This window comes from Juglans regia, chromosome 3, assembly GCF_001411555.2.
Source record: "Juglans regia cultivar Chandler chromosome 3, Walnut 2.0, whole genome shotgun sequence".
Classification (NCBI taxonomy): Eukaryota; Viridiplantae; Streptophyta; class Magnoliopsida; order Fagales; family Juglandaceae; genus Juglans; species Juglans regia.
The window spans coordinates 4,078,522-4,192,817 of record NC_049903.1 but is presented as its reverse complement, the minus strand read 5'-3'; the positions used below and the strand labels follow the sequence as shown (position 1 = coordinate 4,192,817).

Sequence of the window (114,296 nt, the reverse complement as noted above, 5' to 3'; positions counted from 1 at the left end):
TGACTGTATGACACTTGCACATTCTACAATTATATGTAATATTATTCTTGTACTAAACTTTTCGAATGACTAATGTCTTGATTATTTTTATAGATGAGCTGAGATAAAAGTTAAAAGTTGAATATAATTTTGTTATAATTTTTTTAAAATATTTTTAAAATATTTTTTTATTTAAAAATTAAAAAAAAAATTAAATTATTTATTTTATTTTGTTTGTAAATTTAAAAATATTATGATGATTAGATAAGATAAAAATTATTGTGAAAACAAACGAGACAGATTAAGGAAATTTATTAGCTAAGCTTTAGGTTTTGGACCATAGGTTGATTGTTTGGATGATGTGAATTTTGCATCCAATTATGTGACTATTTATATTGAAAATGCAGGGAACAAGAGGCTAGGTAATATTGAAAATAAAGCGAAAAGGATGGGCATGGAATTAGAATATATGTGACTGGGCTGATTTGGCAACTGGACCAGACCAGGAGTGAGGAGAGGGACTAGCGAACAACTACTCTCGGCAGCCACGAATATATCGTCCAAGAGTGACGACGTGGCAGAGGAACAGGAAGGTTATAATCCGTGTCAGCAAATTCTTCCAGAAACCACAAACCATATCGTAAAGTGGGACCCATTCCATGAATCCCTCCCACGGGACTTTTCCCTACATGAATCATGACCGTTTCCCCTTACGCAACTCTTCCCCTTGGTTTTTGGCATTTTAGTGAACCTGGCATTCTACTGGATTTTATCCTCTTCTATCAACATCCGTAATCTATTGTAGATAATATCATATGACTTGGTTATATAAGTAGTCAGTGCTGCACAATTTAAAAAAAAAATAATAAATACGAGATTTATATAAAATAAAAATTAATTTTTTAATAATAAAATTTAATTTTTTTTAAAACAAATACATGATATTTATATAACTATATGTAATATTATTCTTTTTTTTATATAAATTATTTAAAAAATAATAATTTATAAATCTTATTTTTTACAATCCCACATATCAATGATGTGAAATATCATAAGATGATAAATATTATTACTCAATTTAATTATTTAAAATATACCTCATCAATTAATATTGTTAACGACAAATTATAATATATTTGACATATAGAATATTTAAACTACCGGGTAGACAAAATTTTAAAAGAGTAATGTTAATGGAGTTATTTTTGTATATTCTTTATGCACTTTATTGATGTGACAAAATTTTTATTTTATATTTTAAAAATATGAATTAGTTAATCACATCAACAGAATGTATAAAAAATATGTAAAGATAACTATATTTATAATTTTTTATTTTAAAAGTAATAATTTTTTTCAAATATATATGTGTATTGAAAAAGAAAGTAGAAAAGTTGAGGTGAAGATGGGGGTTAGTTGTGGAACTTGCTAACTTGTTGTATTGTCAAAAGAAGGGACCCATTATAAATGTTGGAATCTTTAGATTTAAAGTTGGCAGAGTAAGAAGGAAGGTGAACAGTAACGATCTTGCATTCTCGACCACAGACAATATTGAGATGTAAATGCTTTGAATTGATTTAGGTTGTTTTTTTTTTTGGGCCACAAAGAAAGATATAACCTCTATGATTGAGGTCAGCATCCTATGCGGGTGGTGGATCCCATTATACGGTCTATAACCAAAAGAGAAAGCTCCCCTCGTGCAGTCCTTGTCTTGCAACTCCGTCCACAACTATTATTAGATCAATCCCGATGAATAATTTATAATATATTTTTCTTTAAAATATAAAGAAATACTTTTAAAATTGCCTTCTATTAGATCTTCTATTTTAAATATACTTTTATATTCTATTACAATAAATCTCTAGATATAGATAACACTATTTATCGTTATAAATATTTTTAATTAATTTTTCTGCCCTCCTCTTGTTAAGTTTCCAATTTTTTTAATTTTCTTTATTCACATGATATAATTATTAAGAATGAATATTCTCATAATATATTTTGAAAATATTTTCATTATATAATCTATTATTTTTATTTTTTAAATTAATTTATATTTTAATTTGACTTATAAATTTAGATTAATTTAAAATAGAACATAATTATATGACATTGTATATGGAGAGATATTACAAATATTAAAATATATGAAGATATCATTAATAGTTAGAGAAAATATTTAAAATGAATAAAAAAATTAAAAAGTATAATATTTAAATGATATGAAGAAAAAATAGATAAATTGATATATGGTATATTGTAAAAGTCAGTATATAAAATAAAAAAATGAATTTTGATTATGTATGAAGAATAGGATGAAGAATCAATTAGAGAGAGAGAGAGAGAGAGAGAAGGCTCCTGGCCACAATTGTTGCGAGTTTTTGTAAATTTGGCGGAATATGTTAGTCTTTAACAAAGTCATCCTCAAATAGACAAACTTTATAAAAGATTTTTGTAAAAATAATAGATCTACTAATAAAAAAATAATTTTGTTTACACTTTTTTTTTTAAGTAAAATCCACTTTTTTTTTTTATAAGGATTTACATGACACGTTATTTGAGACTTGTAAACATCATTTCTTTCTTTTAAGTACCATATCAGTCCAGTAATTTTTTACATTTTTCTAAAAGGAGAATGAAAATCTTTGTAGTATTTATAGTTCTTGGGTAAAATAATGAGATGCGTTTTTATTATTTTTGTAAAAGTAGATGGAAAAAGGTGAATCCTGGATTAAATCTTTGAGATATGTTTTTAGTATTGAAATTTGTAAAACTGGGTAGTTCGATTTATTTATTTATTTTGGGTTTCAAATTCAATTTAACAGATCCAAATTTATTTACTCAATACCGATTAAAACGAAGCATGAATGGGGGACTGGAAAGAATCACAGGGAGAAAACATCATTTATGTAATTTTTTATTAAAAAAAAAAAAACTGAAAGTATAATAATTGAAAGAACCGAGATACTGACAAAAATACCCTAAAATCAAATGCCGGCATCACATCCTCGTCCATGCACAGAGGTAGCGGGGTTTGGCCGATACTTGTCTGTCAATTCATGGAGGAAATTTCATTTCAGATACCATTTTCTCCATATAACACGCCACCATCCTTAGTTCCACATCTTCCTAAAGCACTGAAATTCATTTTACTGATCCAAGGTGATCTCTCTAAGTGATGTACCCAACAAGACAACCACGAATACGCAGAGAAACGTGACTATACTCTCCGAATAATTGAAATGAACCATATCACAAAAAGTTGTTATCCCACAACACTCGTCATTTACACTGCTCTTCTAATGGCAACACATCCCTCTGCCATGAATAACACGACAAGAAAATATCCGAATGATGAATCTGCAATTATTCTCACTTATAAACCAGAAACAAGAACATCCAAAAGCTCAGACGTCATCAGTTTGCACTGTCAAGTTCTGTACGCCTAGATCATGGTACAAACCATGCACAAATTGTAGTGTGGTGCGATCATCCATCCCTTTTTTCACCTGCAATTAATCATCCCCCAAAAAGAAACCACTAAATTATAGATATTCAAACATTTAGTGAGATACTACAGGAAAACCAAATCGATGCCAGAAGACAGATTACATTAAAAAACACACCTGTATTGAGACAGAGCCAACAACATGACCAGGGACAAATTCCCAAAAACGTGCTTGAGCAATTTCCACTACATCTTCACGGGCAGTTATCTGATCACAAAAAAATAAAATAAAATAAAACACCAATAAAAACTGTTCTCTTTCCTCATGTGCATCCATCTAAAAGCCTTTAAATCACCTGTCTCCAGCATTTGCTCAATGCTGAAGTTGGAATGCGAGGTGGTGCCATTTGAAGCAAGATACCTCCACTCGCTTTAAAAAGTGGCATGACAAGCATGAAGACAGCAACTGAAACTAGTCCCAAACACAATACTTCTGCATTCTGAACCCTGAAAAGCAGGAAAGTAAGTTATAAAAGGAACTGGAGTTGGGGGTGAAAGATACCATAACATCTTTGGCAATCCCCCCCCCCCAAAAAAAAAAAATTTAAAAACACGGGAGCGGGATACCATTTGGGAGACTTATTTTGAAGCTAGGGGAAAGTGATGGGGATTACCAAAAAAAAAAAAAAACTGGACATGAAGCATTCATTACCCGAGGGACAAAAGCCAAGATGCCAATATCAAGCCAGCGCTGAAAAACAAGTGGAGCACACAGCTTAAGATGCCTGTACATAAAATGAGGAGAGAGAGAGAGAGAGAGAGAGAGAGAGCACATCGTACCTGCGAATGGAATCTGCAAGAACATGAAGGCAAACTGAATGGTAGTTCATATCTTCTGCATTTCTGTACACTGCAAGCAAGTGCTATAAGAAGACTATCTGGGAGAAAAAGGCTCATATATAAATTGATATTATGGAGTCTTTTCCTCGCACTAATAAATCCCTCTAATGATAATTCTCATTAAAATACTACATATCCCATGCAGACAATGGAGTTAGCAGGGAGTAAATATTATTTCAGGGTTACACTTTCAGCTCGTCCCTCTCAATATCTTCACCATTGCCTGTATGATAATTCTCTCTCCAAGGATAAAAAAATTAATAAAATTAGGGTATCCTTTTTTTTTTTTTTGATAAGTAAAAAACAAATTAGGGTATTCTTAGAACTCCTAACAACATAATTACCCAAATATCAATGGTAAAGCATGGACAGGAATCAAATAGATGGTCAAACTACATAAGAACAGACCTATTGAAGACACAGAGGCATGCATATGGAACTGTTTGGTTCATTTAAACGCCCATGTCATACACTTTGTACCAGTCTCAAACCAAAACACACAGCATATAATGGTTCCAAGAATAAATGCTAGTTTATGTATGCCAGAGACACAGCATAGAGTTTTTTGAACCTATCACATTGATACACAGGCAAATATAATTAAAGTTATAACATCACAACAAAGCACATAAATATTTAATAATATAAACACGAAAATTCTTATGGGAATATATGCATCTCTATGTAACTAAGACAAACTGAACCAGTATGGCTCAAGTAATAAACAACTTAAACTGTAGACTTACCAAGGTTTATGCGAGCATAATTCCGGAAGAACCAAACACCAATAAGATTCACCAATAAATTTGTCACCGCCGAAACAATTAAGTAATGCCTATGAGCAAACGATGATATAGCAGCCATTATAGAAAGAACAAAATAGAAGAGAAAAACAGAAGCAGGAAAAATAAGGATGAATATCAGTAAGCAACCATTGGATCACGAGACATTCCAAAATAAAATCATGTGATGATGATCAAAATGAAAAATGACTACAAGTTGATAGTAATATCACGACAAAATCACTGCAACAATTCCATAGAAAGAGATTACATTATTCTGTATCAGTGTATCTAAAGACAAGCTACATCACATTTCAATATTGCATAAATTTTGACCTATAAAAAAATAAAAATAAAAATAAAAAACACTATTGCAGAAATTTTGAACAATAATGGAATGAAAGTGAAGATGTCCTGGCAGAACATGAATTAGCGTAAAAGGGCTCTCAAATGCCTCATCTGTTTTTCTCAAAAAAAATCAAATGCCTCATCTGTTAAACTAAAGAGCCCTAAAAGACAGTAAACCACATCATTCGAGTTATATGAGTTCACACCAGATGATTTAAGGGAAAAAATGGATATAAAACCTATGGTCAGAACCTAGTAACTACATACACATTAGCTGATATAAAAACGTCATACAAAGATAACTAAATTCTCCAATAACCCAGTGCAATAAAGATTATTAAATAAAATAGACCATCTGGATCATTCAAAGTCTGCATGATACTTATAAAAAAAAAATCCGCATGATCAACTTACTTGTGCTCAGACTCATCTTGGATGAAAGCATGAAGTCCTTCCACAGCTAAGGAGAATGACATAAACAAAAGAAACAGCTGTCTAAACAAGCAGCAGAATTGAAGTATCCGCATGTTAGCCAAAATAATGTGTCAGTATTAATAGTTTAGGATGCAAAGTGCAAAATGCCTAGTAGTTAGTGGGTGTCAAGTGTATTTTTCTTTCATAAATTGATTAATATTTTGATGCCAATTCAATTTTAAAAAATAATATGAAATTTAATATGTGTGTGTGAGAGAGAGACGGACAGAGGAAAGAACAACAAAGGAGACTTCTTCATGAAGACAGAAACTGGGAACAACCAAATATCTGCCTAAAAGGAAACTTACTATGGCATATACTATCATTGCTGTGATTTTCTTTTTAAAAAAAATCAAACATAAGTACATGTTATGTGAAAAGACTTCCACCACTTGTATACGACCCATGTACTTGGGCTATGCCTTACCTTTTTTAATAAAATTATTGTTTACCTATCAAAGAAGAAATGATTTCCAGATTTGTTTCATTAAATCTCCACCTCTTTCCATTCTAAATCAAATTTAATAATATAAAACGCGCTCAAAACACAAACTTAGCATTTAGGACAGACAGGAAATATTCAAAGATGATGGCGGCTTTGGAATATTACAGAAATTTAAAATCAGTATCAGTGCCCAAAATAGAGTCAACATGATTCAGAAATTGAAGTGCCCTCGATACTTTGATTTTACAAAGCATCATATTAGGTCATAATGATTTTCTTTTTCTCATATGATTATGCAATAATAGCGATGAAATGGGTGATGCCAGATACTTACAGCATTTGTAAAAGCAGACAATGCTTCTAGCCTCTTGTACCTGAAATAGAGAAGAAGTACGAATATTCAAACTCATGCCTATAAACATTATTAGTAGTTTAAATGAAATCATGTGAACACAATCTAATGCATTTCCAGAATATACATATTTCCCGGGGAGACAAGGATTTTGGGATGAAAGAGAGTTTTTTTTTTTTTACAAGAGAGAGAGTGAACTGTTATAATAATAAAAAAAACAACTAGAAACGACAACCCAAATGAAGAACTAGAGCAATGTAAATTGACAAAGTGACAAAATTGTATTTATTCAACCAAATTCAAAGATAAATCCGGTTTCATTTTATTGCAATGAGGACAGTTTCTTATCTCACCCATAAGTGTAAACTCTATCAGGCTGTTTTCTTGAGGTAGCCATTGCAAACAATGAAAATGTCAATAGGCCACAGCCAAATGTTAAATGAAAGGCGTCGGAGACTAAACCTGAGAAGACACCGGCAACCAACACAAAAGTACATTAATATTAAAAAAAAAAAACACGGGGAAAACTTAGAGGTAAAGTCATAAACTAAAAGAGAATAACGAAATTTCAAATCAGCAGATATTATCACTCCAATAAAGCTTACTAACTAGTTGTATTCCAATTTACGGACCCAAAAAAAGGATCAAGTTACCAAGTATATATGAAACAATTATGCTTACAGTAAATAATAGCTTTTGCGATACTTGGATTAGGGATGTGAAGGTTAACCGACTCTTGAAAGGTATCCTCCCTCTTGAAAGGACCCAAATTCGTGGAAACAAAAGAAGTGAGCTGCCGAGTAGCGACAGAAGAACCCAAATTGTGGTTTTATTTTACTTCCCCTATGTCTTCTAACTGGGGTTTTAGGCAAAAGGAAAATCAAAGCTTATAGGATCATGATATACACGTATCGAGTGTGTAAATAATCCGCTATAGAACGCAGAATAATCATATAGAAATCACAATACGAAGGCAACGAGGGGTTCTCACCTACACGGCCCGTAAACAGCCCGATAACTAACTCTGCGGTTGAATACGCCACGTTAAGCGAAATCATCACGAACAATCTCTTCATGTACCTGTTTCCGGACCTCATGATCCGCAAAATCGAAAATACAAACGACAAAAACGAGAATTTCTGGGCCGATCCGTTTCCTTCACCAGAATACTTATTGCTTTCATCTAAAGAGTAGAAGGGCCCAGTCGGAATGTCTATGCTCGAAACGCTCCGAGCAAGCAGAGGCTTTTCCGGGTCGTTCAGATTGATCGAAACCGGCGTGTGAGGCTCCCGCGCTTGGTCAAATGAAGCTTGGCGCGAAAACGCCAATCTCCGATCGCTCACGCTGAGACCGAAACCCGCGTTCCATGAATTCTGGGACTCTTTCTCTGATGGCTGATAATACTTGAATGAATCGCTCTTCTCCATTCTGACACCCCCAAAATCCGATTTTCAGACCCAAAACCCCTTTTTTTTGCAAGAACAAGAAAACCCTAATTCACGATCAGACTTGAATTAGCCTTCAAATTATACCGACCAACATGAAAAGGGCAGAGGCTTAACGAAAGAGCAAAAAATCTAATTTAAAACCATATTAGCTTCAAACGAAAGACTCGAAATGACCCAAATTGCACGCTGACGTTGAAATCGAGGCTCGCGAAGACTCTGAGCCAAGTAAACGAGCAAACCTCGTTGCATGTTTTGAATCGTTCCGAGTCGTCAGATTAAGGCCCGTTTGGTTACTATTAATTCACTTCACTCTAATTTTAAGCTGAATCTAATATTTAAATACTTAACTTTTAAATTATTAAATTTATCTTAATCAAAAATCTCATTACATGTGAAACTCACAATCTTTTTCAACTTAACATATTTTTATACGTAGGACCCACAATCATTTTTAATTTTCTATAAATAGTATTGAACTTATCTGAACATTCAAACACACTTAAACTCATTTTAAATAGATTCCATATAACTCACTCTATCTATTTAACTCACTACAACATCCAAATGCAACCAATAGTTAATGTGTCTCCCCTGAAAATACTGGGCAACACAAAATTTTATTATTCATCATTTTCACATATCATATATCATATATCAAATTTATTATTTTTTTATTTTTAAACTAATTAAATTCTCTTAGTCATTATTTATACACTATACATTTAATAAAAGAATAAATTTAAAAATTATATACAGTGTATAGTATAAATATAATGAGTAGGATTTTTCAAGCAACAAATACGCCAAAAAATACTTTTGGTTAAAATAAAAAAATAATAATAATAAAAAAAGACCAAAACACCAAGAATATAATTGTATAAAGAAAATATCAGACATTTTTATTCAGTTATTATTTTTGTGCACAAATTATTTTCTGTTAATGAACAAGTTTTTGTGCTAGTCACAGATGAGAACATTTTTATGTTTCAATCTAAAAAAGAGAAGATTTTTTTTTTTTTTTTTAACTCTCATTCATTTATAACTTTCACTATTACAAATACATCAAACAGCTAGGACGATTTTCTATGTCCACAATACATTCTGTTTGACATAGAGCATCCCTGCCTAACCTGTGTGCCATTACATTGCCTTCCCGACATATGTGAAAGAAGCTACAATTTTCATATCTCGCCATGGTTGTCTGGATATTAGACATTAGCATTCCAAAATAGCTTTCATCCTTACTCTGATGCTGAATTGCATTAACAACTATTTTGGAATCCCATTCTAATATTGCTTTTTTCATTCCCAAGTCAAGACCAAAATTGATTGCTTTAAGAGCTGCAGTTACCTCTGCTAGTAGGGCTGCAACCCAATACCATCCAAGCGGGTATGGACCCGGTCTGACCCGACCCGCTACTATTTGCACGCCAAACCGGTCCGACCCGACCCGTAATGTACGGGTCGGTTCGGGTTTTCGGTTTTCCCTTTTTTAATTTCAAAACCTTGGTGACCTATCTTCATCTGATTTTTCTCTGCAACCTACTTTTTTATTTTGAGAGTGAAGAATGAAGGACGCTGATAATAACCCAAGAAATCCCAGCGATGTATAAAGAGAAGATGAAGGAAGTGAAGGGTTGGGCTTCATTTGTCAAACCCCATCGTTAATCAAGGATTATGGCTCATGGTCAGTGAGTTGTCATTAATTTGTGTTGCGTGATTGTGTGTTTATCTCTATTTTTGCTTAAATTTTTAGGATATGATCAATCTGCAGTTTGAAAAGCCATGAAATGCCACAATCGAGCATTACCCAGATTGATCCCTCCACCCCTTTTGAAAATCCTCTCAAAGGACTCAGCAGTAGATGATAAGAAAATCTCACTGTTTATGCAAGTGATTTTGGTCGCATTCTGTCAGACCCAAGCATAAAACTTAAATCTTACCGAGAGAGAGAGAGAGAGAGAGAGAGAGAGAGAGCGCACCTTTGTGAGTCTGTGATGACCTCTGCGACCGACGACGGCGAACGGCGACGGATAACGGCGATAGGGACTAGGGTTTCCGCAGTGGAGAGAAGAGTGTTTTCGTCTTCAGCATCTTCAGCATCTTCAGTTGTGTTTTCGTCTTCAGCGTCTTCAGTTTAGTGTGTTTTCGTCTTTAGCGTCTTCAGTTCAGTGTGTTTTCGTCTTCGGTAATCGGTTTCGACGGATTCGACGGGTTGATTTATCTAAAACCCGTTATCATACATTTGACCCGCCGAACCCGCCTTTCACGGATTGGGGATGTCGGTTCTTTCGGACGGATAGGGCTTACGGCCCATTCTGCACAGCCCTATCTACTAGGAGTGGATCTGAAAATGCTTCATGTTACATCCTCAGTTGCCAAAAAATTCCCTTGCTCGTCTCTTACAGCAACTCTTATACCTATTTTACATTGCTTTGAGTCAACAGCTACATCCCAGTTTATTTTACAAAAACCTTGAGGTGGACATTCCCAAGTAACACTCCTATTGCTTCTTGTTAACACCTGAGCATCCGCATCAGTAATTGATATAGCTAAGTCAGACAACATGCTTTTAACTCTGAACATCACATTCTTTGGATCACTAAGGACATTGTTGAAAACAAACTCATTTCACCTCTTCCATATGTTCCAGAAAATTAAAGATAATTCTGTCAATTCTTCCCTGTTAAGTCTCTAGAATAATTCATGCATAAGTTCCTTAAAGCTGTTGCAAGATAACTTTGATTTCTGAATTTTTCTCAAACTTAGACTCAAAATATCTGTTGCAGAAGCACACTCCCATAATATATGTTCTGTCGTTTCTTGGTCTCTAAGACACATAGGACAGCTTGAGTCTTGGATAATATTTTCTTGCATAAATTGACCCTGGTAGGCAGAATATCTCTACATGCTCTCCACAAAAAATTCTTGGTTGCTGGAGGTATTGCAAGTTTTCATAATCCGGTCCATTCCTCATGATGAGAAGTCTGTTTTGAGCTTTGGCCCTTCTTCCTTTCCTGCAATTCCCTTTGTAAATGATATGCAGTTTTAACTGTAAACTCCCCCTTTGCATTGTCCCTCCATATCAGTTTGTCTTGCTGATTATGTAGACTAATAGGGATTTGAATTATAAGTCCAGCTTCTATACTATTAAAAACTGTTTGAACAAGAGACTTGTTCCATTCTTTTGTACCTGAGTAGATAAGGGCCTCCACTTTAGCATTTCTTCCCAACACATCCTGACCAAACTGAGGTTTATAAGTAATTGGTCGAGGTAACCAAGAATCTCTCCAGATTCTGACTAAATGGCCATTACCAATTCTCCAAATTGTGCCTTCTTTAAGTAGTTCTCTTGCAGATAATATACTTCTCCATATGTAGGATGGATTGTTTGCAAGTTTAGCATTGAAGAAGTCTGAATGAGGATAGTATTTGACCTTTAGAACTCTAGATGCTAGAGAATTTGGGTTTTTAATAAGCCTCCAACCCTGCTTGGCCAGCAAAGCAGTGTTAAAATTTTCAAAGTCTCTAAACCAAGTCCTCCAATGCCTTTTGACTGACCCATTTGAGTCCAACTCAGCTTTCTCTCCTGTTTTACCTGACCCCACCAATAGTTCTTCATCAGTCTATTTAATTGCTTCAACAATCCTTTAAGAAATTTAAAAAGTCCCATTGAGCATGTAGGAATGGATTGAATCACAGACTTAATCAGAATTTCCCTTCCTGCTTGTGACAAAAACTTCATTTTCCAATTATTCAGTTTCCAACTTACTTTATCAATAACTGATTTGAAATTCTTACTTCTTGATTTGCCTATCAAAGCTGGAAGGCCAAGATATCTATCATACGGATTTGTAATCCTAACCCCTGCAATACTTGTGATTATGTCCTTTCTAGAAAGGTTTGTGTTTTTACTAAAGTAAAGGGAGGACTTTTCTTTATTAAGTCTCTATCCTGAAGCAGTTTCATATTGATTAACAAGGTAAAGTAACCTGCTCCATTCTAAGGGAGAAGCTTTGCAAAATAACATACTATCATCTGTAAAAAACAGATGGCTTATATGAACCTGACCTCTGCCCAGTGGAATTCCAATGATCATCCTCTTCTCTTCTGCCTTTGTGAGCATTTGACTTAAGGTTTCTGAGTACAAAATAAAAAGATAGAGTGAAAGTGGGTCACCCTGTCTAATGCCTCTGGTTGGGATAAAAACTGGTTGTGGGGTTCCATTCATAAGAAGAGAATAAGAAACAGTTGTAACACAATTAAGAATTAAATCAATCCATCTCCTTTGAAACCCCATCCTTAACATCATAGCTTCAATAAATGTCCACTCTAATCTGTCATAAGCCTTACTCATATCGAGCTTGAGGGCCATATATCCAGTTGACCCCTTCATTTTACATTGCATGGTATGCAAGGCTTCAAAAGCAACAACTATATTATTAGCTATCAATCTTCCTGGCACAAATGCACTTTGTGTTTGGGATATAATATTAGGTAAGATGCCCTTCATTATGTTAGCTAGAACTTTGGCCATAATTTTGTATAAAACATTACACAAACTTATTGGCCTAAATTCTGAAACAGTTGTAGGATTTTTAGTTTTTGGAATCAAAACTATAAAAGTCTTGTTGATAGAACTATCCCACCTGTTATTGTTCAAAGCCTTTGTAACTACTTCACATAACTCCTTACCAATACTATCACAATGTTGTTGGAAGAAACCAGCAGAAAAACCATCTGAACCTGGAGAACTAAATGGATTCATACTAAAAACAGCTGCTTTGATCTCTGAAATATCAAAATCTTTTGAAAGCATATTGTTCATCTCTTATGTGATCAATGTTGGCATATCCTCCAGACATTGTGACTATCCTAGTGGAGTAGAAGTTGCAAACAGATTAATGAAAAATTCCTGAAATGTATGATTGATATCTTATGCAGATATATGAATATGCCCCTCTCCACCAGTAATACTATTAATGGCATTATTCTTCTTTCTCTGATTAGCACACATATGGAAATATCTGGTGTTTCTATCCTCCTCTCTAAGCTATTTATGTTTTGATCTTTGTTTCCACTCTAGATCCTCTTGCTCCAGCTGCAAGTTAACATTTCTTTGAATCTGTTTGATTTCTTCTTGATCTACTCCTGTATTTATTTCTTGTAACTATTGCACTTTGTTAATCTGACTTTCAATTGTTTGTTTGGACTGCTTCTCTTGTCTTCTATTCCAATTAACTAATTGACCCTTGCATCTGTCCATTTTGTTTAATAAATGTGACATTGATTGTCTAGTTCTGCCATTCCCTTGCCAAGCTCGAGTGACCAATGCCTTGCACTCATTATTAAGACCCCAACTCAATTCATATCTGAACATTCTAGCCCTTTTTCTTGGTTGATGATTATGAGATATCTTGTCTATAGTAAGCGGACTGTGATCAGAAGTGCATGCCGCAAGAGTAGTAACATTAATAACTTGAGAACTATTAATACAGTCAGTGTTGGCAAGAGCTCTATTTAGCCTTTCCTTTGTAAATTCACTTACTTCCCTGTTATTGCACCAAGTATACTTATTACCAATTAATCCCATATAATTTAAATCAGTGTCTTGTAATGCCTGGCTAAAACTTTCCATTTGAGCAAAAGGTATTGTATTTCCCCCATATTTTTCATGGTAATGAAGAATCTCATTAAAATCTCCAATGCATATCCAAGGTCTGTGATCCATTGGTTTTAAAACCCTTAACAGTTGCCAACTTCCTTCCCTTTTAGCAGTTGCTGGATTACCATAAAAGCCAGTAAATGTCCATGCTTTACCATTATGTAAGTCAGTTACTTTAACTGAAATGTGATAGTCTGTGTAAGATTCAACCTCAATATCATAACTGGAATGACACATCATTGCCAACCCTCCACTATTACCTTTGTTGTTCACTATAAAACTTCTCTCAAACCCAATTTTGTTTATGATGTTCTCAATCATTTCCCTTGTGCTTTTAGTTTCAATAAGGAAAATGATTTGTGGGCACTGTTGCTTCACCATAAATTGAAGCTCTCTAACTGTACAAGGGTGCCCAAGCCCTCTACAGTTCCAAGTAAGGCATCTCATTGTTGCAGGTGGGGCTGCTGAACAGCCACCACCTTTGATTCCTGATTTATACGTCATCATCTACATATGGGCAGTTCGAAATATTGTTAGAACTTTTATTAATGTATTAGGCTGGTTTGGATGGTGAGATAAATTTTATTTTAATATTTAAATATAAATATTTTTTAATTTGAAATTTTTAACTTTTTTTCATCTAATTATTATAACATTTCTAAATTTTTAAACAAAATACAAAAAACAATTCAAGTTTTTCAAATTTAAAAATAAAAATTATATAATAACCCTTTTTTAATCTTATAATTCTTTTATTCAATTTGTTTTCTCTCATTTCCCAAAACTCCATAAAAATTTATATTCAGACCATTTCGTTACTATTCACAATTTATCTCACTACTATTTTTCAGATTTCTCATCTTATCATATCTGTGTAACCAAATGAGGCATTAGGTTGGTTTAGATGTTCAAATAAATCTTATCTCATCTCAACATTCCAATATCACTCAAATACAAACATTTTTCAATTTCAATTTTTTCATATAATCATTACCTATTATTACAAAATTTTCAAACTTCCAAACAAATGACAAAAAATAATTCAATATTTTCAAATCGTAAAATAAAAATAATATTAAAATTTTATATTCTAACAATATCTTAATTTCTAATATTTTTATTCTTTTTTTTTTCTGGTCGTTTTGATCAGGACCAGACCGGACTGAGACTGAGATCGGTCAGCCTCAATCCATGTCTTAGAGAACCGAAAAGCTTTTGTCTGGTCCCAGTCCAGGGTTTTCCAGCCTGGCACAGATCAGCCTATAATACCGAATGAAAAATAAAAATAAAAATATATTATTTATATAATAATTGTATAATTTAATATGTAATTTTCACATAACCTATCACCATTGATAATATAAAATTTTAAATATGTTATTAACACTTGTTAATATTTTATTAATTAACTAATATATAATATCAATTACCTAATTATATAGTAATTATATAAATTAATAATGTAATTTTCATCTAATTTATCTAATTTATTATCATTGACCATTTACAATATTTTGTTATTGAATTAGTTACATAATTCACATTAATAAGTCAATTAATTTTAATTTAGTATTTAAATAAAAAAATTTTATTAATTGATTTTAAAAAAATGATTAGGCCGGACTAGTCCCTATAGGTGTTCGGTCTGATCCAGTCCGGTCCCAAAAAATGATGGATCGAACATTGCACCCTTACTTTTAACTAAAACTATTTAACTATTATTCACAGATTTTGTATTTCATCTCATTTCAACATTCAAATGAAGTTAATTAGTTATTTCCATGTATTGTATGAAGTGCAACTTTCATTTATTGGTTGAACATTGAGAGGTTAAGAGGTGCTTGGAGAATGAGATGAGATGTTGTATTGTGTAACCAAACCGGGCCTTAGACTTTATTCTTTAGTATGTATAATTATTAATAATGTCATATATTTTATATATGGTTAATGAATATCAAATAATTTTATTGTATATAGATTATTCATACTTGCTTGCAACTTAATTATTTAAAATTTTGTTACCTAATTACTTTAATTAAGTGTAAATAGTAATATATATAGGGGTTCAGTCGGTCCGAATCGTCCGATCTAAAATTTATAGACCCTGATATCGGAGCAAATTTTTTTAGTCCACAATTTGTGGGATCGAGATCCACCAGTCTCAACTTCGGTCCGAAACCATTACAGACGAAACTCCTTACACCCTTAGTTACATTTATGTCCCAGTTCTGCTCATTTCTTGTTCGCACAGTGCCGTATCGTCCCTGTATGACCAAAGATTGGTCTATGTTTTTGGTGTTCCTCGTTCGTTTCCATGATTTATTTCATTCTTTCAATGACGATTTTGGTCGTTACTTGTTGGGTGTCAGGCATCCAATTGGTCTTACTGTTTCATGGTTGGACGTTGTCAGCCGCGTGGATGTTTTGGCCGGTTGATGGGAGGGGTGGAGAGCAAAGTCGTCTGTTATGATATTGGAGTGTCAATTGCAGAGACTTGAGACTGGGGTGCCGAAGAGGAAGAAAGAATTATTGTCGTGCGTGATGTTTGTGTGGGGGGGGCTTATAAATTGAGTGTGTTGGTTGGGTATTGTAGATAAATCTCCTATAAATATTGTTGTGGTTTTGTTTCTGCATTTTGTTTTATTTTTCTTTTTTATAAATATTTCTGCATCTTGTTTTGGCCGCCGGTGATTTTGACTCTTTGAACGAGTCTCTTTAATTTTGGCCGTCGGTTGTGAATTTTTTTTCTGATTGTTTATTTTCGTTTTTGATCTTAAACAGCTGGGTCAAGATTCGGTCTTCCTAATTTTTGGGCTCTCTTCCTGGTACCTTTTAGATCGTTGTGTAAAAGAGTTGATTTCTGTTGTGTCCCTCTATTTGTGGTGGTCGGTCGTCTGCTTAGGAGAAATTACAAAAAGTTGGAGCTGTTTGTTTATTTTGGATCGGTAGGATAAAGGTAGTGGGTGTTGTTTATTAGATCCAGAAATTACAAAATGTTTGTCGGAGTGAAACTACAATTTAACAGCTTGAGAGAAGAATGCAAATCTATGTGTAAACTACAATCTGTGTGTATACACATGAGTGATGCTGGGTGGCACCACTGCCTTTTTTTATTTTATTTTTATTTTTAATTTTTAATTTTCACATTTTTTTAACATCTTTAAATATTTTTAAAAAAGAAAAAATATATCAATACAATAATATGAATTCTTTAATCGGTAAGTAAAAAAAAAATTATAAAAAAAATTAAATAAATGAACAGTAAAAATGAAGAGGCAAAATTAAAGAGCATACTAGCATTATTGATATATACATAGTTCGAACCCCAGAAAAATTTATAAAGGCCAGGCCATCTCGATTATAATTGATCTTTTATGTATTTCATTTTTTTCCACTGAAAAATCACACACACACAAAAAAAAAAAAAGGGAGGTTTATACTTTCTGATCTATTATATCCATATGCAGAATTTCTTATTTTATAACTTATACCTGCCTGCAAAGGGCATATCTATTGATCCAATCCATAGAGTTCCGTCTTTCTCTTCCACTTCAGCAATAGACCTCCATTTATTCCCACTTTTGTCTTCAAGTATTTCCAATATTTCACCTTTCTCACTCAATCTCACTGCCAATGCACTTGAGGATCCCATCCATCTAGTTAAGTGCGAATAGGCTTTCATTATGTTGAAAGGAAGCTTAAGCAAAGCATTTCCTATCCAAGGATTGGAAAGAACCAATTCCAATAGCCTTCCTCTTCTCGAATGAATTGCAACCCAATATCCTCCCCTTGGACTCCTATTAATATTGTCTGGAAACCCTGGGAGTTGAGCAAAGACTTCAAAAGTTCCGGCTTTTGGTGATTCTAGCCAATACCTCATGATTCTGCAATTACTGGTCTCTGCAAGTAGAATGTACTGGCCATTCTCACTCAATACCACACCATTTGGGAAGGAGAGATTCTTTAGAAGAACGGTCACTTGTTTGGTTTCTGGGTCATATTTCATCAGCCTTCCTGTTTTATCCCCACTTAATATCACTGACAGGTAATTCCTGCCATCTTACTACATTGTTAATTAATTCTTTCAGGAAAAAAAGAAAAAGAATTCGTTGCATAACTTGCTTAAATGGAGATGTATGGCTGAGTTACCTCCTTTGGTACTGAGAGCTGCTGTCACTAAAATACACCACACCGTGGCGAGGGTCAATGTCCAAGCTGTTGGTGAAGACGAAGTTAGGAGGCTCATGTGCATGTGTTGCCACCTTTTCGGCCACACCGCCGGCAGGCCCGACGACAAGTAGGCCCATGTAAGCGTCAGCAATATAAAGATTACCCGTGGTTGCGTTGAAGCGCAAACCCAATGGTCGCCCACACACGTGCTCTGTTTGATCGTCATCGTGTGGCCCTCCACAACCATCCCTGCCAATTACAAATCATGAACTCAAATCTTTCAACAAAAGCTGCATTCTGTACATATATACTGTATAGTTTCGGTGTACTTTGTGGTCTATGAGAAAAGTTTTTTTTTTTTTTTTTAATTTATCCAATAATATTTACAATCTCTTGATAGCATATTAAAGATATATATTTTTCTTATCTTATTTGTATTCTTATTTATTATATCCGTTTTCTTTTAATTCACCAAGAAAAATTCATTTTTGTAGAGTTAAAAAAACTCACGACCCGACAGAAAAAGACATGGAATCATATATATGAGGCAGCAGTAGTACCACACCATCCTAAGCGTACGGGTAGGCAGCCCATGTTATAAACTTATAAATGTTACGAGGAAACGTGCGTTGCATGGGCTATTTATCCGTACGAAATAAAACCAAAAATGTTTTAATAAAAAAATTCATAAAATAAATTTATAAATTTATATAATTTTTTTATTCGTTAAATTATATAATTATTTTTATTATAAAATAAATGTAATGTACTATATAAAATTACAATTGCAATTAATGAATTTACTTATAGAATCTCTTGATAGATGTAGAGTTTCTCAATAAAAAAATACTCATATAAAGGTAACTTGTTTGATTAATGAGTGCAATTAACTAGCTTCAGTAACAACTAATATAAAAGTAATTCATAATTTTATAACAAATAATTATTTTTTAAGAAAACTAATTATAACGCATCGTAATGAAGTCAATAGTTAAAGAAATTTCTAAACAATTAATATTTTGTTATTCAATTGTATAAAAAGTTGAAATTAATGAGTTAGCTCCTTATAATAATCTCCGTTAATTAATACAAAAACAAAAATGATCAAACTAATTACTACTATTTATATAACAAAATCAACAATGATAAAACTAGCTACTACTATTACACAATTAATTTTATACGACTATTTAATATATAAAATATTATTAAAATTTTAAGACCTTAATTTTTTACTTTTGATTTTGATGATCATGTGCTTGAATTAAAAAATTATTATTTATTATGAAGTAATTATAATTGTAAATGTTCTTTATGAAAATATCTTGGAGTACAATCCATTGTATCTACCACAAAAATTAGAAAAAGAAGAGCGATGTTCTGAACCTAGATGAAATTCTTTGTATAAATACACGTTTACAGAATACCTAATTACTTTCACAACCCATATCAGTAATTTTTTTTTATAAAATGTGAAATATTTTTTATAAAGTATAGAATATAAGATAGTAAATAGTGTCGGATAATAAAAAAAAGTTTTTTTTTCAATAAATAATATACGATCAGAAACTAAAAACATGGAAAAACCGGAAATGATGATGTGGTTGGATCCACAGAGTTTGCAGTGGGTGGGATTTAAAACCAAACAAACAAACATCAGAATAGGCTTTGTCTCGAATTCACATCATCCACATTCAACGTCCACTGATCTACAAAGCTGGCCATGCCACCATACGTACCCTGCTTCGATATATAACCAGTAAAGACTAGTCTGCGACCAACATCACTATCTGCTTGCAAATATAATTGTGTTCGGTTTGTTGTTCCTTAACCCTTCACTCTTTCTTCTACCCTTTTCTGTTTGGTCTAAAAGAAAACTAATTACCAACCTTAGGATATTATACTCGGGACAAGAGAAAAAAAAAAAAAAAAGGATTTATGCAGGTAGGGTGAAAGAACATGACGTTTAAGATAAGGTACAGGTCGGTCCGGCGGCGTACGTACGTACCTCTCTGGAGAAGTTACGGCAAAATCGATCCAACGCCGTTCACTTTGCTGCCATTTGATGATTCGGCCATCCGATACGCCGGTATAGGGCCCTCCGCCATGCGGGTCAAAAGCGAAGCTCTCCGGTCCAACTGCACCCTCAATCGGAACAGCTTCAAATCGCCATAAATGGGCATCGGCTGAGTCTTCGACGTCTGATGTTGCTTGAGAGGAATATGATCTGCTTCGGTTAAAGGCTATAAAGGCAGAGATGAGGATTACGATGGTTGCTGCGAACAAGACTCTCATGCTTGGAGAATTTTTATAAACAACGGAACGGGGTTGGGGAGGATGTGCGTGTGTATATATATATTAATAATAAATACGATGAGGGTGAATCTGCGATGTTAAGTGGTGGACACAAAATCAAATTATTTTATCTTATTTTATATAATTATCTTAGTCTGGGTTTGTTCTGATAAAAAGATTAATGAAAAGAAAATTAAGAACAAAACAGACAATTAAACAATAATTATCATGCCAAATATGTGACTTGCTGCATGTTTGACAGCTAGTTAGCTTTTCATTTCTTGGTACACGTGTACTTTGGAACGAAAATCATGTTGCTAGCATAGTCTTCCTGCATATGTATGTACTTGAAAGAAAGTAGGAGGTACTTAGACATGGACTTCATTAATCAGTTAAGTGTTGGACTCAGAAATTAATTAGCGTGCAATTCCTTACATAATTGTTTTTGTTTGTTTTTCAAGCACACCCATTAAACATATCGTATCCACCCTATCTATATATCAATTTTCTCATGGATATTAATGCTGTGATCTATCAGTATTAAAACTAGCGCAACTTTGCATACAAAGTCAAAGTTTAAACAGCTGAATCGGGTTAGGCTACTGATCATAAACAATGAAAAGAAATGAAATTAAAGAGCTGGGTACCACTTAATTTTGTTGTTAATTGAAAGCTACCACATGAATCATATATAGACGTGGAGGGACTCAAAGTTGGGACAAATGGTGCTTCTTGTCATCTTATATATAGGCCAATACCTTATCGTCTAGGGCTGCAGTTCACTGTTGATAGGATGCGAAGGATAAGATGCCCCTCTTCCACTTCCTCTTCCTCTTCCAAACGGAATTTTGGCAGATTCGACACATGCAGCTATATTTATAGCTTGGCTGGCTCAAGACTGAGACGACCTAAACTTTGATGGAACGGCATGGTTGTGGTCGAAAAAGTAGGGGGGGGGGAAAATTGTGACTCTCAGTGACGATGAAATGGTAATGTCAAAGACTAGCTAGTCTATTCATCATTTAATACTCTTCATAATATTAGTGATATATAGTCTTCGTGGTAACTATTCACGATTAATACTCTTAATAGAAGGCTAGGTGGTGTCCCTGACAAACAAATTGACAAAATGGACAGACAATTAATTTCTTCTACAACCGTTTCAAAGAAAAACAAAGCCACGTTAGCATGCGACAAGTGAGTGCACTAGTTTTGGGGTTTTTAGGTTTGAGGTTCCTTTCACTCGTGCCACCATATTTATTCGATTTTATTTGTATTCACAATCTGCTTCAATTTATTTTAATTAATCTTATCTTATCATTATAATTTTTTAAATTTTTACATAAATCATTTTATCTCATTTATATTATTCACAAACCATCTCAACTCATTTTTAAATCTAAACAACTCAGACTTATAGCACTAGTATTGATTTTTTTATATGCATCTTTAAAATTATATCTTTTGAAAATTAATTTTATATATATATATAAAAAAAAAACTCTCATATTAGATTATGCATATTTGAACTAAATAATTATAAAATATTATTATTTTTTTCATTTTTTTCTAAAACATATTATTTTTTATATATTTTATAATTAGCACCATGTACTCAAAAATAAAAATTCCATATATCTAAATATTAACAATTTCATATATCAAAATAACCAATTTTATCAATAAATATTAATATGTACTAAAAAATATTTTGTATCATCAACTTAATACAAGTTTCATATATCAAAATCATCTTAATAAAAATTTTATAAAGTTGATTTTAATGGGTAGGAAAAAAAAACATTAAAAGTAATGTTTGTAGAGTGAATAATATTTTTTCAAAATTGAAGAAGCATTATTTATAGCTATGTAAAAATTTAGAGATGCATAAGTTAATGTAGATGAATTTAAAGACATATTATACAAATATGAAGATGAAAATGAATAAGCCATTGCTATTGCTTTAATTGCCTACTCTCGGCTTGTGTGTGTATAAAAATTAAAAAAAATATATGGTGTGTGAATGGTGTGAATAGTAAAATGTTGTATAGATTTTTTTCATATATATATATATATATATATATGAAGAATGCTACACAACTTCCCATCCTTCACACACCACTATTTTTTAAAATTTTAAAATTTTTTTAAAATTTTTTTTAATTTTTTTTTGAATTTATTCTTTTGAAACTAATTCAATTTTTCTAATCATTATTCATATATTAAATATTTGATAAAAGAAAAAAATAATAATAATTAAAAAAAAGTGTGGTGTGTAGAGATTATGCGAATAGTAAGAGGTTGTGTAAAGTTTTTGTATATCTCCTTTATCTTAAAAGTGGCTATAAATTACTGTTCAAGTACTACAGTAATGAACAGTACAAAACTGTGAATGCCTCATTCCTTGTTTTGACCCGGCTTGATGATATGCAGAAAGATCCTTACTGTTCAAGTGATACAGTAATGAACAGTTCGAGAGAAAAAGTGAGAAAAAAAAATAACTATAATATTTATCATTATTATATATAAAATTGAATAAAATCACTAAAATATTTATCATTATTATGTAAAAAATATATTCTTTAATATGGATCTCAAATATACCAAATTTTTTTAAAGATATTGTGCGGAACTTACACACTTTAAAATTATAAAAATAATTTTTTTTGTTAAAATTTAGAGATGCAATTATAAGACTGTAAAAATATATTTTGTTAAAATTAACTTATGAACAAAGCTTAAACTTGTTTGTATAACATAAATTATAACATATTTTGGTTCCAAGTAAACTGTAAGACAATAACTCTTTAAGTTTTTTTTAAGATATTTTAATTGTAATATTGATTAGTTATTTTAGAATATAATTTTAAAGGTGGCTTAACTTGAGTTGTTAAAATCATATATCGTTAAATGTAATGGATCAATGTAAAAACAATAATTTTTTATCTTTTTATTTTACTCATATTTTCCTATTTCTCACACCACACACCACACACTATACATGATTTTGTATAAATAAAATCACTATAATATTTATCACTATTATATATAAAAATAAAATAAAATCATTAAAATATTTATCACAATTATGTAAAAAGTAGATTCTTTAAAGTGGATCTCAAATATACCAAATTTTTTTAAAGATATTGTGCATATTTTACACACTTTAAAATTATATAAATAATTTCTCTTGTAAAATTTAGAGATATAATTATAAGACTGTAATATTTATCACTATAATAAATAATTTCTCTTATTAAAACACTGATTTAAACTAATTTAAAATTTAAATAAGTAAAATATAAATAACATATCATACGTAAACTTTAGGTTTTAAATCACAACCCTTCATCTTAAATCTTTATATTTAATTTAACGGTAGAAGTTTAAATATTGATTTAAACTAACATAAAATAGATAATTAAAATATAAATATTATATCATACACTTAAAATTAAATTAAATTTATAAAATACTAATTTTTCATCATTAAATAAAAGATAAAATTTTACTGAACATTTTTAATAGAATAATATTATATCATACACTTAAAATCAACTTTAATTTATAAAATACTAATTTTTCATAATTAAATAAATGATGAAGTTTTACTGAACATTTTTAAGAGAAAAAAACTATATAATTAATTTAAATTTTTAATATAATTTAAATTTCATAATAAATAATGAACATAAAATACTAAATTTTCATCATTAAATAAAAGATAAAGTTTTACTGAACATTTTTAATAGAATAATATTATATCATACACTTAAAATCAACTTTAATTTATAAAATATTAATTTTTCATAATTAAATAAATGATGAAGTTTTACTGAACATTTTTAAGAGAAAAAAACTATTTAATTAATTTAAATTTTTAATATAATTTAAATTTCATAATAAATAATGAAGATAAATAGATAGTAATTTCACTCTTATGCATTAGATTATTTTAATATTTGAAATCACACTTTATTTTTTTCTTCAATTTGGCAGATGTGGCAAACGTTCTTTTTTTTATCAATTAGAAAATCTTACGCTATACAGGATTTTACACAAGTACCACTAATTTCAAAGTAATCAAGCTATTTATAAAATACTAATATTTCATCATTAAATAAATGATGAAATTTTGTTAAATATTTTTAAAAAATTATAACTATATAAATAATTAGAGTTTTAACATAATTTAAATATGATAATATTCTTAATTAACTAAAGAGAACTGCTACAACTAATAAAAAAGTAATCCGAAAATATGTCCTAAATGTGTATTTCATTTTTTTTCTTTTTTTTTTCTTTTTTTCATGTATTTTTTTAATCATCATAAACATTTTTAAAAAAATAAAAAATTTACAACATCATTAAAAAAAATACTTTCTCAATCCGTAGATATTAAAAAAAAAAAAAAAAAAAAAAGGCAAACGTCCCTTGGACGTTACCTACTGCTAGTATATATATATACACACACGATGACACGAGTAATGCTAATCACGGCTTTATGGAAAAGAAATAAGGTGTTGTACTCGTTTCGATTTATTCAGGAATGAAAAGAAGCGAGACATATAAAAGTGTTTTCACTTTCCATATTATAACTTCGATGCAAATGTCACTTTAAACTCAAAAGGCACAATATGGTACAAATTTGCAACTTCCATATGTAGTTCTCCAATATGAGCCAAGATTCTAAACTAGATCGAAGAAACTGAGCAAGTTTAGAGTCGGGGCCCAAAAAAGGAAAAGCAAAAACCATGCTATCCACACTTTCTAAACCGAGATACAGAAATTCAATATGCTAAACTCAGTGCAAATTATAAATGCCTACAAAAGGCATCAACACCGATCCAATCCACAGCTTCCCATCCTTCTCTTCCACTTCACTAATAAACTTTAGAGTCTTTCCCTCACAGTCTTCCAAAACTTCCAAGACTTTCCCTTCCTCACTTAATTTTATAGCAGTGGCATGGGCCATTCCTCCTATCAATAGTGAGTGCAGCTGCTTGAAGCTGAGTGGAAGCTGTAAGAGTGTTTTTCCAACCCATGAATTATACAGAATCCACCTCGCCAAATGTCCTTTTTTAGCATGCAAGGCAACCCAGAACTCCCCTCTTGAGTTACGTCTTACATTATCCGGGAATCCAGGAAGCTCAGCGAAAATATCAACATTCCCAGCATTAGGACCTTGAAGCCAAAGCCTAAGGATACGACAGGTAGTGGTTTCAGCAACTAGCACAAACGACCTGTCAATGCTCAATGACACACCATTGGCAAAAGCAAGGCCTTTAAGTAAGACCGTTACCACTTTGCTTGATTTATCGTATTTGAATAACCTGCCTGTCTTGTCTCCACTCAAGATCGATGACATGAATTGCCTGCACACCAAAATGACCACAAAATGCTTAAGCCTTGATACCTTTTCTTGAAAGCTAAAAAACCCCCAAAAAATTAAGTTACCTCCTCTGGAAACTTGTGCTTGAATCTGTGAAATAAATCACATCTTCGTGCTCATCAATATCCATATCATTGGTGAAGCGAAGGGGCTGCCCTTCAACTTCTGTGACCACTTGAGTGGCCAGACCACCACCAGGCCCTACTACTTGAAGACCCAAGTAGGCATCAGCGATATAGAGATTTCCAGTTTTCTTCTCAAACCGTAGTCCTAAAGGTCTCCCGCACAAATGCTCCAGCTCAGGTGCGAGTGGACGAAAACACTCCTTCCTAGGAAAAATAGAGGTTGAAGTCTATCAAAATTGGAAATTTTAAAGGTATTCTATAAAAATACCTATAAAATGAATTGACATCACGAGCAACTTATTGTGAGTCCGCAGCTGGGAGTTGTGCCTGCACAGCTTGGAACCTATTCAGAGAATAATTCAGGCACATTCTCATACCATTTGAAGGAAGTTACACATTCTGAGCTTAAATAACTTCTAAAGATCTATAAAATCTAATACCAAATCCATCTCTGCATCAAGAAAAGAGGAAAGTAGAACCCAGTGGTGACAACTTCACCAAAAAAAAAAAAAAAAGCCCGGGGAAGGGGTTATAAATTTGGTGGGACTACGCTCCATGTACATATATGGCTTAACATTCCTTAAACGTGGGAAGTAACTGGTGTTGTCTGAATTCATTCAGTATTTTCAACAAAATCATTATTATTATTATTAGTACTATTATGTGATGCTAACATGAATTGAGAGATTATTATTATTATTATTAGTACTATTATTGTTTATGTTGATGCCATTGTTATTACTAGGTTTGCTTTAGTCCGAAGCTCTGTGGTTCCTTACTCATTTTGTCGTGTTCCTCTCTAGACAGGATTCTAATTTCTATGAGGAAAATTGTAATGGCTTTTGAAGCCTTGTTGTAGACAGAATCCCATCTCTATAGCTTGATTGAGGCATTCTGCAATGGTTAGTTGCTCTCCACTAATAGCAAACTTCATGCCGTTAAACCAAAGAATAAAAATCCCAATTATTTCGAATAACAATTACAAGTAAAAAAGAAAAGAAAAAGTTAAGCATAACATGAGAAAATTGGCTTTTCCATCACCGTTAACACCGATTAAAAACACGCTCTAAACACCAATTAACTAGTACTGAGAGGATTGTAATTAAAGGCTCACAACATCAAGTTTTGCACACCAAATTTACAAACCTGAGCTATACTAATGGGACAAATGATTGCAAGCATGAATGAGACAATCTAAAAACTAATTAAGATGGTAAACAGAGACAACTAAAATTATGGAGAGCTCTGATAAGCTTTGTGATATACAGAATCCTATGAAAAATAACTTCGATTTCAGAAAGTAAGAAACAAAGAGCAAAATTTCCCCAATTCGTATCAAATTGGTTGCGAAAACACAGATTGCCCAATTAATTGCCTGTCTTTTCTAGATAAAAAATACTGCAATAGGATTTATTTGTCATCGTGGGTAATCCCATCATATCACCAACACCACCGACAAGATTAAGCATCTTCCTTGTAAATAAAAAGAAGGTAGGTTTGAGTTCCTCTGAATCCGTTATATTAATAGGAGTAATCCCTTGGATTCGGGTAAATCATGGGCTTCTTACCTTTTTCTTGGTGCAAACGATATGATATAATATGTCCTGCAAGATATTTTTTATCTTTTCACTTTCTACGATGTTGAATATTTAATAAGACTATTTTGTCTTTTCCTTTTCGTCAGACCATTTACAATTTCGCATCATTCAGAGAGACCGAGGAATAACAGGTAAAAAAAAGGGGCTAGAAAGTAGCTGACTGTTGTGTACCTTGCAGACGTGGTGAAAGCAAAATCAGCCCAACCACGATCATCCCCTTGCCATTTGAGGATCCGACCGTCGGCCACGCCTGTGTAAGGCCCTTCTCCATTAGCATCGAACACGAGACTTTCCGGTCCCACCGCACCAGTCACTTGCAGAATCTTTGCTGCGTGGAGCTCATCCTGGGACCCGACTAAAGTAGGCGGTGCAAAAAGGGTGCGATTAGCCGGTAAAAAGAGAGCCGAGGTGATGGAGAGGACTGCTACTGCCGCTGCTACTTTCACTTTGAGCTTCATGGCTTTGTTCGCTTTTAGCCTTTTACCGAGGGACGCTTTCAATAATATGGAGGAAAGAAATTGCTCATTCTGTTTCTAACCCATCAGTCCAATCCCTCGATAAATACGTTTTTCACGTGTTAGCATTTTGATTGGATCAGTTAAAAGTTAAATTTAATAAATATTTAATTATTAAAAAATAAAATATGTTTATATTAAATTAGTTAAAATTTAGTTATAATGATTTTTAAAAAAATTTTTAAAATTAAAAGTTATTATACATACATTAAATATATATTTTATTAATTATTTTTCTCTTCATTTTTTTCTATCACATATTTTATCACAATTAATATATTAATTTAATAAGAACATAATTATTAATTAACATATAATAAGTAGAATAGTAAAATATGATAAAATTAAAATAATTAATAATTAAAAAAATTAAATATTTTTGAAATTATTAATTATTCATTATCATATAATGAATAAATGTATAATTTAATGTGGAGATTTAATGTAAATAACCAAAATCAAATTCATCTTATATTATTTTATTATTATATAATGAAAAAATAGCTATTTCAATGTGGAGATTTATGTGAATGGAATAGTCAAAAGTTAAATTTCTCTTACATTCATCAAAATTATCCTTTAACTTTAGTTAATCTAATGAGAGTACTCTAAAGTAACTTATAAAATTACCGATATTGATCTATTCCCATTTTTAAACTAAATTAATTTAAACATAACTCTATTTAAATTATTTTTTTATTATTTACCAATGATTTATTATTATTTATGAATTATTTTATTATTATTTATAAATAAAAGATAATAGACTCACTGTATTGTTTAGTGAGTACTGCTATGGGTCCAGAATTCGGGACCCAAAAAGTGTCCCGAAAAGAGAATTTTTTTCTTCTTTTTTTTATGTATTTTTTTAATCATCATAAATATTTAAAAAAATAAAAAATTCACAACATCATTAAAAAATATTTTTTTAATCATTCAATAAAAAAAAAGTCTCATTTGGGACACTAATTCAGGATCAAAAGCATTTCTCTTGTTTAGGTCTAGCTCAACGAGAGGAACTCATCAGAAGATAAATAAGTATAAGACAAAAGGTTGAGAAGGGTGTCAGGAGGAAAATATGAGAGTGGACATAAAAGAAGGGAAGTGACATAAAATAAATGGAGTGTGAGATAAAAGGAAATAACACATACAACTTTATGAACTTTTGGCCAGGCTTCATCGGGACTTTACCTTTTCTAATCTCACCATGAAGACTTTAGTGAGAGGAGGAAAATTCAAAAGATAGAATTCAGATTTTCATTATATAGTGAGAACGAAAGACTATGAGATACTGCAAACAAGCATTCTATGGATTCTTCCATTCCCAAACCCCTGTAGACATAGGTTCAGTATCGAATCACGTAAATCTATGTCTCTTATTTATTTTATCTACATTTATTTACTGTTCACCGTCATGAATATACACACAGATACCATACAACTACACCGATCCACCGTCAGAGGCTCCACACAACATCGAATAAGGCCTAGATCAACCTCAACGGGGCCGAAAATAGATATTTCTCTCATTCTGGACTGTTGTTCTATTTTGAAATGTTAATACTCTTATCATCCAATCAAACTTGCAATACACGTGCTATAAATTGATGTTATGTTATATAATATATTAAATTATAAAATTACTTTTATTATATACTAAATTTAACATATTCTATAAAAACATATTAACAAGTGTAGTCAATTATTTTGATGGTCATATATTTTTAAAATGATTGGAGTGATCCAAAATTATTAAGGGAGCTAGTTATTTGAGGTGAATGCAATTATTAATGAAGTATTTGAGACATTAAGACTCTTTTTAGATAGCAAAAGTGTTTTATCTCATCTATCTTATCATTACAATTTTTAAAAATTTATATAGAAAATATAATAACCAATTTAATTTTTTCAAATTTTAAAATAATAATAATATTAAAAAATAATATTATGATAATATTTTATTCAACTTTTAATTTTTATCTAAAATTATATATTTTCGTCTCACTATCTAAATCGCACCTAAATGAATTCGTAGGTTTCGTCCCTCTACCTACAAACTCTTGTGCCATTTCCATTATTTTCACTTAACATAACATGTGGTTTACGTTGGGTCATGAGATCATTTCAAATGATTTTTTAGGTTTTAGGTTTGGTTTGATTACGTAGTTCAGGTGAGATATAATATTTTATTAAAAATTGAATAAAATATTATTATAATATTATTTTTATTTTAACATTTAAAAAAGTTAAATTATTTATTATATTTTGTGTGATAATTTAAAAAAATTTAAAAAATTATATGAAATAAAATGAGATAATTAACAAAACAAACCTTTAATAATCGGAGAAGACGATAAAATTGGTGTGGTTTGCGTGCGAGGACGGAGGAACAATGGGAATTAGAAAGACAGGAGTGGGTAAGTGTCACTCAAGTTAATGGGCCTCACAGAATTTGTCATTAATCACAGCCCACGCTATGGCCCGATTAACCAAATGCAAAGCTCCATTTACGAAACTCTGGGATTAATGGGTCTACTTGGGCTCTATTAAGAAGCCCGATTCGCCAGATTCACGGGCCAACCCAGTTTCTCTTGAATCCAGGCTCAAATTAATATATACATGTGATTTCCAAAGCAGGAATAGATATTGGAGACGAAAGGTTAGGAAATTGGAATCATGGCTCATGGAATTTCCAAGGGACACCAATACAAGCCTGATGCCCCCAAGAAACAGTGCCTTTTGGTTTCAACTTTCCAACATATCCATCAAGTCACCTAATTCCAATAACTATATAAAAAGTGCATGAACTGAGTGACGAATATATATAAAAAATAAATTAAATAAATGGTGCATCAACATGAACTAAGTTCCATACATAAACTCCTAATCTACCTCTGCGTCTTAACCAATGCCCCATTTATTAAGAAATTCAGAAATGGGGAATCCCTACAAGGCTAGGCTGGAAACGTGATTTCTTTTGATTTTGTTCTATTTTGGGAGAGGTTTGGAAGTACGAGTGGGGGATTAAATAATTTCAATTTCTTATCTTAGCTTTCTCACATGAACTCTCGAGAAAACAAAATTCCTTGCTCCAAAGTCCAACCCAACCCATATATTTCATTGGATTAATCATCCGAATAAAAAAAAAAAATCATTTAAAATATGACTAGATTTGACAAGCTTTGACATAAAACAAGAATTTTTTTCGTTACGTTCTGTTTAGATAATGAAAGTGTTTCATTTTATCTTATCATTATAATTTTTTAAAATAATTACATAAAATATAATAAATAATTTAATTTTTTTAACTTTTAAAATAATAATAATATTCTAATAATATTTTTTTAATTTTTAATTTTTATTTAAAATTATCTCATATCATTTTATTATCTAAACCGCACCTTACAAAATCGACAAAAAAAAAAAAGAAAAAGGGCACATAATTTAAACTAGTCGTTAAATTGGTGGTTATAATTATGTGAAGAAGTAAAAGTGAGGGGGTTGGTTAGAGGTCCAAATCTGGCACCAAATTGGAAGAAAGATAAGCATAACGTCGGTTGGTTTTTGTTTTTGGGTGAGACATGCTTAAGGATTTTGTTTTGTTTTTAAGGTGGGAGTTATAAGAAATGAAGTAATGAACAGGTGAACCCCACAAGACTCCTTTTTTTTCCTTGTTCTTTTATTAAAACTTAAAAGCAGGCCTGACCCACAATGCCCGGCAAGAATCATGATCTTGAAAAACTCCAAACGTGTGAAGGATCCTTGGTCTTCAATGCCCAAATCTTTCGTTGAAGTAAGAGACTACAGAGTGCTGGGACCATTCCTCCCCTCAAATCAGCCATAATTACTGCAATTTCCTGCTTCAAGATCATCGATACTCTCCCACACCACAACATTGTAGTTTTTTTTTTCACCACTAATCGTTAGATGTTAAATAGTATTTGACTCTTGAGAAAATATTATTATTTTTTGTGCATGTCAAAGAACTCAATTAGATTATCCAAAATAAATGATATATATAAATCTTAAATATACATGTCTCACACAAATTATTTATAAAAAAATGAATAATATTACTTAACTTTCACACGTTATATTTTTTAAAATTTTTAATTTTTTTTTGAATTTATTCTTTTTAAATTAATTCAATTCTTTTATTTATTATTCATATATTTAATATTTAATAAAAAAATAAAAATAATAATAAAAAATATAGTTTGTGGAGGTTGTTTAGATTTTTTCTAAAAAAATAGGCCTCATTATAGAAAAGTATGAAAAATTTACTTTTTTCTTGATGGGTCTATATTATTACAAAAAGCTTATACAAAGCTTATATATTTAAGACTTGTACCGAATATTCTTCGTTATTCAAACTCATTGTTTATACAAATAATATGAGATAAAAATTAAAAATTGAATAAAATATAAATTTTATTTTAAATTTTAAAAAGTTAAATTATTTATTATATTTTATGTAAAAATTTAAAAAAATTATAATAATTAAATAAGATGAGATGAGATGATTTGTGAAACTCATAAAAATAATTTTTTGAAAAAATATTTATCTCAGATAAATTATTTTAAAAGATGCTTTTAAGTTCTTGAAGAACTGTAAAGTGGGGATTCACATTCACAATCCAAGGTGCCTCAACGGATCGAGACCTCGAATAATGTAGATTTTGTGCTCGTTTTACCATGAGCTTTAAAGCTTAAGCAAAATATTTGGATGATCAACTCTAATCCCAAAATAGTAACCTTTTTACCACTTTTTTTTTTTTTGGGTTAAAAGTATGCATTGTTTTATAAAGTTTACAACATCGGCAAAAGGAGTATTGTGGTTTGTACAATGAATTATTCTATTTCACTTTCCTTTTGTGTATTTTATACATTTTTTCTGTGCATTATACATTTAATAGTTCATCAAAGATGACACTAAATCATAAATCATGTATGGCGGCATTTTCCTCCAAATAGTATAATCTCAAAATCAACATCCTACTTTATTTTATTTTTTATTTTTTATAGGAACATCTTACTTCATTTAAACAGAAGTACAAGTGCTTCTCTTAAGAAGGCTACTAATTGTGGGAAGTAGTTGAATAGATAAAGATTCTTTTTTCCATAATCTTTTTGTTAGAACATATTCGGTTTTAAATTTATAATCAAGACTCAGTTTGATATATAATTTCGTTTTTTCCCAGCAAAAAAGTCAAATTAAAATTAAATAAGGACATAAATTAAATATGGAGTTGAATTTTTTTTTTCATTGGTCCCAATTATCGATCACTGTATCAGGACCCCATTTGGCTTTGATATTAATTGTAGAGCACAAAGTATAAAACAAATGCTCCTAAAAATCTAGATAATAACACTATTGATCATGTAACATGAAAAAGACCCACCACATCTACAGTTGATTTACTCGTTATTTTAAGAAAAATGTTTTAGCTACAAATAACTTTTACGAAAGTAAGTTTATAAATTGATATAACTTGATATGATTATTAGATTATGAAGTTATTTTTATTGTAAAATATATGTAACGTATCGTATGAAACAATATCAATTTAAGAGTTTGATTTCATGGAATTTCTTTGTATTTAAAATTTACCTCAACTCATCTCATATCATTTCATCATTACAATTTTTTTAAATTTTCACACAAAATATAATAAATAATTTAACTTTTATTGTACTATTCACAAACCATCTCAACCTATTTCTGAATCCAAATAACTCGGTATGAAAAATTACTCGAACTTATTTGTAATTCTGGAAACTAATTAATAAATCATCAGTTAACAGAAAAAAAATAAATTTTATTTTAATTTATAATTGACGCGGTTACTGCATAATAAGCACAACGTACAATTTGTTAATAAAAAACTCATAAAACCATAGCGTGGTATAAATTTCAAATGATTCTTAATTTCTGTTTTTCTTGCAAGTTAGGGTACACATATTATATTGCTTATTTCCCTACTTGGTAAGATAGCGGGGTTGTTTCGGCTCAAACGAATATTATTTATTTATTTATAGATCTCATTACTTAAAAGACTAAAGAGTACTGTGCATGATTTCTCCATGATAACCACCCAAGATCGATCCATCGATCTTGGTTTTAGGAGGAGTACTGCAATATTATAAAACTTGATCAAATCTTTTAAAATAATTATTGTGTAGATTCCAAAAGCATATGATCTCAAAGTACAACCATATCTCTTCAATTTAATTATATCCTCTGATCTGGTGGGTTCATTGCATCAGGCAAATAAGCTGACTCATTCCGCCATTAAAAACCATAGTATAATTGGTTGCACCTGCTCGATCGATCATCAACAAACAATAATATTAATTAGGTCTAACCTGGCCTCTCCGTTAATAATTCTCAGTTTGCTAATTAATTTTCTTATTTCTTTCCCTTTCCCTGCAGCATGATTGTTCATGTGGCCGCTAATATATCAGTTTAATGCAGTTGATCTATCTGTTCAAGAGATAGAGATCATGTGTCTTTGTCTGATCATCATGAGTATAGGGTTTATTTTGAATATATAGAAAGGTTTTGTACGCAAATTGTTCGATCATCCAATAATTATGAGTACATGATCCACCATATCTAGTCACATGATATCGTTAAAAGTTCTTGAGCAGTAGGCCGTCAAGTTTGTCATCTTCTTGATTATTTATTTATTTATTTTTGGAAGCCGGATAATCCCCTAGTTGGCCGGTCTTCATTGAAGTAGGTTGGGAACGTAAGATTGTTTAGATCTCACATCTATATTAATTCATCTCAATTTATTATTATAATTTTTTTAAATTTTAATATAAAATATAATAAACAATTAAATTTTTTAAAATTCTAAAATAATAATAATATGAAAAAATAATATTCTAACAATATTTTATTATCTAAATTCAATTCAACTCAACTCAATTCAATATCTAAATGTAACTTAATTCAACTGATCATTATGACAAGCAGTACCTTAACGTTCCAAATATTAATCTTTAAGGTGAATAAAAAAAATTATAAAAAAGAAAGTGTTTTGATATATATTATATACAACTATATATCAAAGACAAAATAGTAAAAAAATAAAAATAAAAATAAAAATGAAAATGATGGTGAGCTCTTCTTCCCAGTTAATTTGTAATACAATGTACGTGGGTACCTAAAATAAAATCAAAGAGGGGTGAGAACATGAAGATCAGGGACGTCGGGGGGACCATGAAGTAGTAAATAATTAAAAACCAAGACAGGGTGGGGTGGATGGAGGTCGAGAGATGAGGGACCATTCTATATATGCGCGCAGCATGCGAAAAAGCCATTAATGCTAATCAGTATTATTCTACCTCTCAAATTTCTATATGACAAGCCATGTCGTTATTATTGCAAACCCATCGGCCACTATATACATGATATCCTGCACTTTTGTTTCTTTTTTCCTTTTTAGTATTCTCGGTGATTGATCTGCCATTGGATCCTGTGAGCAATGCTAAAAAGCCAATCATCTTCCAAAAAAAATATAGTCTTTTCTAGTTTGTGCAGCACTCCTTTCTGATACGGAAATTCTAAAGAAATTAAGCAATATATATCCAAAGCAAAAAAAAAAAAAAAAACACTTGGACCGAGATGCTAGCATCTATAGACAAGGATTACACCAACAACTACTTTTTATAAAAATAAATTTATAAATTAATTTGACTTCATATATATATATATAATACCTTATATCTATTTAATTTATAATAAAAATCAATTTATAATAAAATATATTATATCAAATCAATTTATAAATTTATTTTTATAAAGTCACTTTATAATTAAAGTATTTTTTAAAATGATAACATGGTGCACCATCGATTCCTTTAAGAAATTGCCTTCTGTGAGAGAAAATCGCACGTACATAATACGCAAAAGAAAAGAAAAGAATCCTTCTAGGTGCTTGTCGTACATGTAATTTGGGTAACCTACGACGACTACGTACACTAAAATGGATGGATGTAAACGACATTGGCTTAGGTCATAAAATGGCAGGAATGGATGACATTAGGTTTAGAATCTGAAAAAATGGTTTTTTTTTTTTATTGATACCCGTGGGAGTCCATGAATAGCGTCCCAACTAATTACGAAAGTATATAGATTCTCGATTAGAAGAAATTTTTTACAAGTACACATCGGATAATTTAAAGAAAAATAATTTCAATCCGATGATCTATAGAAATTGTTTGCATCCAAAAGAATTTAAACATTTGATTAAGAGGGAGCATATCATTAAGTTCAAAACTTTTATCACTTAAGCCAACCTTAAAAGAAGAATTAATGTTTTAAGAAGAATCAAAATAAATTTTGAAGAATAAGACAAAAACAATAAGAATATGAGTGGTTTGGATTTAGAGATGTGTTGAGATGGTTTGTGAATGGTAAAATAAAAGTTAAATTATTTATTATATTTTGTGTATAAATTTAGAAAAATTATTTTGAAATTTAAAAAATTTAAATTGTTTATTATATTTTGTGTGAGAATTTAAAAAAATTGTAATGATGAGATGAGATGAATTAAGGTGAGTTGAGATATGTTACGAATACAGACGAGACTTAATGAAAGAAAAAACGACAAGATCCCGAGAAAGATATAACATAAGTGCAAGATCAGGATATGATGAAACGTGAGAGGGGAACATGTAAAGGTATTTCCTATTAAGTGGACAACGTCTAGAGTACAGTTAGAATCTCTTAACTATATATTGCAAGGTGATATAACGTTGTCCATGATTGATCATGCTGGAACAATTTGCCTATAAAGCTGTCCATCCAATCCATCCATTTTAACTTTCCTATATATTATGATCCATCCCTTCACCCAACAACTTGCAGCAGCCTTGGTACTGTGCATGTCACATTCATTGCAAATTTTAATTTTTTTTAGCCGAATTAATACTATTTAATTAATTAATTTTATACCAACACGCAAAGCTTTTGAATTTTGATTTATCTTACTATGGTACTGCTGAATTGAAAGCTAATTTTAAGATTATCCACTCGAACAATTTCGGAACATCTGCGCCAAAAAAGCTGTTTAGTTTATTAATTAAGATCGATCCACATAATGAGCATTAGATTGAACTTTATGGAACATGACATCGATACGCAAAAAAAAAAAAAACATAAAAAGTGTGACAGCTAGCAGCTCGATCAGTCAATAAAACTTCGGATTAATAACAGTATTAATGGGGCTGTACATGTAGAAAAAATGTGATGTGAAAATAATAATAATAATAATAATAATAATAATAATAATAATAATACAGTAAAGCTTTGATGGGGGGCTAAGCATTATCCATCAACCATCATAAGTAGCGATATTGGGCTTACATGGCCCCCGCAAAATAATCTCATATAATCTGAGCAATTGTGTGGATTATGTGTGACAGGTTGTACTATGTATTATAGTGTGTCAGGGAATCTTTCATATGAATTAGAGAACAAAAAATATATATATATATATACACCTGTTTTATTTAATTTAATTTAATTATTTAAGTGGGGTCATGGCAACCCGATCGAGGGGGAAAGAAAAGGAGAAAAACATTGAAGATTTAGGCAATATTGGCCCACTTAAATGTGCCTGTTCACTTTATAAACCCCGCATGTGGTACGTTTTCTTCATTTCGTGTGTACGAGTCTTATCTTCTTATAATTTATATGCATCCATTAGTAGATATATTACAAGATATGAGAGACGATTATGAAGATCTGCTCATGATTAAGGATATTTGACATTGGAGACGCATGCACACGAAAACAATATTAATATGTTTGGCATTATACTTCTAGAGGGTCAATTTTCAGCTTGACCCTTTTGAGTTTTGATGATTCTTGTGAAGAAACTTCACACCATTAAAAGACAAAAAAAGAATCGAATTCGTATCTGGGTTTAGTTAAACTTTGTCCATCAATCTTCAGTTTATCAAACTTTTCCTACCCGTTGTTTGAACAGCAAGTCAAATTTCACTAGTTTTTTTGGAAATTTTGCCCAACCTTTTTTTTTTTTTTTCAAAAAAATAAAAATAATAATAACGCAGGACAATATTGTATCAAAAGGTGATGGGGGAAAAGTAATGGTCCCTGCACAGCTACGGCCGGAATGATGAACGTGGAGGAACCGACGAATTATGTGTCCGCCAGTCTATTTTACCTTAAATCATTTTCACCGTTTAGATCTAATTTTGCGGTCAAACCGCGTTGTCTCCACAAATTATATATGCAATATTTATAATCTTAAAATGAGATAAAGGTTGGAACCTTTAGTCTAATTTTAAATTGAGTCTAATATCTAAATATTTAATTATTAAATTATTAAATTTATCTCAATTTAAAATCTCTTTACATGTGAGACCTGTAATATTTTTCAACTTAACACATATTTATAAGTGAAACCTATGACCTTTTTCAACTTTTTATAAAAAGTATTAAACTCATCTTAATATCTAAATACACTTTAAATTCAGTTTAGATGAGTCTCACATAACTTTCTCTACTATTCAACTCATTGTTATTCGTAAAAAATTGAGTTCAGCTTAACATTCAAACGCAATCTGCTCTCTCTTAAAAAAAAAGATTAATCTAAATTTACATTAAAAATTTTATATTTTTAATGATGGATTACACTATTTTTATATAAAAAATGTACAAATTATACATTCTAAAATTGTATTTGACATTGCTTAATTTCAATAGTGTCTTGCATTAGATCACTTATATTTTTCTATTTTCGTTGCTCTACAATTAGGTACCGTTTAGATAGTGAGTTAAGATGATATGAATTGAAATGCAAATTAAAAATTGAATCAAATATTATTAAAATATTAATTTTAAATATTATTATTGTTTTGATATTTAAAAAGTTAAATTATTTATTATATTTTATGTAAAAATTTTAAAAAATTATAACGATGAGATGAGATATAAAACACTTTTATTATCCAAACCGACCTTATAGTCATTATTCACCTTATTATTTTATTCAGAAATCATGTACTTTGAATTTTAACACGTATTAAAAAGAAGAAAAATCATACAATTTTTTTTTTTTTTTTGTTTCTGTTTGTTGCTAAGATTCATGTCCGCCCATAGTAATGGTTCTTTAACATCAATATAATATTGGCATTTGTCGGTAAAGAAAACAAATATATATAGTAGTGGTGAAACCTGAAGTGAATTAAAGTCAATATCGGTTTCGTTTTGCTTTCTTAATTACATCACATGCAATATAAATCACAACACTTCGAATCTAATAATTTCAATCCAGAAGAAGTTTGCTTTAAATTAAAGTTTAACAGGAAAAAATAAAAATTAAAAAGTTCCTCTTCAAGCCAAACAGCCATCATCGATCACTGTGGCATATAGGGCCCTCTCATTTTTTTCAAAGAGTGATCATGATGGAAAAATTTAGAAAGATAGAAGGGTTACTTCGTTCTTAAAGATGTAACTCGCATTAAATTAATAAATTGAATTATTCTACTCAACATCTATACAGTCTAAACCATATATTTATTTACGAGGGAGGAAAAAGTTTAGAAAATTAATTTTTAAAAAAGCCAAACCTCTAAAAGTCTTATATTGATAAGAAAACTTTAATACGATTCATTAATTGTCAATACTATAATAATTACAAGCCCATCAACAAATACGACATTGTATCGGAAATAATAAGCATTGGTAGGAGATATCAACAACAACAAAAAAAAAAAAAAAAATGCATTGGTAGGAAACCTGAGGGCATTCGGTGCCTACTTTCTCAACGCTTACCTTCTCAACAATTATTTCGGCCATTTTGCTTTTTTTCAAATACAAGCATTTACTTGGTTTATTAGCATTTTAGTTATATTTTGGCAGGCCGACAATGCTGAAATGATAATGAATCAAATTCAAAATGATCCCACCAAATGAGTGCCATCTAATTAAATTTAAAATAATAATAAGATAAATATTTTAGATATTTTAACTATAAAGAGATTTTATAAAAATAAATTCATAAATTAACTTAACTTGATGTGTTTGTTAGATCTATAAGTAATATAAAAAAATAGTTTTATAATTTAATGTATTATATTAAATTATGTCAATGTGTAGATTTATTTTTATATAATATTTTTATGACTACAATATTTCCCTAAAAACAAGACTGCATAGTATTATAGCTTGGATGATATATACTGTAAATAAGATATGAGAGTATTTTGTTAAGAATATAATACAAATAATTAAATCTACATCTTTCTGTCATCTTAAGATTTTGAGACAAGTGACGATTTCACATGATATCAGAACACATGTATTGAGTTTTTGAACATTGACTCTACGTTTTACTTCATTTAATTAAATATTTTACGTGTTGGGTTATCCATTGAAAAGAATTCTTACTCACACGTGAGAGAAAATATTAAAAATATAATATAAATAATTAAATCTACATATTTCCATCAGCTGAAGTTGTTGGGAAATGTGGTAATTTCACATATTTTATATTATGTTTTACTAAATTTGTTATATTTAAGGATAATGCTAGCCCTCCCACTGACATTATTTTGTTTTTGTTTTTTATTTCATGATTAAGAAAATATTTTGTAATGATGTTGTGAATTTTAAAAAAATATATTTAAAAATGTTAAAAAAATACATGTAAAAAAAGTAAAACAAAACACACTAAAATAACTAGTAGGAACTAGCGTTTGCTGTAGTGCCGCCCTAAAAATTAAGGAAAATGATACTCTCATTATTGGTTCTTAGAACTCGATGTTACCGCTAAAATTTTTTATTTTATTTTTTAATTTCTCTTTTTACTTAGTGATTAAAAAATATATTTTTAATAATATTGTGTTTTTTTTAAATATTTAAAGTGTAAAAAAATATATGTCTAAAAGATAACAAAAAAGAAGAAAGCCAATTATACTAATGGTAGCTCCTGGGAGCGGTGGACGTAATACTGTCCTATATTTGAAGGTGCAATTTATAGATTTGGTGAAGTGAAAGATATATAGGAAATAAATTGATGTTTGGTAATAATTTTTATCTCATCTTATATCATTTTATTTTATTTATAAATATCATTAAAATTAATCATTATAATTTTTCAAAACTTTCAAAAGAAAAATAAAAACTAATTCAAATTTTTCAAATTTTAAAATAAAAATAATATTATAATAATATTTTACTTTTACAATATTTTTTATTCAATTTATTCTCTCATTTTTCAAAATTTAAAAAATACTTAACTCAAATCTTACTATTATTTTTAAAATTTGTATATAGATGTCATTTCTGAAGCCGCCCTTATTTTCTTAAAATTTAAAATAAAATGAAGGATGGATGGGCATACAATGGGTAATGGACCGGGTTAGATTTTATTGGCAGATTTGCAGTTGGTTCAGATGCATGAATGTATGGTATGGATGATGGGGGAATGGTTACATTAAAGAAGGAAGGATGGATGGATGGGATGGGTATGGAGATGGGGATGGGGATGGGGATGGGCATGGGAAGCAAATCTTTAAAAGGGAATCAAAGAGAAATTGCCTTCTCTTTGGCAAATGGCACCAGTCTCGCCCACCTGCTCAAGATACGGTAAGCGCCACATGATTTCACACCCCTGTGGGAAAAAGGCACCTCTGCTGACCTCACCTGTATCTCATTGGGGATTTTTCTGGGTCCCACTCGCTTCCTCCTTCTCTTACCCACCTCCCCCACATCTCTCTCACTTCCTCGCCCCCCAACCCTTTCTCCTTTTGCTTTGATACAAAAAATAAAAAATAAAAAAAACGTTTTTTTTTTCCTGTCTATCTTTTAGTATAAATAAAGCCCACCTCCCATCAACTTAAAAAATACTCGCAAGGATTTTTTTTTGTTGTTTCTATATTCTTTTATTATTTGTTGTTTTATTATTTCTTTCTTCTTTAATAAGTCGCTTGTTTTGCCTTGCTTGACTTGTAATTCAAAATCAAGTTGGCAATTTTGGAAGATTTGGGATGAAATCTGGTCGGATCTTGCTTTGTGGGACGTAGATTTTGGTGGGTCTTTATTTCAATACAAAGCTCTCTTCTTCATTTCTCCTCCTCCTCACGAATCCGACTACCAAAGGAGAAAGTAACAGAGAGACAAAACAGTTCCCAGTTCCTGCAAATCCTCCTGCTTCTTAACAGCTTCCACAATACTCTCTTCTGCTCCTGTGGCTTTGGCTTTGATCTTGGGTCTTTAATTGGTGCAATGGGCATGTCTACCGAGTCGCAGTTTCATGTTTTGGCTGTTGATGACAGCATCATAGATAGAAAGCTTATTGAGAGGCTCCTCAAGACCTCATCATATCAAGGTACTTTCTAGGTGGCCAAACATTGACAGCAGCTTCTCAAGAGTTCTGAGAAAAATAATTGTCCTCGTGGATTATTGCTTCTTTGTTTGTGTTTTGCCTTTTATTTCTGGTTTCGATTCTTACAAACACCTTTTTTAATGGCAGTTACTACGGTTGATTCTGGTACCAAGGCTCTAGAATTTCTGGGTTTGCATGAAGATGACCAAAGCAACCCAGAAACACCTTCTGTTTCTCCAAACAATCATCAGGTATGATTCGTTTTAGTCCTCTCTCGGTGTATTAGGTTCCCTTTCCTGCTACGTTCCTATCGTTTCCTTCACTTCTGGGATTCTGAATTTCTTTGGTTTTTGTGTATTTCCAGGAAGTGGAAGTGAATCTTATTATTACAGACTACTGTATGCCTGGCATGACAGGCTATGATTTGCTCAGGAAAATCAAGGTATGCTTTTTGTTACTATTGTTTTGTATTCTTTCTCATTCATCTAATATTCTCCCCTTTTTCTCAATCTTCCCCATTGAGATCATTTTATCTTTCTCGAAACACCAGTCATTGTCTAAACTTTCCAAATTGAAATTCTGCATTCCAAATTTATATGCTTTTGAAAGTTCCCATCTGGGTCCTTGTGTCAGCACTTGCTCAAAGAAAATCTCTTGGCATATTTTCCCACCTGCTTTTCACCCAGACAAATCTGTTCATGATATTCCAAAGATTTCTTGCTTTCTCATGGGTCTTTGTCATGTCATCTGTTTTAGAGACATACATTTCAACTCCTCTGTGCATACTTTTCCGCAAGCACATACAAACCCAATAAACTTATTGGATTTGCTCTCGTTTGACAGGAGTCTTCATCCCTGAGAGACATACCAGTGGTGATTATGTCATCCGAGAATGTGCCGTCAAGGATCAGCAGGTAATAGGAGAAAAAATGAAGATAATTGGATTCCTCTTTTTTTTGGGGATTTGGAAATCGATTCCTGAATTCAACTAATTAACGTGTATGATTGGTAACAGATGCTTGGAAGAAGGAGCAGAAGAATTTTTCTTGAAGCCAGTTCGACTATCAGATGTGAATAGGCTTAGGCCTCATATGATGAAAACAAAGTTGAAGGATCCCAAACAAGAGAATGAAGAAAACAAAGAAGAATCGGGAAAGCCAGAGTCTCGATCACAAGAAGAAAAAGAAGAGCAGCAACAACACCACCACCAGCAGCAACTCCACCACCTCCCGCAACAACAACATTCCAACAGTAACAAGAGGAAGGCCTTGGAAGAAGGGCTTTCTCCCGATAGAACAAGACCCAGATACAGTGGCCTCACCACTGTGGTCTGATAATTAATCATGGAAAATAATCTCCCCTTTGATCCGAACATATGTAATTTTTATGGTTTTTTTTTCTTTTTTCTTTTTTTAAATCTAAATTTTACGCTGGGTAATACAGACCCCAATAGGAGTGTAGACTGTAGAGAGGGTTGTTTCATGTATACCTTTTACATGGAAATATTTTGTTCCAATTTTGTTTTGCTAATCTTAAACTAAAAGGAAAAAAAAAAGGATTAGAAATAACTCGATCGCCGTCTCAAAATTTGAGAAGTTTGGAGCTTCTGTTTTTGTTTTTTTGTTTGATATACATTCGGGGAAGCGTTTTCGAACCCAAGACCTCTCTTTTGGAGACTCTGGGCTTATGCCAATCAAGCTATAGTCCTTTAGAGCTTTTAGAGCCATATATTTGATTTCATTTTTGTTGGGTACAGGCCATTTCAATTAAAATCCAATCCCGATAGATGTCATGTATCGTTTTGCTCCAAGAAGCCAACTCTCTTATCCATTCTTAACTTCTGCGGAGACAAGAAGACATGCGTCAATTGGCATGGAATTGGGCACGTTTTCTGCTGCATGAAGCTTTCCCCACCTCTCAATGGATTTGGGCACATTCTGCACTTTGCTGTTCTCTGTCTCTAATGTCCGAATTCTGTCCGTACATTGAATTGACTCATTCAACCAGAAGCTCGTGTAATATCTTTCAGTTTACGGAGAGATCAAGAAAGCATAATCTGCTCAAGTTTCCTGAATCTTGTCCTCACTGAGTTAACTCATTCAAAACCCAATATTGGTTTCAAACGTGAGCTACATAGCCTACACGTAAAAAATGCTCTTAATTTGGTGTGCATGCACACAAGGGACTTTATATGTTTGCACGATCGTATTTTGTAATCAAGATCGTGAGGATATAGAACGACCGAATTCCCCAAACACGGAACTGTTCAAACTTAGAAAGATCAAAGAAGAAACTAAAGATGGCCAAATCAATCTTTACAAGTTACGGGACTCCTAAAAAGAGTGGTTGTCACTTTCTACTGGGCCTGATACTAAAGAGTTTGTTACGGACCCAATCTCAATATATGGCCCATTTAGATGACTCTTGTTCTATTTCATTGTTTTGAAAAGGCCCAATGAATTGGAATCTCTCGGTGCTAAAACCCTGCAAGGCCCATCATCTCTCCCTAAACTGAAAGATGTCACATGATCAGCTTCTGTAATGGCCTGATCTGTGTCAGTAGTAATAATGGTGGTCGTAATCGTACAGTTTATTTTGTGAAGAAATAGCATTGGGGAACTTGAAATGCTGAACGATACTAGCTAGCTTCAATGAAGAGGCCTTCGTTGGTGGAGAATGAACGTTACACATCTTGAGGTTGAGGATTAAACGTTGAGCATTGATAGGTGGAGAAGGGTTGTACTTGCTGGAGTCATTGAGAAGTACTTCAGCCAGTCGACATCTTCATGGAGCATTGTCTTGACATGGATGGGTTGAAGGAGGTGATTATGTCCTTTGAATGTTAATGATGAGAGATTTCACCACCTTTTTGCTTGTTCCTGATAAATCATGAGACTCTTCATATGACCGACCAAACATCCTATTCACATCGTTCGATCAATCCGAAGTTCACATTAATTGTGCAACTACAAGATCAGAAATCACTCTGTACAGATTTCACCACCTTTTTGCTTGTTATTACCACAAGATCCGACTCTTCATGTGGTAATAACACAACTTGTTTAATTAGTTAAAGGCTAGCTCAAGAACACCAAAGTACAGCAAGCAATGCAGTATTCTTGAAACTCATTAATGGTGTTAAATATTTATGGTGCGATTTGAATGTGGGACATGATGCGCCTTGTTATTTTATGCAAATTACGTACGTACTTTTGCTATTTTTGTTTCCTAGTGCTGTTGACATTGAAGTAATGCTTCGATCATGTACGTAGAAGACTACTTTTATGAAGTCAAAAAAGAAGTTATTTAAAGCAGCTTTCTGGATGGCTAGTATCTATTAATTTGTTGTTTTGCACATGCTGGAAGGAAGAACCCGGCATAGTATCAAGCTTTAATTTACAGTGAGCAATTTCAACGTGCCGGCCTGGACATGATAATCTGGATCTCAAGCCAAAAAAGTCGAATATACAGTGAGCAAGAAGGAAGAACAAACAACCCAGCTGCCATCTTAAACAAGCTAGAGTCTAGACTAGAATGAGAGGTGGAAGTGACATACCATGCGTCTTTCGACGGAGATAATTAGAGACAACGACCCGAAAAGTCCCCCCTAATCCAATTAAAAGCTTGACTATACCATGCTCATGACGAATATCAGACTGCTCCTTCACTATCAAAATAGAAAGAGTATGGTCAAGATCCCGGATCGATTGACAACACATTTATTTTTTATTAAGAAAACTAAGGATTAAATCCCCTCCCCATGTATAAAAAAAAATAGATAGAATATGGGGCGGCCTACCAAATTATTATTTTTTCTGTACAAGTATATTAATCGTGTTACCATATATCTATGTTTTGATAAATTTTATATATATGGACGAAATTTTTAATTTCCAAAGCCGGCTTTGTCATACTAAATAATATTATATATTTATATGAATTTATTACTAATAATAATAAAAGAAACTGCTACTCTGTTTCTCCATATATAGTTGTAAGAGTCACTTTGTCCTATTAATTAATGTGTGCTTGGTGCGGCGTGGTTTATTAAAAAAATAAAAAATATATATTTAAAATAAGATAATGTTCGAAAACATAAAAAAAAAATATTGAAATTCTAAATCCTCTCTATATTTTTTATGTATATATTTTTATTTTTATACTAAGTCACGGGAGACCACGAAATAAAATGAATTGTATAATTGAAAGAAAAATTCTAGACATAAACTTCATACCTTGCGCACTTATTTAAAAATATATCATTTTATCTTTTTAGTCACGTAATGAAAATGATTTCAAATATATTTATACGTAAAATATAATAAAAAGATAAAATGATATGTTTTTAAGTGAATATATAAAATATAAAGCTTATGAATAGTACTGCTATAATTGAAGAATATAAAAAGAAAAATATTCAAATTCTATATTCTCCTTTATTTTTTATATTTATATTTATATTTTTTTAATAAATCACACAATATACCGAAAAGGGGCACAATAGGATTACTCTTGAGCCGCCACAACCGCAATAAGTTGGCTAGAAAATTTGACAGAGAGGCATTTGACCAAGAATTGACCGTAACGAACCAGTAATTTGAATCAATCATTATCATTATTGTTATTAATTATAAATATAATCGTGGATCCGGATGGTAACGATGATGATTGCCAAAGCACCTGATCTGATCTCTCTTAACTGTGGACCCCGCACTCCACACGTGTCACTATTCCACGCAACATCTTTTATACTTGCTAAAAAGTTGATCAAAACTTTCCACCATATATAAACCCGAAAACAAAATAAAAAGGCAGACGGTGCTTCGTCACCTTCCCATTCCTCTCTCTCTCAAACTTAATCGAATCTACTCCGATTCCGGTAAGATCGATCAATTCCCCGAATTGCTCCAAGAATCTCTCAGTTTTTGTTTTTATAGTTCCTATTTAATTTTGTGCGTTTATCTAAATTCGTATTTTCCTATCGTTTTATCTCTAAAATCTGTGGGTTTTGGTGGCTTGATGAAACCCTTGAATTTATGTCACTTTATAGTTTTTGTCGTGTAATTTTGTTGTGATCTTGTCCGTGATATTGAGATTCTTGTTTTTTTTGTATCGTTACGGATTAGGTTACATGATTATTCCGTGTGTATGATGATGATTTCGAAAAGCTGAAGTGGAGGAGCATCAGCGTGCAAAATAAGCTCTCAATAAGTTCACAGGATTATTTTCTGTAGCATTAGGACTTCTTATTATTATTGTTGTTCGTAGCGTTCTTACGCTAGCGTTGTTTTAGTACGGTGGAGCTCCCTCGAAACATGTCGAGCGGACCCGTTAGAAGGGTCTCGCGGCAAGATATACAGCTGGTAAGCTATTATTCTGCTTTAATTCTAACATTCTTGATTTTTTTATGTTTTTATTTCCCGAAAGATTTAAGTAGTAAAGCAATCATATCGGTATATATATTCGTCTTTAATTGCTCCTTTGAATTCTGATGATTTGCTTGTCAATTCCATCCTTAAGCATGTGCCTTGCATAATTCATTTTGATGAAGCTAGTTTGATAGAGATTCTTCTATCACTTTGGAGGAGGAAAATAGTAGTGTACCTTGAACACAATCTTCTCTTTGTTTTTCTTTTATTTCTTTTATGTGTGTAAGATACAAGAAGTTCCTTCCATCATTTTTGGTCCGTATTTATGTTATAAAAATACTCAGCTATTTTGATATTTTCTTTGGGGCTATATATGCCTATTTTCAGGTGCAAAATCTTATAGAACGATGCCTTCAGCTATACATGAACCGGAGGGAAGTTGTGGAAACACTATTGGATCAAGCAAAGATAGAGCCTGGTTTTACCGAACTCGGTAACCCTTTCTTTCATATTCATTGCTCAATTAATCAAGCTGTATATACCTCATTTAATTATGCTATAGTTTTACCAAATAAGTTTGACTTGCGAACTTGAAAACAATGTTGTATCTAAAAAGAACCTTTTGCCTGCGCTCTGTCGGGAGTTATGTACTTCTGGAAGCTTACAGCTCATGTCTTTTATATATTGAAACTAGTTGTACTAGTGATCCATGTATCAATGAGGGGAAATAATGCATTTTTAACATCAGATAATTAATTTCAGAAATCTGAAAGCAATTTTCCAACATTAAATACCATTTATGTTAAGAGTCATACATTTTCGTTGTGTCCTAACCTTTGCAAAGATGGAATTTTTTCTTGCCTTTCAGTTTGGCAGAAGCTTGAAGAAGAAAATCGAGAATTCTTCAGGGCTTATTATCTTAGATTGATGGTGAAGAACCAAATAGCTGAATTCAACAGGTTGCTTGAGCAACAGGTGCAGTTAATGCGTCAGATGCACCCAACTGGAATTTCTTCGATGGCTACTTCTAATGGATCTCATATTTCACCTTGTAAGACCATAGTTACATTCATTACTTGTGATAATCCATATTTTGTAGATGCCCCTTTTTCTCTGTGGGCGTACTTATTGTTTGGTAGTGTACATAGCTTTTAGTTTTTGTATGTTGCAGTTATGCGTTGACGGTTTGTGATCAGTGTTGATCTTGTTCTTTTTCTTATTTATTCTCTAGTGCAATCCAAAGCCTTTTTGTTGCCTCATTGAAGAACCTCAAAACACATGCATTGCCTGGAACCTCGGTCCCCAAATTAAGACCAGAAAAAGCCAAAAGCCTTTTCCTGCTGATACCTTTTGGCTTTTTGTTTTCTTGTCCTTGGACAAGTACAATTTTCTCTGTAACTTATTATTGTACTTTTCCCATCAATCTAGTTTTGAGGTCATGGGGCACATTAAGAAATAGGATTTCTTGACTGCAAATTTCTTTGTCAATATTTCTTTTTGTAGGGTTGATCTATTGTTTACTTGTGCACTAGAATTGCACCTAACTTTTAGCTCTTTAATAAGTTTTCTTAGTAATAATAATAGAGTTGTGTAAGTTATCATATTTGTAACTGGTCCACAAATCTTCCTATTCAAATGAATTGCTAGGCTTGTAGTTGAGTTGAAAATTTGTGAAGGGAAAGGTGAAGATTGCTGGCTATGGTAGTGAAAAATGCTGCACTTTCATATGAATATATTTGTTTGGCAGTAGCATTCTGGTGCTATTTATGCCTCCCTTCCCAACATAATCAAATAGTTTTTCCCCCAAAGGTGAACATCTCATAATGCCAGACTTTATACTGTTGCTAATGGTTTGTCCAAAAGCAGGACTAATTGTTGGCAGTATAGATGCCACAACATCCTGTCCGGACAGTATCCTATTAAGAGTTTAAAAAGGTGGTAATAATACTGCACTGGTTTTCTTATTTAATGCGTGGTTGTTCAGGAGAAAAGAAGAATAACAAAAGTAAAAGCTACGGCTTTTCAATTGATGAGGTGTACTTGCACAAACTGAACAACTTTTTTTCAGTTGATAATTTGTAAAGAACAGGCAGAAAGCTGTTGGTTAAGGTGATGAGAAAAGTGACAATTGCATGCGATGTAAGTAAAGACATGAAGCCAAGTTCACGTAATGGGGCATGTGCCCTTTCTTTTTGGGGGTGGGTGCGGGGAGGCAAATGGGAGCTAAAATCATTTGGCCTTCTCCTTGTAACACAAGGTTAAATTTGTTGAAAATTTCCATTCTGTAATCTGGGATGGATTTGCAGGATGGCCTTTGTAAGCTCTCCTGTAAAATGTTTTCCAGGAAAGATCATGTTAGTAGTTTGTTTCAAGTTACACAAGTGTTTTAGGTTGTTAAACTTCCATCAGATTGGAAATTAATAGTTACTTTGTTTGATAGTGCACACGAACTCAAGTGGCTATGCCCCTGAGCATACAGTACCAGCTGTGAAGTCAGAGAACATCCACCACCCTATTGGTTCCGGTTTATCTAATGCATTTACTAATGGAGGATCACTTTTGCACCCAAGTATGCATGCTGCCATTCAAATGTCTGCTCATTCTAGTCGGATTGATGTCCCACCAAATATGCTATCAGCACAGAGCTTAAATGTGGGTATGATTCAAGGAATAAATGGGGGGATGATCAAATCAGAAACAGGATATTCAGGCAGTTCCCCTTACATGTTTGATTCAGATGGAAATGCCCCAGAAGTGCGTCCAACAATTGGGGATGCATCTGTTGCTTCTTTCACCAGCGTAGAGTCCAACTCACAACCCCTGCCTGAATCAGTTCTGGATGCAGACACCAGTTCTTTTGGACTTCTACTCCAGATTCCTCGAATTTTCAGTCTCTCGGACTTGACAGAGGACTTTTCTCAGAGTTCTGGTCTGCTCTCTCTCTCTCTCTCTCTATATATATATATTATATTGGCTTAAGATTGCTGTCCCAGTCAATGAGGCGGCTGGAACTCCGCCAATTATGGTGGAGTAAAATTAAATGGTTAATAAAATCATCTAAAGGAATCAACAATTAGCCAAAAACATAGAATTAAAAAAACACACGATAGTCTGCTGGGTGGAAGCTGATTGGGTAATGAGTTCAGTCGATGATGTCAATTCATAGTTGGCCCTTACTTGTGTCCACGATTTTTTAACGTAGCTTTAATTAAGTTGCATGGGGGTTCTTGTTTAGTAGTAGAACATGTGTGCATGTGCCTCTGTAGTTTAATCGTATAAAAAACATTTTATTTATAGTATTGATGTTATAGATCTAAAAATGTCAGATATTCTGGAGAGTTACCCTCGCTCGCCCTACCTGGGAACAGATTCTGAGAACTTCCTTGATTCTCGCGAAAGAGGAGAACAAGGTTAGATTGTTGCCACATATTTCATGTTTGAATCATTTTGAAAAGATGGAAACGGATAATGGTTTGTTGGCCTTCAGGTGACAATAGAAGGTTGGACACTATATCAGAAGGCTTGAGCTATGAAGACTTTGGGAGTGAATAGTGGGTAAGCTGATGCTGCTTTTTTAGGAAAAAGAAAATATTTTTGAGGTACTTAGATGTTTTCAAAGCATATTGGTATTTTCTCAAATGTTAAATGACTTGTCAACTCTCTATGACGATGCGGTTTGTTTCTTCAGGTCTAACAGCAAAATCTCAAGGAAAGAAGCGTTTGTACATATCATTTTATAACTGGAGCAACCAGATTTTAAACTCCTCGAAGGCATTGATTGGTGTGTAGAAGTTCATGCAACTATTTTTTTTTTTATCGTGTATTGATAAAAGATTCGACACTCTGTGTGCTTTTTCAGTCTAGTTTTCTAGGAAAATACCTCTCTCCCCCAGAAGGGGAAAAATTAAAAGAAATAAACGTAAATGGGCTTTTGGTGACAATGAGAATTCGTGGAGGTGATCTTACGGCAATCTTTGTCGAAGAAACGAATACTGGTACTTCCGCCGTACATGTGGAGGACTTAAACAATGCTTTTCCATAGAATGAGAGGTTGTAAACGTTGACAAAGATATTTTGAAGCAACTGAAGATCAAAAACTCCTTCCAAGAAAGGACGACGTGGACCTTGCAAGAAAGGACAGCCTGCTTTGGGCCACAAAAGAAAAATTAGATATATTCTAATCAAGCCCTTCAAAATTGTACAAACTAAATCAATCCTACGAAGCTCGCTCCGCAATTGGATCATTCATTCCTACGCACTTTTAGCCATATTATCTATATGTATGTAAATAATCTGAAGCCGTTTCAGGTTACTGCGGGCGCCTACTGAGGTCCATGTGGTCTAAAATCAGCAATTAAGGCCTTGTTTGTTTTTCAAAAACATCTCATCTCACCTCACCTCACCTCATCATTACAACTTTTCCAAATCCTCATACAAAATAAAATAAACAATTCAACTTTTTCAAATTCCAAAACAACAATAATATTAAAAAATATATTCTAACAATATTTTATTCAACTTTTTAACTTTAATCTCAACTCATCTCATCTCATCTCTGAAAACAAACGAGCCCTAAATCATTCACATCCTCGATCCCCACTGATGTTCTGACCAGATCTTCTGCTTGCGTGGGACATGAGGCAGGAAATGAGCTCCCTACCAATGTAAAACACAAACACTTACAAAACCATCTTCTAATAAACTCCACAGTTGGTAAAAAAGTAAACCTACAATGATTTCCACCCAAAAGTGTTCCTCTACAATATATTTTCTTGACGAGTTTACAACCAGATATCTTAAAAAGTCAGAGTATATTCATACATACAGTGAAACATGTTTTGCATGAGATATACAACCTATCAACATTATGTATAACATTCTGGTTTGAGTGAGCCTTAGAGAGTGTTGAATGAGATTCTACATTGCCTGGAAATGAGCTCTTATGATTTATTATGATTCCATCGAGCTCCACTTGCAACATTAACTAATACTGTCCATACGTGACTTGAGCTTTCATTGCATTGTTATAAATAGTATCAGAACCATTATAGCAAGTGTGGACTGAGCCTGTGTTACACCTATAACAGAACGGCTTGACAAGGATGTCGGAGATTTAAAGGAGTGTAATATCTCAGATTGACTGGTGAATGGGTTAACATATAAATGTTTGCCATAGTTATATTGTGTATTGCAGCATCAATCTATAAGTCCGTCTGATGACAGTACCTGGGAATAATGTAAATCATGTCCAGGATGATTAGGAAGACCAGTATAGTAAACTTTCTTCACTTGATGATGGGATGAAAGAAATTCAGCAATCTTCTGTGCATTCTCCTGCCTAAGATGTGAAAACATCTCTTTAGAGTAAGAAAACACAGAGAAGAAGAAGATGAAAGGCAGCACTAAAAGAAACCATTTGCTCTTCAAGAACGATTAGCATAAAATTTAGCATTTGGAATTAATATAGCATTTTATAAATTCTATATTTGTTGCCACATATTCCCTCGGTCCCATAATGTTTGTCCATATTTGCAACTTTTGTTGCCTCGTACTGTTTGTTCAGGTCTAAAAATTATAGCATAAAACTCTAAAATTTTTCCATTTCACATTACAAATCACCAACATGAACACAAATGAAATCTTGAAATGCAAATAGAAACCATTCCCCCATACATCCTTATTCTTTTAACAATTAATTTGGAAAATTGTATTGAGAATTTGAGATGATCAAGTATTCATCAACTTTTTTTATTTGCGGGTAAATTTGGAAAATTCGACAAACAATATGGGACAGAGGTAATATATGACAAAATTAACTAATTCTAGGGTTTATTCCAATGTGGCAACAAACAAATCAATAGGAAAAACAATTTACTCAAGGAATACTGAGTCCCTATTCTGGTCATATCCTGATTTCAAGTCAATAAAGATTATGTCCAAACCCCAATTAACACAAGAAAAATGAAATGAAATGAAATGTCAATATCATTGGATGTCTATAGAAAGAAAAATATGAAGGTAATTAAAGAAGGTTTGAAGAAGCACCTGTTGCTTCTGAACTCGTAAAGCCATTGCCTTAATTCCTCATAAGCAGATCCAACAGCCAAATGGAGCTAGCCCAGAGCCTTCTGCATTTTGTAGGAAATACAAGTCTTTCGCCAAGCTGGAAAATATGAGAACAGTGGGTGAAATTACAGAATGAGATGCAATAAGAAATAAATTCATAACAAGAAAAATATGACAGATGTGGAAAAATTAGAAGATCCAACTGATTTCTCAGGTTGAAAACAAGGTCACCGGATACTAGAGCATAGAGCATGTGTGACAGCTGGAGCCAGAGCATGTGAATGGCGAATTACAATTTAAACCTAGAGTACATCACAACTCCAGAATGCACCAGTGCTAACATATGCAAAAAATAAATGTACAGTTCTTAATAATTTAAGAAGCAGGTAGTATAATGAACTATTAATAATTCCAAGTTTTTAATACTGTAATAAGCTATTTGGGGATGGAATGTACCACTTGCTCCCACTAAATTGTCAAACTTGCATTTTTTTTTTTTTTTTGATAAGTAATAGATAAATTTTATAAATAAGAATGAAATAGGCATAGTCCATGTACACAGGAGGTATACAAAAGAACACCTAAATACATTCTATTAACGGTAAATTAAAGACAAAAAGTCATGCACATTGTTCCCATTTAGTACAATAGCTGAAAACCAAAGCATTGAAGTGTGTACAAAGAAATTCTGCAGCTCCGCCATTGTGCGCTCCTTGTCTTCAAAACAACGCTCATTCTTTTCCGACCAAATACACCACATGATGCACAATGGGATCATCTTCCACACTGCCGCCACTTGGGAACAGCCTTGAATCATTTTCCAACAGCCCAATAAATCCACCACCCTCGATGGCATTACCCAAAGCAATATCAACCCTTCTAAAGATCTCATCCCACAGCACCCTTGCCACCTCACAGTACAATAAGAATGATCTACTGATTCTTCATTCTTTTTACACATATAGCACCAATTCATCACAACGCATCCCCTCTTCCTCAAATTGTCCGTAGTTAAAATCTTCCCAAGAGCAGCAGTCCATACAAAGAAAGCTACTCTAGAAGGTACATGAGACCTCCAAATATTCTTCCAAGGGAAGGGGGCGTTAGCTTGTGATGTCAATATTTTGCAATACACCCTGACTGTACATTTCTTACTGTCAAACTTGCAAATTAAGAAGGCAAATCACCCTCAATTCTCATATCGTATACAGTTTGCCCCTTGTGGTTTGAATTGCTAATCCTCAGTTAAAAAATTACACACACGCACGTGTGCATGTGTAACACAAGCTTAAATAGGACCACAAACAGTCACATACAGATTACGTAATCATATATACGACTACAGACAGGAATCTAGAAAAATACCAACCAAACAATATACAAGCAAAAAAGTGTGTCCGATGTTAGACAATACTATTCATAGAGAAGTCAAACAACCATATGGAACTTGCATCAAACCAACATCATGAAGAGCTTCTACAAATTTTGACCTATAAGATTATCCTCTTAAGGTTTTCAGTCCAGTAAATGCATCAAAGCATGCTATTTTAGTCAGCAACAAGGTCAACACTTGTTTCCAAATGGGTTCAAAGTTTTCAAATATTGAATGAGAGATGGAACTTTGAAAGTACTAAAAAAAAAAAGTAATCTTATATATTCCATATGAAAGAATGGAGCAAGAGACACAACCTTTCCCCTCTCACAGCAAGCACGCCAGCCATGGGATCACTATGTCCAGCAATAAATTTTGTAGCTGAGTGCATAACGATGTCTAGGAAGAGAAGGACCGAGATTATAACAAAGAAATACTGGAATTGGCAAACACCAAATTTACATCTATAACATATTGCTAACCTGCTCCAAGTGTCAAGGGTTGTGACAATATTGGGGACATTATACTATTATCCACAAACAGAAGAGCACCATATTTATGAGTCATCTCTGCTATTTTCTGAAAAGGGATGAATATACCAAAGACAAAAAGAAAAAGTCACTTATTTTGATTATAGCTTTATTTTTTTTGATCAGTAAACAAGATTTTATTGATCAAGAGCATAGGCAAAAGCCCAAGTATATGGAACATATACAAGAGCAACGGCTAGGTGTGCTTTTTTTTTTTTGATAAGTAATCAAAGATATATTAATAAAGATAGGCACAGCCCAAGTATACAAGATGGTATACAAGATCTAGGTCGAAGTAAGAGAAACTAGAAAGTCATGAAAAGTCAGGCCATTAAAATCTAAAGCAATGGCCCATAGAAATAAAGTAAGGAAAAAAAACGTTTTAAGTTCCTCTGAAGACCGCTCTTTGTTTTCGAAAGTCCGATCATTGCACTCTTGCCATATACACCACATAATACAGATCGGGATCATATTCCACATGATACAAGGGATTCATGCAATGATAAGCCATGAAAACCAATTACAATCTACCAATGGAATAAAGTATTGAAAAATAGACTTCTAAGCTCTTCCGTTTACCGCATTTGATATTCAAAACTTCTTTCGTTCCTCTCCCTCCAAATACACTACCATAAACATATTGGAATTATTTTCCAAATAGAGACGTTCTAAGAGTTACCCTGAATGGTTTTCCAAGAAGCTAGAAGGTCCACTACCCATCTCGGCATCACCCAAGCTAATCCCACCCGAGCAAAAACTTCATTCCAAAATGTTCTGGCAATCTCATAATGAAGTAGTAAATGGTCAACCGACTCTCCACTCTTTTTACACATACAACACCAATCTAGACTATGATACGACGTTTCCTTAGATAATCTAGAGTGAGGATCTTCCCCACAGAAGCCATCCATACAAAAAACTTTGCCTCTAGGGGTGCCTTTGATTATAGCTTTATTAATAGGAGATTTTGTTGTATCGCTGGACCTCATGCCTAGGTGTCGCTTTTGTATATGTCCCGTGTACTTGGGCAATGCCTATTTATATCATCAATAAATCAACAGTAATCGTTATTTTGTTAGATGATAAACAAGCTGTGCTTATTATCCAACAAAATAAAATGACACAGATGCATCTAGTGTCCACCATCTGCAACATTCCTTACCTTTCAAACCTTGATTCTGAATTCTTAGATTCTAGCCTCAAAATGTGGAAATATAATGACACAACTATAAAACCGAATTGCACGACATGGAATAACTAATTCAGAGATACAATTTATATTTCATCACCACAAAATTCAGTCTGAATGACTTTTTAGATATCCCAAAATAATTAATCCTGTCTTGCATGAATACTTCAGTTTATATCTTAAAATTTGAGTACCAGTTCAAAATTTTTGGGGTGAACTTACAACAAACATAATGCTTATATTTTGTTTTTTGTTTTTATTGGCACCAGGTGTCCAGGAACAGTGTCTTGATTAATCCCGGGGGTGCACAGGCCCTCGGCAAGGTGTTTCCCGCAAGTTTACCTCAGATAAATAATAAGGGAAATCCCCCAGTCCGATGACCCCTAGAGATTGTTTGCACCCAAGGGGATTTGAATCTTAAACCTGGGGGAGCATACCCCCAAGCCCAAGGCCTTTACCACTTGAGCCAACCCCTAGAGGTTAAATCCACAAACATGGAATCCCTCAAGAGCTTGGAGAAACTCAAGCTAGGAAGAATGAATGCATCGTGCATCCTTACTCTTCTCATAACAGGTCAATAGCGGTAACTCTGTAGCAAAGACTCCATCCATAGATGATTTCCACCATATAGTCCCTTAGTATCTTAGTATCTTGACCACCCTCTCAAGCAGTATTACCCGGAAGGCACTTAGTTTTCACATAACTTAGTCTTATCATAATGGGTCAATCGCAGTATCATAACGGGTCAATAGCAGTAACTGTGTAGCAAAGACTCCATCCAAAGATTATTTCCACCAAATAATCCCACAGTGTCTTGACCACCCTCTCAAGCAGTATTACCCAGAAGGCCACTTAGTTTCACATAACACAAGCTATTATGCATCATATCTCAGCAGATGAACAGCCAGATAGTATATTTTTCTTCATTTCTTATGAGCACGCCGCAGCAACAATGAACCAAATATAGTAGTTGATAACCTGATTTCACCATTTTAGAACAAGACATCATACTCTAATATCAGATATTTGTTGCCGAGGGTTGGTTGGACTCTCCAGCCAGACAAGCTTTGTTTGCCATCCAATGGCAGATGCAACCTCATCCAAATCACTTGTATTTACTCGCCTGTATATTGTAAGGAGTTTAGAGTTAAATATTACATGTAGTTGAGTCAATGTGAACAAAGGAGAAAGAGAAAGAAATACTAACTTCACTACTATTCCATTTTTTGGAATTACTTTTGACAGCAACCGATCAGAACCACCATACAGGTCATCTCCAGCAACAATTTCCTCACCTAAAATGACACTGTTAGAAATATATAAAATGATAAATTTCAAACAGTTTGAACAATTTGCACTCAGCAGCAAACAGAGGAGTGGCTATTTTTTTTTTTTTCATCAAGCCAGTGCAAATAGGACTTTCATAAACAAGATCTGCACGGTGCATGGCAACTATAACTCTAAAGGACACCAGTCCAGCTAATATGATAGCATTGAATAATCATTTGAGAGTCCAATTCATGCATAAGGAATGTTGCTTATAAAAAACAAAACAGGGAGTGCTGCTTATATTAACTTCACGAAACATAATAAATTAATGATGTTGAGAAGCACCAGTTCCAACAAGACGAGAAACAGCAGCCAAAGCAGCCATTCCACTAGTGAAGCAAAATGCTCGATCTGCTTCATCAAGCTTTGCCAGGAGGCTAAGAATACAGCACATAAAGTTCATCAGAGAGAGAGAAACAGAGAAAAGAACAGAATAGTTATTTTAAAGATTGACAAAGCTGATTCAACTATATTTGTACACCAAGCAAAAGTCTCACCTTTCTAAAGCATCCCGTGTAGGATTTCCACTCCTGGTATAATCATAGGGGCCATTTTCGGTTGCTGACAGCTGCATAACAGAGTATTGAAGACACAATTCAAGTAACAAATATATTGAGTATGTTAGGCAATCAAGACACCGCAAAACATTGATAAATGCATAGGGGTGATGCTCACTTAGCACGCTATGAGATAATGGAAGTTATTGATGAGTGTTAACCTTTTTTTATTGATAAACAAAATTTTATTGAGCATAAAATAGACAAAGGCCCGAGTATACGGGACATATACAAGAGCGACGCCTATGCATGCTAGTTTAGACATACAAGGAAGTCACGAAAAAGAGAATACAATTATAATACAACACCACTCATTGTTGAGTCCATCTGAAGAGAATACAGTAATGTTTACTGATTTAAACTTCTTCATCTCTAGTTAACAGAGGACGGATGAGATCTTTAAAAATTTTTTATGACTTTATCAAATGTTAAAGGGGTAGTACATTTAGCACATGTAGAGCTACTCTTTATATATATATATATAGGGGGTAGGGGGTTCGAACGTGGTTCTCCCATTTGGAGACCAGTCCTTATGCCATCTAGTCCAAAGGGGGGATGAGACCTTTAAAATTTGGGAAAGGTTTGACAATAGTTGCATTAAGAATCCACAAAATTCTTAAGAACTATCAAAGTGAACTTTGACAACATGATGGGTCTTGGATAAAGAGAAGTAGCAGGCTAGCAACAAAAGGAGAGCTTAAAGGTATTGGCAATGGAGTGATGGGTAATGTGACATGTGACATAGATTGAAAAGAGGAACAATTAAAAGTAATTGTAAGGGGATTTTTCCCCAAGGCCAAGGAAGCCCAACCATGTGGGAGGGATGGTGCAACAGAGGATGAGACTCGTCGGGGCTCATTGATCTAAGGTCCCTCGGATCATGTCCAGTCATCAAGTGCCCGCCCACACAGCAGGCGCAACATGCGGAGGATCGTCGATCTATTGATAAGGAAAGCACGAATGGACCAAGGGAAGGGCAGACCGAGAGGAGAAGATTGGAGAACCACGCCTCATTTAATGGCTCTGCCGCCCGAACGGCACGTCACATTAATGACACCATCGCAGAGCCACGCCACATTAATGGGACCGTCGTAGAACCACGTCGCATTTAAAGGTTCTGACAAAATGAACAGTATGAGGACTCTAGACCTTATGGTGACAGGCATGATCTACTCTTCGAACTAATAGTATAAATAGCTGATCCCAAGTACGAGGAAACTCTCTTTGATCCCTAGACTTTCTTACTTATTTACTACACTCCAAGAACACTTACTGACTTTGGCATCGGAGGCTCCCCGGCCCCTAGGCCACCATCTCAAAGCCGCACACGTTCTTCTCTTTGCAGGGCCCATTGTGAAGACCTGAGTTGTTGGAGCTTGATCCAAGGGTGTGCGATACACGACATCAACAGTAACTTTTGAGAACATCGTGCACATCAACCTCTCCTCCCCCCTTTAAAAATTGAAGCTTATTGAAAGACCGAATTAAATGACAAGGGGAAAGATGATCTCCTTCAAGATGAACTAAACTACAACTTCAAGGGCACACATTAGATACCAATAAAAAAAAGTGCACAAAGTATAATTATTGAGGAGATAGCCCAAATTGGACAAGTCCATGGTCATCATGACCTTCCTCTATCTACTTCTTGACATCACCACTTATCCTTTTCCCTGAGTGAAACAAATTAAGGCCTCATTTGTTTTCACAGTTCATCTCAACTCATCTCATCTCATTTAATAATTACAATTTTTTCAAATTCTCACACAAAATAAAGAAACAATTCAACTTTTTCAAATCCCAAAACATAATATTAAAAAAAAAATATTATAACAATATTTTATTTAATTTTTTAACTTTAATCTCAATTTATCTCATCTCATCTGCGAAAACAAACGAGGCATTTCCTAGCTTTTGCTTCCTTCATGCGCTAACGGCAAAAACATTACTCAAGAGGTTGAATACTTTCATAGTCCAAAATAATTCACAAGTCATATTTACCCAAGTAATGCATAACAACTAAAGGATCCAGTCCAATAGTTTTTATTTTATAAATAAAAAAAATGACTTAAGTTGCACAATGTTTTTTCTATGAGTAGACTTAAGTTGCATGATTAGAGTCATATGATGCATGAAACTTCTTGATGAATAAAACTCATGTCCCTATCTCCTAAATACTATAAACAAACAAGTTCACGAAATTTAGAGTGAATTTCTCCAGATCACCTGCTTAAAAGTAGCAGTTTGGTAAGGTGGTGTACTGATCGCTTCATAAGGATCAAACTTATTCTCAAAATTCAGCACCATGGTTGAAATTCTTGGCTCCACCTGCGTTTATGCAACAAAACAAAATAACTACAAATAAGGTGAAAACCATATACTTGATAGAATCAACATTCCGTATATTTAGACAGCATCAATATGAAAATACCATTTAGGCACTCTGCTACACCATCAATCAAAGCCGATGTGCTAACATCCATTTCTCTGTCTATTGAACAAGTCAATTTGAACGACCTCCTAAACAACTGGCTTTCTTTCAAAGTTGGTCTATTGAGCGAAAAGTTCTTCAACAAGTTCCGTGAGATTAAGCTCTGAGAAAACACCAACCAGAATTTGAATCAAATCACCCAAAACCTTCAGTTGGATGATCCAGTTTTAAAAAAATGATTAAAATTAAACAGAAAATACTAATAAATAGCATTCTTCCCATGTTTCTAGTTTTTAACGAAAAGAAATCCGACTTCAAATGATTTCGTATTCACACTTCTTCCACTTTTAAAATGAAAACAATAAAACCTGAGTTCCGCCAATATTTTGCTCCACATTTTCTCCTCAACCAAACAGAACGTTAACCCGGAGGATTTATTGACAAGATCGAGTAGGACTTAACCCTAAAATCCGACGCTTATCAAGGAAAGCGGATGGATCTATAAATTTAAGAAAAAAGTAGTTAAAATTGCCAGTCATGTGTTGCATAAGTTCCCAAAACATAAAAAATGAAGCTCAATCTTTATATAAAATGGACATATCGCTTCAATTAAGTAAGGATGCTACAATGTACAGTCGTTTGTAAAAAATATTAATTTCTCTGCTTTCCCAATCTCATTGACCAAATGGAGCATACATTCTTATCATCAAAGGAAAATAAGGGTAAACGATCGGAATCATAAGGCGCAAACGCTGTTGATCCCCCTACCAAACCAAATAAAATAAGAAAGCGGGGGTGAATAGAATAATATAGAACAAGTGTAAAGAGAAATGTTAGGACTCGTACGTGGTCGTTCAGATCAGTGGTGGCGGAGGAAAAGAAATGCCGGAGAGAAATAGAAGACGTCAAAGCCATGGTTGAAGTGGAAGGAAGGAGGGTTTTGGGGCTCAGGCTGCTGATGATATTGGTGGAGGGAGATAGAGCGGGAGCGAATGTATGTGTCGGGGTAGTCCTTGTACCCAACATCAGAGTTGCTCATGTGAAGGAGGATGTGAAGTTGTACTTCAACATCAGAGCTGGAGAGGCATTCTGCAATTGAGGCTGCTTTAGTTGATGCATTGTCATAGGGAATGTCTGCTAAAGATGCAGCCAAACAAACACAGAAAGAAGGGGCTTCGTGGGTATCCAGTTTATGTGTTCTGGAAATGGTGTGTTGTAATTTTGGCCCTCCTGGATAGGCTATTGTGTAGTTTGTGGAGATATGGTGTTGTATGTAGACAAGGGGCGTTGGTAGCATGATCCCTGAGTTCCTTGTGTATATACCGATATATACTTGAAATTCATACTGCGATGAATATAACGACTTTATATGAAGTTCGACTAATTTGGTTTAGCTGGAGATTTGATGTGTTCCTACAAGAGTTTCTTTAATTTGACTTCGTATGTACATGTTAGTAATCCATTTTATTTCTCTAGCTTTTTGGATAGCTCAGCCGGAAAAGATTCTGTTAGGAAGTGTTCCTCTGTATGATTGGGTGGAAATAATTCTCACTTGTCATTAATGGCATTAAGATCATGTCGTGCCAATTTCTTAGACTTGGCCTATGCAGACCTATTGGATGTTCCTCATGCTCCCAGAATGCTTCCACGGGTCATGACTGCTCCAGGAATCATCTCTGACTTGGATGCTTCCACGGGTCAGCCCATGTGGCAGACCGGATTCACTAAAAGTGAACCGGTCCTTTCGTCCATCCGTGATTACCTCGAAAAAGAATTGCCATTAGTCCACTATTTGGATCACTCAAAAGAAAAAATCTACGCAACTTTTCATTCTCCACACACCACATTTTTTTAAAATTTTATTATTTTTTTCTTTCATCAAATTTTTAATATATAAATAATGAATAGAAAAATAAAATTATTTAAAAAAAATAAACTCAAAAAAAAATTAAAAAAATATATTAAAAAATATAAAGATTTAAAAAAAAAGTGGTGTGTAGAGGTTGGGGAGGTTGTGTAGCATTTCTCTCATTCAAAACACACTGTAGTGAAATGATTAAAAACACTCCTAACAAAATTCACTTCTCTCTAATTTCAATTTTTATTTTTATTTTCTCTCCCCAAACCTGTATTGCCCAAGGCCTCCCCCCCTCACTCATCCTCGGGCGGCGATTGCTGACGTGCCATCGACTGTCAAGATGGCGGCCGACGGTGCAGATTTGGCCATGAGGGAGAGAGAAACAGTCGGTGTGGGCTGAGAAATGAGGGTATGGCCGAGGGGTGGACGTCTAGCGTGCTCATGGGCGGCGACATGCGGCTATAGGTGGCGGAATGTGAGCCGCGACGTGGGTGCGTGGGGTTGGGCTACGGCGTGCGGAGGAGTTATGGGCCTCGGGATGGGGGAGGAGAACAGGCTCATGGTGGTGGTCAGTGGTTGCGGCGGGAGGTCGAATCAAAGGTGGATTTGGGCTGCGACGGGGACACAATTAATAAGAGAGAAACGAGAATGAGAGGGGGGGAAACGGGTGAGCGGGTTTTCAGAAAAAAAAAAAAAGAAAAAAAATAGTTAAATCGTGACACGTAAGGTGTGCTATGGATCAACCGTGAACATGGGCTGATCCGTAGCATTACCCTATTATATACTACATTTATTTTATTTTATTTTATTTTTATTTTTCCTATAATAAATATGTTATTTATAGATGATAAATAGAACAATTTAATTAGTTTAATAAGAATAAAATAATAAAAATAATTTTAAAATATGTAAAATATGTAATGTGGAATGATAAATAGCATTCTCTTAAGTTTTGTACCTTGGAATCTTGGATCAAGTTTTCTTATTATTTTTTTATTTTTTTTGCTTTATTGGTTAGCACTGAGCAGCAATTCGAGGTTAGGAAAAATGTTATTTTGCCCATTTAACTTGTCTCTTCATTTTGGCATCTCATATATTTTAATTTTTTTATTTACTAATTAAAGAAGTGACTATTAGTTTATTGATATGTTTTTCTATTTTTAAAAAATATTTAAAAATAATATGAAATATGAATTAAAAAAAAATTAAAAAAATATAAAAGGATGATTTTGGCCTATCAGTAAGGTCCTGCATTCAGAGTAGCACCGCTCTTGAGGTTAGTTAATAGCATTGTCATTAGATTATGCAAATTTAAAAAAAATGAAAAGTTTTGATAATAGAGCTCAACCCTTTTATATGGAAGGGAGTTTTGAAAACGGATAGAGAGAGATTTCGAGTAGGAAGGTGGAAGACGAAAGGAAAAAGAGCAAATGCATCATTCGGTATTTTGCCACGTGGGATGCAGTTTCTCCGTAGTTCTCCTCGTTGGTTGCGTCTAGAGTTTTTCTAATAGAAATAATAAATTAGTGTTGTGAGTCCTACAAAGGGATCCCACACACTAATGTGGCAGTGTGCCACATTTTTTTTTTCCTCTTCTGTGTGAGTCCCCTCCCTTCTTCCCCTTTTCCCTCTCTGTCTCCACCCGTCTCCACCATTCCCATCATTGCCATGGTTGTCAGGGATCACCCTAGGGTTGGCAGAATCCGTTGGCGGTCCAAGCGGCACCGTCCGACGAGGGGATGAGAGCTCCCGTGCACGAAAACGACTCGCACAAGAGAGGCACTCTCATGAATGGAATGGTGTCGCTTGGACTGTTGACGGCTTTTATCGGCTCTAAAGTGGTCTCCAACCACTATGGTGGCCACAGAGAGGACGGAGATAGGCGGAGACAGACGGAGAAGGGGAGGAGAGATGTATGGAAAGAGGGAAAAAAAGAAAGAAAAGAAAAAGGAGGGAGATGTGTCATGTTAGTAAATGAGATCCATTTTTCTATTGAGTCCCTTTAGATTTTACTGTAGCAAGATCTAATGGAAGAAAAAATACTCTCTACCGATTCTCCCTCTCCCCAACTCATTTTTCTCCCGCGGAATTTCCCTGCAGCATAAAGTCCCTCGTTCCTTTCTTCCTTCCTTCTCCACAGAAATTACAAGACATTCCAACTTGGTTCCTCTTCTGGGATTCTACGCAGGGCCGAGGGGAGAGAAGCTTCTTGTTCACCCCTTTTACAGGCGCGGCAATTTGGCAGAATTCATTCTAGGTAACTATATCATTTTCGGTTTGGTTTTGATAAAAATGATGGAAAGGAAAAGAAAGAGTTGGATGTCAGAAACTTATTTTCTTTTTCGGTAAAATTTAGAGGATATGAGGGAACTGAAGCCCCATATCCTGTTCGAGAAAGCTTTCGGCCATGCTGTACGTTAAAAAAGCAGAACCTGCAATCATAATCCCTGTTCTCTTACTCGATGCTTTGGTTTCTTTATAAAAAAAAGGATGGCTATTTTATTTTTGGTTCTTTGATATTTCTTTGGATTAAACGGTTTGCTAATTTTGGTAGCGATGCTTGATTTATAAATGGATATTTGAGTTATTGGATTGCTCGAATCCCTGGTTTAGATTAGGCAAATTAAGGGGAAATAAAACAGGAACAGTTCATCAAACTGAAAACGAATGGCTGACTCAAGTTTCCAATCAGTGTCCTGGAAAACGAATCCCATTTGTTTACAATTTTCAGTCCCCGTGTTCCCCTGATTTTACCTTCTCTAAGTTAATACCTTGGATTAACAGGATGATCAGTGTTGTCAATTTCGTTATATTGAGGGATTTTTCTTTGTTCTTTTGTGTGGAAAGAGAAGGGGGTGTTGATGAGACGTCCTTACCTCAATCCAGATGGAATTTGTTTTCTCTGGATGAATCATGCACATTTTAACCCTAAAAAAAAAAAAAGATTTGGAAGCTTTCCTGCATAATTTATATGTCGGCACCGAGCATTGTCAGTTTCTCATGTCCTCTTCCCCTGAAAATGAGTTGATGATAATGCTGGTTCGCCTTGTCCCTTGGTTGAACAATGTATTTTCCTTGCATAAACAATCTCATTCATTTTCTGATTTAATTTCTGTGTGATGTATTATTAAATTGGAAAAAACATATTATTAGATTTATAATATTTTATTATTATTTTGACTAATAGATGAATAATCCAATGTGAGAATAAATTTTTAGTGGAATAGGCAAATGCAAAATCATGTCATATTATACAAATTTTACATTTGCAGTTACATAATCCAATGCTAAGATAAATATATTTGCACTCTTGAAGTGTGTAAGTGTCGTATAATTTTATTTTTAAAGTAAGTAAATATGAAATTTATATTAAAAAAATTAATTTTTTAATAATAAATCTTATTCTTTTTAAAAGACTGTATCTAATATTATTAAGAGGTTAATTGCAACCTAATGGATTTTGTTTGAGTTTAGAGAGAAGTAATTCTTGGGTATTTTTAAAATTTCATCTTATGACATATATAATTAAAAATGATTGATTATATATGCTGTCTATATTGTCAAATTAATTAAGAATGTTCTATAATTGAGGGTGAAGGATAGTAAAAAAGTAAATATATCGGAGTGAAATATGCATCATCTACGCTGCTGACATCACACGATTTGATTAGTATGAAAAATTTAAAATTAAATCTTTTTGTCAATCAAATCACGTTATATCAGCATTGTGAATGATGTATTTTCGATACGGGCTTGTGAATATGATTTTTCATTTATTTTGGACCTAGACCCGTTTTGAAGAATCTGAAATTATTTGATAGATAAGCTTGACTTACAAGCTTTTTAGTTTTCTAGGTAATGTACTAGTTGTAAAGGAGTATTTATTGGAATGTGGAACCTTTTTATCTGTCTTGATCAAAAAGTAATTGCATTTGTTCTTAGACCTCCCACTCATTAAAAGAACTTTTACATTGAATAAATTAGAAAATTTTGATATCCTCTTATAGTACTTTTCTTCAATTAATATAAAAATCATAAAAAAAATAAATCTTTAACTGTTTAGTATTTAGTGCTATGAGAAAATAAAGAAAATTATAAAGCTTATTTTCGCATTTTACGTTTACTAATAAATGCATATAAATGTAGACGATGCCAGTATCATTTGCGAGGGAGAGGCACTGGTTTGTCTCTGAAGTGTGTAGAAGGGGGAAAGGAACTTGAAGAAAAGGAAGGTAAACGAGTTAAAGTGGTTTTCATGGCTTCTGGGTTACAGATCCAAGGGGACGAGTCCGTGCTCTTGCGCGTAACACATTCCAACCTCAAGTCCTTCTCCGCTGACATTCGCTTCTCGCTTCAGGTAAACAACCCGCCTACCAACCTTCCCTGCCAATTATCCGAACGAATTTCATCTTTGATCTTAGATGCCAGTGGAATCCGTGAAAGAAAAGCTCTGGAGAAAATGTGGCACTTCCGTTAATTCTATGGGCCTTCAGCTCTACGACGATACCAACACCAAGATTTCGGATTTGACCGACAATTCGAGGCCGTTTGGATTCTATTCTCCGCTTGATGGGTAAGACGAATTCACTTTCCTTAATTACACACACACACACACACACACACACTCACATATATAGTTTGGGTTGCTTTTAGAGTTGTTGAAAGTGGCTAGCTTGATGAAAATTGTTGGAAGTATAAAGCACCATTAACTAATGGTTCTAATTTTGCTTGTGGAAAACTTCAAATTCACCTAACATCATAATTGCACGTCTCTGTTGGATCTTGTGCCTTCTGGCTGGTGCAAAGTGCACACTAACCCTTTACATGAATGTTGCTTCAGGTACCGGTTACATGTTATAGATCTTGACCCTTCATCGGTAACCTCTGGTGGTTGGCTGGAAGACACTTCATTGGTGGAGAAATACTCCATTTCAGAAGAAGCTTATGAGAAACGTGATGGTAAAGTTTCCACAAACTGCATTGTTTTTAATTATTAGTGTTATACTTGTGAAAGCTCACATGGTTAAAGTTTTTGTAGTAAAATATTTGACATGACAATTGTTATGACTGAAGTCGTTGGTGGGGAAATGAGTTCCTGGCTTCACAAATTTTAGTTAACTAGACATTACAACACATGCATGCAAGATGTGTATCAATTTTTGGGGTTGTTGGGGACTGGAGTTAGAGTCGCAAGATGCTATGGTACTCGGTGCATACAAACTTCATTGGCCAAAATTGGAATGGGAATTGAACAGTGGCAACAGTACAATTGACATTATGCACTAACTAGTTCAACATAAGGAAGCATTTTGATGTGTATGAACTACTTCCCAATGGAAAATTAATTTGAGCTGATTTCTGGTCCCATATAAATCTATAGTTGCTTAACTCAGAACAACAGGCATATTAAGTGCAGGCCATGGTGAGAAGGGGTTTCCATGCATTATTTTGTTTTTATTCATGGTCTAGGATGTTGTGAAAGGCCTATTTTTGGTTGTGTGATAAGACCTTTCCCTTTTCTTCTTGGATCTTAGTCTTTATATATATATATATATATATATTTTTTTTTGTTTACCATACAAGTGCATCCTAACATATCAGGGGCATTTGTGATTTGACAATATATTTTGAGTCCAAAATAGTGAGAAAGTGCCTCAAGTTTGACAAAAAAGCCTTTGATTATGTGTACACACACACACACACACACAATATATATATATATAAATGTATACATGCACATGTATAGATTGTGAGCGTGTGACCATGACTGTATGAAAGTTGAAAACACATAACAGATTTGATTAACTGTTCATTTACTTTTGTGTGTTTCAGGAACTTTTAGAAAATTTAAGGGAAAATTGAACTCCCAAAATCCATCAACTCCCGGGAACAAGGTAAGCTCCGTGGTTTTATTCTTTTTTGAATTAACAAATAAGTTTTTGTCTATGTAAGCATTGTGCAATTGTTGCTTCGGTTAACTTGGAGTTTATTTATAGATATTTGACAACTACATGGAAGATCTATGTGCCAATATCAAGGTTAGGTGATTCTTTTTTGGTGTATGTGTATGCGTGTTTTTTTGTTTGTGACCTTTTTTCCCCTTTCAACTAGTTATTCTGTTGATGACGAAAATTTAGTGCATTAACTGGAACTTGTATCAGCTGAAGTGATGTTGCATGTCAATGAGGTAAAGCTTTATGGATGAGAAAATCATTAAGCTGTGAATAATTCCCATTCTGGAAAATTCATCTTGGGGGACACTCCAAAAGAAATAAGTTACAAATCAAACATGATGAGCAGATTAATTTATAAATTGTTTCAAGAACAAAGTGGAGTACATTATGCATGAATGGTCGATGCAATGATTAACTTATGTCTTCTCATTTATCCTTTTCTGAATTTTATAATTAAGGTAGGAAATAGATGTGAAGTTGAACTAGGGGAGAAACGAGGTACTGTAAAATTTGTGGGTCGGGCAGAAAACCTGGCACCTGGTTACTGGGTTGGAGTTCAATATGATGAACCATTGGGAAAACATGATGGCATGTAAGTTGGCACTTTAGTTATCAATTTTTTTGATGGTTTTTTGTGGATAATATTTTTCAATTTTTTATGTTTGGTTTCATTTATTTAATATTATTGATGATTTCCTGCAGCAACATACTATTAAATATATGTTTTACGTTTATCAGAAGTGCATGCCAGCCCACAATTTAAAAGGTCTTTGAAGTCATTAAAGAAACTAATTAGATGTAGGATCGCTAGAACTTATTTAGAAAAAACTAGATTCAATTCATATATACCATGGAAATGCTTGTGGAGTTATCTGCGGAAAAAACTAAACATGAATTTTATAGTACCATTCTATTTTTCTGAAAAAGGACTTATTTCAATTATAGATTAGTTCTCAAGGTAAGGCTATGTTCCTACCTGTAAACCAACTCTCAAGGTGAAATAGGCAAAAGAAAAATGAATAAACCAGAGCAAAAATGGCTCCTTTCTGACAATTGTCTCTGGCTGTCTGCTACTTGGGCTTCATTCTTTCTTATATGACTAGTCATCACTCATTTTGGAGTCATTTCAAGTTTTGAACTGTATTCATTTTGTGTTGGGACTCAACTTCTTGCGCTCAAGTGAATTCTTGCTGCTGCTTGCTTGCTTGCCTTTTAGATTGTAAACTTTAATTACCTCCCTCTTTTAATAGATTGCGATGCTATGTTGTCCACATTCATTAGAATCTCTTCAACATGTTTCAGGGTGAAAGGAGTACAATACTTTGATTGCCCTCCGCTTCATGGTGCAATGGTTAGGCCAGACAAAGTAAAGGTGTGTATTCAACTATGCTCTGGCCATCCTTTAGCTCTTGTAATGCTGATTATTATCCTTTAAAATATGGAGGTATTTTACTGTTGGCCTGATCCACACGGTAGGAGCATACTTGGTTTACCTCAATGAATGCGAATCAATGCCCTCACGTAAGTTTAGCTACTTTCATGATTAAAAATGATGGTTTTCAGGCTTGTATTGAGCCTTGCCCAAGTTTCACGAAGTGCTACTGCTGGTTTAACATTTGTGGACCCTCAATCTAGGAAATTTACGTTTGTTGCACACATTGGAATTACTATGAGTAATTACATCTTTCAAAGCATTTCCACATGTTTTGTTCTGAGGACCAAAGGAGTTTGATTGATTGGAATGAGAGAAATTTATTCACTGATCTCAATGTTCTGTAAATGCAAGTAATTGGTGCTTGTCCACTGATTACCAATTAAAAGTCTGGAACCTCGCAAACATGCCATCTCTATTTTAGCCCAAACAGTCGAAAAATATTGCTTTATGGAACGTACCTCACAGTGATGCAAAAGATGATCAATTGTTTCCTTTTCTCCATTCCTTTTTACACATACAACACCAATCCATCACTATAATGTACCTTTTTCTAAGATTTCGAAAGTGATGCCTCTTAAAAGCACAGATCCAAATGTACCTGCTAGATATGATCTATTGATCTGATATATTACTTGCACTCTTATTATTCTGTTCTATAATTCGACTTATTCAATTAGGTAAGCCATAAAAATGTAGTTACACATGCAATATGGTGAACACTAATAAAAATTTGAATGCAAAGTTTGCATCTTAAAAACTCATGGTGCAGACATGTAGACCCAGTGCAAAGACTTCCTCTCAAAAGCCTCAATAATTTAAATGTTGATACAAATCTTAAATCTTGTTTCAGGTTGGCAACTACCCCGAAAGAGATCCCTTTGAAGTGGACGAAATATAAGCTGGTCATGAAGAGACTACTCCGATGCTTCGTGTTTTTATGTAATGCTTATAACCTTCTGGATGTATTGAGACAGCAACTTCTTTACTTGGATCTGTTACAATTAAGACACTTTTGGCTTGAGGGATTGATTTTAACGCTTAAGCGGTAAACGAAGAAGTGGAACTCTTGGCTTGAGTGTTCTAGCAGCAGTCTGGATGTATTTTTGTGTGGAGGACATACTTAATTTTTCAGGGTCGCCAAAAAGGTCGGGGCAGGGAGTGAAACATGCTGCAATTCCCAAGTATGATGAACGATTGCTCACTAGAATCGGCTGATTTTCTTGCGAGTGAAAAACAATGATGAATGATTTCTATTTTCTAACTATACAAAGGAGCTGTGTTGCGAACATCTTGTTTTGTTCAAGTTCTTGGTTTCTCTTCCCCATTCTCTTACTCCAACCTTTTTGTAAGGAAAAGAGACATGTCACGGTAAAAGTGGAGGCCCTTCATGCAGCTACACCGTATGCGTTTCAGAATTGCAAAAACAACTTAACCTGAAGCATCTCCAATGTAAATAAGGGAGCTCTGTGATTTCTTCCGTGTGAATAGTTCTTCAAAATAAAACAACTGAAAGTAGTGATCACAGAGAAACGTACAATTGTGAAAATGTCAGCTTGAAATCTTGTTGCATTAAATGCATTTTAAGTTGTCTTCCAAGTTCAAACTCCAAAGTCCAGCCGAAGAGAGGTATGCTCGATACTGTTTCATTCGTCGAAACATAAATAGACAAAAATAAAACAAAAATAAAGCCGAAGCTGCAATCAACCAAGCTAGAACCCCAGTTTCAATATTCTGCATAAATATCGGACGAGACATTCAATGGAAGGCATGCCGTACAATTTTGCTCGTGATTAAGTTCAAGCAAATACCATCTTAGCAGAGCTTATTTACAGAAAAAGCATAACCAAAGAATAAATACAGAAATAGTCTTATCGCTAATTTTATTCACAACTCTAACACGCTTGCTTACAATCCATGGTATCAATGCCAATTCATATGGTTAACTGTACACGAAGTTTGCTTTGATTACTTAAAAGTAACTTACCTAAACAGACCCCATTGATCATGAGGAAACCCCTCTTCATGCAAAGAAGATTTAAGTCACAACGTATTTGGTGTAATTTACAGTCCCCTAGATAGAAAATCAGAGGTTCCAGCATTTTGAGGGTATCTGCCTCGATTAACCAAACACAGAGAGAGAACTCCAGAAATTTACTCTTTCGGAGACTTGCTACTTCTTTTAGCGGAAGCAGAAACGTTGTTCTTTTGATATTTGGTGCCGTTTCTCTTAGCTTTGGATTTAGAGGCCCCTGTAAATGGTAGCACATCAATGCATATGTACATGGAAGATAACTTAGAATATAATTTTTTTTTTTTTTTTCATTTTGGATAAGTTAAACAAATAATATAAAGTTTTGACTACCTCTTATATTAACTTTTGCTGATTGAACTTCAGTTTCTGCTGGTTCCGACTCTATCAACTCACTGGAAGCGTTAGAATATTCATCTGACTCCATAAATTCAGAATTTGAAGAACCATTTACATGCAGGGTCATCCCTTCAGTAGATGGATTAAAGACTTCACCCTCTGGTTCATCTACAAGAAACTCAAGGTTAGACAAAAACCACATGTTTTCGGCAGCATTACTCACAAACATGGAACAAAATATTTCAAAGAAAACATTCATTTTGCAAGAGACACTTTTGCATGCCACAGTTGAAATAATAGAAGCCTTTTCAAGTTAGAAATACTGAAGTTTGTATCAGAATAGCGACATTCCATGTTTGTTTGGCCTTCAGATTCAAAAGCTTCTACAGAATTGAATTATTAAGGATCACTTATCTATACCTAGAAGACTACATTCACCCCCGAATTATACAATTGAGGACATTTTCTACTTTTGTGTTATGTAATAGTTGGCTCTGGATTCTGATTGATTTGTTAATATATTGATACCATTTTCTTCCTGCTGTTATATCATATGCCATCTCAGATTTTTGGAAAGAACATGATCAATCAACTGTATGGAGCTTGATGCTTAGGAAAACAGCATAGAGCTTGCTGTCTTTTCTGTCATACTTGTCCAAATCTTAAAAAAAAGAGGTTATAATATATTTCCCAATTTTAAAATTCAATAGGAGCTAATATACTGGTCCTTCATAATAACAGTTTCATCAGGTTGCTGTCATCTTATCACGTATTTGAATTGACAATTAGATATTACTACATGTACGGATTCCCTTAAAGAAAAAGAATGACTATCACAACACTCAGACCCGAAAGAAAGGGAGTAAGATCATATTAAATCTTGCTACTTGCATAAAGCACTGAAAGAAGTGAGTGGCTAGGATGCATGAAGATTATTATTTAGACCATCAAAAGATGCTTCATCAACACTAAGATAAAATGGTTAAATTAATTCATTGTGGTAAAACATGTGAGAAAAAGAGTACTAAGACATGTGTACCTAATATACATTCTTTTCTCAACTATATAATGCATCATGATAAATCTAATGGCAGCCCCCACCATCATGGTATGCTTCACTAATAAAAAGGCAATGAAAATTTACCGGAAATTTATCAGAAACTTCTAAATTGGAGAATTATGAGGGAATCATGAAAAAAGAGAAAAGTAATAAGAAAATAACATTAAAACGTAGCATAAGCCAATTGCACGAACCATCAGCAGGATCAGATCCCGCACTATCTTCACCAATATTCCCAGCTACCGCAAAACCTTCCATACCACCGACTTTCTGTTGATGAATTTGAGCATTTCTTGCAGTTGCTTCTTGCTCCTTCTTTTCCATGTGGAATTTATTAAGTTTATCCTCAAACTCCTCAATGCACAATTTAAGCTCCGGTTTTGCAAACTTCTTGCCCTGTTCCCCCAACCCCAAAAGAAAATAGTATTTATGCTCATAGAAAATATATTATTAACACTTCAAGTGATGTGATGCAAGAAAAACAATTCAATACCTTGTTTATTATATTCCTGAAATGGTCCATCACAGAATCCTCCAATAGGGCATGTTCATATATCTTGAATGACTCAATAAGCTTTTTCATTCCCTTTTCAGTGAATGCCAGCTGAGAGAGGCAGTAAGAAATATATTCCCATTGTGTGATATCTGCAACAGAAACGTTGTTCCCCATAGTAAGTAAGAGCAAATTGATCATTTGTAAAAGTTGATTTTTTTTGTTACAATGACATTTTGGATATAAAGCCATTAGCAAAATGTTTCAGCGAAACTACGAGTGAGATGACAGCCTCCTGGTCTTGAAGCGATATGCACAAGTCTTATTGTGTGGATATAAGTCTCAATAGACATTCATAAGACCAGGCTTGATTCAAAACTCAAGCTTAACAAGCAGTGTAGTTAAAGCTTTCAGCTGGGTCAAATGGCTGACTGACTGGAAATATCTAGGTTGTCAATGCCGATCAATAAGATTCTATTTTTAAGAATGGAAGTAGCATTTGCTATTGTAAAAAAAGAGCAGAAACTAGATTTCAAAGCTCACTACATAAATGCAACAAAACTTGGAACATTGGTAGAATCACTCTAACAAAAATTTCAATGAGGTGTATTTTCAATTGAAAAATCTGCTACTCACGCCATATACATGTATTCTCAAAATAGATATGTAATTACCGAAAGTTAAAATAGAAAAGGGTATTTTGGAAAGTTGGTTATATTTTACTTTTCAATAATACTCATGTCGTCTAAAAGACTAGAACTGAGACATTTATTTTGGGTCAAAGGAAGTAGTCACTAGATCATATTTACTACAAAAACAACTGAAGGATAAAAGAAAGGAAGAGGGCCATGCTTTTATCCCTTAATTCGCACTACAGCATCATATTTTGAAAGCTGACAAGATAAGAGGGGCATCAGCTGAGCAGAATGGTAATATGAAGAAATTATAAAGAATTGAAAGAATGCATACCTGTAACTCCACTAAACCTATTACAAAGCTTTTCAACAAGTGATTCCATTTGTTTGTCCTAGATCATTTTCAATAGATATGTCAAATCGTCACTTGGAACAAATGTTTGACAATTCAACTTAGATAAACAATCTATACCTTCTTGATAGAACCAATTAAGAACTGCATGACGTTGCAAAAAGATTCTCTTATCAGATTCTGTTTGGATAATTTGCCAAGTATGTCGGGAAGTAAATTGTAAATTGGGTTGTTTCCTGTTCGCATAATTGGAAAAAGACAGAAATCATCAACACTCATTTTGACAGAAACACACACACATACATATAATACAAGACAACGAGCAGCGCATTTAATAAGGTGTTTATCAAAATTTACCTTTCTTAGACAACTCGTGGAAAAAAAGTTTAGCCAGACTTGAAATGCGTTCATCTTCATCTTCTACCCTTATTGCCATTTCATTTATATATCCTTTTACCTGCTCAAGCCAACGACCACATCAGCCTCTAGGTCAATAAAACAAACGATACAGAATAAGCAAAAGGTTAGCTAGCCTCTTAGACCTTCATCATGTCATTCAATATGAGGTGCGAAAGCACCAGAACAGCGTTCTTCCTAACAGAAAGTGAAGGATCCCGTAACCGGGCATACATGTTCTCGGTCCAAGGTTCTAATAGATTAGGAAACCGAACTGCCAAATCTCCCAGAGCAATAGTGCAGTTGGATCGAACAATTTCTGACGTTGAACTCTCCACAACGGTGAAGAGAAGCTGGAGATTTGCATCACTGGAAATTTTCATTCACTAAAATGTGTAAGCATCATGTTTTGTTTTGTTTATTAGACAGGCGGAGAGAGGGAGAGAGAGAACATGAGCTCTTACCAAAAATTTGCATCAATGATCATAAATCGACATAAAGCTAGCATTCCGGAAGCTTGTAGTTCAGGATACTGAAAGAAAGCAGAAACAGTATTAATTTACTGGAAGAGTTAAAAAATGAACGGTAAGAAGACATGGAAACTGCTGGGAAGTACTTATCACTTAAAATCTTAAACAATCATCCCATGTATTATATCATCGCCAAAATAATGACATCAGCCCTTCAATTTTTTCGAAAATAATACGGCTTCATGATTTTATTTAAACTCCTATAAAATCTAACTTCAAAACAGTTGAACTATATTTCGAATTTACATCTAATGGGATGACAATCCTTTCATAGTGTTCATGAATCATAGAAGACATTGAAGGAGAAGACGAGAAAAACTGATGTAATCACCTTTTGCATCAGACTAAAATTTCTACAGAGCTTTGACAGGAAAGATGCAGAGTGTCCGATCAAGTTCTTCTCACTGGAACCACCAGAGATAATTTCTTTTTCTGCTTTGTCAGAAAGATTATCAAGAATTGCTTCTTCCGAGGAGGCAAGACCTAGTTCAGCATTGATACTATTGTCCTGCAAGGCATTTTCAAGGGAAGAAATTGTCTATATCAGACAAAAAACAAAGTTAATAATTTTTGCTGGTAACCAAGTTCGGAATCCAATCGCACCTTCAGTGAATCAGGGGGTATTGCGCCCTTACTATTGGTATTGTGACTATCAATATCTGCCTTTTCCTTTGCAACTTTTTGTTTCTGAATCTTTCGAGCGCAAGATTCGATATATACCAATTGGTTCATGGCGACATGACTTACGATAAATAAATATCTGCTCAGTTTGGCTACTTGAACTGTCGTAAGTATGCTGGCACTACTACTGCCAATTTCATGCTGCAACTCATCCCCTCCACTACAATCAAACACATAACTCAGAGATTTTTTTACCAGGTCAGCAGCTAATGTTTCTGGAATGGGATGAATTGTATATATGGCAGCTATTGCTTCATCAGCAGCAGCATACCATATGTTTTCAGGCAGCCAAAATCCGCTAACTAAGCTTTCTAAAATACCAAATACTCGACTGCCATTAATTAACAGCAACTTTTTCTGGTCATCTTCGGACAATCTTTGAATAGCAATGCATGCGGTTCTAGCAAGCAACGGCTCCACTTTAGCCCAACGACCAAACCCGATATCAATAATGTCCTGTAAGTGAGAGCTAAGAACCCCAGTGGATGATTTTGCTGCCATACAAAGGACAGATAAAGCACCGCAACTTTGCTCCGCAGTGGTTCCATTAACGTTAAAGCAAAAGAAATCCCATAACGCTGATGTCTGCAAAAACCATTACTTTATAGGGGAACTGCTTATTCAAGTAATAGCAGAAACGATGCATTATAGAACAGCCATGAAGTCATGAAAGTAGACAGACTGATCCACAGTATACCAAACAGATCCATGAAGTCAAATCACCATCAGACTAAATTATATTAAGTTTTCTCTCTCTTCTCATTTCCACAATTAATTCAAGTTGGAAAAAGGGTCGGCTCTAACAATAAAAAATAATTAATATAACCAAGTTGGTCTTTAAAAGAAATGGAGATCATACCCATTAACACAAATATATGATTTTACACAATTTTACTCAAGATCTTCAGATATTGTAGTGAAAGCTCAAGAAAGATATTGAAAAAGACTATCATTCAGATTGTAAACCTGGGAATAGAAGTTCTAAATTGACCACGAAATATTTTAAGAATTTCATAGATATATTTGGTCATACTTGGATAAACCATGGTTGTTTAAGCAGACTATTTCAATGGAAGAATGAAAACCATATCTCATCTTATAAGATACTTGATCTCTTTACATATTGTGGGAGTGGTTTTGAGAGGATAAAATGGTCATTATCTTATGAATGTGTTGTGTCAAAAATTCAAAATCAAGTAATGCAACCAACATATTTTGTAGAGAACTCCAAATATAAGGGAACATACCATGCTAGTAGATATATCACCTTTGGACACCAAGGCCGCAATAATAAACTCCAAAGCTGCTAGATCTCCTATATTCGAATCTATTGCAAGACTCAAGAGATTTTTAGCAGTCTCCACTGGGTTTTTTCGTATATAAATTGTAACAAAGGCATTCTCTACAGCCTCATAGATGGATTTATCCTGAGAAAACACCTGCAAAAGAGAGCACATATAAGGTGCTATTTTTGTTGTGGATCAAGAATAAGATATTTAGAGAAGAAGACAAAAAGAAAAATTGTCCTGAATTCCAAAGGAAATTTTTGGATCGTTTCCAACACAACCACAAATAAAAACTTACCAGTGGCAACATCTTACGGAGACAGGCTTCTGAACCATCAATCTGGAACTGTTTGCACCTCATCAGCAAGAGTATTGTGTTCTCAACATCAGAGGCAGAAGATGAAGCCATCAATTGAACAAGTGTTGGCATTGTGGCAGATACGCACTTAGAAAACCTCAAGCCTGCCTCAAGTGATGCAACCAAGGCCCTAGTCTGCTCCAAGTTCCCAACATCTGGCACGGGACTACCCTTCTGAGCAATCCTTTCTTCCACATGAGTCAAACAACTATCAGTCAAACTCTCTTGCTGCTCTAGCACTTGAGTATCTATATTATGAATTTCACCATTTTCATTACAATTATCATTGTCAGAGGGTAGACCATCTGCAACACTTTCTGAGGGCACATCCGGTTCAAGTTCATTCAGCTTCTTCTTATACTGCTCAAGCGTTGCTTCGAATGAAGCTATTCGAAGTTGTGGACCAAATGGATTATGCTGCAACATCGTGATAAGTAAATTCAATGCAGATTTTCTTACAATTGCACTCTTATCCTCCAACCTTCCAGCAGCAACTTCTGCAACCTCATTCCACATACCGATTGAAACAGCATGCTCTTCACATAACTCAGCCCAAACCTGAAGAACTCGGCTCCTAGTATAAGCCGAAACATCTCGACAACGTTCGAGCAAAATTTCCAACATGGCTTGCTTGGTTCGGAGACGAACAGATTTAGAACTCACTTCACCCTCAACATCCTTGAATGCCTTTGCAACCAACTTTCCTAGAACCCCAACAAGTGCATTACGTATCTTATAAGATTCCCCACCAAAGTGCGGGACAAGAAGTCCTATGTTGGTCGAAATCAACTTTGGCAGCCGGTCAGTAAGCTCTACCAAAAAACGGCCAATATTCTCAGCCCCGGCAGTGTCTTTCACATAGTCTTTGGGGTTAGTTCGCCCAATTTCTCTGATAATGGAGCTGGCCAGGCTTCCATCGGCATACTTCTTCTCAGTACCAGCAACCGCATCAGCCATGTGGGTAACAACAAAATCATACTTGTGAATTAGGTGCATGATAGAAGCACAAGACTGTGCCATGTAGTGGTATTTTGTAGCGCATGCTCCAACTATACGACATAGGGCATCTTTTGCGTCTAAATCTTTCAACAGAATTGCATTCTCAAACATAGAGAATGTTTTTCTACAAAAACACAAATCATAATATTTTAAGATTTTAACTATACGACATAGCGCATGCTCCAACTATACGACATAGGGCATGTTTTTCTCAAACATAGAGAATATTTTAACTTAAAGTCCACTAACAACGGTAAAATATTCCTAAAAGATTTGTGGTAATTATCCAACTTACTTCACAATGAAAGACAGGTAATTTTCATCTGGGTCTGATGAACCAAAGAGCAAGACGAGGTTGATCTCTAGTGAATTAGCAATCAAATTGAGTATCCGACTCCTTTGAGGCTCCCAGCTCCATGAGTTCACAAGCCGTTTATTCCTTGTGACTGCAGTTACCTAAGCCCATGGCCAAAAGACTTCACTAAATCGGCCATAACAGTTGCAATATCCCCCCCAGCAGTGGAATAAACATAAGAAAAATATAAATAGTGGAGAGAGAATACCTTGGTATTATTATTGGAAACAATGTTTGACTCCTCAGCGAGAACAATATTGATGAGGAAGAATGTGTATATTTTAAAAGCATTACGATGTGAAGCAACCCGGTCAACCACCGGATGTTCATCATCCTGACTTTGAGAAACCCGCGTGAGTGAATCAACATTTGGAAGAAGAACGCTAAAATTGGATCGAAGACTCTCCACTAGATTGAATTTACAGGATGGAGAAAGACTAGAATAACCACGAATCAATGAATACACACGATCAAAGACATCTTGGTCTTCAATGCAAAAGAGCTCCTTGTCAGAAAGATCAAAGGATACACCTGTTTAAATAGATAAGGAGGGAAAAAAGAAAATATCGTAAGAACAAAAACTAGGCTCTGGTTACAGCGCTGCTAAAATTGAGAATTTATTGAACCACAAACTAAATTTGTGTTTCATTTTCTCAGAAAATAAACGGAAGGCTAGGGAAAGTTTTGTGAATCTCTAAGAGCGAGAGCGAGAGAGAGAGAGACGGAGACAGAGACCTTTGACGAACTCTTCGAGTTCGGAGGGATGAAGCGAAGCTGTGTCGACAGGATTTTGGGTGTAGAGGCGGCCGTCTTCGTGCTCTTCTTCTAGTGCTCTGAGGGTGTGCGGGAAGAAGAAGTGAGGAGCCATGGCTCTTTGTTGGAGAGAGAGAGAGAGAGAGAGAGAGAGAGAGGTTCTCTTTCGCTCTCTGTAGATTTCAAATGGAACTGACGAGCGGGAATGCGTTCTTGTTTATAAAACAAAAAAGGGGCCGAGTCTTTTTGGTTTTATGAAGCGGTTTTATTATTATTATTTTTGTTACGAGGACAACAGTACCTCTACATGCATTCGGGTGTCCTAAACGTTATTTTTCTTTATAATTTGAGAAAAATTAAGGGATTTCACTACAAATTCTCTAATTTTTAAAATATGATGGTAGAATTCAAATGCTACAGTAGATATTTAGAGATCTATTATACATTCCTAATTATTCTTTTCGTTAGCTGCTCTTTTAGTCAATATGGTACAAGTCAGTTTAACTAATCATTTTTATTAATTAATACTAATAATTAAATTGAATGATGAAAAAAATTATAAATATGAATATATGATAAGTGATAACATATAATTAATAATAATAATTAATACTGACAATTATAAAAATTTAGGGTTAAAAGCCTAAACAAAGATTAAGATTAAAATTAAATTTAGTCTTATCTATTAAAAGCAAACAAAACGGCGCCGTTTTTGATCCCCCGGGCGCGCGGCCTCAGGCCCTCACCTAGTCACCCTCGTCTCTCCCTCTCCCCCTCTCTCTCTCTCTCTCTCCCTCTCAAAATTTCCATTTTCCTTCGGCTTCAGGCTTCAAAAAACCCTACCTCCACAGGACTTTCGTCTCTCTCTCTTTCCCTGCGAGTCTCGATCTCACCCTGCGACAGTCCCCCCCGATCTGACCCTGACCCAGTCCCCTCCGACTCTCGTCTCTCTCTCGCCGAGTCGCCGCGCGACCGCACCCTGACCCAGTAACCACCCCCGCAGGCAGCGGTCGACACGGTAAGCCTCACTCTCTTCTCCCTTCGTATTCTCTCTCTTCGTGTAAAGAGTGAATCTGTGTAATTTTGTGATGATGAGTTTGTATAAAATATGTGTAACTAAAATAGGTTGGATGTTGCAGACTTGCAGTTGATGAGTTTGAGTTAATATTGGGGCTGCTTTTGTTGGGATGTTTTGAAGGAATAAACTGTGATTATACTTGTTTGGATGGATGTTGCAGTTGATGAATTTGTGTAAAATAGAATTGAGTTTGGGGCTGTTTTTTTGTTGTTGCAAGGAATGATTGGATAAAACTGTGATTATACTGGGGCTGTTTTAATTTGAGTTAATATTGGGGCTGTTTTTGTTGGGATGTTTTGAATGAATACTGTGATTATACTTGTTTTTGGAACTGTTTTTGTTTGTGTGTTGTGGTTTGGGGCTGTTTATATATTAATATGATGCTAAAGTTGGCACTGTTTTAGCGAACATGTGGGCTGTTTTATTTTCTTTCTGTAATTGATGGTGTGGTTGGGCAGTTAATCTGTGTTCCACAAAGTTGAACATTTTTATAAGTACAAAGTTAAAGTTTTATCACCTTTAGGAATTCGGACTTGACGAAATCACCACTTTTTGATAAACTAATTTAGTGTATATACGACATAAGTTGTCATGTTATTCCCTGAAAGTCCTGCTGATGTCTGTTTTGTGGCTGACAATCTTGAAAATCATGAAAAGAAAGATTGGATAACTTATATCATGTTCCTTGGTTGAATTGAGAGGACCATCAACAATGCTTGCATTGGATTTTTGGAGTTTGTTAGTCTCTTTGAACTGTTATATAGTTCTTGGAGTTCGGGAACTCCTAAATGTTATGGTATTAATGTTATTCTCTGTGAAATTCATGGAGGATAATGGATATTTACTGCATAGCAAAATTCATAGTTAGCTCTATTGTCATTATCATTTTCTGGTTGGCATAGCAAAATACTTTCTAATTAAAATATTTTCATATTTATTTTAAGCACGACTTAGAAGTTGGAATGACAGTGTGGCACTTTGAACATTAATTTGTTATAATATGTTTGTTGTTGGGAACATTTAATTTGGTTGGTACTTAGAAAATGTTGGGTTTCTCTTTTTTTCAAAAATAAAACTTAAAAAATGTTTGTTGTAATCTTTGTAAGAACATATTATTATGATTGATGTGGATGATGGGTGTGGATGATTTTGGATGTGGTTGATGGATGATGGGTGTGGATGTTTATTGTAGACTTGAAGTGATTAGTTGGATGTGGACGATTGATGATGCATTGATGGGAGTGGATGTTTATTGCAGTGATTAGTCATTTTTAATTTTTTTTATTTTTTGAAGCATGTTAGTAACTTAGTATGTTACTTGTTTTTATTTAGTTTTATTTTTTGCTATGCTTTTAGTAAAAAGTAAATTATTTACTTTAGATTGTGATTTTTGAAAAAAATTAAATTTAAAAGCTCACACAAAAAATTCTTTTTAAAAAGTGTGCCAAATAAGAAGTTGAAAACAGTAAAAAAAAGCCCAAATCCGACTCCGCTCCGACAAGTCGGAGTTGGAGTCGAAGTCGGAGCGGAGGATGAACATGTCGGAGTTGGAGGTCGGATTCAACCTCTGACAAATCGGAGTCGGAGGATGGCCATACCGACTCCAACTTGGTCTGTGCTCAGCCCTAGTTATTGTTTGGTTACATAGATGATATGAAAGTTGAATAAAATATAATTTTTTAATATAAATTTTTATTTTAAAATTTTTAAAAAATTAAATTATTTATTATAATTTACATAAAAATTTTATAATAATTAAATAGAATGAAATAAGATAAACGAGATAGTTTGACGAGGCCTTGTACAATTTCTCGACCTTTTGGCTAAGATCAAGTGTAGTATCTATTCTTATCAGTTTAATATCTGAAAAAATACTTATAAAAAAAAATTTTTTTACAAATTTGTAAGAAAAATCAATGACTTGTACCCCATGCATCACATTCCTTCAACTCTTACCTGTTCCGTTAACTACACCTTTTTTATTAGGGGTGCTACCCACGCCATATGGTGTGGGGTAGCCCCCTCCCCGTCCCCCGCCCCACATGCCGGGGGGCGGGGCGGACTCCCATTTCAATAATGGACTACAGTCCACTAGGTCCAAAAATTATTCTTGGGTCTAAAAGTGATCAAAAACACATTTTTGGACTTAAAAGTGTAAATTTAAATTTGTAAATATGACTATAATATTTTGTGTAAGTTGTAGTGTAGTAGGATGACCTTTTTATAGATTGTCTTCATAATGCAAGTATCACACTTAAGCAATATGAGACTCTTGTATTGCCTTGACAATCTATAAAAGGGTCATCCTACTGCAATACAACTTACACAAAATATTAAGTAAAAGTTCTACTTAATACATATTACTATATTTATATATAGTACAAATAATAAATATTTATAAATATATATTTATATAATAAAATATATGAGTGCAGGATGGGGAAATGCGGGGTGGGGTTGGGCCCTCCCCGCCCCCCGCCCCTGCTAAGGGGCCTAGATGCGGGGCGGGGCGGGGCAGTGCCTCGCTGCCCACCCCTATTTTTTATCAGCTCCTATGACTCTTTTGTTATTTCCAAATAGAGAAATTCTATGCATCAACCACTATTCACTTTCATACCCCATATCTATAACTTTTTTTTATAAGGTATGAGAGTGTTTTTCATAAGGTGTGGGGTTATTTTTCATAGGGTGTGGGGTGTGAGGTAGTAAATAATAGTTGATGAGAAAAAATTTTCTTCCAAACAAGGGCTTTGATCCTCAAATGTGTTTTCTTTAAATACAAAAATGATTTTATTTTATTTTTTATCAGTCTTTAAATACAAAAACGATATCAGGGTTTGAATTGTTTGATTGGAAAGCAAAAAACAGAAAGATTCAGAGACAATGGCAATGCCATGGGCCATGACCCTTTGGATGGCAAAGATGGTGTGGGTGGCTCTGACTGGCTGGGTCTCTTCTTGCTTGATCGTTGCTGATGAGGTTGCCAGCTCTCTCAGAACCGGCGATATTGGTCCTTTCCATGTTGGCTGATTGGGTTGTTGAATTCAACACTATCTGGGTTTGTCTCTTGGAACCCTGCTAGTTGTTTCTCATATGTGATGCTGATATCCCTTTTTGTGAGTATACTTCCCTTTTTTAGTTAATAATCCCTGTTTATAATTAACTATTTGACAAATAGAAGTTATATTATCCTTTAAAGCAGTAGGTTTCACCTGTGATTGAATGTAACATCTCGTCAATTCAAGGTCGTGGTTCTTGTCTGGGAACTTTGAGTTTTTTTCTTCTTTTTTTTTGCGTTCCGGATATCCGCTCCACTCGGTTTCGAAGAGTGCCTATTTATAAAAATATAAATCTAATTAAAGATTCAAACTTTCTTCATGTTCCCAACAACTTGGTTCTTTGCAAACAAAGTACTGAAAGTAGCAACAAACGTATCTTCATCACAGAGCCAAATGGCGTCTACAGGCAAAGCAAGGAATAAAATTATGTAAAAAAACAGAATGGAAAAGAAAAGTAACGATAAATGTAAACTTCTGCCAAAAAAAGGAAAGAAAAACCTTTTAAAGGGGACATTTGGGCGAAAATGTAAGCAGATGTGAGCTCTTTGAGGCCAAGGTAACAAAGAGAATGCACTCAAGGTCTGAATTTGGGGCATGAAAGACATAATTTGAGTATAGATAGTAGGATTCTTTTTAACTTATAAAAAAAAAGAGATAGTAGGATTCTTTTTCTTTTTTGTTAATAAATATTCTTAAAAAATTGAAAGTAAAAGATGGTTGGATTCAGTCTTCAGAACCAGGGTATCGGGAATTGATAGTTTGGCGGGGGTTTACATTTTGGTGAAGCCTGAAGGCATATGTGCCACCTCCTATTTCCTTCAATTAGGTTGCTAAGGGCATAGTATGCAGTATCAACTATTATCCTGTTCAAATTTATTTTAGGATATTGTTTTCAAATTTCAAGTTATTTTTCAGTCAAGTCTGGCATAAACCACATACCTGTACCCATGAAAGACAGCATCTAAGGATCTAGGTACTATTGGAAATAAAATTAGCAATGTTTAATCCTAGGATGTACCAGAAAGAGATTTTAGAAAATGTGTTTCTCTTTATTGCTGAATTGCAGTCAGTTATTTCTCGGTTGTGGGCACAACTGCACATTTTTGTCCACCTCATTTCACTTTAATGATACTCCTTTTGCAACTCTGCTTTCTTAGCAGCATAATTTAAGAGCAAGCATAATAATGTTAAGAGTTTGAAGTACTTATAAGGATCTTTATTTTGGAGGAGCTGTTAAATACAGAATCTGTGTACAGATCCTTATTTGTGGATGTGTTTATTACACAAAGAATAAGGTTCCATTGTCTCAAATGAGCTATGACGTTGATATATAAGCTGTAGGAGGCCATCACTGAAGCTGCCTAGGCATTGAGAGAACTAGGAGTCAGTGTTTTAGAAGACCTCAGTTTTGCAATTTTGTCTGTTTCACTTATGGTTATTATAAGCAAGTGTTGGTAGAACTCTATGCATATGCTAGTGTAAGCCACCTCTGTCATGCAAAAGCCGCGTGTGCTGAGACCATACTTTTTTCCCCCTCTTTGGCTTATGGCTAGAAAAAATTCCCATTGTACAAAAGTCAACGTAATCTTTTTTCCCCACTTGAACAAAGGTAACCTCAGTCACTGCTCGATTTTCGCTTATCTTGGTTTCTTTTTGAGCAATAGACTTGGCTTATTAATTATACACTCTGAGCATATTAAGTTGTGTGCCCCCTAAGTCCTGGCAGAAGTGGGATCCCCTCCTCGAGGAGCGGCACAATTTGTAAAGTGTCTTCCATTCATCCTTTTCCTCATCTTGTCCTCTTTTTAGGAAGGTACTCTGTTACCAAAAAAGAGGAAGCAAATCTGATATTTATTAGCAAGTGGTGTTGCGAAATTTGGATACAGCTGTTTCCATCTCTGTAGTATCTTTCTTTCTGTCAGTGGCTTTATAGATGTATTTGTTCGTACACACCCACTGTAACAAAAATATAATGGCTTGGTTAAGATCTTGCACAGTTTTGTCTTGTAAATAACTTAAACTACCCAGAAAAAATATGATGTGAATTTTGGTGCCGTAGCTAACGGAGTAGCTGTTTGAAAAACAAAATCAGGATTAGAGTGAGTGTCTGAAATGTAAAGCTAATGAATCCATATGTAGAATATCTATAGGACCTGGGAATGAGCCATGTAAGCCCGTCAATAGAGCTCTTGGAAATGCACTTTAAAACACCACAGATATTATAAAAAAAAATGGTCAATGCGTGTGAGAGCACGGCAATGCTTAAAGCCGGCAGATGTTGTTGGGGTTCAGTGACTCCGGACTCAGTTTTCTTTGCTGGAGAAAACTTCTGTAGAGCTCCGGTCTGGTGAAGTGAGGCTACTGGTGGACTTGGGTCTGAGGCAACATTTTTATTTTAAATAGAGAAATGATAAACTACCAACTAATTTACTACTCTTAAACTACTATTGAATAAAATAATATTTTTTTGAAATTTGATTTTGATTTTGATGTATAAAAAATTTGAAAAAAATATATTTTATGTGGAAGTAGTAATAAATTATAGATGGGTTGTTACTGCTTCATTGCTCTTTTAAATATGGCTCATGAAATCCGACTATTAAAAAATGTGGTTGATGACTCTATTTGCATTTTATTCCTTGTGAGTGGTTCTGCTTGCAAAAATTCCAATCATTATTATTAGTTCTGTGCTCTTTTGAAGTTTGAGATGGCTTCTTGCATCTTTTAGTGGTCATAACCAAATTTATGTTCATGTGCAGATGAGCAGAGCCCAAAAGCTACCAAGAAAAGCATATTGGGGGGATTGAATATCTGAGGTGTGGGGATGTAAAACTGCCTCTGATTTTCTATGTAACTCTGAATCTTCGGCTTGTAATTGGTGCTGTAATGTTTGCAGCACCAACTTTGTATAGTAACTATAGGTGCTCAATGTTTTGATGCCAATTTCTTGGTTACGTAAGGTTTCTTTTATGTGAGAGTGTTTTCGAGGCTCGTCATCGTGGTTATGGGGATGTTTTGATACTCCTAGATTCTTGCTGAACATGTCAGCTTCTTTTCGAGTATCGATTAACTTAAAAAAGTGCAGCGGTATTGCTAGATCACCAATCTTGAACTGTGTCCGAAGTAGTATACCATTGTTATCGGATCCCAAGCTTCTATATGGATGCCAAATTTATTTTTACCACTCAGTGAATGAGCGGGGAATGGCCAGATTTGCAACACCTGGAAGAGATTATAGCGCAAACTCGAATGTGGCACGGTCAAATTGGCTGATCACCAAGCTCTGTAGAGAGGGTAAAATAGGAGAAGCACAGCGGGTGTTTGATGGTATGTGCGAGAGAGATGTGGTCACATGGACGACAGTGATCACGGGGTATATAAAGTGTGGTATGGTTGAGGAGGCAAGGAGGTTGTTTGATAGAGTGGATGCTAAGAAGAATGTGATTACTTGGACGGCTTTGGTTAGTGGGTATATAAGGTTAAATAGGATTAAGGAAGCGGAGTGGTTGTTCTATGAGATGCCGGTTAAGAATGTGGTTTCTTGGAACACAATGATTGATGGGTATGCAAGAAATGGTAAGGCTGATTTGGCTTTGGATTTGTTTGAGAGGATGCCGGAGAGGAATGTGGTTTCGTGGAATACCATTATAACAGCACTGGCACAATGTGGGATGATTGACAAGGCACGAAGGCTTTTTGAACGGATGCCTGAAAGGGATGTTATTTCGTGGACTGCAATGGTTGCGGGTTTGTCGAGAAATAGGAGGATTGATGAGGCGCGGGTACTTTTTGATTTGATGCCCGAAAGGAATGTAGTTTCTTGGAATGCTATGATTACAGGTTATGCACAGAATAAGAGGTTGGATGAGGCTTTTGACTTGTTTGAGAGAATGCCGGAGAGGGACATGCCTTCGTGGAATATCATGATTACAGGACTTATTCAGAATGGGGAGTTAAGTAGGGCATGGAAGTTGTTTCACGAAATGCCTCAAAAGAATGTGATATCTTGGACTGCGATTATCACAGGGTATATTCAAGATGGGCAAAGTGAAGAAGCATTGAAGATTTTCTCAAAAATGTTGGCGGTCGATGGGGTGAAACCCAATCAGGGAACTTTTGTGACTGTTTTGGGTGCTTGTAGTGACCTAGCTGGTCTTACTGAGGGAAAGCAAATTCATCAGATGATAAGTAAAACAACCTATCAGGATTGTGCTTTTGCGGTGTCAGCACTCATAAACATGTATTCAAAGTGTGGGGAGTTGGGTACCGCCAGGAAGATGTTTGATGATGGGATGACAAGCCATAGAGATTTAGTTTCTTGGAATGGTATGATTGCAGCCTATTCGCACCATGGATGTGGCAGAGAGGCAATTAATTTGTTCAATGAAATGCGGGAATTAGTCGTTCAACCTGATGATGTCACCTATGTGGGGTTGCTCTCAGCATGCAGCCATGCTGGTTTGGTAGACGAGGGGCTAAAGCATTTTGATGAGCTTGTGAGAGATGAATCCATAATCGTGAGAGAAGATCACTACACATGCTTGGTTGATCTCTGTGGCCGTGCCGGGAGGCTCAGAGAGGCATTTGATTTTATAAGGCAGCTTGGGACTAAGCCATCAGCATCTGTTTTGGGGGCTCTACTTGCTGGATGTAATGTTCACGGGGATATGGACATGGGGAAGCTGGTTGCAAAGGAGCTTTCAGAGTTGGAGCCAGAGAATGCAGGCACGTATTTATTATTGTCTAACATATATGCTTCGGCGGGGAAATGGAGAGAAGCTGCTAAAGTGAGGCTGAAAATGAAGGCTAAGGGATTGAAGAAACAGCCTGGTTGCAGTTGGATAGAGATTGGGAATAGTGCACATGTGTTTGTTGTTGGCGATAAGTCTCATAGTCAATCAGAACGTGTTTGTTCATTACTTCAGGATCTTCATGCAAAAATGAAAAAGGTTGGATATATTCCAGACGATGAGTTGATGGTGGACGAGGGATTTTCTGTGACATGAGTGTTGGCAGGAAATTGATGATACTTGTCCTAGAGGTGATGTGGAGAATTTATGCTTAATTGGGAGCATCCATTTAATAATTGCCGTTGTTTTTATTGGAGAACACACCGGTCATCACTGATGATTTTTGGGTTAACATGAACTAAAAAGTAGCAAGGTAAAAGGAAATCCTGTGCCATCTTTCCACTGGTACAGGCCAAAGTCCCCTCCATTCTCTTATGCTAATTCTGCGTTTATATGTTACCTTGCTTGTATCCCCTTCACCCTTACAATGATAACTTGGTTTCATGCCCTTTGTACCTACCTTTGAGTTCCAGCCACTTCAGAAGCTTTCTGCTATCCTCTACAGAAAAAAGTATAGCATTTTTTCCCCATTCAACCATTTAGATGAGTTCCTGCTTTCTGAAAGTTATATTTGCATGAGGTGTCAAGTTTAGGAATGAAATAGAAGTGGAAAAAACAATTGAGAATGAAGATTGCAAGATAAAAGTAGCATCTCTGATGTGGGCAAGTTCAGCCTGTAAGGATCATATATTGCATGGAATAATACAAAGATGCAAATTGCGTGAGAATTGTGGTCCTTTTTATTCACTGTATTTAAGGCTCAATTCATGATGCCAAATAAGGTGGTTGAGTTAGAAAGGTTGCTTGGAAAGCATGGAAACAGTTTTGGAAGCAGCTCTTTGGTTAATTTAGACCAACTGTTAAGTATTTTTTCATGTGATCTGTGTGAGTACAGTTGTCATTGTTATTTGGCAGGACTGCTGTCCCTTGTTTAGTGGATTTTGTAGATCATCCGAACCTTACTCCTCTTGTACTAGTTTATTCTCTTTGTAATAACTTTTGACTACTTATAGAAGTGCAGCGTATGCAAGTAAACAGCATGCCTAGGCAATGCAGGATTCAAGGAAGCTGGAGGAGGAAAGGTATGCAGCTTGTTTCTATGCCATGATATATTAAATATATTATCAACCAGAGGATATTATTAGGAAGAGGCTACAGAGATTGATTATCCTCCCAAGTACCAACCCACATGATATTATTTTAGTTTCTGTACTTTCATAACTCAACCCAAAATCTTCCACTCACCCAACAAATCTTCCTACACATGAGCTTGTTTTGTTAGCATTTGATGATTAGAAAATATGTATTTCGCTCGTGGGGTGCGTGAATAAGGTTGCCACTTATGCATATGACAGATATGTTTGCCATTTTGGACAAAAAAGTGGAACAGCAAGACAACAGAGTAGATGCGATCATCATGACCGCTTGTAACATAAGCACCACATCGGAACAATGGAGTTGTGGTCTGGTCTGTGTGACATGTAGGCTTAAAAGAGTTAAAATGGTGCATGCTGGTCCTGCACCTTATAATGCATACGTCCATTTCAAATCTATTAATTGGGTAGGATACATAAGATAGCAACCTTTTATATTTTTTTCACTTGGATTTCATAGTGTCTTGCTGCTTTTACTGAGTTTGCCAGATTGAGATAACCTTTTAAAGTTTCAGAACTACCCGCTATGTTTGTTTGCTGAGAAATTGGAAAAAAGGTTAACTTATATGATAAGAGTAAATCTATATCTATACATCAGCCTACTGTTTACTAACACCACACACCTGACGTGGTTTTTTTTTTTCTGTGAAACGCGTGTTCTAACTTTAGAAGGAAGAGCCAATTTTCAAAATTGATCAAACCTCCCACTCCCCGCGTTCATGGCTTCTTCTTCCCCTCTGCTCAACGCCCCGCCATCTCCAGTTTGTGGATTCTCTTCCGCAGATTAGTACTTCAGTTCGTGGCTGATGATCACCTCCCTGCGTTCGCCCCTCTGCTCACGCTTCTTCTTCCCCAGTTGGTGAGATTTGTTTGGCCGCCCCTCTGCCCAGCTTCCCAGGTAACGTTGGAGATATTTTTTTCTTGTATTATGGTTATGGTTTCTGCTTGTGTGCCGAGGGAGGTGAAGGGAGGCTACGGTTTGTTTGTGTTATGGGTTTTGGTGAGATGGGTATTGAAAATTTTGGGGCTTAGGGTATTTTTCCTTCGTGTATTCCAGATTGCAACTTCTTTGAGCAGTGTTTGTCTCATTGTTTGAGCACAAAGTTAGAAAACCCACTAGATATTGTTTGTAGTCTTAATCATGGCTTCTGATCTGTGCATATTAATCTCGTACCGTCAGTATACACATGGTTGTTGAACAGTATAGATAGACAGGATAGAAAGAAGCATCAAATAAGATATATCCCGCAAAGTAATCTCTCCTCTCGCCTCTCAGACTATGGAATTCCTTGAAATGTGCATTAGCTATTGTCTAATCTAAAGCAGGTCTCAGGGAATGAACAAGAGTAAAACACCAAAAAGTCTCCCATAAACTATCTAACAATATACTCTCCATTTCACTTGAAATGGATATTACCTATATTGTACCAAGTATGAAGTATGGTTATTGCATTTTTATGAATGATTAGAGTGACAAGTACAATAAAAAAAAATCCACTTAATGTTTTGCACTAAATAGATGCTATTCATTTCAAGTAAATGAAAGGATCCTTATCCACCAACTACCACCCCTAGGTCCCTGGTTTTAAACATGCCTCTAATCTGTGACTCGTTATAACTCACCTTTAAATCCTCTCTAGGTTTGCTTGAGAATTATGAAGATCAATAGTCTTTAATTTTCTTTTTGTCAGCTACCATAATTATACAAATCAGGCTTAACTTCATGGGTTTCAAAAGATCTTATTTATTATTAAACTAGTTTTGCTTTTATTTTTCTGCATCTACTTCTCAGACATCTCAGGGTTTTGACACTCACTCACACCTCATCCAAGGGAAAAAAAGAAAAGAAAAAGAATATTAAAAAAGAAGCTGAAATTATCAGTAACTACCTTGCTACTGTGATTGTCATCCTTCTATTAAATTGATGCTGCAGTTTGGCTAATGATAAGAAAAAAGTACAGGTGAAAAGGGGAACCAAACCCATTTTAGTTCAGAAATTTTGCAATCAATTTGTTTTTCGTTGCCTTCTGAAATATTTTCTTCTTAAAGATCCCATTTTGTGAGTTCTTGGTGGTGAGAATGTCAGGATTTTGGTACTCTGATAAGTTGATCTTCTTGAAGCATTGGCTGTGTGTCTATTGGTTTATTTAACCATGTTTTTTGCTTCAATCACAGAGAGTTTGGATTGAGATTCCTTGGCTTGCACCAACTGAAGTTCCATTCTTGGGTTGGGTGGTTTCAATTGGACAAGTTGGTTTCCTTTGTTTGTGGGCAATATTTTTTTTTTTTTGATCGGTAAACAAAATTTTATTGATCAAAAGTGATACAAAGGATGTCCAAGTATACGGGACATATACATGAGCAAATTTAAGTCTAGCTTAGGGATACAAGGAAATCGTGAAAAGACCTGCCCTGAAAATCAATTACAATTGACCAATGAAGGAAAGTATTGAAAAACAAAGTTCTAAGCTCTTCCATTGATCTCTCTTGATCTTCAAAGCATCTTGCGTTCCGCTCCCTCCAAATGCACCACCATAGACAAATAGGTAGCATCTTCCATATGGATGCAATTTGAGAGTTGCCCCTAATACCTCTCCAAGAGGCTAAAAACTCACGTACCTTTTCTGGCATCACCCATGCTAACCCGTGCTAGGACTTCGGACCATAAGGACCTGACAATCTCACAATGTAGTAAGAGATGGTCTACGGACTCACCACTCTTCTTACACATATAACACCAATTCATAACTATGATGCCGTGTTTCCTCAGGTTATCTATGGTAAGAATCTTTTCCCAAGTGGCAGTCCAAACAAAAAAAGCTGCCTTTAGAGGTGCCTTTGTCTTCCAGATGCTCTTCCATGGGAACGAGACTGAGTTGTGCACATATAAGGAATGATAAAACGAGCGGGCCGTGAAAACTCCTTTCTTAGAGGGACGCCAATATAACTTGTCTTCTCCTTCCCCCGACATCCGAGTGGAGTACACAAGGTCAAAAAAGGCCGAAATGTCATCCATCTCCCAGTCTTGTGCATTTCTATTGAAAGTAGGGTTCCATTGAAAGTAAGGTTCCGTTGTGGGCAATATTTTAATCCTTTCCCTGGGAGTTGAACCGTGTTGCTTTCAAAGGATATTGAATATTTATCTCTTTAGTTTTTGGGTAAATGAAAATATTCAATATCTCCTTGAATTCTACCTGTAAGCAGCCGCATTCCCTTATTTTCCTTACCGTTGTTGCTCATTTGTTTTGTATAGGCCGGCCTGGGGAGCTCAAGTCAGTCAAGGATCTATATGACTTTAAAAATTTGTCAGTTCTTTTTCTTCATCTCCATTTGTACGACCCTTCTGAAGAGGAAGAAAGTCTCCGAATGAACTTCTGTTAATGACAACTTCCACCCATTGTCTTATTCAAGTTTGAGTCGGAAGCAAACCCGAGAATGTTGGCAGTTCCCCTCCCATCTTCCTAGTGAAGGCCAGCTTATATAGGATTTAGATTGTGTTGTGAAAGGTACAATGAATTATGATGATTAATTTGCATCTTATCATTCCATGGAGAATCTGAGGCCATTACAGACAATGTATTGTTTTCATCAAACCGTGGTTGTGGAGTAGTTTGTAGAAACTGTAATTTGTAATTGAAGCTTGAAGAATGTTGAAATTTGTAGTTTTTATCAAATTGTGGTTGTAAATTTGCACTTTGTAGTTTGAAGAATGTTATATCTAAGAGTCAAGATCTCCAAATTATACTCAGAACGTTACATCTTGAAAGTATGGATGCAGCTGGTTGATATGTGACAATTTTAGCATGAAAATATTGCCCATCGATAGCCATGATATTGTTTTACATTTCAAGTTCTTTTCTTCTTTCTTTGATTGGGTTTTGTTTTTTAAACTGCTGATTGTGGCATCTATTTTCATTTTGGCTTGATGACTTGAATGAAGTTAGTGAAAATTATTCCTCCATTTCACAAATCTTTAGTTCTCTTTATGTGAGGGGATGGCCTGATGAACAAGAGGAATGCATACAGTTATGCTGGCTGATTTTTTAGCTAAATAGGAAATTTATTTAGATAGAAAAGTATTAACATCTTGGTGTAAGCTAAATTCAGGCAGAAACTCACATCCAGACCAAAGGCTTTTTCAATACAAATGTTGAAGTGATTTTGACACGATGCTTCCTTCTGTTGATCCGAACCAACCAGAAAAATTACATATTTGATTTGGAAAATTCTTATTGCAGTCCCCACTCGGGGACTGCATTGCAGGCTTAATGAAACGCAGTGTTTCATTAAAATGAAACTGCAACCCCCCCTTCTGAGTTACCTTCCAAATCCCTCCCCTTTTGAACATCCTTCCCCTCCGAGTGTCAGTGTCCCAAGTTTATCTCCACCAATCTGTCGTCGTCGTCGTCGCTGTTTTATCCATCATTTACCTTGCATTTACTTCCTTCTTCTGGTAATGCTGAAGATGAAAAGCAAGCATGTTGTAGGGATCATCACCAAAAAGACAAAAAGTAACTCGTTGCTTTCTTTTGATCATCTGTTTCACTTTTTGTTTTTTTCAATAATAACACATATTAAGTCATAATGGGTTGATAGCAGATCAGCTAAAAATTACTAGCTAGGTCTAATAATAATTTTTTATTATTATAGTAGATCAACTTGGACACAAAGATGCGTAAGACTCCAAACTTTTGGAAAGAAAACAACGACGCAACACGTAAGGCACCAAATATGTATAAGACAACAGATATTAACCAAAATATGTGGAAGACACCAAAAATCGAAAAAAAAAAAAACTTTCAGTATGTGACTCCACCATCGGTTGTTCCGTCAATGGTGGAAGAGATTGGATTGTGGTGGTTGATGATGGTGGAGATTTGGTCAGGGCCGTGAGGCGTGTTGCAGAAGGAGAGATTCAAATGTTTTCGTCTTTTTTGCTTTAGACTGAATAGAAGGGTAATGTGGCCATTTCCTGCTGTAAAATGGGGTCTGTTTAGTCATTTACACATTGGGACTGCAATACAGTCCTCTAAAGAGGACTGTATATAGCATCGCTCATTTGATTTTGACACGAAGCTTCCCGCTATTTACATATTTGATCCAAACCAACCAGAAAAAATTACAATCAATAGATACAACCTAATACAAAAACAACTATATCCGTATGCACAACACTCCGTTTTTCAAGTTCGACCTTAACCTTGTGAACATTTGTCTCTCTTAGTTTATCTTCTTTTTCCGAGCTTCATACTCGCGCAACAATACATTATCCTCCCTCTTCCAATCTTGTTTCTCTCTTGTCAGAATATTCTCCTCTATCAGATGAAGTATATCTGCCCATACGAAGAATTCACATATTGCTTCCCCTGCAGTCACGAACCTTTCACATGACAAAATAGACCCCGAAGATTCAAAAGCAATACAAAAATATGGCAAGAAGTTTGCTTTACCGTGTAATTCTGTACAAAACAAAATTTCATTAAAATATGCTTAACTCACTATCTACAACACATTGAATCATGAAAATCCAAGGCTTGCCTTCTCATACACGTACAAATTTCCATCAGTATGAGCTACAACAATAGCACCATCACCTCCAAGTACCCATGCAACACTAGTGTAACAACTGTCGAAAAGAGACAAGGTAGTAACAACAAAAGGTCATGCGTGTGTGCAAGCTATTAGTTACAAAATCACTTTTCATTTTTCCAACCCTCAATGTCGTCAAGGGCTGCGACAGTAGAAAGGTTTCAGACTTAAGCTTTGCCAAGTATATGTAGCCTACATCCAGAATTTACTAGTTGAAAGTTGTTCTATATATGTAACTACATATGCATGTATGTGCATGTACATATGCATGCATGTATGAAAATTTTGACAGACTAATTTGCATACCCACACAAAATCAAGCAGTTATATTTGAGATGGGATAAGAATATTTTTCTTGGATTATAAAATATTAAAATCCCTGTGTAAAGGCATTGTGAGATTTTTGAAGCAGGGTGAAGAACTGCATATTATCTCAACTAGATCAGAAAATGGCGTATATACACAATAAATAAATAAAAAAGAAACAATTGTGCATCCAAGAACTAGAGCAAACAAATACCGCCTGTGGAAGTAAATAATGATCGTCTTGGGATATATCCTGAGGTGAGTTTCAATGATTTAGTGAAATCTACCAACTATATCAACCAGAATAAAATTCAGTGCATGAAATAAATAGAATAATCCATAATATAGATTGCATATAGCATTTTACTAAAGCATGGTTAACCTCAAACACTTCCTTTTTTTTCTTTTATAGGTATATCCCTCAAACACTTCCCTGCAATAAATTGAAATTTGATGCTGATGATTTTTATATTCATAAATTATACACAATACAATCGAAGACACTTTTTTTTCAACAAAACAGACTAGAGGATTGCTTATTCATTCCCTGAGATCTGCTTTAGATTAGACAATAGCTAATGCACATTTCAAGGAATTCCATAGTCTGACAGGCGAGTGAGTGCGAGAGGAGAGCTTATCAGGGGGATATATCTTATTTGATGCTTCTTTCTATCCTGTCTATCTATACTGTTCAACAACCATGTGTATACTGACGGTATGAGATTAATCTATCCCAAACGCACAGATCAGAAGCCATGATTAAGACAACAACCAATATCCAGTGGGTTTTCTAACTTAGTGCTCAAACAATGCGACAAACACTGCTCAAAGAAGCTGCAATCTAGAATGCACGAAGGAAAAATAACCTAAGCCCCAAAATTTTCAATTCCCATCTCACAAAACCCATAACACAAACAAACCGTAGCCTCCCTTCACCTCCCTCAGTACACAAGCAGAAACCATAACCATAATACAAGAAAAAAAATATCTCCAACGTTACCTGGGAAGTTGGGCAGAGGGGCGGCCAAACAAATCTCACCGACTGGGGAAGAAGAAGCGCGAGCGGTGGCGCGAACGCGGGGAGGTGATCATCAGCCACGAACTGAAGTACTAATCTGCGGAAGAGAATCCACGAACTGGAGACGGCGGGGCGCTGGCCAAAGGGGAAGAAGAAGCCATGAACGCAGGGAGTGGGAGGTTTGATCAATTTTGAAAATGGGCTCTTCCTTCTGAAGGTAGAACGCTCGTTTCACTTGGCCATTTAAAAAAAAAAAAAAAAAACCACGTCAGGTGTGTGGTGTTATTGAACAGAAGTCTAACCGTTGATGTATAGATTTACTCTTATAATAATGATAAAAATAATAAAAAAATTTATCATCAGTCACTACTTATCATTCCACACTCCACACTTTATGAAAAAAGAAAAGATTGGGGCTGGATGGGTGTGAAAAACATTTTCCTACTGGCCAATAACACGCAGACACGTAGGCGATCTATCATCACTGAAATGCACCTGCATGTATGAGAAAAGACGCCCACTCTTCCTCTCATCTTCACTATCCCTCTCCCGCCCAGCCCTCTCCTTTCTCTCCCTCCCATTTGCGACGCTCCATGCCGATGGACCCATGTCGAAGCCCTCTCAAGCCCATCCGCACTCCTCCACGCCGAAGTCCTCTTATTTCTCTTCCTCCCATCTGCACTCCTCTACAGTCGACGGACCCCTAAAACCCTCTCCTTTCTCTCCCTTCCATCTGCACTCCTCCACCGCTGACGAAAGCCCAAAAAAAAAAACAGCCCTCTCCTACTTTCTCTCCCTCTCCCTCCCCTACCTACACCCAACGCTGACGCCGACATTGACGGAAGCCCCAAAACATCGTCTTTAAAGTTTGAAAGGTAAAAAAAATTCTATTTGATCTATACTTTGTGCGATTTCCTTCATTAGTTTTCGGTTTGGTCTTCTGTTGGGCTTCGGTGTGGAACTTTGATTAGTAGCAAACTAATAATTGAATTTGGACATGCATCTGGGCACACAAAATCAGAACATCCAGCTTGGTCTTTTCAGCACTTCCAATTGCTAGCCTAATGTGTGATAGAGAAACTCAAGAGTAGTCCTCAGTCTTTCGAGGACTCTCTTGATTGCATTAACCCACTATCTGATTTCATTTGTTTGGCCAACTCAAATAGATTACAAGAAGTTGCCATTTATTTTGTGAAGCATTTCCACCATTTTTTTCACTTTTGGCCTCTTAGCTGGTGTGTTGGTCTTCTATTGGGCTTTGGCGTGGAGATGTGCAGATGAGCTCGAGAGGGCTTTGGCGTAGGTCCATCGACATGGAGTATTGCATATGGGAGGGAGAGAAAGGAGAGGGCTGGGCGGTAGAGGGAGAGTGAAGATGGGAGGGAGAGTGGATATCTTTTCTCATACATGCGGGTGCATTTTAGTGATAAATATATTGTCTACGTGTCTGTTTGTTATTAGTTGGTGGAAAAATATTTTTCACACTCATCGGGTCCCAAGCTTTTCTCTTATGAAAAACATCACATATCTTATAAAAAACGTCTTACACTCAATGAAAAAAATACAAGTATAGAATGCGAGAATGAATAGTAACTAATAAATACCTAAAAAAAAATATAAACACTGGTAATTAAATTTCTCCCTTTTCCCCATGGTCTCTCGCTAAGAACTTGGCATTCAATGAATCACAGCTTTGCAGCATATAAGCACTTACAAAAATTTAAGCTTTGTTCTTTATGTAACAGGGCTTACACGTGCAAGCCAGGAACTGGACTGGTGGAATATATAAGCCTAATTAATTGCTTGATGGAACATATTGCACAAACCAATCACATATGTTAGGAACTACGGCAAGTGCTTGGAAAGGAGACTGGCACCCTTGCCTCTTCTTCCATTAAATGCCAGTTACTTTTTTTCTCATGAGAGTTGGTGTAACGTACTAATCATTTGGACAGATAAAAAACACGTTGCAAGTAGGATGACAATGATTAGCCACAACGAGTAGTTCGGAACAAGACAATCATGCCACTGTTTTATCAAATACTAATAGATTGAGCAGGTACGAAAAAGAGAGACATACAGACGTATGGTAGACACAACACATAGTCTCTTTATTTCATATTTAAGTTTGGTTAAGAATCCATTTAATAGGAACGCACTAAGTAGGACCTAATGGCTAACAGTCGGCAAAGTTGGGTGAATAAGGAATCAATAATGCAAAAAAAGGCAAGTCCAACTACATCCACTTAAATACAACAATAAACTTGGCGTGACAGATATGTGATTATTGCTTCTACTTGCATTCTGAGAAATTTAAAATCCACATTACTTTTATTTTTTATTTTTTTATATCGCTTGAAGACAAGTTTATATATTCTACAAAACCTGTTGAAGCTTAAACAGCAGGCAAATAAGTTTGAAACGTTAATAGAACGCAAATTATACATACCACAATCTTTATAGAGTGAAATAATTCGTGAATCTGATGACCAGATGACATATGATCCGGTTCTTCAAATAGAAAAATCTTGGCTCAAAACCCCACTCCATATATATATATAATTAATTAGCATTTAATTGGAAAGATTTGTAAAAGGCAACTGTTTTAATAACTACTAATTAAATAAGAGACCCCTTAACCACATCTTCTACAGTGCTCCTAATGACTGCATGCATTTCATCATCTTCCAACTAGTCACCCCCAAACTGCTGTGAGCTCCTCTCCACCAACACAATATCTTCTCCCTCTCTCTCCCCAAGCACCCGATTCATCTCTAGAAATCTCTCCCCAACTGCAACTAGAATCCCACAAAAGGGCCTTTTCCATGAGAACACAACACAATCCTTAGCCAAACCAAAGCAACCAAAAACCCCTCAAAAAAGCCTTTTGAAGGGGATATTAACCGAGCAAAAGCCGAAAAGCTTGATTGAGAGAGTTTTTAAAGCTATTTGCATTTCCTCGCGATCATCCATGGGCTGCTCTTCTTCAAAACCCAACACCCTTTTACCAGAACACCCATTTCACCCTTCTTCATCATCTTCATCTACGGCTTCACTCTCTTCAATTTCTTCACCACGGGTCCCCAGAGCTCTCTACCGCCCAACCCCATTTGTCCACCACCCACCTCTCAGGAAGGGCGATACTCACCACCTTGTCTATCTCACCTCCACCACCTATGGATCGCTCCTCCTCACTGACCGCCCTAAACCCCTGCAGAACCCTAACTTGAATGGTCATGGTCTCCCTGATCACCACCAGACAACCCAGATAAGCTCAATTACACCAACACTAGAACGAGAGCCAGACCCAGAACACTCATTATCCCCAGACTCGGTAATCAACACCTGGGAACTCATGAACGGCCTCGACGACTTCGATTCCGATACTCAAAAGCCCATTTCATCGATTTTCGACCGTCCAATCGTCACTCCAAATAAACCAAGTTCGCGCCGATACTCGGACTGTGGTGGGTCAGTGAAGAAACTGTTCGGTTTATTTGAATCTGTGAAAAACTCGAAAATTTCTTCTGGAAATCAATTGCATTCGACGAAACCGCTGTGGCAGCATTTGTCTGAGGAAGCTTTGCTAGCTAAAATGGACCCTAACGTGGTTTCTAGCTACAGGCGAGCATTGTCATCCAGGCAATTGAATCCTACTCAGTCCAAAGGAGTGCGATCACTAGGGTGTAGTCCTACAAGTTATTCATTTTCCAATGGTTGGTATCGTTTGCCAGGCTGTGAAGATAGAATTGTGATCTATTTTACAAGTCTGAGAGGAATTCGAAAGACTTACGAAGATTGTTGTTCAGTTAGGATGATATTCAGGGGCTTTAGAGTGCCGGTTGACGAGAGGGACATTTCGATGGATTCAGAGTATCGAAAGGAATTGCAAAGGGCGCTCAGTGGGAAAGCAGTGAGCTTGCCACAAGTGTTTATTAGGGGGAACTATGTTGGGGGTGCAGAAGAGGTTAAACAACTCAACGAGGTCGGGGAATTGGCTAAGCTTTTGGAGGGGTTCCCGATTAGGGATCCTGCGTTCGTATGTAAGGGGTGTGGCGATGCGAGGTTTGTGCCGTGCCCGAATTGTAATGGCAGTCGGAAGGTGTTTGAAGAGGAGGAAGGAGGGTTGAGGAGGTGCCCGGATTGCAATGAGAACGGCTTGATACGGTGCCCGGGTTGCTGCTCATAATTCCATGAATGTGGATGGATTGATACCAATGGCAACAAATGACGAATGCGCTTTATTTTATTTTTTTTGCCGATGTTTTGTTTAGCAACCACTTTTGGAAAAACCAGCCGAGAAAAGAAAAACCTGTGCCATGTAAGAAAGAAACTTGATCGTACATGAAGTATTTTACTCATGGAAGGAGTTCTGTGAATATTGATCTGCCTGTCATGGTGCAAGTATGAGCTTTTTCAGTTTTCTCAAGAGAAAAGAACTCTCACTCAACAATTCTGATTATTGGTTGCATTTACCAATTAAATTGGAAACTGCGGTTTTTCATGGGTTGAGCGAGCCAAAGATTATGTCTAGACAACTTTTGTGCTCAAGTCTCTATTGTTTTGGTGTTCAAAAGGCAAAAATGGAATAGTGGCTATAAGGTGGTAAATGAGCTGAAAATTGGAGAGTTCATCTTAGTTCGTTTATCTCTCTGACCAAACTAGAAAAATCCTCTTTGCTACATATGTTTGTCAACTGAATTTGAGTGAGCACTCTGAGTCTTTGTTGCCTTCTCTATTGATGTAGTCTTCTCCATAAAAATGCGTTTTAAAGTTAGGCTTTTGATCATGGAAAATATGTCCCAAACTTCTATTGTATTATTATTATTAACACAAAATTTCTATTAAAAAAAATACTTCTAAAAAGATGCATCTCCAAGAAAAATTGATGAGTTCCATGAAAACTTGTAGTAGTTGAGCTTTCAACTCAAATAAGAAGACTTGCTTGGAGCGATTAGGAACTCTACTATTGGATTATGCATCTACATATTTGCATAATATGATTTTAAATTGAGTTGTATTGAATTATACACATCCAAAAATTTGCATAACTATAAATAATATTTTTATAAATTTGAAAATATATTGTTTACTTTCCAAATCTTATTTTATTATTTTCTCTCTCTCCTCCCCGCTCTCTCTCTCCACCAATTGATAGAATTTTATAAAAAAAAAATTCGAGTAGGTGTTAAATGATAGAATTTGCAGTAGTTTTAATTACAAAATATAAAAAATAAATTAGGAAAAAAATAAATAATGGTTCAAAAATGTATAATTTAATGTGTGATTTTTTTATATGTAAAATCAATCTTTAAAAGATATGATTTTATATATACATATAGAAAAATCAATACTAGCGTCCCAAATCATTGAAACCCATTAATCTCTATTCGTTTAGGGTGTCTTGTGATCGGGTTTTAATCCTCTCCAGTAGAGTCCAGACTCAAGCCAACTCTTTTGAGTTTTTAGCATGAAATATTCTTAGAAAAAAATCTATTCATCATTTCTACATATCATATTTTTTTTCTCTTATTAAATATGTGATATATAGATGATGAATAAAAAAATTTAATTAGTTTGAGGTTAATAAAACTAAAAGAAAAAAAAAAGATATATAATATGTAGAGATGATGAGTAGCAAAACTCATTTCCCTAACCTTGACAATGCTTGTTTTCAAATCATATATCATTAGAGCAAAAAAATTGAAATTCTAATCTATAGATTCGATTGTAAATAATGCAGATACATTTGGAGATGTAAATATTTTTAAATATTCTCATATTATTTACAGATCTTTTGAAATATTCTTCTTATCCAAACGAAATTAGTCATATAAAAATAAAATATTTTAAATATATACAAATAATTTATTATTTCATTATTATATAAGTGTAGTCTGTAACACGTGGACATATAATATTATAATTATGTGAAAATTGTGTCCTCTCATTTTTCAATTGGGAGTTGTCTTTCTGCTGCTGGCAGGTTCCAATGAAATCATTCTCGTATGTAGGCATACAAAAAAATTAAAAAAAGAAAAAAGAAAAAGAAAAAAAAGTCAACGTATGCGGGCATTAAAGGGTAAGCCGAAGCCTATGAAAAAAGAACCCGTTGGATCAAAAGTCCAATAAAACAGTGTAACAAAATACAAATCTAAAGATGAGTTGTCCCCAATGGGTAGTGAGTGAATAGAAGAGTGCCTAATCAAACTCCACCACTCTAATTTCTATCATTTTTTTAAGTTTTGAAAAATAATTTTTAATTATAGATGTACAAATTTTACATATAAAAAATTATTTTTATCAATCATTATTCATTATTTTATACTTTATAAAAAATATCTCACATTTTATAAAAAAATTATAAGTGGAGAGTGTGAGATTGAATAGTGATTAATGAATATAATTCTTCTTTGCACATATCTTTTAAAAAAGATGAATAAATTTAAAATCTACTTAGAGAAAATAATTATTTTTAATGATAGTTCCACTTTTAAAAAAAAGAATGAATGACACTTACAAATTCTCTAAATTAATTGCACAATTATAAATTGGCGAGATTGCCTTTTGTTATAATTAGGGTTATTAATTTGTAATATCTCAATCGAGTTTGAATTATATATAAGTAATTCAAATTCGACCCAAATAATTAAACATGTTAAATAAATTGATTCGAATTCAACTCGATTATTATAAGGTAGGCAAACTTGATGTGAGTAATTAATTAATTTTTTTTTTTAAATAGTGAGTATTTAATTTTAAATTTATCTTTTTACCTTAAATTATTTAATTCAATCGAACCATTAGAAAGTACTCTACTAAGTAAATCGTCGTTTATCCATCCTAACTCTGTTTTTAAACTCTCCAGAGCAACAGCGATACTCCAATTGAGGAGGGATAAAGAAGATGGGTTTGAAGGGGAGGGGAATGCGGTGCTGGGACCGTGCCTGACCAGCTATGTGGACAACGGAAGCTCTGAGAGCCATAGATACTATCTGGCACGCAGAACTATGCTGGAGATGCTCAGAGACAGAGGCTATGCCGTGCCCAACTCTGAAATCGAGCTCTCTCTACAAGACTTCCGGGCCATTCACGGCCAAAACCCAGACCTTGAGCGCCTCCGAATCTCCACGACGTTTCGCTCTGACCCTTTGAAAAGGGTACGGATTTATGGTTTTGTCTTGTTTTTATTTTTCCTTGGAAGCTTCCTCTTCAGTTTGTTCCGGATAAATTATTGAAGGAAAGGCAAAAAAAGGAAAATTTTAAATCCTTTGTTTCTTGTGTCTTGATTTGGAAACGTGCTTGGACGGTTGATACAGTTCTAGTAATGGTTGATTTCGTTCAATTAAGGTACTCTTGTTTTCTTGGGTGCGAAATACAGAAAATATAGCATTATGTATTTGCGTTTCTGATTGCTTAGTTTCTTTATACGTATATGCTCTTCATTAGGTGAACTTAAAACTGAATGTACATTAGGTCTTAATTGTGAGAGTTTGTGGGTGAAATTAAGCTACAAAAGGTATTGACAACACACACCGAGCAAGTCTCAACTACTAGTTCTCGTACTTCTTGAGGGTTGACGTCAGATGCTATGCTTATTCTGATACACTATCTTATAGGCCTGTACTTTCTCTGATCAAACCAATCTTTTCCTCTCATTTTGAGAGTAATGTGTGCTACCTTGTATCTTTCTGGAAACTAATTTCAACGGTATCACCTCTTCACGATTTTTTGGGGGTGGGTTATGGTAGCCCTCTCCATTCTAGGCTTTAATGGTTGACAAATCAGTCAGTGGACCAAAAGGAAAAAAAATATCCCCGTTCTTGCCAACCTGCATTGTGTGCCCTCTGTTGCTGTTGGTTATTGATACACCTACAACTACTTTACAATTAGTTTACAATTCATTTTAAATCAACCAATGTAATTGTGACACTTCATTAAAAGATAATATCAATTTTACTTAACTACCCTTCATTTTAACTAGAGTAGTAAACTAATTGTAGACTAGTTGTAAGCTTATCATTTTCCTTTTATTTTTGTTTGTTTGTTTTGTTTTTTTTTTTTTTCCTCAACACGAATTCTTAGTTAGCATTCGTTCATTTTGTTTCTCATTGATGGTATGACTGCTATACAGCTACTTTAAATTTTTTTTTTGATCAGTAGACACATCAAATAAAAAGAGACTGAACATAAGCCTAAAGTTTGCTACTTTAAATATTGCCAGAAATATTAAGGCCTTATTTGTTTTCAGAAATCATCTCAATTCATCTCATCTAATCATTACAACTTTCTAAAACTTTCAAACAAAATAAAATAAACAGTTCATTTTTCAAATCTCAAAACAAAAATAATATTCTAACAAGATTTTAACTTTATAATATTTTTCTTCAACTTTCATCTCAACTTATCTCTTCTCAAATCACTATCCAAACCAGGCCAGAAAGACTGCTAAAATAATACCGGTTGTTCTGTTGTTAGAAAGAGTCCTGTAAATTTAACTGTTTAAGCCTTTTATAGTGTGCTGTGGTTTATTTTCTTTTCATTTTTCTCCTTTTTATTTTGGCATGAATATTGGTGTTTGATGAAAATATGTGATGTTAGTTTGACTTGACATGAAAACTTAGAACTGTAATGTGATATTGACGTTCTCTAGTGTCAGAAAACAAAGGTGGAGATAGGAGGGGGGTTGTGTTATTTATTTCCTTGCAGTAAGCAAGCATTCCTTAATTTTTATATTAACCTGGTTTCGATATTTGATGTTATGCAGAACACAAATATTTTTTGTTCTTATTTTTATATTTCTTTTTACTTACAGATTTTAGTAATTTTTTGTGGACCTGGTGTAGTAAAAGTTAATGTGTTCCGCAGCATTGCATCCCAAATTGTCAACAAAGATACTTTAAGTGGATTGATATTAATAGTGCAAAACCATATAACATCCCAAGCCATGAAAGCAGTGGATCTTTTCCCATTTAAAGCTGAAATATTCCAGGTTAGTAAAAGTTAAGTTTAATATTTTCCCCGTTGTATTTACCCAGTGTCTCATCCCACTTGTGCTTTTACCATTGTTTGTTGCAGAAACTTTAGGTTATAAACACTCCCCGTTTGGATTAAGGAAGTCTTTCATCTCATCTCATCATTACAATTTTTTCAAATTTTCACACAAAATATAATAAATAATTGAACTTTTTCAAATCCTAAAATAATAATAATAATATTAAAAAATAATATTCTAATAATATTTTTTTCAACTTTCATCTTTTATCTAAAACTATTTCATCTCATCTCTGAATCCAAACCAACCAATGTGGAAGAACGCTTTTATCCATGTAGACTAGTCTGCTCTAAAGGACTCATATGACCTTGGTGCTTTTAACTACGGAGATGGATAATTTGTCGTGAATGGGTTTTTCTATTCTTCGAAGCAACTTAGATTTCCTAACTTACTTTGGGGCACCTCAAGTCAGAAAATCATATTGTACTCTTATGGATGTGTGTCTTTTATGCATAAGAACCTGTAAAGAACCTGCATTATTAGGCTTTGCATGCAATACTGGATAATAACGTTAATTTTCATCCTTAAAGACATACTGCATTATTAGTCTGTATTCATTTTCATCCTTCTTCCACAATGAAAGTTCCTTTAAAGTTGGAAGAGCTGATGGGTGCATGTGGGTGCACACTTTGAATGTTATAACTTGTATGAAACCTCTTTACTGGTCTTTGAACAAGAAGAGTTATCATTTTCCAGAAACTGTACGGAGATGGGAATCAGTGAATGTGTCATTTGTTCCCATGTCATGCTCCAATAATCTCACCATTTCTGTCTTCTTGTCAGATTACTGACTTGCTTGTGAACATTACAAAACATGTGTTAAAGCCAAAGCATCGGATACTGACTGACCAAGAGAAACGGAGGCTTTTGAAAAAGTACAATATAGAAGAGAAGCAGGTCGGTTATTTGTTTTCATATATACATATATATTGATAAAAATAGAGAAAAGCTATGAAGTAGATATGTCAGGATACAGATCTTGTCTGATTTGGTAATGGTTCAAATTAGTGTCAGATTATGATTTTTTCTTGTGTTTATAATGTAAAAAATATCTTCTTAATAATGAAAGTGCTAATATGTCATTTAATGCTTCTTCTAGATGATACAACTCAACTAAGCCCTGATTCATAATCTTGAAGTAATATAACTCAAGTCTCTTCCTACCTATAAAAAAAAATAACTCATGTCTCTTCCCATAAATGGATAATAGGGTTCAGTGTGCCTATAAATTTTTTGGTTCTTGAGTGGGTAAGCGAAGAGAAAATAAGAGCAAGAAGTGTACATTGAGAAGTGTGGTCATCATGATTGTATTAATTTTTTTGGAGCTCAAGACAATGACGGCATTATTCTTTTCAAATTGAATATTATGAGATGGTTTATTATAATGAAAGTTGATCAAGCAAGAACAACAATTTAGCATATAATGAAACTGAAATACAGTGCATAGTTCACATGCAATGTGGTATTATGGCTCATGGTGCAGAAGTACATAGTAATGGTACGTAGATGTTTTCACTTTTTGGTAAGAGAAATTTTATTTGCAGTCCCCACTTGGAGACTGCATGTGCAGACCTTTTATTAAATGAGAAAAAGTATCATTTTAAGAGGGATATTTTTGTAATTTTAAAAAAATTTAAAAATAAAATTGCCTAGGCTTGTATTGCAGTCTCCAAATAGAGACTGTATCTAGCATTGCTCTTTTCGTAAGCATAGATGGTAGGACAGATAGTGTTGCTATATGGCAAGTCACAACAATGAGATGAAGTAGGTATAAAATGCTACTGGCCTGTCACCCCACAGGGAAAAAATATAAAATGCTACTTTTAATATTAGTTATCTCTTATGTTTCATGTAAAATTTGCCTGTAATTAATTAGTTGCTGTTAACTCTACCAAAAGGTCTTTCTCAATTTTATTATAAAAGCGATAACATTGAGCTTTCTTCCAAGTCTGACAAAATACAGATGCTACAGTCTCCTTAATGCTGCTTGTGCTTCTTCCAATGGTAATAATGAAGTGTAAGATAAGGGGTTCGCCTCTTATAAAAAAAGATAAGGGGTTCACCTTATGTTTTCGGGTTTTGAATGTTGTTGGTGAGCCAATTCAGTTAATATGGGTGTTAATTTTCTTCTGAATCGTTGCTGTAAATGCTTTGCTAAATAACGACTTCTGTTTGGATGCTTAGCATATATTAGAATATCTGTGAATAGTAGTGAAATAATTTATAAATAGTAGTAAAACAATCGGAGAATATCTGAGAACAATAGTATTGCCAAACAGGCCCTCAGTCTTTGTAGCCAAGGCTGCCTAGTGATTAAAGTGATGCTTTGTTGATAATGTTTTGTTCATCTAAATCTGTCTTTCACTTCAGTTTTGGTTTTCTTTCATCAGCTTCCTCGAATGTTACGAAAAGATGCAATTGCGAGATACTACGGACTTGAGAAGGGGCAGGTGGTGAAAGTGACATATGGTGGTGGTGAAATCACTGAGTCGCATGTTACCATATATGATCCTTGGACTTTTGTAGCGATGTGTCCTTTGTGAATACTTTGGTTGACTATGATCGTTGCTACAGCCTTTCAAGGGGAAAAATGTTGCGTCCAAGAGTCCTATCTACAGCTAGCCATGGAAGGAAAATTCTAATATCTCACTGTTACAAGGTGTTATTGCCGGTCAATCCGTGATTCTTTTTCAGAAAAAATAAGAGATGATTGGGACTAGTTTAGATAGTGAATTAAGATGAGGTGAGATGAGATAATTTTAGATAAATTAAATAAAATATTATTGGAATATTATTTTTTAATATTATTATTATTTTAGAATTTGAAAAAATTGAATTGTTTATTATATTTTATGTAAAAATTTGAGAAAATTGTAACGATGAAATGAGATGAAATAAGATGAGATGAGGTAAAATAGTTTTTGTATCTAAAATGACGAAAAATGTCACATTTATTGAGTATGATAGTTGTGTAGTATATAACATTGTTCTAATTATAAGGTTAGGCATAATAAATTGAAGAAAAATGAAAATATATTTTTTGCATGTTTATGCCTCAAGTCTACACGCTCCAAAAATGGGACTTGTTGCACCCGTTGATCCCATGTCTACATCCAAAATGACAGTGAACCATCCAGACTCCAAACTACAATGGGATAAAATTGAAATTTAAAATCTCGAGTCCAGACTCCAAACTACAGAGGGATGGATGGTTGGTAGGTTTTATAAGTATTTTAATACTATTTTGAAAATGATGAAATTTAAAATAAAATTTAACATTGAAATAAAGTTTTACTGTTTATTATTTTTGCACTTCACACTTATTTTTATTTTATTATTTTTAAATTAATTAAATTATTCTATTCATCATTCATATACCACATATTCTATAAGAGAAAAAAACAAAAAATTAAAAAATTAAGTGATGCGTTCATACACCGGAAAATGATTTAACATGTTTAGTAAGAGAAAAAAAATAAAAGATAAAAAAATTATATATAATGTGTGATGTGAAAATAATGAGTAGAATTTTCCTTAGAACTATCATAGTTGTAACTTTTATCGTCCTTCTCTGGAAGTTGTAACTAACGACTCACCGAGTCGAAATCACCTCCATTATCTCCCTGAGAATGTACTATCGTCTTCTTTCTTACCGTTAATTTTCTCTATGCGAGTTTTTTCTTTCTTTCAATTTTGGATTTTTTTTGTAAAATTGATTTGAATGTGTCCTCATAAGTGTATAATGGATCCTTCCTCTGTAACTTTGGTAATTTGCCAAAGATAATTGCGGTGAAAGACAAAAGGCGAAAGAGGATGAGTGATCCTCCGATGATTGAAGCGAAGAGTGGTTCCGATGCGTCCTGGATTTCGGATGTGCCGAGTTATCTTTGACAACAAGTCAATAAACGGGAAAGGTGGGGGACCACCCGACCTCCTAGGCGACCAACGGACGGGCAAGTCGCTTGACTTCCTAACCCTCGCATCTTACGCGGTCGAGTCGGCCTCACGCATATCCCGCCCAAATGACCTCCGCTCTCGCACCTTATGCGATTGAGCCAGCCTCCTCACGCATATCGAGTATATCTCCTGCCGCATTTGAGTTCTGTACTCGCATATTATGTGGTCGAGCACATCTCTCGCACGTCCGAGATCCGGGCTTGCATTTTACGCGGTCGAGCACATCCCTTCACCACGTCATCTTATGAGTCGAGTACACCTCCCGCCCAATCTTGAGTTCATAAATATTTAACATTTAATGCGAGTGAAACAAAAACCAGGAAACAACTCTCGAAATTTATTTCTTTACGGATTTTAGCAGCCCATCTCCATCGCACATTTTATCTTGAAGATTCTTAAGGCCTTCTTTTGGAGCGAATCGACTTGAAGAATCACCGGCAACTGTAAGAGACAAAATATCCAAGTCTAAGACGAGGAGCAGCCCACCAGGCTACCATTAGGAGACAAAAGAGGAAAAGTAGGAAGGTAAGGAAGAAGAATGTGTCCAGAGGCAAGGGGCAGTGTCAAGAGAAGGTGAGAAAGGGAGAGGTGGTCAAACACGCAAAGCGGACATCCCTTACCATTACTGTGGAACACGCGAGAAGAGGGTCATATAAAAAGCAAATGGCCAGACGACTTCAACTTCTTATTCAACCTCTCAAAGGGAAGCTCCAACAAATGGGTCTTCTCCAACAAAGATATTTAAGATCTCTATTGTACAGTGAGAAATGAGAGGTTATGTGAGACTGTAAACAAGTATATTATAGTAGTTTCTCTCTCCAAACGTCCGTGGACGTAGATATTATATCGAACCACATAAATCTCTGTGTCTCAATCTCTTACTTTTCCTGCATTTGTTTCTTATACATTGCTATGGATGTATGCACCAACACTATATGGCCGCACCGGACCACTTCCAGGGGCACCAGACCACATCGATCGAGGCCCGAATCATTATAGCGAGCTGGGAATGACTCTTTCTCCTATTCCAATATTTTGTGTGATTTTTTATGCATCAACAATTTTAGTATTTTTCATTATTTTTGTTACTATTCACTATTATTTAATAATTTATTTATTATTATTTACACATCATAGGAGATCATCACACTACTTAAACGTAACCTTGATTAATTGAGAGCAACGACACGAGTGAGTCCGCCTACTAATTATATTAAGGAGGCCGGTGTGTCCGATTATTCGGGTTTTATTCCTCAAGTACTTCTAGGACACGTTTCCCACTATTATAAATACTTTGAAACAAATCGGTCTAATGTCTCTCAACAACGGTCGGACTAGCTAGCGTAAAGAAACCCGGACTAATTAGAATATTAATTAATTAGTACGTACGAATATGTAACTATAGTGCCCGGCCACTTTAAGTACGAGAAGATCACTTGCTGTGGTAATAAAGATCACTTGATGCAATAATAAAGCTAGGATTCATTAATACTACACTTGCTGTGGTAATAAAGATCACTTGATTTCATGCAAGCTTGCAGCTACTCGGGCAAATGAAACTTCTGGATCATATTCTTGTCATGACAATATTATATAAAAGAAAAAGAAATTCCGTAAGTGTCTTATCGTACTGTAAAATGTTTTTCTTCTTAATTTCACAAGGAAAGGATGCACGTACGATGACGGGTGGACCATGACAAGGAATTTATTTTTATAAATTTAACTAATTACTTTTTTAACAATATTAAATAATAAATTCTTTATTACTATTCTTTTAAAATATTAATTTTTACCAACAGCTACATTCTTTTCCCATTTAAAAAAAAAACAAATCCTAAACTTTCTAAAATTTTAAAATCATTTATTAAAAAGCATCTCAAATTATTTAAGTACATGTTCTTTATATTTGAGACGCACGGCCAGAAACCCAAATGAGACTCCGTGAAGTCCATATTTCAAATGCCAAAATGGAGTCGACGGACTTACGGTGGACAATCCCAACAAATGGAGTCGACGGGCAATCCCAGAAAAAAAATTGAAAAAATAAAAATAGAGTTCGGTGTGGCTTATTGCAGCGACTACAGGAGTCAACGGTGTTCAACTGTTGTAGCTGCTAGAGTTCAACGGCTATACTTCGGTGGCGCTTCGGTTTTGTTCTACTAAAAGAGAGAAAAGCTACAGGCAGTAAAGATAAAAATAAAAGTTAAAGTAATATTATTTTATTACATTGTAGACAAATTGTTATACATATAAGTCTATCATTTCTCATAAATAAATCAAGGGGAATTTAAGCTGTAAAGGCAGTCTGGATTGCAATCGATATCTCGAACTTATAATTAGATGCCATTCGAATACTAAAATTGATAGTTTTGAAAACACAGTGTGTAAAGGGGTTAAGCGTAATTTTATTTTTTGTCCTCAGCCTAGTATAAAGTACTTCATTACCTGAACATTAATGGTACCAAATATCTAGCAAATATCTCACTTGCTTGGGTGCAGCACCTACGCTCACAAGTACGCAATGGCCGGAACCAGGGAGCATGTGATATCCGTGGAGGAGTTGCTGTCGAGAAAGGCTGATGTTGTCAGAACCGAAGCTGGTGAAACAAGCAGGGGCCGTGACATTTCCTGCCAACAGAGGCGGGTCATTGAAGTTATTGAACAAAGAGAGGAAGCCTGCGAGCTGAAAAAAAAGAGGTTTGAGAAACTGAGGGAAGCAGGAGATCATCATGATCATCATCCCAATGGAGGTCAAAAGGCTACACCAAGAATACAAAAGGTTCCACTGTTGCTGCAAGATCACAAACATTTCGACAAGTATTTTACGCCAAGGATTGTAGCACTCGGTCCTATCCATCATGATACGCCAAAATACAAGCCAGCAGAGGCGTACAAGCTTAGAATGGCAAAGTGCTTCGTCCAAGACAGTGATACAAAGGATGAGATTTTGTACGACATTGTTGAGAAGAACATCGAGCAACTGAGGAAGTGCTTCGACAAGGAGGTGACCAAGAAGTATGATGATCAGGCCCTCGCCTGGATGCTGTTTGTGGACGGGTGTGCAATATTACAGTCCATTCATTGTGCTGTTAGCAATGAATGCACAGATTGGAAAATGAAATACGATCTGATGGCCTTTGGGACACAGGATTTGTTCTTGTTGGAGAATCAACTTCCTTATCAACTCCTTGTGGATTTGATGAATTCCAGCGCAAAGAAAGATGAATTGGAGAATTCCATCAAAAATTTCATGCTTATGCAGACCTCGCTGCCAGAGGAGGAAGGGAGTCAAGGGACTGCGGGAACGCGGATGCCTCTCTGGTGGGGATTCCTAGGCAAACGCAAAAGTCATGGCCCCGACGCTGGCGAAGAAAACAAGAGGGACGACAAAAACAAGAGTAAGGCGCTGCTGGGCGAGGAGGAAGGGACTACGGAAAGGGATCCGAACCATCTTCTCGATCTCCTCCGGACGATAATCATAGGCGCCAAACCCAAAAGAAGTACTCCTGGCGACGAGAAAGGAAGGGACGACAAAATTAAAGAAGATCAAGACGGCGTTGCTCCACCAC

General features: G+C 34.7%; 13 protein-coding genes, 1 long non-coding RNA gene and 1 other non-coding gene across 29 annotated transcripts in view; 9 read left to right on the top strand and 6 right to left on the bottom strand.

Moving 5' to 3' along the window:
• Positions 1 to 3,108: 3,108 nt before the first annotated feature.
• On the bottom strand, positions 3,109 to 8,431 carry LOC109011592 (metal tolerance protein C2). Its single transcript, XM_018992858.2, has 10 exons — positions 7,723 to 8,431; positions 7,085 to 7,193; positions 6,714 to 6,753; positions 5,875 to 5,951; positions 5,077 to 5,165; positions 4,271 to 4,340; positions 4,143 to 4,181; positions 3,787 to 3,937; positions 3,609 to 3,698; positions 3,109 to 3,491 (listed from the first exon to the last, which is right to left on the bottom strand). The coding sequence occupies exons 1-10, from the start codon at positions 8,156 to 8,158 to the stop codon at positions 3,390 to 3,392; spliced, it is 1,203 nt and encodes a 400-aa protein (XP_018848403.1). The 5' UTR covers positions 8,159 to 8,431; the 3' UTR covers positions 3,109 to 3,389.
• Positions 8,432 to 17,130: 8,699 nt separating this feature from the next.
• On the bottom strand, positions 17,131 to 20,356 carry LOC109011595 (protein STRICTOSIDINE SYNTHASE-LIKE 2-like). The gene is made up of 3 exons (XM_018992862.2): positions 20,023 to 20,356; positions 17,994 to 18,263; positions 17,131 to 17,896 (listed from the first exon to the last, which is right to left on the bottom strand). Exons 1-3 carry the CDS (start codon positions 20,307 to 20,309, stop codon positions 17,323 to 17,325), a joined length of 1,131 nt encoding a protein of 376 aa, XP_018848407.1. The 5' UTR covers positions 20,310 to 20,356; the 3' UTR covers positions 17,131 to 17,322.
• Positions 20,357 to 24,876: 4,520 nt separating this feature from the next.
• Positions 24,877 to 27,954, bottom strand: LOC109011596 (protein STRICTOSIDINE SYNTHASE-LIKE 10-like). The gene is made up of 3 exons (XM_018992864.2): positions 27,596 to 27,954; positions 25,767 to 26,030; positions 24,877 to 25,684 (listed from the first exon to the last, which is right to left on the bottom strand). Exons 1-3 carry the CDS (start codon positions 27,880 to 27,882, stop codon positions 25,114 to 25,116), a joined length of 1,122 nt encoding a protein of 373 aa, XP_018848409.1. The 5' UTR covers positions 27,883 to 27,954; the 3' UTR covers positions 24,877 to 25,113.
• A 13,872-nt stretch (positions 27,955 to 41,826) lies between these two features.
• On the top strand, positions 41,827 to 43,821 carry LOC109011597 (two-component response regulator ARR9). Its single transcript, XM_018992865.2, has 5 exons — positions 41,827 to 42,308; positions 42,453 to 42,556; positions 42,670 to 42,747; positions 43,149 to 43,219; positions 43,321 to 43,821. The coding sequence occupies exons 1-5, from the start codon at positions 42,206 to 42,208 to the stop codon at positions 43,637 to 43,639; spliced, it is 675 nt and encodes a 224-aa protein (XP_018848410.1). The 5' UTR covers positions 41,827 to 42,205; the 3' UTR covers positions 43,640 to 43,821.
• Positions 43,822 to 47,098: 3,277 nt separating this feature from the next.
• On the top strand, positions 47,099 to 51,621 carry LOC109011599. Of its 2 annotated transcripts, none has more exons than XM_018992868.1 (8): positions 47,099 to 47,184; positions 47,432 to 47,668; positions 48,062 to 48,167; positions 48,543 to 48,725; positions 50,115 to 50,603; positions 51,001 to 51,084; positions 51,162 to 51,229; positions 51,363 to 51,621. In XM_018992868.1, the coding sequence occupies exons 2-7, from the start codon at positions 47,621 to 47,623 to the stop codon at positions 51,224 to 51,226; spliced, it is 975 nt and encodes a 324-aa protein (XP_018848413.1). In that variant the 5' UTR covers positions 47,099 to 47,184; positions 47,432 to 47,620; the 3' UTR covers positions 51,227 to 51,229; positions 51,363 to 51,621. The 2 variants fall into 2 exon arrangements, with proteins under 2 accessions (XP_018848413.1, XP_018848414.1); XM_018992869.1 differs by having other exon boundaries at positions 51,162 to 51,273.
• Positions 51,622 to 52,251: 630 nt separating this feature from the next.
• On the bottom strand, positions 52,252 to 62,483 carry LOC109011598 (cystathionine beta-lyase, chloroplastic-like). Its single transcript, XM_035688345.1, has 12 exons — positions 61,995 to 62,483; positions 61,149 to 61,311; positions 60,944 to 61,053; positions 58,658 to 58,728; positions 58,446 to 58,537; positions 58,039 to 58,126; positions 57,843 to 57,954; positions 55,595 to 55,691; positions 55,430 to 55,511; positions 53,720 to 53,837; positions 52,901 to 53,012; positions 52,252 to 52,330 (listed from the first exon to the last, which is right to left on the bottom strand). Exons 1-10 carry the CDS (start codon positions 62,172 to 62,174, stop codon positions 53,759 to 53,761), a joined length of 1,074 nt encoding a protein of 357 aa, XP_035544238.1. The 5' UTR covers positions 62,175 to 62,483; the 3' UTR covers positions 52,252 to 52,330; positions 52,901 to 53,012; positions 53,720 to 53,758.
• Positions 62,484 to 64,966: 2,483 nt separating this feature from the next.
• LOC109002476 (tubulin-folding cofactor B-like) lies at positions 64,967 to 71,698 on the top strand. 5 transcript variants are annotated; one of them, XM_035688457.1, is made up of 9 exons: positions 64,967 to 65,263; positions 67,163 to 67,363; positions 67,428 to 67,579; positions 67,847 to 67,965; positions 68,839 to 68,900; positions 69,003 to 69,044; positions 69,419 to 69,552; positions 70,263 to 70,332; positions 71,246 to 71,698. In XM_035688457.1, exons 2-9 carry the CDS (start codon positions 67,262 to 67,264, stop codon positions 71,291 to 71,293), a joined length of 729 nt encoding a protein of 242 aa, XP_035544350.1. In that variant the 5' UTR covers positions 64,967 to 65,263; positions 67,163 to 67,261; the 3' UTR covers positions 71,294 to 71,698. The 5 variants fall into 5 exon arrangements, with proteins under 5 accessions (XP_035544350.1, XP_035544351.1, XP_018835787.2 ...); XM_035688458.1 differs by having other exon boundaries at positions 67,153 to 67,363; positions 67,455 to 67,579; XM_018980242.2 differs by having other exon boundaries at positions 67,153 to 67,363.
• A 552-nt stretch (positions 71,699 to 72,250) lies between these two features.
• Positions 72,251 to 80,831, bottom strand: LOC109011600 (condensin complex subunit 1-like). The gene is made up of 16 exons (XM_018992870.2): positions 80,644 to 80,831; positions 80,117 to 80,439; positions 79,849 to 80,009; positions 78,495 to 79,677; positions 78,158 to 78,349; positions 76,833 to 77,495; positions 76,561 to 76,737; positions 76,164 to 76,231; positions 75,846 to 76,068; positions 75,661 to 75,760; positions 75,424 to 75,539; positions 75,286 to 75,343; positions 74,317 to 74,468; positions 74,018 to 74,219; positions 72,758 to 72,931; positions 72,251 to 72,644 (listed from the first exon to the last, which is right to left on the bottom strand). The coding sequence occupies exons 1-16, from the start codon at positions 80,774 to 80,776 to the stop codon at positions 72,547 to 72,549; spliced, it is 4,023 nt and encodes a 1,340-aa protein (XP_018848415.2). The 5' UTR covers positions 80,777 to 80,831; the 3' UTR covers positions 72,251 to 72,546.
• A 737-nt stretch (positions 80,832 to 81,568) lies between these two features.
• Positions 81,569 to 87,669, top strand: LOC109011603. 5 transcript variants are annotated; one of them, XR_001999350.1, is made up of 3 exons: positions 81,569 to 81,679; positions 84,608 to 84,855; positions 87,558 to 87,669. XR_001999350.1 is itself a non-coding variant. In XM_018992873.2 (3 exons), the coding sequence occupies exon 2, from the start codon at positions 84,623 to 84,625 to the stop codon at positions 84,767 to 84,769; it is 147 nt and encodes a 48-aa protein (XP_018848418.1). In that variant the 5' UTR covers positions 81,597 to 81,679; positions 84,574 to 84,622; the 3' UTR covers positions 84,770 to 84,797; positions 87,558 to 87,653. The 5 variants fall into 5 exon arrangements, 1 of the variants encoding a protein (XP_018848418.1); XR_001999348.1 differs by having other exon boundaries at positions 81,597 to 81,679; positions 84,574 to 84,855; XM_018992873.2 differs by having other exon boundaries at positions 81,597 to 81,679; positions 84,574 to 84,797; positions 87,558 to 87,653.
• LOC118348118 lies at positions 83,543 to 83,738 on the top strand. Its single transcript, XR_004801262.1, has one exon. It is a non-coding gene; the product is annotated as a U2 spliceosomal RNA (small nuclear RNA).
• Positions 87,670 to 87,813: 144 nt separating the features above from the next.
• LOC109019587 (pentatricopeptide repeat-containing protein At2g35030, mitochondrial-like) lies at positions 87,814 to 94,598 on the top strand. 6 transcript variants are annotated; one of them, XM_035688509.1, is made up of 4 exons: positions 87,814 to 89,961; positions 90,670 to 90,730; positions 91,472 to 91,700; positions 94,056 to 94,598. In XM_035688509.1, exon 1 carries the CDS (start codon positions 87,840 to 87,842, stop codon positions 89,802 to 89,804), a length of 1,965 nt encoding a protein of 654 aa, XP_035544402.1. In that variant the 5' UTR covers positions 87,814 to 87,839; the 3' UTR covers positions 89,805 to 89,961; positions 90,670 to 90,730; positions 91,472 to 91,700; positions 94,056 to 94,598. The 6 variants fall into 6 exon arrangements, with proteins under 6 accessions (XP_035544402.1, XP_035544401.1, XP_035544400.1 ...); XM_035688508.1 differs by having other exon boundaries at positions 90,662 to 90,730; XM_035688507.1 differs by having other exon boundaries at positions 87,814 to 90,490.
• A 1,112-nt stretch (positions 94,599 to 95,710) lies between these two features.
• LOC109019584 lies at positions 95,711 to 97,944 on the bottom strand. Its single transcript, XR_002000793.2, has 2 exons — positions 97,698 to 97,944; positions 95,711 to 96,428 (listed from the first exon to the last, which is right to left on the bottom strand). It is a non-coding gene; the product is annotated as an uncharacterized LOC109019584 (long non-coding RNA).
• A 2,425-nt stretch (positions 97,945 to 100,369) lies between these two features.
• On the top strand, positions 100,370 to 102,487 carry LOC109019585 (uncharacterized protein At5g39865-like). The gene has a single exon (XM_019001904.2). It carries the CDS (start codon positions 100,687 to 100,689, stop codon positions 101,902 to 101,904), a length of 1,218 nt encoding a protein of 405 aa, XP_018857449.1. The 5' UTR covers positions 100,370 to 100,686; the 3' UTR covers positions 101,905 to 102,487.
• Positions 102,488 to 103,781: 1,294 nt separating this feature from the next.
• LOC108988391 (DNA-directed RNA polymerase V subunit 5A-like) lies at positions 103,782 to 109,521 on the top strand. The gene is made up of 5 exons (XM_018961638.2): positions 103,782 to 103,797; positions 104,523 to 104,875; positions 106,531 to 106,707; positions 107,554 to 107,667; positions 109,161 to 109,521. The coding sequence occupies exons 1-5, from the start codon at positions 103,782 to 103,784 to the stop codon at positions 109,311 to 109,313; spliced, it is 813 nt and encodes a 270-aa protein (XP_018817183.1). The 3' UTR covers positions 109,314 to 109,521.
• A 3,727-nt stretch (positions 109,522 to 113,248) lies between these two features.
• Positions 113,249 to 114,296, top strand: part of LOC108988390 (UPF0481 protein At3g47200-like) — a 2,440-nt gene continuing 1,392 nt past the window's right edge. Inside the window, exon 1 of the mRNA XM_018961637.2 lies at positions 113,249 to 114,296. This exon is cut by the window's right edge and continues 624 nt beyond it. Within this exon, the coding sequence (XP_018817182.2) occupies positions 113,249 to 114,296 (1,048 nt within the window).

Bases quoted from the DNA above. Each gene is read 5' to 3' on its own strand.
- LOC109019585 (XM_019001904.2), top strand. From the start codon at position 100,687: ATGGGCTGCTCTTCTTCAAAACCCAACACCCTTTTACCAGAACACCCA.
- LOC109002476 (XM_035688457.1), top strand. From the start codon at position 67,262: ATGGCTTCTGGGTTACAGATCCAAGGGGACGAGTCCGTGCTCTTGCGC. The intron at 67,364-67,427 runs GTAAACAACCCG...CTTTGATCTTAG, and splicing joins ACATTCGCTTCTCGCTTCAG to ATGCCAGTGGAATCCGTGAA. The intron at 69,045-69,418 runs GTTAGGTGATTC...TTTATAATTAAG, and splicing joins ATCTATGTGCCAATATCAAG to GTAGGAAATAGATGTGAAGT.
- LOC109011598 (XM_035688345.1), bottom strand. From the start codon at position 62,174: ATGTTGGGTACAAGGACTACCCCGACACATACATTCGCTCCCGCTCTA. The intron at 58,729-60,943 runs GTGATCTGGAGA...TCTGTTATGCAG, and splicing joins AAACTGCTACTTTTAAGCAG to CTGTCAGCAACCGAAAATGG. The intron at 58,538-58,657 runs GTGAGACTTTTG...CTGTATTCTTAG, and splicing joins ACACGGGATGCTTTAGAAAG to CCTCCTGGCAAAGCTTGATG.
- LOC109019587 (XM_035688509.1), top strand. From the start codon at position 87,840: ATGTCAGCTTCTTTTCGAGTATCGATTAACTTAAAAAAGTGCAGCGGT.
- LOC109011595 (XM_018992862.2), bottom strand. From the start codon at position 20,309: ATGAGAGTCTTGTTCGCAGCAACCATCGTAATCCTCATCTCTGCCTTT. The intron at 18,264-20,022 runs GTACGTACGTAC...TGTAATTGGCAG, and splicing joins GCCGTAACTTCTCCAGAGAG to GGATGGTTGTGGAGGGCCAC. The intron at 17,897-17,993 runs GTAACTCAGCCA...GTAAGATGGCAG, and splicing joins AGCTCTCAGTACCAAAGGAG to GAATTACCTGTCAGTGATAT.
- LOC109011603 (XM_018992873.2), top strand. From the start codon at position 84,623: ATGGCAATGCCATGGGCCATGACCCTTTGGATGGCAAAGATGGTGTGG.
- LOC109011596 (XM_018992864.2), bottom strand. From the start codon at position 27,882: ATGAAGCTCAAAGTGAAAGTAGCAGCGGCAGTAGCAGTCCTCTCCATC. The intron at 26,031-27,595 runs GTACACAACAGT...TATTTTTCCTAG, and splicing joins GCTTTCACCACGTCTGCAAG to GAAGGAGTGTTTTCGTCCAC. The intron at 25,685-25,766 runs GTAACTTAATTT...TTTGGTGTGCAG, and splicing joins AGCACAAGTTTCCAGAGGAG to GCAATTCATGTCATCGATCT.
- LOC108988391 (XM_018961638.2), top strand. The intron at 104,876-106,530 runs GTACGGATTTAT...TTTTACTTACAG, and splicing joins GCTCTGACCCTTTGAAAAGG to ATTTTAGTAATTTTTTGTGG. The intron at 106,708-107,553 runs GTTAGTAAAAGT...TCTTCTTGTCAG, and splicing joins TTAAAGCTGAAATATTCCAG to ATTACTGACTTGCTTGTGAA.
- LOC109011599 (XM_018992868.1), top strand. From the start codon at position 47,621: ATGTCGAGCGGACCCGTTAGAAGGGTCTCGCGGCAAGATATACAGCTG. The intron at 48,168-48,542 runs GTAACCCTTTCT...CTTGCCTTTCAG, and splicing joins GCCTGGTTTTACCGAACTCG to TTTGGCAGAAGCTTGAAGAA. The intron at 51,085-51,161 runs GTTAGATTGTTG...GTTGGCCTTCAG, and splicing joins TCGCGAAAGAGGAGAACAAG to GTGACAATAGAAGGTTGGAC.
- LOC109011597 (XM_018992865.2), top strand. From the start codon at position 42,206: ATGGGCATGTCTACCGAGTCGCAGTTTCATGTTTTGGCTGTTGATGAC. The intron at 42,309-42,452 runs GTACTTTCTAGG...TTTTAATGGCAG, and splicing joins CAAGACCTCATCATATCAAG to TTACTACGGTTGATTCTGGT. The intron at 42,557-42,669 runs GTATGATTCGTT...GTGTATTTCCAG, and splicing joins TTTCTCCAAACAATCATCAG to GAAGTGGAAGTGAATCTTAT.
- LOC109011600 (XM_018992870.2), bottom strand. From the start codon at position 80,776: ATGGCTCCTCACTTCTTCTTCCCGCACACCCTCAGAGCACTAGAAGAA. The intron at 78,350-78,494 runs GTAAGTTTTTAT...TCTCTTTTGCAG, and splicing joins TCCGTAAGATGTTGCCACTG to GTGTTTTCTCAGGATAAATC. The intron at 77,496-78,157 runs GTATGTTCCCTT...TGGTTTTTGCAG, and splicing joins GTGATATATCTACTAGCATG to ACATCAGCGTTATGGGATTT.
- LOC109011592 (XM_018992858.2), bottom strand. From the start codon at position 8,158: ATGGAGAAGAGCGATTCATTCAAGTATTATCAGCCATCAGAGAAAGAG. The intron at 7,194-7,722 runs GTGAGAACCCCT...GTGTCTTCTCAG, and splicing joins GCTGTTTACGGGCCGTGTAG to GTTTAGTCTCCGACGCCTTT. The intron at 3,699-3,786 runs GTGATTTAAAGG...TTTTGTGATCAG, and splicing joins TGAGCAAATGCTGGAGACAG to ATAACTGCCCGTGAAGATGT.